At 33.6% G+C, this 144,179-nt stretch overlaps 10 protein-coding genes and 4 pseudogenes across 13 annotated transcripts in view; 4 read left to right on the top strand and 10 right to left on the bottom strand.

Moving 5' to 3' along the window:
* Window positions 1–4,409: 4,409 nt before the first annotated feature.
* On the top strand, window positions 4,410–7,328 carry LOC117910060 (7-deoxyloganetin glucosyltransferase-like). The gene is made up of 2 exons (XM_034824120.1): window positions 4,410–5,018; window positions 6,214–7,328. Exons 1-2 carry the CDS (start codon window positions 4,445–4,447, stop codon window positions 7,146–7,148), a joined length of 1,509 nt encoding a protein of 502 aa, XP_034680011.1. The 5' UTR covers window positions 4,410–4,444; the 3' UTR covers window positions 7,149–7,328.
* Window positions 7,329–9,062: 1,734 nt separating this feature from the next.
* Window positions 9,063–10,100, bottom strand: LOC117911015 (serine/threonine-protein kinase BLUS1-like). Its single transcript, XM_034825183.1, has one exon. The coding sequence runs from the start codon at window positions 10,098–10,100 to the stop codon at window positions 9,063–9,065; it is 1,038 nt and encodes a 345-aa protein (XP_034681074.1).
* A 6,114-nt stretch (window positions 10,101–16,214) lies between these two features.
* Window positions 16,215–23,880, top strand: LOC117909838 (disease resistance protein RGA5-like). 4 transcript variants are annotated; one of them, XM_034823888.1, is made up of 16 exons: window positions 16,215–16,572; window positions 18,279–19,969; window positions 20,100–20,169; window positions 20,284–20,376; window positions 20,470–20,538; window positions 20,628–20,719; window positions 20,818–20,881; window positions 20,970–21,022; window positions 21,161–21,224; window positions 21,313–21,365; window positions 21,508–21,571; window positions 21,661–21,752; window positions 21,852–21,915; window positions 22,004–22,089; window positions 22,501–22,567; window positions 23,643–23,880. In XM_034823888.1, exons 1-15 carry the CDS (start codon window positions 16,329–16,331, stop codon window positions 22,507–22,509), a joined length of 2,808 nt encoding a protein of 935 aa, XP_034679779.1. In that variant the 5' UTR covers window positions 16,215–16,328; the 3' UTR covers window positions 22,510–22,567; window positions 23,643–23,880. The 4 variants fall into 4 exon arrangements, with proteins under 4 accessions (XP_034679779.1, XP_034679786.1, XP_034679792.1 ...); XM_034823895.1 differs by having other exon boundaries at window positions 20,640–20,719; XM_034823901.1 differs by having other exon boundaries at window positions 20,320–20,376.
* Window positions 23,881–26,894: 3,014 nt separating this feature from the next.
* Window positions 26,895–27,647, bottom strand: LOC117911826 (cysteine-rich and transmembrane domain-containing protein WIH2-like). The gene is made up of 3 exons (XM_034826246.1): window positions 27,547–27,647; window positions 27,265–27,415; window positions 26,895–27,043 (listed from the first exon to the last, which is right to left on the bottom strand). Exons 1-3 carry the CDS (start codon window positions 27,575–27,577, stop codon window positions 26,998–27,000), a joined length of 228 nt encoding a protein of 75 aa, XP_034682137.1. The 5' UTR covers window positions 27,578–27,647; the 3' UTR covers window positions 26,895–26,997.
* Window positions 27,648–52,787: 25,140 nt separating this feature from the next.
* On the bottom strand, window positions 52,788–53,603 carry LOC117909582 (cysteine-rich and transmembrane domain-containing protein WIH2-like). The gene is made up of 3 exons (XM_034823642.1): window positions 53,474–53,603; window positions 53,150–53,309; window positions 52,788–53,038 (listed from the first exon to the last, which is right to left on the bottom strand). The coding sequence occupies exons 1-3, from the start codon at window positions 53,502–53,504 to the stop codon at window positions 52,993–52,995; spliced, it is 237 nt and encodes a 78-aa protein (XP_034679533.1). The 5' UTR covers window positions 53,505–53,603; the 3' UTR covers window positions 52,788–52,992.
* A 3,747-nt stretch (window positions 53,604–57,350) lies between these two features.
* LOC117909589 (cysteine-rich and transmembrane domain-containing protein WIH2-like) lies at window positions 57,351–58,293 on the top strand. The gene is made up of 3 exons (XM_034823652.1): window positions 57,351–57,461; window positions 57,570–57,721; window positions 58,059–58,293. Exons 1-3 carry the CDS (start codon window positions 57,435–57,437, stop codon window positions 58,102–58,104), a joined length of 225 nt encoding a protein of 74 aa, XP_034679543.1. The 5' UTR covers window positions 57,351–57,434; the 3' UTR covers window positions 58,105–58,293.
* A 3,313-nt stretch (window positions 58,294–61,606) lies between these two features.
* Window positions 61,607–63,291, bottom strand: LOC117909432 (berberine bridge enzyme-like 21). The gene has a single exon (XM_034823478.1). It carries the CDS (start codon window positions 63,289–63,291, stop codon window positions 61,687–61,689), a length of 1,605 nt encoding a protein of 534 aa, XP_034679369.1. The 3' UTR covers window positions 61,607–61,686.
* Window positions 63,292–71,675: 8,384 nt separating this feature from the next.
* Window positions 71,676–73,466, bottom strand: LOC117911016 (berberine bridge enzyme-like 21). The gene has a single exon (XM_034825184.1). The coding sequence runs from the start codon at window positions 73,464–73,466 to the stop codon at window positions 71,847–71,849; it is 1,620 nt and encodes a 539-aa protein (XP_034681075.1). The 3' UTR covers window positions 71,676–71,846.
* A 1,896-nt stretch (window positions 73,467–75,362) lies between these two features.
* Window positions 75,363–78,176, bottom strand: LOC117910891 (annotated as a pseudogene).
* Window positions 75,979–80,195, bottom strand: LOC117910892 (annotated as a pseudogene).
* Window positions 80,196–83,444: 3,249 nt separating this feature from the next.
* LOC117908788 lies at window positions 83,445–84,360 on the top strand (annotated as a pseudogene).
* Window positions 84,361–87,881: 3,521 nt separating this feature from the next.
* Window positions 87,882–90,083, bottom strand: LOC117911017 (annotated as a pseudogene).
* Window positions 90,084–104,959: 14,876 nt separating this feature from the next.
* On the bottom strand, window positions 104,960–109,238 carry LOC117911018. The gene is made up of 10 exons (XM_034825186.1): window positions 108,673–109,238; window positions 108,476–108,560; window positions 108,317–108,397; window positions 108,122–108,214; window positions 107,769–107,854; window positions 107,599–107,674; window positions 106,585–106,647; window positions 106,449–106,496; window positions 106,228–106,355; window positions 104,960–105,311 (listed from the first exon to the last, which is right to left on the bottom strand). The coding sequence occupies exons 1-9, from the start codon at window positions 109,236–109,238 to the stop codon at window positions 106,320–106,322; spliced, it is 1,134 nt and encodes a 377-aa protein (XP_034681077.1). The 3' UTR covers window positions 104,960–105,311; window positions 106,228–106,319.
* Window positions 109,239–144,153: 34,915 nt separating this feature from the next.
* The window catches only part of LOC117911019, a 396-nt gene continuing 370 nt past the window's right edge, over window positions 144,154–144,179 (bottom strand). The window contains exon 1 of the mRNA XM_034825187.1: window positions 144,154–144,179. This exon is cut by the window's right edge and continues 370 nt beyond it. Coding sequence (XP_034681078.1) covers window positions 144,154–144,179 — 26 coding nt within the window.

The following is a 144,179-nucleotide window of genomic DNA, read 5'->3' on the forward strand; positions in this document are numbered from 1 at the left end:
ACTGAATAAGCTAAAACTCTCAATACATGTTTGGTGTACAAAAATGAGTAGTGAGAATGAAACTCCTTCATTTTTGTGTTTGAATAGCTTAGATGAAGGTGAGAATGAAATCAAAAGTTATTGTAATGAAAATAAAATCCCACTTATAAGTGAGATTTAGCCAATCTCAATTACTGAGGTATTTTGATTTTCTAGTGCAAGCTATTCTTAAAAATGCTTTTAAAAAAATGAAAAAATTAAAGACTTTTCTAATTAAGTTGTTTTTAAAAATAACTTTTTATTTTGATTTTTTTTAAAACACAAATTGTAAATTCAATTTATATAATGTAAACTAAATTTAATTCACGGCTCATTAAAAATAAAAGTATTTTTAATTACAAATAAATTAAAAATAAATAGTTTTTAATAAAATGTGAATATTAATAATATAATAAAATCATAAATCATACTTCTTTTATAAATATTATAAAAAATATAGATATTAACATTAATTGATTTTTTTAATATAAATAATAATAATTCAAATTAATAATTTCTAATACCATTTATATGATTTTATAAATATTGTAAAAATATGGATATTAAAATCTTATAAAATCATAATTAATTTATTTTGTTAAAAATAAAAATAATTATTCAAAATTAGTAAATGCTAATACTATTCTGATTTAAATGAATATAAAAAAATTATTTTTTAAGGCATAAAGATAATTAATTATTTAGTTTTTTGAATTTCAAATTATTCTTCAAAATTACAAGATTTATTAAAGAATTTAAAGTATTAATTATGTCTATTATTTTTTATAGTCATTACATATATTTTTTGAGTTTTAAATTATTAAATTTATTGATAAATTCAATAGAAAGTCTTACTTGATTTGAAATTCATTTTTTCTAATGAAAAAAATTGGAAGAACAATTCTCTATTTTGTTTTGTTTTTAAAAATTGTTTTTAAAGAATAACAACCAAATTGTGGTATAATTTTTTTAAAAACAATCTTGTTTTTAAATCACACTCTCAAATAGGTGTTTATTATTTAGCAAAAAAAAAAAAAAAAAACTCTCAAGGATATTTTCTAAATGAAAATAAAAAATTATTTCAAACTATGTACAATGTAAGATTTTTTTTTAAATAAAAAATAATTTTAAACCATAAATACGAATATTATTGATAATTTATTTATTTTTTTCATTTTTATTTCAAGTTTTACTAAAATTGAACTAGAAACAAATTACCATTCCACTATTACATTCCTATATACATCAAAACATAAGAATTGGAATTAACAAATTCATTCCTATTTAAGAGGGAATAAAAATAAAATCAAAATATTCATTATCATTCCTCATTCCTAGTGCCAAACACGTCTTAATTGCTTTTTAGTGTTGTACTACATGCTTGGTACACTAGATTCCTCCTTCACCATCCTCGCCTTACTCCTCTTTGAGATATTGCTTTGTCTTTCTCCATCATGAACTTGTAAAAACTTCTTTACTTCAATCAAATCGATATTTTTCAGCTCTCGAAGGCTCCTTGGACTCAAATCTATCATAGCTTGTAGATTGAAATATCTTCAAGTCTAGAAAAAATGTGTTTTTATACATCCATATGAAAAAACCACAAAATAGTAATCCAAATTTATAAAATATAAATTTTAAATAGTAATTTAAAAATAATTAATATTTTATACACTTTTTAATCAAATGTATTATCTTTGATCCTTCAGATATTATTTTTTCATGATATAATTACTACATTTGATCATCTTAGATACTATCTTTAAAGTATATAAAATTTAAATTATTTTTAAAGAGGATTCTTATTTTGTAATTATTTTTACATGAGCATGGATACACTTTTTCCTTTATAAAATCAAGCTCTCCTTCGGCGTTGTTTTTCAAGAGCAAAAAACATGGACTCTAATTTGTTTATTCAAAATTCAATAGTGGAATCTTCTACAATCTTTTGAAACATAGAGTAGTTGTGTGAGGGCAGGAAATTACTTTAAGTTAGTTATATAGGTAACATACTATTGAACAAAGGCACCCACCTAGTTGGCTAAAGCGTTTGGGAACAACTTATAAGTTGAGACATTATGATGGACTCAACTTAATTTCATTTAATGGGTTAGTTTACAAAGGTGCACTTTAGGCATATAATATCAACTGTCTACATTTCAAGTAGGCAAATAAGTTGTCTAAGCTTTATGAAACTCTTTTGGTTGTTAGACTTGAACTGCATGGCTACATAGAAAGTCTTATTAAATATGCGGTGCACCCAAAGGATATCAGGGGCACGTACCAATGTCAATTGCAACTACTCTTATTTCATGCTAGCTATAAGAGGAAAAAGCAAAAGAAAGGGGGTACTCTTTTTTTGGTCCCTTCTACAGTTTCCTTAATATTTTTCAAGAAGAATCCAATGTTACTTAAGGAAAGATCCAAAAAAAGGTGTCAAAGAAATGGCCTTGCAAAGAATAAATACTGATAAGGATAAAGTTTTTTGTAAGGCATGACATAAGAGAAAAGTTAGGAGTTGCCCCAAGAATAAATATTTACATTTGAAAATCAAGCTAGCTATAGATAGAAGTGGCCCCGTCATGAACATATTTTTGTGATGCTTTGACTCATTAAATGAAAGGGAAATTTATGTGGTGACCAAAAGTCTAATACCAAAAAGACAAGAACTTGACTAAAATAGAAAAAGATTATAACTACCCCAATAAACATCCAAAAGTAATTGAAACCCACGTGAACCTCACTAATTATTTTATATTTTATTAGAAATTAGCTTATGTGATTAAAAAGTTATAAAGAAATTTTGTAGTATATTTTAAAAGTAGAAAACAGATAAAATAAAATAAAAATATTAGAAATGACTTACTTTTTAATAAGCTAATTATGAGTATAATGGGCTTTCATAGCTCATCATTTTTCCTTTTTATCATAAAATAGTAAAATAATAGATGTGGCTACATATAATACTATGTGATTGGATATAATTAATAGCTATTAATTATAATATTTTTTTTAACACCTTATTATTAAATGGAGGAATAAAAGAGCACATGAAATGACAAGACACATAATGACAAGACATGAAAAGACGATAATAAAGACAATGCACAAAATAATAATAAGAATCTATGGTAACCTCACCGCATCAAAAGCTAATTTTAGAGAAAGACAAAATTTGTCTATTTGCACATGACTTATAATAAAGGTATGAATTTTTATTTTTTTTCTTCGTCATTATGCTTTCTAAACCACCTTATCATTCTTTTAGCTAAATCATAGTATGTTTTCAAAAACATAACCAATCACTCATTATAGAAAAGGAGGAGATAAAATTTTTTAGAATATGCATCGATTTGTATTTGGATAACATTGTTATAGTTGAAATACTTGAGGAGACATGACATTTAATTTGAGGGGAAGAGGTTTCACCTTTTCTACACATTAAAATTCTCAAAAAAAAAAAAAAAAAAAATTGACTAATTTGATATTTTTATCAAATATTTGTCAAATGAGGTAATCGTCGTATTTTAAAACAAGTAAGATGTCCATATTCATTCATACTCCACTTTGGGGGCATATTAAGAAAAATAATAAATGATAATACAAAATGGCATGACATGAAATGAGAGGATACATAGTTAAAAAAAACATGAAAGACAATAAATGCAATACACAAAATAATTATAAGAATCCACTTCAATCAATATTTCTATAAATCAAGGACAATCAAATATTAATAATATTTTGGTTAATTTTGGAATATTTATTATTTCTTTTTTATATAATTCACAATGTATTTCTATATAAATTTCTAAACAAAATGATAAAATTCATCACTTTTTTTTTTTTTTTGTCAAACTATCAAAAACTCTTTACTTGTAACCACTTATCACCTAAAAAGTCAAAATATTTGTAGAAGTATAGCACTAGATGTTTTACAGTAATTAATCCATATAAGAAACCAGAGAATTTTTGCCTTTTTATTTGGTACCATTTATTTGTATCAGTCCTTTTTTTGTTTTTCATTTTTTTTTTCACTTTCATTTAATAATTTTTTTTAACTAGACACATCAAAAAGTAAGATCTAATGTGGATACATAAACCTAAAATTTTATTTTTGGAATGGCGACTATAACCCGACACCATGGGCCATGGCTAGTTCTTACTTATTCTCGAACTCTCCTTTGTGAAAAGGGTAAACAATAGCTTAAATAGTTGAAGGTTGGAAAAAGGAACATGTGAGGGAAGTTAAAACCAATTTTGAAGTCCTCAAATATGATAAATCTTGGTGGATTTTTTTATTCCTTCTTTTTTTAGAGTACAAATGAAATAAGTACACCATCTCAAAGTCATGTGATTAAACCCACATGACAGAGAGAGATTCCTTTTTTTTTTTCTATTTTGAGAGAGAGAGAGAGAGAGAGAGATGGCTTCAATCACAGCTTCTGATAAACCTCATGCTGTGTGTGAGAGAGAGAGAGAGATGGCTTCAATCACAGCTTCTGATAAACCTCATGCTGTGTGCATCCCATACCCATCTCAAGGCCATGTAAACCCACTGCTGCAGATGGCAAAACTGCTTCACAACAGAGGTTTTTTCATCACTTTTGTCAACACTGAGCACAACCACAAGCGTTTGCTCAGGTCTAAAGGCCCCAACTATCTTGATGGCTTCCCTGATTTTCGCTTTGAGACTATCCCAGATGGCCTCCCACCAAGCGATGCTGATGTCACCCAACCCACCGCTTCTGTCTGTGAATCCACCTCCAAGAACAGCTTGGCGCCCTTTTGCAACCTCATCTCTAAACTCAATGATCCTTCCTCCTCTGCTGGCCCGCCTGTGACCTGTATTGTGTCTGATGGTGTCATGTCCTTCACTCTTGATGCTGCTGAGAAGTTTGGAGTGCCTGAAGTGCTGTTTTGGACGACAAGCGCATGTGGGTTTCTGGGGTATAGGCACTACAGAGACCTCCTTCAAAGAGGTCTTATACCACTCAAAGGTATCGTTTATCTCTATCTGAGGCTGAGGTTGCATTTCGGTTCGGTCTTATCCAATAATCCAATAGCTCAGGTTTCAAAAATGGAACGGCCGGTCCAATCTATCGGGGTCTGTCCGGTCCAGTTGGATCAATTAGACCGTTCATGGGTTGGACTGTTTCTGAACACTAGCCGGTTCCCAAAAGTTGTACAGTGGAGTTACAGCCTTTGGGTCAACCCTGCCAGCCATCAGTCCATTTTCTTTCCATTTGATGCAAACTAGGTGGGAGGAGTCGACCTTGGATCTCAAGGATATCAAAATGATGGTCGATCCATTGGGCCATAAGAGTGATACATTATTAGCTACACTTGTAGAATAAAATATACAAAAATATTACTTTTTTTTTTTCCAATTTTTTATTATGTAAAACCATTAAATAAACACAAATATTTACTAATATGTAATGTTATGCATGAAAAAAATATAATAACATTTACAAATTTAAATAATGTGTCACGCTATAATTAAGAGTACATTATGGTAGGATCGGTTTTTATAATGATAGAAAAATGAAAGACTCTATCAAAGTTCTTTATAATTTTAAAATGTTATACTCATTTTATTTAATAAAATTAAAAATATTAATATATTTATATTTATTCTTATCATTTAATTTGGTAATATCAAATATAAAAAATGAAATATTATTAATTTTTTTAATTGTATATATTTTAGATTTTTATAATATATAAAATACATATTTATTATATAGTTTGTGGATCAATAACTTTTTTAATTTAATGAATGATGAAAATATTGATTGCAATTAACATTAAAATAATAGGTTTTTTTTTTTCCTTTTTTCTTATTTCTTCGTATATATATATATATATATATATATATCTAATTTCTTATTTTTGGGACCATTTTGTTGTACTTATCTTCACGGGTCCTGATTTAGGTATAAACAAGACATTGAGATTGGAAGTTCAGTGTCATCTTATCATAAAGTTTTCCTAAAAAAAGAAAGATATCTGAAATTACCATGTATCCTGGTCAATGATTTCAAATATAGTGATTGAAAACTCTTCAACCTTCCATGGATTTCACCAAAATAGAAAAGTTTATGCTTATTCAAGTTTCTACGCCTGTAGCATGAATTTGGGATCCAAATATCTTCCTCCAAACAATGCTTATATTCTTTGTGTGATTCACAGATGAAAGCTGTCTGACCAATGGGTACTTAGATACCATTGTTGATTCCATTCCTGGAATGATGAAAACCATCCGTCTGAGGGATTTTCCAGCTTTCTTCAAAACTACAGACCCCAACGATATCATGCTCAACTTCTTGATCGCGGAGGCAGAGAGAGCTAATAAAGCTTCTGCTATCATTTTGAACACTTTCGATGCATTGGAAAAAGATGTTTTGGATGCTCTCAGAGCCACCCTTCCGCCAGTTTACACCATCGGCCCTCTTCAGCATTTGGTTCATCAGATTTCCGACGATAAGTTGAAATTTTTTGGCTCAAGTTTGTGGAAAGAACAACCGGAATGTCTCCAATGGCTCGATTCCAAAGAACCCAACTCAGTAGTGTACGTGAATTTTGGGAGCGTGATTGTGATGACACCCCAACAGCTCAGAGAGTTAGCTTGGGGACTAGCTAATAGCAACAAGCCTTTTCTATGGATCATAAGGCCTGATCTGGTGCCAGAGGACTCAGCGCCTTTGCCACCAGAGTTTGTAACTGAAACAAGAGATAGAGGCCTGTTAGCAAGCTGGTGTCCGCAAGAACAAGTCCTGAAGCACCCGGCGGTAGGAGGGTTTGTAACACATAGCGGTTGGAACTCCACAAGCGAAGGCATATGTGGAGGAGTGCCGCTGATTTGCATGCCATTCAGGGCCGAGCAACCGACCAATTGTCGGTATAGTTGCAGTGAATGGGGCATAGGGATGGAGGTTGATGGTGATGTGAAGAGAGAGGACGTGGAAAAGCTTGTGAGAGAGCTGATGGATGAAGAGAAGGGTAAGAAGATGAAGAAGGCGGCAATGGAATGGAAGAAGTTAGCAGAAGAGGCAATTATACCTGGTGGGTCTTCTTACAACAACTTCAACAAACTGTTGAGTGATGTGCTGTTGTCAAAGAAGTAGACTGATTAATACACTAGAGCTTGTTTTTTTAATGCATGTATTCAACTCTTTTAAGTACCAAACCATGCATATGAGATTTAATGTGTGCATTCAGCTTTTGTTGGAAAGCATTCATGTAGATTGTATCAATTTTATGAATGATTTGTGGGATGTTAATTGCATGATATATCTTAAAGTCTACTCGTTATAGCTTCAATTGGTTGGCATTTTTCGGGGTTCAAAATTTGTTTGATGGTATTAAAAACATAAATTTATAAAAATATATAACTTTATATTACAAATTGGTAATTGTATTAGCAAACATTTTTCCACTTGTAGAATAAAAAAATAGTCTCTATTAGATAGACTTTAACTTTATATAAAAGGGAAACTATTATTGTAGGGAAATTTTTTCAACTATAGGCCTACATATTAACATTAATTGTATGTGTGTGGTGTGCGCGCATACCCACAAATAAAATAGAGTACATGTATAAGTGCAGTTATGGTTCCAATCTAAATGGAGCATATTACTATTTTACTCACATCTTATTATTGAGTGAAGTTCAAATTCTTTACAATACGCTGTTTCAGACGTGGAAAATTGAAAACCCCACTATTACACTCATGGATACATGTATGTCTTCCTATTAATTTTCTTGAGGATTTAGTAGGGGATTCTAACATAGTGAATAAAGGTTTTATCATTTATTAATTTTCTAACAATTGGCATCAGAGCCACTCATGTTGAATCATTCAAGTTTTTATTTATTTATTTATTTTTTAAAGGTGATTCTTGGTGGGTGGAGGCCATGAGTATGATTTCTAGTCTTCCACCCTTCTAGTGATGTTTTTTTTATGTTGCAAGTTTTTTTTTTCTATAATTTTTTCCTAAAAATCAAAGTGTTTTGTGCAACAAGGAATTTTTTCTATAAATTTTTCCCATAAAATTTAAATGTGTTCTACTGTAAGGAGTTTTTTTCATAAAATTTTCTCGAAAAATCTAAGTGTTTCTAGTAATAAAGATTTTTTTTTAGAATTGTTGGGGTACGGAAGAGGTGGTTGCATGATAATGGTGTATAATCTAGCCATTATCTATTCTACATTAGCATTTGATAAGTTATGGATACTAAATTTGTTATCGGGTCAAGTGATGGGTTTGGGTTTTTGGGTAATTGGGTAGGGGTGAGGTTTGAGCAACATAGTTTGAATTTGACCGACCCGATTTGATTTTGACCAAGTCCATTTGACTTTGACCGGCCCAATTTGACCAACCCGCTTTGACTTTGGCTGACACGGTTTGATAAAAGAAAAAAAATTATTTCCTTACATAATTAAAATCCAATATTTCAATATAAATTAAATTGAAGTTATAAGTCGCCAAAGTCACCTCTATTATATGGATTTATTTATCTTGAAATATGTGGATTTTGTTAAGGAATTGCATGCTTGAAGACATATTTTTCTTTGCATGTTTGAAGGCTCTAATACCATGTAAACCTTTTGGATTTTGATGAAATGGGTTGTACATCTTTATTAAAAATAATACAAACTGAGCGGAGATGGGAATCCATGACAAGTTCAAAAAATAGTAATCTATGAACTACTCTCTATTAATTAACTAATCAAAGATATAACACCACGCCAAAGGATTGTGAAAAACGACAAGTATAGCTAAGGCACATGTTAAGAGAATTTTCAAATTTCTCTCTAATAAACTTAATAGTCTTCCACACCAATTTTAGGCTCAAAAGAAAATTAAATAAATGACGAAGAACTGAATGCATGGAACTCCATTCTGCTTCAATGTCATCAAACAAGACAATTCGACTCGACTCAGAGATACTAACCCAAGAGAAGTTCAAATGAAGATGCTGATCTAAACTTCAAATGAATGATAATATTTTTGCTCTGATCAAAACACATTAGTGTCATTCATGCTCTTCGTACCTCCAAATTTCTTCCATTCTGTTGTTCTGGTGGCTTTACCATATTTGAAAAGTAACAAACATCCTGACAGTTACCGAAGAATCTATGCCTTAGCAGCTGGTCTGGCTGTGGCCGTCTTGATGGGTTTGGATCTAGGCATAGGGCCACCAAATGCTTAAAAGATTTGGAGAACTTTTGGTCTTCCATTGGGTAATTTCCTCTCAAATTCTTGACCATGGCAACCATACTGTTATGATTGGCTACTCTTAGTCCATATCCCAGCTGCAATGCAGTGATGCCAACAAGCCATACGTCAGCCTTGCTAGTGTAATTCAGACTAGCCTCAGGTGCTGGCCACATACAGTGAGGCATGGCATAAGAGGGTCCATGACCAAGGAAGTTGGTATTTTGTTCGTAGAGGGATGCTGCAAAGGCGAGCTTTATAGCTGGCGTATATGGGCAAAGAAAGATGTACCTGGCGTCCACATTTTTATGAAGCTGGCCCATCCGATGGATATATGATAAGCCCTTTAGGGTTTCTCTGAGAGCTATGCGGACGCATTCTTCGGGAAAACCCTCTGGGAAGCGAGAAGATATAATGGATTGAAGGGAACCCCCAGCCATGAAAGGCATCACGACATAAAGATTATCATCGACAGTGAATTCGGTTTTGATTCGGATTATGTTGGGGTGAGGATGACCAGCAAGAAAGGCACTGTCTTGGAGTTCTTGCTTCAGCTTCTGTATCTCAGTTGTTTGTTTGGCCTTGAAGACTTTGATGGCTACAAAGGTTTCGTAATCAGGCAAAGCTTCCAAAGTCTCGAAGTCCGGATAGAAGGCAGCTTTATAGACGGTAGCTCCAGATGCAGCTCCAATGATATGGGTGGTCCAGTACTTGTTGGTCCAGTCCTGGTTTCCGGAGTTGGGTTCCATGATCACCATGCATGCTGGATCGCTTACAACATTTTTTGTCCTGCATAGTGTTCCAGTCTTGTCGATGCACAGCCACCACTTTTCTTCATCATTGCCACCTTCTTGGGCCATGTCTGTTAGGGTACAGAGATTCGAGTGATTGATTTTCCAGAGAAAATCCAGTCTTTCGTTTTGATGGATTCAATCGATTTCTTTTTCTCAATGCGGTTGGATTTCTTTCTTTCAATGTGGATGCATGAGAAGGATTGTGATCTTTGAGTGGTTGATGGAGTTGGAGTCGGAGTCGAAGAAGTCATAAGGAAAGGGGTTTGTCTGTATCTCTTTGGAGGGGAAAAGCAGTTAAATCAATCTTCTTTTAGGATAACACTGAAAATAATTTTTGTAGATAGGCTAAGATTTTATTTTGAAAAATTCTTTTACTCGTCAAATCAGCAGATTTTTTATATCAATTAATATTTATATTAAAAAAAATATCTACATTATCCAACAAATTTTGAATGTTGATAGGAGCCAAGTTGTTAAGATTGTTGCAACAAGATCATTTGAATTCAATGAAATAAAAGTGGTTGTCAAGGTTGAGTTTGTTGGAGAATCATTTGAATCTTCCATGGTTTGTGGAGTTACTTATGATGTGGACGTTCTCTAACATGCCTACCTAATCTATGTATGTGAAGGCACTCACACAAAGCTATTGGTGACAATTAAGAAAGAGATGGATTGTGTATTTTAAGTAGCACAAGATCAACTTGGTTGTAAGAAATATATTTATAAAGATATTATTTTTTTCTCTCTTAAATCAAGTTTCATCTCACTGATTTTTATTAATTAAAATTTTAATGAAGTAATCTTAACAAATTATACCATTCTTCTTTCACTAAAGTTTTAACCCGGCATGTTCTAAGAACGAGTGACATCTAATATTACAAATATATTTAAAAATTTTGTGGATATTTTTTTTTATGTTACAACTTTCTCATGTAACAATAAATATTGGAATTATACATATTATTCAAATATTTATTATTTTAATGATCTCAATTTAAAATATAGTTTTTGGAATAACATAGTTGCAAAAAGTTCATCATTCTTTTTCTCTAAATTTCTATTTGAATTATTATTATTATTATTATTTGGTGTTCTCTTCCTTTACAACAATATGTGGATCTTTAATTTTTTTTTTTCCAAAATTTTAAATAAATATTTAAATAAAAATGAATAATCATGATTGATGGACATGATGTCCTTTTACTGAACCAACACCGGTCAATAATGCTTCACATATCAACATAAAAAATAGTTGTAACTTCTTCTTGTCATATATATATATATATATAATTACAAAATATGTTTTTAATTTTAGAAATAATAAAACCTATTAAACATATAATATTTATAAAGATGAAAAAAATTAAAATATATTTTTGTTTTTTATTTTAAAAATAATAAAACTAAGTTATGCAAACTAAATTTTAGTTAGTTTACAATTTTTATTTTATTTTTTCTAACTATATTTTTTGTCTTATCTTTTTCCTTCCTGTTCTTTCCCTCACGGCTTCAAGATCCAAAGAGTATCAATCTGTTGAGATGTTAGGAATACTTTCCTTATATCATTCAATGTTGAGATATTAGGAATGTTTAGATATTAAGAAAGTTGAGACATTAGGAGTGTTGAGATATTAGGATATTAGTTGTTCTTTCCTTGTATCATTCTTTCCCATTCTTAGAATGGTGATTACCCTCTATATATACTCTGTACATGAACGAATGAAAAAATGAATAAAAAAAACTACCATTTATCAATTTGAAAATGGTATCAGAGCCATGAAACTGAAATCCTGGATATTTTGTCGCTATGGTAGTCCGACAGCGATCAACCATCCTAAGACAAACCCTAATATTGATAAGTCAACCTTCAAATGCACTCATTGCAATAAGATTGATCCCACCAGTCTGGATATCCCACAATTTCAAAGCAACGACTCTTTGTATGACTAGGAAAACAATGAGGAACCGATGGTTTGAACCATGGACCTTTAGATCATGTTTAGGCCATCACCACTTTGTTATTAATAATAATAATCATGATCAACGGAAGAAGGATTCCAAGAAAACCTCGACTGTAACTGTTGCCGAAATAAAAACAGAGGCTAATGTTGCTGAAAAAGCCTCTACATTGGTAGCCGCTACAGATTATGGCGGCAAATTTTTAAATACTTCTACACCTGTTATTAATAGTGCATGGATAATTGATTCTGGTGCTACAGATCATATGACTTTTTATTCTAGACAGGTTTCACCCCTTAAACCTTCCTCACAAAAAATTGTTTCCACAGCCAATGGTAACACAACCCCAGTCATTAGGGAAGAATCCTTAACTCTTAATGATACTTTGAATTTGGATTCTGTTTTAGTTGTTCCATCTCTAGATTACAATTTTTTGTCAGTTTCTCAAATCACTACAGCCTTATCTTGTATTGTCATTTTTTGACTTGAATTTTGTGTTATTAAGGACATCCAAACAAGATAGATGATTGGTTGTGGTATTAAGCGAGGAAAACTCTATTGCTTGGATTTCCAATCAAAGGATTCAAATAAGTTGCAACAAGCCTTAATGGCAGATGGATCTGAGCGGGAGAAGAAAAAGTCTGAAATTTGGTTGTGGCATCGACATCTAGGACATGCTTCCTTTGGTTATTTAAAAAAATTGTTTCCTAGTTTGCTTGCAAAGAGTGATTTTTCTAGTTTCCGTTGTGATATTTGTGAATTGGCTAAAAGCCATCGTGCTTCGTTTCCGTTAATTTTGAATAAAAGTCCGCTTCCTTTTATGGTTATACATTTTGATGTTTGGGGTCCATCCAAAGTCCCAACTTTGAGTGGCTCACGTTGGTTTGTTACTTTTATTGATGATTTTACTAGAATGACCTGGTTATGCTTGATGAAGACCAAAGATGAAGTGAACTTGTTGTTTCAAAATTTTCATAAAATGATTGAAACTCAGTACAATGCAAAGGTTCGGGTTCTACGTAGCGATAATGGTGGAGAATATCAGAGTTCTGATCTTCAAAAGTATTTGGAAGGACATGGCATCATTCATCAGACTACTTGTTCCAATACACCCCAACAAAATGGAGTCGCTGAACGGAAAAATCAACACTTGTTAGAGGTTGTTCGTGCTTCCTTGATAGCAGCAAAAATACCAATATCTTATTGGGGAGAAGCAATCACATCTGCCGCATACTTGATCAATCAGGTACCTTCCGGCTCAATTGACTTCCAAACACTTCTCCAAGCTCTTACTAATGTCGTAGTTGCCCAAACCGTTACAAATCTACCTCCTCGTGTTTTTGGTTGCGTGACATTTGTGCACATACACAAACACCAACACACTAAGTTAACTTCCCATGCATTGCAATGTGTGTTTGTTGGAAATGCATTGCACAAAAAGGGATATCGATGTTACCATCCTCCAACTCGACGAATGTTTGTTACAATGGATGTGGTGTTTCATGAAGATTCGATGTATTTTTCATCTGAGTCTGAACTTCAGGGGGAGTACCATAAGGAAATTCAGACTCTCGATTATGATTATCATATCTCTAAGGAGGATGAATTTGAACCATCTGAACAATTTGGGTCCGAAGATGCCTTATTAAATTTCCAAACCAATCGTCGTCTACTGAGGGTGTTCTTAATTTGGAACCTGATCTATTCATGAAACGGTTACCACACCGTTATAATAGAGGTATTCCTAAACCCACATATGAACCTGAATTGTCTACCAAAGTCAAATATCTCATGAGCAACTATGTGTCTAACCATCGTTTGTCTGAATCAAATAAGTCATTTGTAAATCAATTATCTATTGTAGCTATTCCTAACAACGTGCAGGAAGCCTTAGTTGATCCAAGGTGGAAAGCAGTCATGAATGAAGAGATGAAATCATTGCAGAAGAATGAAACATGGGAACTCGTAGAATGTCCACTAGGAAAGAAGCCAGTTGGGTGTCGTTGGATCTATACTGTGAAGTATAAGGCAGATGGTAATATTGAACGACTTAAAGCAAGACTAGTAGCAAAAGGGTACACTCAAACTTATGGAATTGACTACACAAAGATATTTGCACATGTAGCTAAGATCAACACAGTTCAAGTATTACTGTCTTTAGCTGCAAACCTGGATTGGTCATTACAACAGTTCGATGTGAAAAATGTCTTTCTGCATGGCGAGTTATCTAAAGAAGTATATATGGATCTTCCACCAAGATGCATGGTGTCAGAAAAGCAATGTCAGAAGGTGTGCAAATTGAAGAAGTCATTGTATGGGTTGAAGCAATCCCCGAGAGCATGGTTTGGAAGGTTCACAAAGTCAATGAGAGCTTTTGGCTATCGTCAAAGTAACTCAGATCACACTTTGTTCCTAAAAAAACAACATGGTAAGATTACGACACTCATCGTATATGTGGATGACATGGTAGTTACAGGAAATGATCCTGAAGAAAGAAAAACTCTGTAGAATTATTTATCTAGAGAATTCGAAATGAAAGATCTAGGTCCTCTGAAATACTTTCTTGGGATTGAAGTTTCTTGATCAAGTGAAGGAATTTTTTTGTCTCAAAGAAAGTATGCCTTAGATCTTTTATAGGAGACTGGAATGTCGGGATGACAACCTGTTAATACACCAATAGAAGAAGGTATGAAATTGTGTGTTGAGCCTAATCAAGTATCAACCGATAAGGAAGATACCACAAACTTGTGGGGAGATTAATGTACTTAGCTCATACAAGACCAGATCTTGCTTATGCATTGAGTGTAGTGAGTCAATACATGTATAATCCTGGAGAGCAACATATGAATGCAGTCATGCGTATTTTGAGGTATTTGAAGAATGCTCCTAGGAAAGGAATTTTGTTCGCTAAAAATGTTGATTATCAGAGTATAGAAGTATATACTGATGCTAATTGGGCCGGTGCAGTGGATGATAGGCGATCTACATTTGCTATTTTACCTTTATAGGTGGTAATCTTGTGACATGGAAAAGTAAGAAGCAGAATGTCGTCGCTCGTTCAAGTGCAGAAACGGAATTTAAAGGTATGGCTCTAGGACTTTGTGAGGCATTATAGCTAAGACTCCTCTTACAGGATTTAGGTTACCTATCTAGGCAACCAATTCGATTGTTTTGTGACAATAAAGACGCATGTGACATTGCTCATAATCCAGTACAACATGATCGTACAAAGCATGTCGAGGTGGATAGATTCTTCATTAAGGAAAAGTTGGATGATAAGATTGTGGAATTGCCTAAGATTCGATCAGAAGATCAATTGGCCGATATCCTCACCTAAGCTATCTCAAGTCAAGTCTTCTAAAATTTTTTAGACAAGTTGGGCATGTGTGACATCTATGCACCAACTTGAGGGGAAGTGTTGAGATATTAGGAATGTTTTCTTTATATCATTCAGTGTTGAGATATTAGGAATGTTTAGATATTAGGAAAGTTGGGATATTAGGAATGTTGAGATATTAGGAAAGTTGAAATATTATGATATTAGTTGTTCTTTCCTTATATCATTCTTTCCTTGTATCATTCTTTTCCATTCTTAGAATGATGATTACCTTCTATATACACTCTGTACATGAACGAATGAAAAAATGAATAAAAAAAACTTTCATTTATCAATTTGAAGACAATCAACCATCTAAAGTTGGGTTTATACCATAAAGATTTTAAGCATTACCCATCAATCAAGTAAGCTTTCAAATAATTAAAATCTTACTTTTCAATTTTCTAATTGAGAAATTAAACTTTATGAAAAGAAAAAAAAAAAAGTATGTTCTAGTGTAGAATCTTGGAAAAAATAAAAAGAACAAAATCATTTAAAAATAATTAATTTTATTGTAATGGGGGTTTCAAATTTTCAATTTCAGAGAATGATATTATTCTAAAGCACTTTTGCCCCACACATCAAGCACAGCATGGAAAGAGGAAAAGAATACTTGCATCTGGCTTAGAAGCTATGCCTTCCTCACATTCTCCATTTCTCTTTTTCTTTTCTTCCAAACGGTGACTTTGCCTTTATTATCTTTATAAATCTCCCCTGCCTGAGAATCTATGCCTTCCCCACATTCTCCATTTCTCTTTTTCATTTCTTGCAAGCGGTGACTTTGGCTTTACTATCTTTATAAATCTCATCACATTACCCTCTTCAAAAAAAAAAAAAAACCTGCCTCTGGCTTTCTCCTTAATCGTTTCTGTTCTTCTTCGTCCAATCTATTTTGGTCTTCTACTCTCAATCTATTTTCGTCAGCCTTGCTTCCTTTGGTTTGTCTTTCAGTTTCCACAATGCCTACACGAAGAACACTTGAAAAAACCGTGTCGCATGTGCTTGAACTTGTTGATAAAGTCAGCAAGAAACCTGTGGACCCTATCTATGACGAAATAAAAAAGTGGTTCGAAGAAAACAGAGACTTGTTTCCTAAACTGAAGCACTTTGAGGACGAGCTGAAGAGCAAGATTGCCGAACTTGAACAAGCTATCGACAATGCTGCATATGATGATGGCAAGCGAGATGCTGAAATTGTTCAAGGTATTTTCAGTGCTACATATCACTATAACAAATATCACTCTTTGCCACGAAAGTCTTTGTCATAGATAAATAATAATTTGTCACTATTAATGCATTGTATTAGAAAGTCATGATCTTTGAATCTTCTTGGTGATGCAAAAAAAAAAAAAAAAAAAAAAGGAACTTGAAATGTCATTGAATAATTATATTTATGAAAAAATCATCACCAAGATAATTATTTATGATGAAAATAATACAATAGTATTTATTGTTCATCACCAAGATAGAAAATAACAAAATTTTGTCACTAAGTCCTACTATTTTGTCATGAATTTTTTTTTTTATGAAAAAATAATACAATTTGATCACCAAATATATATTTTTTATGATGAAAGTTTTCATCACAAAATAAGTTTCTTTAATAATGAATCTAATTTTGTGGCAAAAAGATTTTTATTTTATTTTATAATAATGTATTGTTCATCATTTTCAAATGTTTTATAAAATTTGGGTTCATTTCTAAATTCTAGATGACACCTCTCATACATATCTCAAAGTCCATAGGGAAGATATTTTAGCCTTTAATAATTATAGTATTAACTTGCAATTTTTGTGATTCAAAATTATAACCTTTTACTATGAAAACATTTCTTTTTGTCATCTCATCTACAAATGAATTAATTTTTAAAAATGTATACTATACTTTTAATTGATTTGACCGTTATAATTACTGATCTTGAATTAGGGTTATTTTTCACAATTATATCAATGAAATAATAAAAGATTAAGAAAAAAAATTAAAGATTTCAAGTCATACTTCATAAAATTATAAATTCTTATTTACATACAAATATTATTATCTTTAAAAAATACTAAAGAAAAAAAAATATTTTAAAATAAAATTGTTTATATAAAGAATGAGAAATCAACTTTAAATCTTTCTAAGTTTTATATTTTATGTGTGCAAAATAACAAATATTATTGTGATTATATTTATTCATTATCAAATATATATATATATATATATATATATATATATATATATATATATATATATATATATATATATATATATTGATTTTTTTTATTTTTTATGATTAACTATCATATGATATAATAGGAAATAGATATTTATGTGTTCCTCGCCATATATATATATATATAAGCACAGACAAAAATAATTTGTCATATTAAAATATTTTTTATAAAACATGAGTATTACTATTTTTGTCACTAGCCACCGGCGTTAAAATTAAATAAATGCTTTGATGATAAAGCAATTGTTACAAAAGAGTAAGTGATTTTCTAATTTAAAATTTCTTTTTTTCGTAATACATTAGTCTTATAATAGATTAACAATTATAAATTGTAAATATATTTTTGAGAAAATCATTTAGAAATTGAAAATTAGTAACAAATAATTTCATTACAAATATGTGTATTTCATGAAAATTATTTATCATTGAAAATTTAAAATTAATAACAAATAATTTCATTATAAATATATGTATTTTTTTTCATTAAAAAAAAAATCCCCCATATAGCAGGATTGGCAATTTTTTATGTCAATTTTTTAGTGGCAAATTTTAGTGACAAAAAGTAATTTTGTAAGAGCAAAATTCATAATTAATGACAAAATTTTAGTCTTAACCAGAAAAATTTGTTTCTAAATCTCACATTTGTTGTATTGCATGGTGGTGGCTACCGGGATGTTGAACCTAAACAAGGCATCGATAAATGCTTGCGGAGCATAAAAGATTTGATTTCCGAAATCAACCTTGATAAGTACGAAGTGTCGCAACCGCGGAAAGAAGAAGCTCAATCTGATGGGAGGAAAATGTCTGATGAATGGTTAGCTTTAGGCATCGAGGAGAGTATTCTTGAATCCCCAGCAATGGCTACTCTCGAGCTTAGCTACACTATTCTTGATCTTCCGCTGAAGATGTGTTTGCTATGCTTTGCAATTTTTCCAGAAAAAGCCATCATCATGAAGAGGCAACTGATTTACTGGTGGATCGGGGAGGGCTTTGTCAGGAAGACCAGGGAGAAAACCGCAGAGGAAGTGGGAGAAGAATACTTCCAAAAGCTGATAGACATGGGCTTGATATATCCAAAATACAAGAAAGCTAAGCAGGATAAAAAAGAAAGTCCAGAAAGTCCAGTCGTGGACAGCTGCACAATGCACCCTTGGATTCGGCGTATGGTGATCACAGTCGCTAAAAAGGCCGAGTTCTTTGATCTGGATAGGAGAGGGGCACCAACTGATGTTTCTTCTCAATCACGCCGCATATGCTTTGCAAAGGATTTGAAGATCAATCAAACGGTAACTCCTCCAAATACAGATGAATCGGAAGATCAGCTGCCCTCTTTACCTTGGTTCAATAGAGATCAGAAATATCAGCTGCCCTTTGTAACTTTGTTCAATATAGATCAGAAATATGTTGATATTAAAGAGGAGTGGTTTTCCAAGTTGAATAGGGTTTCAGTTCTTCAACTGGGGAGGTGGCAGCATGCTGCAGATCACCATGTCGAAGTGGAAAACCAAGATTTCTTGAAACACTTGGGGGCTTTGACGCACCTCAAGTATCTCAGCCTCCGAGGAATGTCAAGAATAACTGAGTTACCTTCTTCAGTTGTTGATCTTGTTCTCCTCCAAATCCTTGATCTCAGGGCATGTCACAATTTGGAGAGGTTGCCTCCGGATATCTCATCATTGAGGAAGCTCACACACTTGGATCTCTCAGAGTGTTACTTGCTCGAAAGCATGCCCAAGGGTCTTGACAAGTTATTTTCTCTGCAAGTGCTGAAAGGATTTGTGATAGAAACCTCAAGAAGAAGATCTGGCAAGCTGATGGATCTTTCTCAGTTGAAGAAACTAAGGAAGCTAAGCATATATATAGGAAGCCAAGATCTTGCTCAACAAGAAGAGCTTCATAGCTTGAAAGATATTCAAAATCTTCGGGTCCTAACAATAACATGGAAAGAAGTGGCAGAAGTAAAGCCAAAAGGTTCTGCACAGTCCGAGGAAGAACATGAACGAGACGCACGGAAGTCCTTCTTATTCCCTTCAAAATTAGAGAAACTCGACCTTCGGTGCATCCCTTTTAAAAATCAACCAGAATGGTTGAAGCCTAGCCTCTTATTCAATTTAAAAAGTTTATATATCAGAGGAGGGAAACTCGATGGTTTGGCTACAGAAACAAATCAGAAGTGGAAGGTCAAGATTCTACGTCTGAAATATCTGGACGACTTCCAGACGGACGATAAAATATTGTTGAAAGATTTTCCTGATCTGAAATATTTTGAGAAAATAAAGACCTTGAAAGGGGACGAAGTTTGGGGAAAAGAATCTTATGAAGAAGATGAAAAGAGTGGAGAAAACAAAGCTACTGAGACAAAGCAAGATACTCCAATTCAGGTTTTTTTTCCTTTTTTGTTTTTGTTTTTTCGCTTTTTTCAACTGTTCTATTAAGAAAAGAATTAGAAACAGCGGGAACAAAAACCTTAAGCTTACAAATTCTAGTTTCTCATTTGGTTTTTTCTTTCAGGGTGAGGAGAAGATGATCGGGGAGATGAAAGCGAGCCATATCCAAGAATCTAGCCAAATTCCTAAACAAGGTTGCAAGGCTTTTTATATATATTTTTCCTTCTGTTGTGTTGATTTAGGAGTTTTGCATTCTTCTGAACAAATTATTATTTTTTATTTTATTTTATTTTTTTATTGGCACTAAGATGATGACAAAGTGTTGAGCAATGCTGTAACTCCAGAAAGCGAAACCAAGCAAGGTTGTATCAGATGGATCAGATCATGTAGCACATGCTTCGGTATGATCATCTCTACCAGTGTGGAACATGAAAGAAACCATGAAATAAGACCTTAGCATTCATATTAATTTTGTTTTTGTATATTTCTTTTAGAACAAAACAGTGGAAAGGAGGAGGAAGAAGAAATGACAACAGAAAAATCTAGGGAACCTGTGAAAGGAGGTAGGCGGTTCTTATTCTTTTTTCTAAGGAGCTTTGTTTTACCAACAAATTTGATTATTGAACCTGGTTCTTTGATTTCTGAAACCTAAATAATAATCAAGTGCCAAACAAAATTGAGGGTGAAAAAGCAAGCTCCAGCAAGGTATTAACAAATGAACCAAAGCCTACATCTACTAGTGTGGTAAGATTCTGTTCTCTATTTATGTTTTTTATAGGATTCAAAGAAAAGGAAAAGAGAGAACATTACTTAAGTTTTGGCTCTTGGATTATTCTTTCTAGGGTAAGGAAGAGACCAAAGCAGATACCAAAGTTCAAGAAACCAAGACACTTGTGAAACAAGGAGGTAGATTTTCCATATTTTAGTTCCACTACTTTTATTGTCTATTGAAAAACACCTAACTAGTGTGCTTTCTTCGTTGTTTGGAGTAAAGATAATGATCAAGTTCCCAACAAAGTTGAGGGTGAAAAAGCAAACTCCAGCAAGGTATTAACAAATGAACCAAATCCTACATCTACTAGTGTGATAAGATTCTGCTCTCTATTAATGTTTTTTGAAGGGTTCAAAAAAAGGGAAAAGAGAGAACATTACTTAAGTTTTGGCTCTTGGATTATTCTTTCTTAGGGTAAGGAAGAGACCAAAGCAGATACCAAAGTTCAAGAAACCAAGGCACTTGTCAAACAAGGAGGTAGATTTTCCATATTTTAGTTCCACTACTTTTATTGTCTATTGAAAAACACCTAACTAGTGTGCTTTCTTCGTTGTTTGGAGTAAAGATAATGATCAAGTTCCCAACAAAGTTAAGGGTGAAAAAGCAAACTCCAGCAAGGTATTAACAAATGAACCAAATCCTACATCTACTAGTGTGATAAGATTCTGCTCTCTATTAATGTTTTTTATAGGGTTCAAAAAAAAAGGAAAAGAGAGAACATTAATTACTTAAGTTTTGGCTCTTGGATTATTCTTTCTAGGGTAAGGAAGAGACCAAAGCAGATACAAAAGTTCAAGAATCCAAGGGACCTATGAAACAAGGAGGTAGATTTTCCATATTTTAGTTCTACTAGTATTATTTTCTACTGAAAAAAAAGCTAACTAGTGTTCTTTCTTGGTTGTTTGGAGTAAAGATAACGATCAAGTGCCAAACAAAGTTGAGGGTGAAAACCGAAGCACCAGCAAGGAATTGACGAATGAACCAAATCTTACATCTACTATTGTGGTAGGATTCTACTCTCTATTAATGTTTTTTTATAGGGTTCAAAGAAAAAGAAAAGAGAGAACATTTCTTAAGTTTTGGCTCTTGGATTATTCTTTCTAGCGCAAGGAAGAGACCAAAGCAGATACCAAAGTTGAAGAATCCAAGGGACTTGTGAAACAAGGAGGTAGATTTTCCATATTTTAGTTCTACTAGTATTATTTTCTACTGAAAAAAGCCTAACTATGTCCTTTCTTGGTTGTTTTGGAGTAAAGATAATGATCAAGTGGTGAACAAAGTTGTGGAGGGAAGCACAAATAAGCTCATATCAGATGAATCTCGTCTTGTTTCTCCTATTGTGGTAAAAGTTTATTTTATAGTATAAAAATTTATTGAAAATAAGAAAGTAAAAATCAATCTTTATAAGGGTTTGTTTGATAATTGTTTTCAATTTTTTTTTTTGTTAAGAGTGTTTTATGTAACAAATGAAAAATTGGAGAAGTTTAAGAAACTTTTGCATTATGTATAAGTGTATAATTAATAACTTGATAGGTAATAGGTGAAGCTAGTTTCATATTGAGTTCTTAATAAGATTTTTATTTTGGAAACAATTGACAACTATTTTCAAAAAATGTTGTCAAATATTATATTTTTAGAGCTGATTTTAGAAAAACTAAAACAACGTGGCCAAAAAGGCCACGGTATCCTAATTTCTTCTAGTAGAAGTACATCTTTTTTGTTTTTGGAATTCACTCTTGACATCTTCTTGTAGAATGAATAGAGGAACGAGGGAGATTGTAAAGCTGAACTGACATAGGAGAGATTTGTGAAATAAGGAGGTATGTTTTTTTCTTTCATATTTTTTGTTTTACATCCATAAAATTTAGTTATTATTCTATGTTTTTTTTTTCTTTCTTAAATTACTTCAATAAGGTGAACCTATATATAATTTGATATGTATGGTTTTTATTTTAAAAAAAAATGATTTCATTTTTGTGTTTGCATGCATGATTTTATGAGTTTGGGTAAAATTGTAACCTAGGCTAAATCCCTAAGGAATACAACTTAGGGGTTTAGTGATTTTAAGGATCCTAAAATAGGGATGGCAATGGGGCGGGTTTTTTTCGAATACTCACCCTGCCCCTAATGGAAAGGGTTTGGGATAAATATAAACGAGTTTAGGACGGGTTTGAGAAGTTCTTAGAAACCTGAGACAAGTTTGGGTATGACTTTGTCGTGACCGACCCCACCCCGCCTTAATTATATATAACTTTAATAAAAAAAATTATTTTAGTTTTTTTTTCATTTTTTAATATAAATAAAGTATTACTTTTCAAAAAATTAAATTATAAATATCAATAATATTTTTTATTTATAAATTATATTTATTTTTACTAAAATTTAAAACATAAAAAAAAATAAATAAAATAAAAATTAAAAATTAAAAAAAAGTTAAAAGAAAAATTATTTTTTGGGGTGGGGATGGGCATGGATATAAATAAATGAGACAAGGTTGGAATGAGGGTGACTTGCCTCAAACCTGCCCTATTGCCATCGGTATCCCTCTCTTATGCATTGTTTTGAGTTTCCCTAAAATTGCTAGAAAATTTTACCATTGAGTGAGGAATATATACACTAAGCAATCTAGATTTATTGAATACATGGTTTTTTTATGTAATCTCTTTTATACAATCTCTTAGAGTTCAATAACAAATATTATTAAATACTGTAACATAAAAAATAAAATTTTCATTCTCACCTATTTAATAATTTTTAAAAATATGAATGAGTTTATATTCATAAGCAATTGTAGGGCATGGGAATTTTTTCTTTATAATTTCTGTTGGGAATGAGAATAGTCTATTTAGGATACTTGAAGTCTATTCAAAACTAACCCCAAGCTTTATTTTCCAGATTCATATCCACAAGACGTAATAAAGAACACTTGAAGTTTGGGAATTTTAAAGTCTACTTACTTTCTATTTGATGCAATAAGTTGGAGATGGAATACTTGTCAGGAATTTTTTTTAACATATATTATATTCTAACATGGTATCAAATTTGATATATTAATTAATTGATTGTACCGGTATGGGATTCTTTTATAAACAATGTCGTGTTATGGATGTATTTAGAATTTATTTGGATCATATTTGCCATATAAAGAGGTCCAACATATATATATGAGCTTGAATATCAAACCTGGCTGAGGGATTATGCTCTAGAAAATGGTATCCGAACAATCTGACAAGACAGAGTAGTAAGATGAGGATGTTATATCAAATAGTTGGATTCAAATTGAAGAGTCTATCTTCATGTTCCCCATTTACAAATTCTTTTCCATTTTTCATCATATGATTCCAAAGTATTTATAAATTTATGTGTTTAGGCTAAAATTAGTATTGGATAATGTCTTTTGATTACTTAGGGTATTATCTTTGACTTAATTATATACTACTAAGAATGCCTAACATTTGAATAATTTTTGGAGGGTTTATTTTACTTTTTTCCTTTTTTTTTTTTTTTTTTTGGAGGGTTTTAAAATAAGGGTCTGATTGCCAGTAATTTTAGAAAACACTTTTAATATGAAAAATATTTTTAAAAAAAAGTTATGTTACAGATATTAAATATTTGTTTAACACGTTTAACCTTTTCTAAGTATATTTAAATGGTTCATTGATTAATAACCAAATTATAATTTAAAATTTCCAAGAAAAAAAAAAGTTTTATACATATAATTCTTAGTCTAAATTTTTTATTTGTTTGATTTATAGTCATTAAATTTGCCCCTCCTTGATGCACTTCCTCAATCCGCAGCTGCTGTGGCAATTAACCACTCAGTACTTCCAACAAATAATTTTTACGAAATTAATGGAACTTGAGCCATTCCTCTTCTATTTCAAAATAGCATGATGGTAAGCAACAGACAACAAAATTGAGTTGTCTTAACTTGAATTCATAGATAATACCAAAGCAATTTCAAACTGTGAAGTCATTTGAAATTGGAGAATTTCCTCCTAAGAATCCATTTCTGAGCAACTTAAGTCATGTTTAATATATCATGTTTGAACAAAGCTTAATCCTCTTAAACTTTAAGAAAGAAGCCAACGAGATAGAAGTTAATAGCGAAAATCAAATTCAGGTTAAAGTATAATTTAATTTAAAGTCAACTTAAGTTATTAAGGAATAAGTATTAAGTTTTACCAAACACTCCTTAATTATTTTCAAATATCTTGCCTATAATGTCCTATGTAATAATTGAAAATATAGAGAATATTATATAAATTGTTGCATTACTAATTTTTTAGGATTATTTTAAAAAGTGTTGCTAAACCTAACTCATCATTAGGGTTTTAAGTTGAAAGGGGCTTTGGATCGGCATTGAACCAAAGGAACCGAAGATTGAACCGTTGAATTGGACAGAAATGGGGCGATTCGGTTCATCTAGCTCTTTGGGTTTTTAAATTTTTTTCCAAAAACAGGCCTCATTTACCAATGGGCCTAGCACCCTTCACGACCCAACCCTCCATGGCCCAATGGCCAGTTGTGATGCGGCTGAATGAGGGTTTTAAAGGCATTTTTTATGCTCTTGCCTTTCCAATGGGGGACAAGACGTACAAAACTAACTAATTTAAAAAACAATCAGCATTTATATATGCTATTCATTTGTTTGTGCGAGAGTTGTAAAAAACATAATAAAATCATCTCAAATACCAAATATTTTTTTAAACTTATAAGATAATAGGATATATATATATAATTAATTAATTAATGACATAATACACTTCAATTTTCAATATGTAATATTATATATGTTTTATTTAATAAACTTTAAAATATTAATATATTTATATAAAAGATAAAAATAAATAAATATTATTGATTTTTTATTTTATTTATATTTATAATTTTTTAAAATTATTTTTTATTTTAACAAAATATAAATTATATATTTATAACGTCATTGATTTGATCGCGGTTCAACCACTGATTCCATCACTGAATTATGAACTAATAACTTTTATGGTTCGTTAAGTGGTTCAGTTTTAAAAACATTGGTTTTTATCATACATATAAATATGTTTATAATTGTGTTGAAAGTTTTTTATATGTCCCAATATGAGATTGTCATTATCCTACCAATGATTCTTAAAAACTAAATTCATATTCCATGTAGAGTTCTTGATAGTTGATCAATTAATCTCAAAAGAATTTAAGTATTTGTTAAAGAACATTAAATGCTATATAGCGTGTGAAAACAAAGTATAGGTGTTGGTCAATATAAGCCTCTTGAAAAAAGGTAGCATCGAAGCTTAAATAAACCTATGCACTTACTTTCCATATTTAATGGATTTGTTTTATAGTTCCATTGGACCATGATTTTAACATTTACGATATTTCTATGAGACTTTATAGGCGATTTTACACATATATTATGGGTCTTGTGATATAATTGGATTTTTCTACCACTCAAATTCCTAAATACTCTTTAATTAATTAATGAAATTAGAAATTGCTTAAAAAAAATTAAAATTTTGGATTAATAAGCAAGACTACGTACATATTCATCATTCTCAATCTTGATAGTTTAGGTCCTAAATTAAGATTATCATACTTCTATTTAAATTTGTTTAGAAAATTTCATTAAGTGTGTAATTGGCTTTTTGGACCTTCTATAGTAAAAGTTACCTTTTTTTTTTTTTTTTTAATAGATTGGTATTAAATCATTTTTAAAAATTTATTTTTAAAGTTATTTATCATTAAATGCATTTTAGTTTTAAGTGTTCAAAAGAGCGTCATTACAAAAGACCTTTAAGACTTAAAAATAACAATAACTTTCTGGTATGATATGTGGTTAGGCAGATATCAAAATGGAAATCATTGTCTCTTCCATCACACAATTATTAAAGTGTATTTAGTATTAATTTTAGAAAATGTTTTTAAACTTTTTAACACTTGAATAATAAAAATTTCTAACGTTAAAAATATTTGAAGTACTTCCTAAAATTACTATAAAATAAGTTATTAGTTTAACATTTGTTTGGATGCCAACAAAGTTCTGCATTTTCAGGCATAATTGACTCATGTCAAAAATGGTTGAAAACAAAAAAAGAAAAAAATAGAAATCGATAGATGATGTTCATAATACAAAAGAATCAAACCAAGTAACTAATAATAATAATATCAGATATAAAAGCATACGAGTATACAATCAAATCACATATTTTATTTTTCCATACAACAAATTAAACACTCTTTCTCCGAATCCTCAGAAGCAAGCATCCAAAAGGCAGCAGCAACACATGCCAGCACAACTACAAATCGAAAATCAAATGCATCAGTCCTCTCCATTTCTACATACTCACATATGATCATAAAATCTAAAACGACACCAAGGAATTTTTGGAAGAAACCCAATAACGTAGTTGTAACCTTTAAAAATAATAATAATAATAATAATAATTTTGTGTCTGTAGATAAGCAATTGGAAATAATATATACACAAAACGAAGAGAACATAAAGCTTTTCACGTACCATCCTCTCCAGAATCCATCACCCTTGGCCTTTGATTCTACTGAAGCAGGATTTTGAGGGTAGCCATGACCATCTTTCATGGGATAATCGGCTGAAGGTGGAGCCACATGAGGTCCTCCCGGGTATGCTGCGGCAGGTGGTGGTGGATACACTGCGGTAGATAGAAAAGCAAACAAAGTACTGTGAGTTCATGAGAAATTGGAGACTCTAGGTCTAAGTTACCATTTCCAAGCAATCAAATGCAGCTTGGAAAAATAGGTGGAAGACTGAAAGTAAAGTTACCAGGAGGTTGGTGTTGATAGGAGTTACTCATGTTTGGAGAAAGCTTAATCCTCTGAAACTTCAGAAAGAAAAGAAAGAGAGAGAAGCAGCTATAGAGAAGAAGATGGAATTTAGATTGTGTGGAAGAATGATTGAAAACAATAGCCTATATAGAAGGAAAAAGCCAGAGAAAGAAGGTGGAGTTGGTAATAGATAGACCAGGCTTACGTGAGCTGCGACAACGCGTGAGAAGTGGCTTTTCACCTTCCTGGTCCTTTCCCAGGCACAACTACTCTCTTTTTCCTTTTTTTATTGGGCATAGCCCTTTCCCACATATTCTCCTGCTCCTCTTCCTTCTTTTCCTTTCTTTTTTTGTTTTTTCCCTTCTCTCCTCTCTCATTAGGCTAGTTTCTGTCTTTAACCCAGCCCTACTCTATGGTTTCTGAAAAGAAGTTCTCATCTCAAGACCTAGAGGGGGGACAAGAGGTGTGAATCAAAAACAGAATAGAATAATCCTAGAAAAAGTTGAATACATGTAGAAATCTCAACACCAAAAATATATTACAAGCACGATAAGCAACACTCCCAATAGGAATTCTATGCACTGCATATGTAGAATGATCCACACAATGTTCTCCGGCATCATTTTGCATCATATTCTTAACAAGCAAGGCAAAGGGAGATTTCAATTCAATCACATCCAATATGATATAATACAGCCAACTGCCCCCAACATGTAATATCTAGTCATCCTTGACAAACAAAGTAATTACATATAAAAAAGAAAACTTATATCTCCAATACTTTCCCAATTGAAACAGCGAGAAGTTTGTTACGGATAAACCAATTCAATCCATAATCCCTGTCAAGAGATTCAAGGATGTATGCGATTGACATAACTGGAAAAAAGAGATTGAGCCAGTTGAGAGAATGGAGATTTTTTTACATGGAAAAACTCCAAAGAGATTGAGATAATTACAAGATATCCACACTCATTAAGATTAATTGAATACAGTGATCAATTTAACTAGTCTGAATACTTTAATCCACCCAAAGACAACTTGTCTAGTGCACTTTGTTCCTCAGCTTCACACCATCTTCTTATGGCCAACACTTGTATGAGTGTTTAGTTAGGTTGTCAATTTTGGACAAAATTCTTAAGTGTCCCTAACTTAGTTTCTTCAAATCCTCGTTGAACTACTTGCCTAAACATGATCAAGCTGTTGAATTTGCTAATGAATCAAGGTAAGCAACTGAGGTTGGAATTTGATGAAATTGAATCAACATTGTTTTCAAATTGTCGTTTTCTTGAAATATTGTTTTGGGAATTGGAGAAGCATTTTTTTTTTTACTAAGTATTCAACATGCCTTATTCCAAGATCGATCCAACTCTAGGTTGGATCAATTTAGGTTGTAATTTCTAAATTTAATGTCATATGTTGGATCAAGGGTTTCCTTTCACTTAAATAGAAAAAAAAATTGCTTCCTGAAGAGTGGAGACACTATAGTCGTTTCCCCTTTGGTTATCTCATTCCTTTCCTAATTTGGGGTGTTTGGTTGTCAAGAAAATCTAACTTTCCTACTATGTTCCAAATTGTTTTTTACGGATTTTCTTGAGAAAAAAAAAATATGGGTTGATTCCCTCATTCATCTTTTAATTTTAAAACTATTGATTTGGGTAAAAACCTGTTTTTCTTCTTGAGTGAGCTTCAAGAGGAGGTCAAGATCAAGCTTGGTCACGATGTCGAGTACATTCTGGAAGATGAAGGTATGTAGTTAAAGTGTGAAGGTGTTGGTCAAGTAGTCCATGAAGGATTGGAGAACTTAGGTAAAACCTTGTATACATTGTCTATTCTTCATATTGGAATCTTTGATCGATTATAGATCTATGGTTTTTTTTATCTCTTCGAAGGTTTTCCACGTAAATTTTGGTGTCACTATCTCTCTTTCTCTTATTCTCCTTTTTGATGAATGTTCAAATTTAATTTTTCATTTTATACTTGTGGATATAGTTGAAGGGAATAACAATTAGCTAATATAGATGTGATTTGATTTGAATATCATGGATAGTTTCTTTCTTTATTTTAGGCAATGCTATTTAGTAGAATTGGAAACTTGAGTCAATGAGAAATTATTCTTATGAACTATGTTGGGGAGTGTTAATGCATTTGCATGTGGCTTGCATTTGACAATTATTGGGGGTTTGTTGTTGCACTCATACTTGAATGTGATCTTTACCCTGTGTTAGAAAGTGTTAGAAGAGAAAATGAAAAATTATAAAAAAAATCTAAGGTTGGATAATTTGTGTTAGGAGACCTTTTTTAAAATTATTCAACAACATCTATTCACACCCTCCCCCTCTCTAGGTGTAGTCCATCTTTGAGATTCATTTTAAACTTGCATTCAGTACCTGAGCAAAATATGGGGCACCCTTTAATACCTAGTCAAGGAGAATTTTTGGTTTTTCCGCCAACAATTAATGAAACTCCTTTTAGTGAGAAAATCACTTAAATAAACCTAATTTTCCAATAAAAAAGCCATGAATTTTCTCACTAAGCTTTAGAACAACTCACTTCCTCTCATATAGAATTGTCCACTCTAAATTCAGTAGGTCTTCACATCCTTAAAACGTATCTATATAGTCAAGAGTAGCCTATATATCTAGTGTTAGGAAAATTTTCTTTCATCTGATGTGAGATATCACAATCACCCTCCATGTAGATACATCCTACTAGTTGTGTCCCATAGGATTGAGGGACCAAACAAACAAAAATATCTTATGGATTCAAATAAGCAAACTCCCACACTGAGTTCGGAGATCAACTCTAATACCATTTATGAAGACTAACTCCCTCCCATGTAAAAATAGTCCACTCTAAATCCAATAGGTCAAGGCTTTAAAATATGTCTAGATGGTTAAGAATTCATAAATTTATAATATCTTTAACTCTTTCCCTTATTTGATGTAAGATATCAAAATCAACCTCATACAGATACAACATCCTCATTATTTTCCATGGGATTGAAAAGTCAAATAGACGAAATGCTCACACTAGGTTGGGGATCGACTCTAATACCATTTGTAATTATCTACTCTCAATCATATAGATATTATCCACTTTAGGTCCAATGGGCTCTCACGGCTTTAAAACATATTTATTTGGTTAAAAGTAGCTCATATATGTATAATGTTAGAAACTTTTTCCTTTATGCGATATAAAATATTGCAATCACCCCTGATACATATGCAATGTTCTCATTATGTCCCATTGGATTGAGAGACTAAATAAACAAACACCCCTTACAAGGCTAAACAAAAACTACTTCTATACTAGGATCAATGATCAACTTTGATACAATATATAATGACATCCTCACAATCATGTGTGTGTATATATATCTATAACTAAATGGTTCCTCCCGATTACTACTAGAGATTGATTGCCTAAAGATTGGATCAATTATAAACCTCAATTAATTTGAGTTTATTTCATCATTACCAAATTTGAGTTTCCAAACAAGTTTGAATCAAAAGCAATTACAAATGAAAATTTGGTTTATTTTTTTTCCCAAATTTTTAACCATTCATACTCCCAAAACTACTTACCACTACTTCTAGCATATATCAAGACGACTAAAGAACCCTTCTTATTATTATTAAAGATAAGCATGTTAGAAGAAGATTTAAAGACATTGAGCTAGAAGATTTGTCCTAAGATTGCCAACTACCTAACCCATGATAATAAGGTAGAAAAACCAATCTCCTGAAAGGAAAATAAAATAAAAATACAATTTAATTCAAAGTATGAATATTACCTCTTAAAGAAGAAATTAATTAAATGAAAGACTTCTAAGAATCTTAACTAGATAATGAAAAAGGCACATTAAACCATATAACACCCAAACCTTATAAGAGTTTGGATCATTTCATAATTTTGGAATTTAATGAATTTCCACTAATTACTTTTGGCAATAGGTTTTTTCCAGCTAAATGTTTTAGTCTTTTGGATTTATGTAAAAAAAACATAGGATTTCATCCAAAAATAAAGGACAAACTATTTGGTTAAGGGCTCCAAATACTTCAAATTCTGCTAGAAATGTTGTATAGTAATTTTACCCTCAAAAGGAAATCTATAACTTGAAACTTCTCTATTGCCTTTTGTATAGAATATTTTTTTTTAACCATTTTACGAAATGAGAGAAGAAGTACTTTTCATGATTTTTCAATTCAAAGAATTAGAAGAGAGATCTTATAATTATTGTTTTGTTCTTTCAGAAAAATCAAAGGTATGTCTCAACTCTATCCTTGATACTCTTAGCAACTCTCAACAAAATGGCTAAGTGGAAAGGAAACATTGACACATCTTAACTTTGTTTGAGATATAGTTGTTAAGATAGAGCCCATAAAGACATGACATGATGTAAAAATGTTGGATTTATTATTTATTAATAAGATTCTTGATTCCTAATTTATTTCTTGCATTATACCTTATAAGCATTCTGACCTGACATCTTTTTCATTATACATGACTTGAATGGTTTAGGAATTACATGAAAGATTTAAGTCATAGGCTCCTTTCAAGTAAATGATTAGTTCATAGCTAATTCACGGAATTAAGCAATCCATTTGAAGTTATAGTGCACTAGCTTCAATTTGAGGGACAAGTAGTTGATTGGAGCCAAAATATGTGCTCTAATGGCACATATTCTATATGACTTGTGCACCAAAAGACATTCAAATCACCCAACTTGACCTAAATCAATTTTAAGGCCCTAGCCATGAGTTTAATTTGTACTTTGGAGACTTATCTCAGGTTCAAGGGAAGAAAATGGTGCAAGTTGAATCACTTTAGATTTTGAAAGATCAAGAAAGGGCTAAATGAGGAAATAAGTGAGTCAAGACTCATGGACCATAAGGAAAGGCAAGACGAGGATATAATGCATTTGGAAGATAATAAATGACCATTGTGGAGTAATAAAGAAGGCAAGAAAACATGGGAAATGAGGCATGAAGCAAGATTCAGCTGCATGGAAATTTAAAACTCAAAAATCTGATGGAATTATATACTCTGAATTAAGGACAATTTAGAGCATTTCCTAGAGTCCATTGTATACATACTATATATCGTTTCGAAGCTCGGGAATTCAGGAGTCCAATTCTTCAAACGGTTTGCAAATTGGAGCTAAATGAAGAAGTTATGGCCATTTGAAGTCAACTGCACCAAGCTAAAGGGTCATTTCAAAATGATTTCGAAATTCAACTTATGATTTCGAAATTCAACTTATGAATTTGAAATCCACTTCGAAATGACACCAATTTCGAATTCACTCACTGCCACTTTGATGTTCCGCCTCCTCTACCTCGGGAATTGCATCTATTCAACTTATGAATTCGAAATCCACTTCGAAATGACACCAATTTCGATTTCACCCACTACTACTTTGATGTTTCGCCTCCTCTACTTCGGGAATTGCATTTAGGGCACTTCATCCACCCTTAGTGGACCCCACACGACTAGAAATCACCATTTTATTATTTTTTTAATCATTTTTAGGAAATTATTTTGTAATAAGTAGCCAATGAGAGTGTGCCACATGTTAGGTAATTGATGATATTATATAAACTCTCTCAATTCTAGGTTTTAGGGATCTTGGATTTTTTTTGGGAGAGTTTGACATTGAAGGTGGAAGAAGACGAGAACTTTGGTTTGTTTTCTTTTTCTTCTTCATTAAATATATTGTTTTTAGTTTCTTTTTATTCAAATTATGGATGTTTACCCTATTATGGATTGTGAATGTGACATCACCCCCATGAGAGGCTAAAAGCCAACTTAGGGCTTGAAGCATGAAAACCTAAGAGCTAGGAAACCTATAGGGACAATGGGTAAATTATTATAACAATGAGATTAATTATTGGTTGGGTGACAATTTATCATTTTTTTATCCTATCCTTGTGAGTTCGTTTAGGGAATGATACGATAGGTTATTACTTGATACTAGTGATTCTTAGTAATTCTTGATCATTAGTTATCCTCGTCTTCCCTACCGTTATTTGCCCCTAAACAAAGGTATAAGGAGTAGGAAGGGTTAAAAAGTCAAATCTTAAATTGGTAATCAATCTCATTCATTTGATGGTTTTAGGAATCTATTTTAAAAAGGAAAAATTAGGTTTCGGGTGCAATTTTGAGTTATAGAACTCAACTTGATCGTGAGCGGCTAAGGATCCCAAAACCCTAAGATCATATTACTTAAAATACCCTTGTTTTCTCTAATTTCTATACCCTAGGTTGGATTGTGGAAAACCCTAATTGAATTTAAAATCAATATTCATTTTTTTTATTAATTTAATTTCTTTTACTTAGTTTCACATTATTCACATATTGTTTTTCACTTTAGAATTTAAACAAAATCAATTCATTTATTCTAGTATTGACAATTTCCATAAGCCAGTCCTTGAGGACAATACCTGAAATACTACAAAAGTCATAGTGACTCTTTCTCTAGTTTTTTTCTTGACCAGAGTTGTTATGTAAAAAGGCTAAGTATTTTGGTACAATAGAGAAGTTCGGTCAAGTAGCATTTGGATAGGGTTAATTCTCATTGTAAGTGAAATAGTGTGTATGGTTACATGTTAGACAAGACCTATAGTGAGTCATGACATTAGCTATTGGGTAGTTATGATCTCACCATGCTACTATATTGTATGGTCTCTCAACCTTGAAAGGATACTAAGCATGTACTAAAGTTTGTAATGACTTTGGCATACGGGTGAGACCTAAGGTGGTCATACATTCCCTATGGATTGGATCATTGTTGATGAAGGTCGGTAGAAATAAGTGTTCTCAATAAAGGCGTCATAACATCTCATAGGATTAAGATAGTGTGTCCCCTTGGGTGATCCTAAGGACGTGTGTTTAGGAAATCTATGGTTATAGCAGTTCCTTAACTGAAATTTGATATATGCTCTTTATGAAATGGAGTATGTAAGTTGATCACACAATACAATTGCAAAGATCTGAGACTCAAGGATTATAAAAGTAAGTTTTAAAAGTTGTGTAGACCCTCAATTTTGTCCCTCGACACTGGCATTTATCCTTTGGGTGTCACATCCACCCATTGTTCGCATATGGCACCACTAGGGCCCCTTTTGGGCTTAGTCGGTGTCCGAGCCTCGTGTGGGTTTGTCTGTGGTCCATTGTGGTGCATATGTGGTTCATTTTGGAGGGTCACCATGGCCATTTTCCTAGTCATTCACATCACGCTATAGGAAGGAAGTGGGGTCATCCCGATGTTTTAGCTTAGTTGGAGTTTATAGGGGCATGTTGAGGTTTGGAGCACTCGGGCTTGTTTTGATCGTATCTCCCTCATCCAAACTCGGAATCAAGAACCATTTCTTTTTATGGATTCCTTATTCTTCCAGGAACATTCTGTAAAATTTTCAAAATTTTTTGCAATCGGTTAGTTGGTTGGCAGCCGGTTCAGCCGGTTCATCGAGTCAGCCGGTGTAGAACACTGATTTTTGGTAATTGTTTTGATCATATCTCCCTCTTCCGAACTCGGAATCATGCACCGGTTTTTTTTCATGGATTCCTTACTCTTCTAGGAACATTCTGTCAAATTTTCAAAATTTTTTGCCATCGGTTCGACCGGTGGGCATCCGGTTCGTCCGGTTCAACCGGTTCATTGAGTCAGCTGAGGTAAAACACTAATTCTAGTAATTTTGGGCCCCAAATCCTACATGGCTCAGGCCCGTAAGCTCCAGATTGGTTTTGGGCAATGTTGTGGGTCCATTTTGGGCCTTGGTTTGGGTTCCTTGCAGCCCACCACGAATCCATATGGATTCTTGGTGGTGAAGCAAGCTGAAAGCTGAAGGGAGTGAGCTGGCCTTGTAAGTTTAAGAGAAGTAATGAGGGGTGTGGTTCCCATGCTGATGAAGGGGATTTCGGTGCTAAAGGGGAAGGAACCCAGGAGGCTCAAATGCTGAGAGGGGTATGAGTATAAAAGGTGGGAAGAGAGGAGAGCAAAGGACTTTTTGGCATTTTTTGAGAGAGGGGAAATTTTGCTGGTGAGAGAAACAAAAAGGTCAGGAGCATCTTCTGAGTTGAGGGTGTGAGGAAAGCTTCAGCACTGTGGTTTCTTTGAAGAGGAGAATGACAGCATCTTAGTTTTGGGAGTCATCATTGGCATACACGGATCATATTTGGTGGAGATTCTGAGGTAAGCATGCTGAATTTTCTTTGCTGACAGTTTATCTTCCTCGTCTTCGTATGTTTTTCTCCTTCCTCATCATCTTTTCTTCCCTTTGATATGAATATTGTATTGCTTGGGTGTGGATAACAAAGGCCACACATGATTTTTGTTGATTGGTTATGAATGGTTTAGGAACTTTCTAACTGAATTTGTGATTTTTTTTATCAACCGGATGAACCGGTTGGGAACCGGTTCAGCCCCATAACTGACTACCTCTGTCAGCCATGGGGAACACCTGCCTTTCTTGGTCTGGTTCTCACTCATCCGGGCTCGGAATTAAGAACCGTTTCTTTTTTTTGCTTCCTTAATCACTTAGGAACTTTCTGACCAAATTTGGTATTTTTTATCAACCGGATGAACCAGTTGGGAACCGGTTCAACCGGTTCAGCCCCATAACTGGCTGCCTCTGTCAGCCATGGGGAACACCTATCTTTCTTGGTCTGGTTCTCACTCATCCGGGCTCGGAATTGAGAACCGTTTCTTTTGTTTGCTTCCTTAATCCCTTAGAAAATTTCTGACCAAATTTGGGATTTTTTATCAACCGGATGGACCAGTTAGGAACCGGTTCAACCGGTTCAGCCCCATAACTGGCTGCCTCTGTCAGCCATGGGGAACACCTGCCTTTCTTGGTCTGGTTCTCACTCATCCGGGATCGGAATTGAGAACCGTTTCTTTTTTTTGCTTCCTTAATCACTTAGGAACTTTCTGACCAAATTTGGGATTTTTTATCAACCGGATGGACCAGTTAGGAACCGGTTCAACCGGTTCAGCCCCATAACTGGCTGCCTCTGTCAGCCATGGGGAACACCTGCCTTTCTTGGTCTGGTTCTCACTCATCCGGGCTCGGAATTGAGAACCGTTTCTTTTTTTTGCTTCCTTAATCACTTAGGAACTTTCTGACCAAATTTGGGATTTTTTATCAACCGGATGAACCAGTTGGGAACCGGTTCAACCGGTTCAGCCCCATAACTGGCTGCCTCTGTCAGCCATGGGGAACACCTGCCTTTCTTGGTCTGGTTCTCACTCATCCGGGCTCGGAATTGAGAACCGTTTCTTTTGTTTGCTTCCTTAATCCCTTAGGAACTTTATGACGAAATTTGGGATTTTTTATCAACCGGATGGACCAGTTGGGAACCGGTTCAACCAGTTCAGCCCCATAAGTGGCTTCCTCTGTCAGCCATGGGGAACGCTTGCCTTTCTTGGTCTGGTTCTCACTCATCCGGGCTCGGAATTGAGAACCGTTTCTTTTTTTTTCTTCCTTAATAACTTAGGAACTTTATGACTGAATTTGGGATTTTTTATCAACCAGCTGAACCAGTTGGGAACAGGTTCAACCGGTTCAGCCCCATAAGTGGCTGCCTCTGTCAGCCATGAGGAACACTTGCCTTTCTTGGTCTGGTTCTCACTCATCCGGGCTCGGAATTGAGAACCGTTTCTTTTGTTTGCTTCCTTAATCACTTAGAAACTTTCTGACTGAATTTGGGATTTTTTATCAACCAGCTGAATCAGTTGGGAACAGGTTCAACCGGTTCAGCCCCATAAGTGGCTGCCTCTGTCAGCCATGAGGAACACCTGCCTTTATTGGTCTGGTTCTCACTCATCCGGGCTCGGAATTGAGAACCGTTTCTTTCTTTTGCTTCCTTAATCACTTAGGAACTTTCTGACCAAATTTGAGATTTTTTATCAACAGGATGAACCAGTTGGGAACCGGTTCAACCGGTTCAGCACCATAACTGGCTGCCTCTGTCAGCCATGAGGAACACCTACCTTTCTTGGTCCGGTTCTCACTCATCCGGGCTCGGAATTGAGAACCGTTTCTTTTGTTTGAATCCTCACTCATTTAGGAGTTTTCTAGAAAAATTTGGGAATTCTTCTCAATAGGTTGTACCAGTTGAGAACTAGTTCAACCTGTTCTGCTGAAGGACTTTAGGTAGCCCTCGATTTTGGCATTTTTCGAGCCCTTATCCATTGGGGCTCAAACCCATTTGCTATAGGGCGCTTGTGAGCCATCTTGAAGGTTTAAGTCAGTGTTTGATTTCAGTTAGTATGGGCAATTTTGAAGTTATGGGTGGTGTGGTCTAGGTAACTCTAGTTTGATTTGTATGACATTTGGGGAGTCCATTACCTGATCTCAACTAGCCTTCTTCCTGTTTGGCATAAAATTTGATGCTTGATTCTGAATACATGTTGCGTGGCTGACTCACCCTCTGCTGTAGCACATGGCTAGGGACCACAGGTACGCATCGTTGGTTTTGATTGTTGAATCATATGCATGCATGGTGCCTAATCCTGAATTTTTGTTACATGTTTATCTGTGTTTGGCTGACCTTTTATGCAGCGCATGGCTGGGGACCATAGGTACGCACCCATTGTTTTGGGTTGGTTGAATTCATATGCATGCCAAATACCAATTAGGATTGTGTGATTCATGACATCTATTTAGCCTAGGGTTTCATCTTTGACCCATATGCTCCCACATACCCCAATTCATTAGTAGAAACCGAGTTCCGGGCCTAGAGGGGTGCTACCTCGCATGAGGTACCTTCCCAATGGGTAACCTGATCCCCGGACCCAAAATCTAGTTTTCCCAGACCGCTTTTTTTCCATACTGGGGTTATTAGGGGTTTTGGTTCTTACTTAATTTTCCCCATTTTAAAAATAAAAATAAAAAGTAAGTGGCGACTCCATACAACACCGTTCCTCACCGGGGGCGGGTTTTTCAAAACTGGAGAACTCAACTTTTTCATTCCTTCTTTTCTTTCAATAGCGAGTCGCGCCGATCCGATGGATCAGGTGAGGGTCCACAGGTTGATAACATTCACCTTGTTAGATTGTGGATATCATTTCATGGGAAGCTTGGATACAATGGATAATAGGTCACAGACTCGAGTTTCGATATCTCATTGTAATATGCATAGAATACTAGAGTATAGTTTACTCATTATAGTAGGATATTGAGTCAACTTCAAAATTGGATTATGAGAGAGTCATTATATTTTTTAAATGTCCTAGTGGTCCCCACTCAAGCTTTGTTTCCATGGTGACACAATTTATGAGGGTTAGTTGTGTTCTTTGTTCACTTGTGTACATAAGAGTGCTTAATTTTGTAAATGTTGAAATCTCTAAATTAATCCATTCCAAGCCCTAGATCATAGGGGTGTATGCAAAACCATCCTAAGGATACTAAATATAAGCTCAACAAAAGCTCTAAAACATAAAACTTTAGATCTTTGTCCTAACATACTTGTAATCTTGATGCTCCCTAATTCCAATCTAATTACACTACAAGAAAAATGGTCATTGTTGACATATATTATCTTGACTTAAGGTGATATGTGTCAATATTGCCTATTTAAATGAACAACTATGACATATACAACTTGTTTAAACCAATAATGACATAAATAAAATTTGTTGAATTCTTTTATGACTTATATAATAGAATCTTGACAGATAATTTATAAGTCAATGTATTCAAGGTACTTAAATAAAAGCAATAATGATAATAATTTGTTTGATATGTGTATATCTAATTTACTTACTAAGTATTATAAATTGAAGTGACAACAATAAATTTTGATTAAGGAAGTCAATGTTTATTTAATAAATTTTTTTAGTAATGTTAATATCAATTTTCATTTTTTTTTATCAAATTGATTAAATAATTTTTTAGTCTATATCAATAGCACTGAAATAAATTTTTATAAATAATTTTTTATTCACTAATTTTAGTGAAATAAAATTTGCTACATTATGGTTTTTTTATAACTAGATATAAATAAAATCAATACTAATAAACTATTTTTTTATTCATTGATGTTAATGATTTTTTTTTTAGTCTGTATTAATATAATCTTGTTTTCATAAACTATTTTTCATTATTTTTAAATTAGTAATTAACTTGTGTTTGATTTAAAAATAATTACTAAATTTGTGTAAGCTTGAAAATTAAGATATTTGAAATTTTGATTTATCAATTGTTCAGCATAATATCAAGTTTCAAAATTTTATTTTTTAAGTTAACTCATACAAATTTAGACATTAGGAAAGAAGAAAATTAATTATGGTAAATTGACATTATGAAAGTTATAAATATATTCCATATATTGATTCTCATAAAGTTGACTCAGAAAAAGAATTTAAATTTTGGTGTGATAAGATTAATGTTGGTGAAATCTGGACCATTTATTTTCTAATCTCATATCTACCATTCATTTCAAAGAACCCTAAGAGATCATATTTTTCTCTCCCACTTCTCTGTCACCGCCACTCTCCATTTTCTCTCTTTTTTCTTCTTTCTTCCCTCCTTTTTCTTTCCCCGTTCTCTCTCCATACCCATGCGCCTCACCTATCTCAACAATATCGCGACTATCAGTCGTCACCGACGGTGACACTACCGATCGACATTGTTTCTCTCTTTCTCTCACCTTCCCATCTTCACCATGGTGTGTTTCGGTATGCCGTGGTGTGTTCCGATCTGCCATGGTGTGTTCGTCGAACCAGAACCGAAGCATAAAGGCTTACTCCCTCCTCAAGAAGTAAGGATTTGACATGTCATCCTACGGGACGGGGGCGTACGTCAAGCTCTGTGGACTTTCTTTTTCCATCTTTGAGAATTATAGGTAATGAAAGGCTCATGTTCTTGTTGTTATTTCTTTCTTTCTTTCTCTCTCTCGTCTTTTTTTTAGGACACATGCTTCAATTTTAACCCCTTTTTTTCAGGTAGATTTTCTGGGTTTTTGATGTCTGTGATCATTTGGGTGTCTGATAAGTTCAATCCCAATTGGGGTTTTGGTTTCTTGTGCTTTGACTTTGTTGCAGTGACGAATTGGGTTGGGTTTTTGGTTTAATCTCTCTATGGTGTCTCTGCGTTTTTTTTCATTTTTTGGATCGGATTATCAGTTTGTGTTTTGCTTTAATCTAAATGGGTTTTAAGTTTCACGGTTTGTCTCTTCTAATCTATCTTCTTTTTGCAAATATGTTGTTCATTCCTTCTGGTGTTATACTTTATCTGCTACTGAAGCTATTGGGCTTTTCGATTTTGTTTTTGTTTAACATTTTTTAATATAATCACATGAAAGTTTAGATTTTTGGGTGTTATTTCTCTGTTTTAGAATTTGTTAAAGGTATTACAACAAGGAATACAGAATTTTTTGTTGTTACTTTTTCATGGATAGTGGAGAAAACAAAGGAAAAGAAAAGAAAAGAAAATTTTGAATCACAAGTTTTACACTATCTCAATTTTGAAAAAAATGGAAAAAAAAAAAACCCACCTTTGTAGAATCAAATAGTCAATCAAGCGTAGTTGAGTGGAACTAATTGCTTTCTCAAGTCCCAAATGATGAGAAATCTTGGATTCAAAACTTATTCTTATCTTTTCCCGCATTTTCAAGGAACCAAACACGAGCACCAATAGTTGATCTGAATCTGCTGATATGACTATTAAATTACATCTTGGAGAGCATTGGAATCAATATTAAGAGTGCCGCAACATGAATTTTGTGGGGGCTGCATTGATGTTAGATGTAACATTTTACTACTTGATTATGCTTACGCTAACTGCTAAACTCATTCGATTTCATTTGTTGTAGGTATTGAGGCATTTGGTTCCAATTTGATGCTATAGTTTGTTGGTTTCATCTCAATTGTTGGTACATGTTCGATGATCTCTGCCGCAAAGACCCCGACCTGTATCATCTTTATTCCATTTCTAGGTTTTCCTGTTTGTTTCCCAAGAAAAAAACATTAGCGAGGGAAAGAAAAAGAATTATTTATTTATTTATTTATTTAACCAAATGGGTTGTATGGTGGTTCTTTAAAGGCGGTTGAAAGATATTTGGATCATGACTATGATATTTTTTTAAAAAAAAATATTTGCTTACATTTTCTCACTATCCAAATGAGGAATTTTATAGATGTTTGATGCATTGCTCTGTTTGTATTTTTGTTTGGTTAATTTTTGCATTTTTGTGAAAGACTACCTAATGTGGACCATGTTAAAGGTTGTGGACGATGTAAATTTACCTTGTCCTCTGTTTGATAGTCGAGAAGATGGGGGAAAATTTGTTTTGAATGGTTTCTTTTGGTTTTCTTTTTTGGTCTCCACCAAAGGGGGAAATTGAAAACTTGCAATTAGACTAGATAATTGTGTTAAGCTTAATTGAAAGTGATGTGAAATCTAAAACAAATCATTCTGTTAGGCTATGAATCTAAAACTCAAAATTTAGCATGTTTTCTTGTTGATCAAACAAAGCATTTGAGTATTTGTTTTATATTGAAATTTGTGTAAAGTTCCTGAATAGAACCTTAAACCCCTTTGGTTGACAAAATATGGTTGTATTGGGGTTTGTTGTTAATGTTCATATTGGAGACTAGGACAAACCAAAAACTAAAGGAAGCTCTTAATTCTTGTATAGAAATCAATACTATTTTTTATTTTTTTTATTATTTTTTTTTAAATTCTTGCTGATGATTATTTGATTTGCTTGGAACCTTAAAGCAAAATGAAACCTTAATGACAACACATCTACAAGCATAATGGCATCCTGCCAATGCTTAAAAGGAATTCATAAATCAAAACCACACCTCAGCGCTAGCAAGATAATGATGCTGATGGGCCATTCGATGTGGTATTCACATTTGAAGAAAAGGTTTTCGATATGATTGTTGAAGGCTAATGTTTGCATTTTTGTTTTGTTTCTAACACAACATATATTATAGATAGGTTATTGAGCAATCTTAAAAATATTTTTATTGTAGTTAGATATCTAATTTCTCAATTTGAGCTTTTCATTTTCTTAACATCGTTTATTTTTTCTATCATAGGTTTGAGATAGAGGTATTGGCAATTTTAGGGTCTTTCTAGAGGGCAGTGCTTGAAGATTAATGCTAGAGATATGGTATCTACAAATTGTATATATGTTTGATGTATTCTTGTAATTGAAAGTACCTTATAATTTGAAAATTGGTATTTTGATACTTGTTTCTTACTTTTCTATTAATGTGTGTCTATCCTACTAGGTATTCAAGAAATATAGCAAAAAAGAAGAAGATGATGAAGAATTAGTGACCACCTCTTACGAAGATAGTATTGTACTTTTCAATTTAAGTTTGTATATTATCTTAATTGAATATTTGTAATGATTTTTTTTTTTGTATATAGAAAATAGAGAGTAAGTAGAAAAAGATTTATTCCATTGTGTTGTTAGTATTCAAATGTATCTATAATAATTTTTTCCCTTGAGTAATAATTTATTTACATTGTTTTAGGACTTAGTTATTATTATCATAATTAAATATGTATCAAATTTAATTTGGAAGTAAGTTTCATATGGTAACAAGTTTATTTTCTATTAAAACTAAAAATTATAGTAAAATAATATTAAATTTGTCATAGGCAACCTTGACAGATGGCCAATGCCCAACATTGACATTGCAATAGCTAGAAACCTTGACATATTATCCTTGACATTTGTTGTAGCAACCTTAACAGAAGAGCAAGTTAACATTGACATAAGATAAAAAAATCTTGACATATGTTGAATCCAACCTTGACAAAAATGAAAGAAACATTGACATATGTCATACTAACAAAGATTCGATCATTGGTAGAAATAGAAACAACCTTGACATATGTAAATGTCAAGGTGACATATGTAAATGTCAAGATAGCTTTAAACTTTTCTTGACACTGGCATAGATGACATATATAAATAGTAACATACCTTGACATATATACCCTACCTTGATGGTGAAAAACTGTCAACGAAAGGTTTTTTTCTTGTAGTGTTAGTGAAGTGGTGATGCAAATCTTGAAAACCAAGAGATCTTTCACCCAATGCTCTCTTTCCTTTGCTCTTAGCACTAGAGGTTGTAGAAGTCTCACAAAGTGATAGTGGCTAGGGCTAGGGCTCTTATCCCTCTTAAGTGAATAGGGAGACTAAATGGAAGCCCTAACCCTTAAAAGGGGTTTATATAAGATTTAGTGGGCTTAAGTGACTTGAGCTCATCTTAAGCTTAGGTCACTTAATCAAACCTACTTGGGTCCTAATTGATCAATTAATCAATTAGTATAGTCTAGAGAGATAATTCACAAGGTCTTATGTAACCTTGCATATTTATCAAAAAACTCTTATGCACACATGTGAATAAAGATTCTAAATACCCTTTAATAAACATATTATCAAGGAATATTAGCTTAAGCAAGAACCATTAAGACTCATAGGAAAGTACTTGCTCCTTCATAATCCAATTTTGAAGTTAACTTTACATTTCATTATAAAGAGTCAACTATACTTCAATATCCTATGATATCATATTGAGATTATACACTCAAGTCTATGGCTTACTAACGACTACATGCAAGCTCGTCATGAATCAATGTCTGTAATCTAATAAGTAACACTATCAACCTCTCATAATTACCTTTATCATTCTTGAGTTATAGATCCTCCTATAATATAATCAATTGACATACTCTAAATCACAAAGAGCATGCCTCAAATTCCAATTAAGGAATTATTGTAGCCATAGATTTCATAATCACATGTCTTTAGGATTACTAAGAGGAAACATTGTCTCAAACTTGTGAGATATTATGGTGCTAATCTTAAGAATACCTGTTGTCACCTACCTTAATCACTGGTGACTTAATCTATAGGGAATATATGACCACTTTTAAGTCTAACTTTTAGATCAAAGCTATTAAAGACCTTAGTACTAGCTCAATATTCTCTCAAGGTTAAGAGCTCATTCAACATAATAGTTTGGAAAATCATGACTACCCGATAGCTAATGTCATGATTCATTATGTTAGAAAAATTAGGCTAATCCAAACCTATGGTAATCACCTTAGAGGAGGGGTGAATAGGGTGATGGTCTTTTTTTGAAAATTTAAACTATGTGAATGTAAGAGACAAATATATGCAAGTATATAATAAAACAATGTAAAGGCAAATGCATATAAAGTAAAAGAGTAGGGAAGAGAGAATACAAAAACAAGATTTTTATAGTGGTTCAGTGCAACTTGACCTACATCCACTCTCCTCTAGCTTCAATCCCAAGCTTGAGGTTCCACTAATTCAAGGCTTCCAGACCAAGCCTTCAAGCTATATAATTGGATTATGGTTTTAATCCACCATCTTGGACTTTTGGCTCCAAGCACCCTTTACACTTCTCAAGAGATACCCCACTCTTGAACAACCCCTCAAGTGATACTCCACACTTGAGAATCCTTAAGTGATACCTCACACTTAGATTCTTCCTCTCAAAGATATACAAATAATTTCACAAACTCCTAGTACAAAACTTTAAGCTCAAATGATACAAGAAAACTATGATTGAATGGTGCACTAATAATATGCAAGTTTTAGAACAATGGTGCACTCAAAACACTCTTTCAAGGCTCAAATATATTCAAGAAAGGTTTGAGAAGGTTAAGATCATAAACAGTGAAGATTTGGAGCCTTTTTATAGAAGAAAACGACCAAACCGTTGGAGGTTCGACCAATCGAGTTAGGGGTTGACTGATTGATTAATCGTTAATATTTAATGTTTGGCAGGTGACCGTTGGACCTCGACTGGTTGTTATTCACACCTTGACCGGCTGAGGTGGGAGTCGACCGGTTACTGTTCACACCTTAACCGGTTGAACAACTGTTCTAGAAGAGAGAGAAGGTTTTTTGCACCTCTTGACTGATTGAGCATAGGGGTTGACCGGTTCCTCATCCGATTCAACTGATTGAGCCGTTTTTTGCTCAACAACCAACCTTTTCAACTTAAAACCTTTTAAACAAATTTGGAAAACATTTGACACAAGTTTTTAGTTGAAGACATGAAATCATCCAATTTTAAAAATTTAAAACAAAATAACTCTCGGATGATTTTGGTGTATAAGTAAAGAATGTAATGCATGAAAATCCTAGTGCACTAACAACCTTACAAAGAGATCTTATGAAGCTTAGGTCTTGAAAAACACCTCTATTTGAGGTCATCTTCTTCTTCATGATTTATCTTTGGCTTGATTTGTCTTTGTGATTACCACTTTGGAAATTGTCTTGCCTAATCACATTTTAAATATAATCATTAGTTCTAAACCTTGTTTTATTATCATCAAAACCAAGATTAACCAAACTTTAGTTTCACAATCTCCCCCTTTTTATGATGTCAAAACCAAGGTTGCTAAACCCCCCCCCCCCCCCCCCCCCCCCCCTCCCCCCTCAATATATGCTCCTTTGAATTTAGAAAATATTCAAGTTTAGAAACTTTAAGGAGTGTATTAAGGGTGCTCAAAATGATATAATCAAACATAAATAGCACAAAGAGCAATTTAAAAATAGGCAAGATATTATTATTGAACATGATGCATACAAATATGACATATTAGACACATTGCATCACTATGGATAGGATTGCTAAAATCAAATATTAATATTTCTTCCCAAGTTAGCAACCTACCATTACTTCTCCCCCTCTTTGTCATCAACAAAAAGTCTCAATAAAGCATATAAGGAGAATCACATGATATCAAAAGTTAAAAATAAACAATAAGCATAATATAATTTCTCATGAAAATGAATCTCTCCATTTTTTATTTGAAAACTTTTTCCAAATAAAATATTACCCAACCTTAGAGCATTCCTAATTTAAAGCATGATTCGGAAAAGATATATGGGAGAACATATGCATTTAAAAAGATATATAACATGCATTGAATAACACTATTAGAGCACACAAGCATATGATCATTCAATTTTACCTAAATATATATTAAAAAAAAATCTTATTTTTAATCCAAACCTTGGTTTAACAAATATACCAATTTTATCAATATGATACCAAAAGTTCTATTATTAACAAAAATTATACCAAGTGTTAGTAAAATGATAAAATGATATTGCAAATTAAGCTTTAGAAGTGATATCATTATTAATATTACCAATGCATTCTTTCCAAGGTAAGCATGTCCTCCTTCTTGCATGGATCCCTACAAAACAAATTAAGTAACCTTTGGTACCCATATCTTTTTGGGTCCTAGAGGATTAGTCTTTCTTCCCTTTGGAATCCAAAATAATTTAGAGTTTTGAAGAACATGAGGGGATTTTCTTAAGGGACAAACATCACTAATGTGACCTCCTCTTCCACAAAGATTACAAATAGTTGAAGGTGAAAAACTAGAGGCTTCCTTTACAAAATAATTTTTAAAATATTTTTTATTTTTGAAAGGCTTGTAGCCTAGCCCCTTTTTATCAAAAATGCACTTTTGACTTACCAAAATCATATGAAAAGTTTTTTGACCATTTGAGAATTTTTGTAGAGAGGATATTAATCATTCATTTTTCTTTTTCAACTCCTCATTTTCCTTTTCAAAAGAGATTTTTGTCTTCTCAATATTTTCAAATTTCTCTTTAAGCTCATTGAGCTCATTTTGAAGACAAGAAATCTTTTTCTTGAGAGAGACATTTTTGAACCCAAGTTTTTCAAGATCAAAATATAATTCTTGAAGTACATCTTGAAACTCATTATAGTTAGAGTTGGAATTTACCCCATCTTCATGTTCCTCCAAAGCCATGAAGCACATGTTAGCATCCTCATTTGTGCATTCTTCTTCCATGGAGTCTTCATCACTTTCACTCTCTTCATCTTCATCATCATTTGTTAAAGCCATAAATGCTATAATTTTCTTATTTTCTTCAACTTTTTTATGATTGTTTAAATTTATCTCATAAGTCATGAGTGACCCAATGAGTTCTTCGAGTGGGAGCTTGGTGAGATCCTTTGCTTCTCGAATGACCATCACCTTTGCTTCCTATTTCTTTGGTAGAGACCTTAAGATCTTCATAAATTTCTCTACTTTAGTATAGGTTTTTCCCAAGCTTTCAAGTTCATTCACCATCACCATGAACCTAGAAAACATTTCTACAATAGATTCAAAATCCTTCATAGAAAATAATTCATAATCATGCACAAGGATGTTGATTCTAGACTCTTTAACTTGGTTGTTTCCCTCATGAGTGATTTCTAATAGTCTCCAAATTTCTTTAGTCGACTTACATTTCCAAACATGATTAAATACATTTCTATCAATAGCACAATGTAAGATATAAACGGCTTTGGCATTTTATTGAACTTTCTTTTTATCAAGCTCATCCCATTCTTGCTTAGGTTTTGAAACCATCACTCCATTTTCTAATTTTGAAGGAATACGGGGACCATCTTCAATGACATCTCATAGATCAAGATTAATAGATTTTAAAAACCAAGACATTTTTCCTTTCTAATAGGAATAATCGATTCCCATAAAGAATGAAGGTCGGTTGGTTGAAAAATTTTCAATGTGAGATGAGCTTGATGGATTAGTCATTACCTCTTAGACGGTTAAGTCTTAAACAAGAGGTCTAGCTCCGATACCAATTGTTAGAAAAATTAGACTAATCCAAACCTATGGTAATCGCCCTAGAAGGGGGGTGAATAGGGTGATAGTCTCTTCTTGCAAATTTAAACTATGTAAATGTATGAGAAAAATATATGCAAGTATATAATAAAACAATGTAAAGGCAAATGTATATAAAGTAAAGGAGTAGGGAAGAGAAAATGCAAAAACAAGATTTTTATAGTGGTTCGACACAACCCGGCCTACATCCACTCTCCTCTAGCTTCAGTCCCAAGCTTGAGGTTCCACTAATTCAAGGCTTCCAAACCAAGCCTTCAAGCAATACAATTGAATTATGGTTTCAATCCACCATCTTAAACTTTTAGCTCCAAGCACCCTTTACACTTCTCAAGAGATACCCCACTCTTGAACAACCCCTCAAGTGATACTCCACACTCGAGAATCCCTAAGTGATAACTCACACTTAGATTCTTCCTCTCAAAGATATACAAATAATTTCACAAACTCTTAGTACAAAACTTTAGGCTCAAATGATGCAAAAAAACTAGGATTGAATGGTGCACAATAATATGCAAGTTTTAGAACAATAGTGCACTCAAAACACTCTTCCATGGCTCAAATATATTCAAGAAAGGTTTGGGAAGGTTAAGCTCATAAACAATGAAGATTTGGATCCTTTTTATAGAAGAAAACGACCAAACTAGCTATTAAGGGTTTGATCGGTCGACCGGTTGACTAGTCGTTAGCATTTAATGTTTGGTAGGTGACCATTGGACCTCGACCGGTTATTGTTCACTCCTTGACCGATTGAGGTGGGGGTCGACCGATTACTGTTCACACCCTAACCTGTTGAACAACCATTTTGGAAGAGAGATAAGGTTTTTTGCACCCCTCGACCGGTTGAGCATGAGAGCCGACCGGTTCCTCATCTGGTTCAACCAGTTGAGCCGTTTTTGGCTCAATAAGCAACCTTTTCAACTTAAAACTTTTTAAACAAATTTGGAAAACATTTTACGGAAGGTTTTAGTTGAAAACATGAAATCATCCAATTTTAAAAATTTTAAACAAAATAACTCTTGGATGATTTTGGTGCATAAGTAAAGAATGTAATGCATTAAAATCCTAGTGCAACAACAACCTTACAAAGAGATCTTATGAAGCTTGGGTCTTGAAAAACACTTCTCTTTGAGGTCTTCTTCTTCTTCATGATTTCTCTTTGACTTGATTTGTCTTTGTGATTGCTACTTCAGAAATCGTCTTGCCTAATCACACTTGAAATATAATCATTAGTTCTAAACCTTGTTTTGTTATCATCAAAACCGAGATTAACCAAACCTTGGTTTCACACATTGTATGTCATTTCCAATGTATAACGATACACACTAATACACTCATCATAGGAAACTCATCCTAACGACTAAAACAAGTCATTCCTCCAATTAGAAGTTAGTACACCACAACATTAGCTAGATTGCCTAAGTTAATGAACTAAGTACAAATAACTCATTGATCTTGCAAAGAACCTATGACTTGTATCTTTCATTCAACTTCTTATGCACTTAAGTTATGTACAACACAAGTGATGCAGGTATAAATGTCCAACATAAATAATGTAGTGACAGGATAATGTAGGAAAACTAAAATCATAATATAAATATTAATGAATTTCATCTACTATTATATCATGTCATGCTTTTAAGGGTTCTATCCTAATAGTAAATACATAAAGTTGCATAAGAGCTACTAAATGGTCTATATAGACTAGATTAATTGAGTAATTGGAGCCCAACAAAGCTAATTAATCAATTAGGACTCAAATGGCTAGTTTAAGTGACCTAAGCCTAAGATGAAGTCAAGTCATTTAAGCCAATTAAAAGCCTATATAAATCCCCCACCCCTTAGGTTAATACTTCACTACTAACAGTCTTGTCTTCCTATTCACTCTAAAGAGAAAAGAACCCTAGCCATCAAGAGGATTCCATCCTTCTTATGTCAAGATTCGAAAAGAACTATTGGGCAAAAGGTGATTGAATTTTAAAGATCTATAGCGTATTTGGCTCATCTTCACAAATAAGAATTGATGTGGGAATATCCAAATCTAAGGCAAAGCACATATTTCTAGATCTAAAAGTTTTTATTACCTATATGCTTCCTTTGTATATGGATCTATAGGGCCTTAGGATATTTATGCATGCACTTTAACAATCTAAGGATAGGAATAAAGAAATCCAAATATTCCCTACAATAGTAATTGATGCATGTGCTCTTGAACCTATCTAGGGTGAAGCTACTCTCAATTCTATCAATCTACACCATTACTTTTACTCCATCTACATCAATAATTCTCACAACCAAAATCCTTTTGAGTGTCTCTTTGGTGTGCCTCTTAAAGACTACATATATAAGTACCTATTTTGTTTTTCTTTAGCCTCATGAATATTATAATAAATGTGATGTCCTACATCTCTTAGGGAGAAAATTTTGGTGTTAGCCCATAATAAAATTAAACATAAACCACAAAGATGTTTAGTACCTTAATATAGGATGCAACAATTACATGTATGGTAAAAAGGAATGGTTTTCAGAATTAGATGAATTAGTCAAAGAGAAAGTTAATTTTGGAAATAAATCAAAGTTAATTGTTTTCACCATAGCCTCCATCTAGTATGTCACATACACTAGGACACTCACTATGGGAAAACCATTCTAATAACCAAGCAAGTCATCCCTCAAATTAGGAGATAGTGCACTACAATCTCAGATGAATTACCCAAACTCATTAATCAACTATGAACAACTCATCACTCTGCAAGGAATCTTATGACTTGGATCTTCTATGCAACTCCTAATGCACCCAAGTCATTTACAATGCAAGTGATGTAGAGCTTATATGCTCAAATATCCAATTAATGCAAAAGGGATAAAGGGAAACCAATAGACATAAATAAATAAATAAATTTATAAATGAATCTTTATTTGTTACATCATGTCATGCTTTTTAGAGTTCAATTTCAACAACATAGTTTTTCAAAAGTATCATTTTAAGAACATACTTGACATCAGTCAAATTATAGTGATGATGTAATTGTTATATGCCTTTATGTGGATGATTTAATTTTTATAGGAAATTGTGAACAAATGTTTTAAGATTTCAGAGAGGCAATGACACAACAATTTGAGATGTCAGATTTTGGATTAATGTCTTATTCTCTTAAAATCAAGGTCTAATAAATGGATGATGGTATCCTTATCTCACAAAAGATATATGTTGAGGACATTCTAAAATGATTGAAGATGGAATCATCATCAACATTTGTCTCCCATTGTAAAGGGATTAAAGATGAAAAAAAAGACATTGAAGAATTAGTAAATACCATATACTTCAAGGGCAAACTAGAAAGTCTTTGTTATTTGACTTTTATTATTCCAGCTATTGTTTGTGGAGTGGGAATTATCGGTCAATTTATGAAAAAATTGTTTGACTTTGCAAGATGTTTACTCAATTATAACATGACAAAAAAAAGGTCATACAAGGATTTTGTGTATGTATTAATAAGCCTGTTTTACTACATTGACAAAAAAAAATTGATGTTTCATGGTAAAAGCAAATACATAATTACTAAGTTTCATTATATTAGGGAATTGTGAAAAATGGTGAGATTGAGGATGAGTTTTGTATATCAGAAGATCAAACTGCACATAGCCATTAAAGGCAAATGTGTCTAGGAAGTTGAAGATAATGTTTAATGTGATTGACTTTAAAGGTTGGCTTCTTAAAGGAGGTGTTGTTGAAATCACTAATCTGACTTAAAAACAAATTAAAAGAATTTTATGAATTTAAGAAACTTTAGAAATTGTTATGAATTTAGGTTTCTTATGCCAATAAGGACTCCTAATTTGATTGTGAATTAGAGTCATAGTGCAAGTATAATTAGTATAATTAGTTTATTACAAATATATATTTATTATTACAATGAAAAAAAACAGACAAAATAAAATGAAATAAAATAGATTTTTGTAAATAATTATCAATACCCAATCATTGTGGGTTCCAACAAAATTTACCATCTTGGAATCAATATGACAGCTCTCATTTGCTCTTTACAAATATGTCAAAACATAAGAAGGAAAATCATTATACCAAATCCTCTTACACTTAAACAAATTCTTTTTTTAAGCTAAAGCATCAACCAACCTACTACCCCTTATATATGCATATACGCTATTATAATTTAAACTTTCAAAATCATATAAAAAATACAACTTTGGTTCATTCTTTTAACAGTGCAGAAATACAGATTCATATCATGTGATATCTCTTAGGTGACAGCGAAAATTTATTCTGAAAATTAATTTTGTCAAGCTCCAACCGGAGGAATATCTTTGGAAATTTTGCCTAGTATCCATGATGTGGATGTGCAATCTGCTACAACAGCACCATTTTTAACCCTTTTCTTTCTTTCCTTTCTGTTTTTATATGGCTGAGGATCCTAATATTCATAGTACTTTTGAAAAGCTCGAGTTTCAGAATTCCAAATGGAAGGTCCCAGAACCTTCTAGAACATCTCGTGGCATCATTGAATGGTATAATGAATCAAATGAATTTCGTAAACCAAATCAATTAACACTAAAATAATAATAATAGTAATAAAATCAAATATAAGAATACACGAGTGAACAATCAATCGAGTAATCCCCTTGCTCACACAATAATAATCCAGTCTCTACACTCTAAAGAGGAAAATGAAAACTACACAAAAGAATGTGTTAAATATATGAACTCTCTCTCTCTCTCTCTCTCTCTCTCTCTCTCTCTGGCTGAATCCTCAGAAACAAGCGTCCAAGAGACAGCAGCAACACAAGGCAGCACAACTGCACATCATTTCCCCAAGAAATCAAGTTCATTAGTCTCCATCTATATATGTGTACACATATATATAGAACAAAGAAAAAAAATTAAGAAATATAGAGATTTATACATACCATCCTTTCAAGAAGCCATCACCCTTGGCCTTGGTCTCCACTGCAGCTGGGTTCTGAGGGTAGTCATGACCATGTTTCATGGGATAACCGACTGGCGGAGGAGCCACATAAGGCCCTGCAGGGTATGCAGTGGCTGCAGGTTGTGGAGGATACCCTGCTACTGCAAATTCATATCCAATCCAACATTCACATTAACTTCATAATTAACTACATAAATGCAAGAAACTTGAACCATGATAAATTGGAGACTCCACTTCTAAGAAACCATTTCCAAGTAACCAAATGCAGTTAAAAGAAATAGGTGAAAGATGGAAGAGAAGTTACCTGAAGGCTGTTTTTGATGAGGGTAACTCATTTTAATTTGAACGAAGCTTAATCCTCACAAACTTATGAAAAAGGAAAAAGGAGAGACCAGAAGCTATAGAGAAGAAGATGAAAAAGTTGTGTTGAAGAATGATTGAAAACAATAGTATATATAGAAGGAAAAAAAAAGTGGATTTGGAGAAGGTTCGTCGTATTTTGAAGACACCGCGTCAGGGAGAACAAAAAGAGGACTAGACGAAGGAATTAGTTGTTCACATACAAAATATACAACACGGTGGCCTTAGTCTTGGCCATGTACGTGGTCTCCGCGTGAGTCCCTTGGCTTCGGAGAAGTTTCCCTGGGCCATGAGCACTTTATTGCTTCCTTCAGCCAAGCTTTAAGACCATTTGGAGTCGGTCCGTTCGATTCTATTTTTTAAGCTTAATGAAATTTCATATCTGTGCTTGGATGATTGAATTTAACTTCACTTTCAATGTTATTTTAGTTAAAGCCCTTCTGAGATATCTTCTGGCTTAAGCTTTTAAAATAGAATAAAAAGTTCAAGTAATTACAATAGTATTAGGGTGAATGTAATATTAAAAAAAATACTTTTATTATAAAGAAATAAAATTTAATATTTTTAGAAAAATTTTAAAAATTTTAGTAAAAATATGGGTCACATTTTAAAATTTTGCCCTAACACATTTAAATGTTATTTTTACCTTTCAAATTTTGGGTTATGGCATATAATAAAGCTCTTTCAATTGGAGATTTGAATTAATTAAAGTTGAAAAATAAAGAAAAACCCTAGCAAGTAGTAAGAATTTCAACATAAAATTATTATTATTATTATTATTATTATTATTATTATTATTATTATTATTATTATTATTATTATTATTATTATTATTATTATTATTACTACTACTACTACTTTACAAATTTCAAGATTTAAAAAAATTATTTTCTAATTATCTAATTGTTTTAAACATACAATTTAATTTGAATTTGATGGATATTTATGGGTCTAATGATCAACCCACCCATTTAGGAATGAGAAATTTTATTTACCAAACTAATATGGAGTCAAATGAATTATTAATATTTGATTTAATAAATATTAACGCGATGAATTATTTCAAGATCAACTCCTATTGCTTTTAGATTTATCCATCCGACAAAAATTATCTACTAATTGGACATATATATGATTTGTTCATTGAATGATGTGATGAAAAGATTCCACTTGTCCGCCACTTTGTACCAAACTTTTAGACATTTTTCAATAATTTATTGATTCCATCATATGTTAAAAATTAATTACTTTATCTATAATCTTAGATATTTATATTCATCATATGTCATGCACTAGGACAAAAAGAAATGCATCTTTGCAAGCATAAGTTGTCAAGCTGTTCAAAATTTTGGCCAAAGCATCCATGATGTCGATGGGCAATCCACTCCAAAATTAGAAGACCACACCTGACCCTTTGTTTGAGGATGAGGGTTTGGCCTAGCAAGCCCTGAGAACCTCATATTTGAAAAGCCCAGATTTCAAAATTACGTGTTGAATGTCCTACCTTCTAGAACCTTCTAGACCCTTTGTTTGAATGTCCTTTCTTATGGGAAAAAGGATTCGTTGCTTCCTAAGGTGGGTTAGGAAAGTTGGGTGGCTGCTACAATCAATTGGTAATATAAGAAAATTTTAAAATATTTATGTCATAGAAGAAAGTCATATTATCTACAAATAATATCTTTTAAAATTGATTTTTTTTTTCTATTTGCAGTTTTAGAAAATAAGAATAATTATCATTTTAATTGTCAAACAAATTTATAAGTTGGTTGATGATGGAGTGAGTGATCTTCAATTCCATATTTATTATTAGTAGTATACTTCGGAGGGGGATTAATCTTAAAGAATATTTTTTAAAAATAAAATTCTAATGTAGTTGTTTACCAAATTGAGTTGTTGATTTAGTAGAATAATCAAACTTTGAACACGAGGCACTTATTATTTGTTAATAATCCATAGAACTTAAGTTGTTTTATTTCACTTGATGTGACCAATGAGTATTTTCAAAACTTGGGTCCATTTTTTCTAAACAAATTTCATCAATCTCCCAACTTCTCTTTCAGGTTAGAAAATAAAATTTGAGAAATTTTTGTGATTTGTTGATCGAGATGTTAGAAAGGTTGATTTGTATGATTTAATTGTTGTTGAATTTGTCTACTATCTTTATAAATTATATGACTTTGCTCATTCTTAATTCTCGGTATTTTGAAGGATAAAGTATTAATGAGATTATTATTAAATGTAAATTGATGCATTGTTGCATATATTTTTATATTATTTAAAAAATAAATATAAAAATAAAAACTTTCATTTGAATTTGTTGCATATATTTTTATATTATTTTTTAATGCATTTCTAGCTTGAGGTGGAAGAGATTTGAAATGATTTCTCTTCCATCATTATATGAAGCAAAAATGACATTTTGAATAAAGACATTGGGAAAAAAAAGAGTTTCTTTCTAATAATAAAATGTTTTTGTTTTTAATAACATTCACTTGACAAACATTAATGTCAAGTTTATAAACGAAACATAGTGAAAGAATCTGATAATTTGGTAATGAAAAGGCACCATTGAAATTTATATAAGAATGTTTTATAAATTATAGAGAGAGAAAAAAATAATATATATCATAAAATTAAAAAAATAAATATTATTAATATGTGTTTATTTTTAATTCATTTAAAATAAATATTATTTTTAAAATTAAAAAATAAAAATATTATTAATATTTGATTGCTCTATATTTATGAAAATATCAATTAAAATGGATTCTTAATATTACGTGTACCACTTCTATCCTCTTTTAATTTTTTTTCCGTAGAGTCATCTTCGATTCCATATTATTATTAGTATACTTTGGAGGAGGATTGTTTTAAAAAAAAAAAAAAAAAAATCAAATAATTCAATTCTTTATATGTAATCGTTTACAAATTTGAGTTGTCGATCCATAGAATAATCAAACTTTTATCACAACATTTAATATTTGTCAATAATCCATAATATCCATCTTGAGTAGTTTATTCCACTTGACGTGACAAATGCCTATTTTCAAAACTTGGATCTATTTTTTCTTTGGCAATCTTCATCAATATCCATCTATCAAATTCATTCACCTAATTTTTTGAATTATTATATATATAGATATATATGGATTTTGCAATAAATAAATAAATTATATAACACATAATAATGTAACATAAGCATGTAAAGAAAAATATTTATCTTACTATAAAAGTTTAAAAATACCAATTTTTATTTAAAATTAGAATTAAATTAATAATTTAGCATAAATTCTATTATGATGAAATAAAAAATTATTATTTAAAATTTATATAAAAATAAGTAAAAATGTAGGTGAATTTTAATTTTATTTTTATTTTTATAATATAAATAAGATTTTTGACCCTCCACGTGGTAAGATGATGAAGTTCTGACCTTATTTGATCTTATCGGCAACCTCAGGCCTGCCGCCTTCAAATGTCGTGTTCAACGGAGTGGGTGATTCATGAATTATGACCCACAACGTTGAATTTGAAAGCCTTTGAAATATTTTATTACTGTAAAGTAAAGCAGCAGAAATAAAATAAAATAAAATAAAATTTAGCCACGTGTCGTAGGGAGAGAGCTTGCAGCCTAGAAGCGGCTACCTACCACGCGTATGCGCCACGTGCCGAGCACCAAAAAAAGGAACGGTGTCGTTTCGTGTTGCGTGTAAACAACTACTTGTTTCCCACGCGGTGTCGCCGCCCTTGCCCGCTGCTGCTGCACCGTCTTTCTTTGGTTGTATATACTATATATAGAGAGAGTTGTAAACCCATAACCCAGTAGACAGTCTCTTCATTATCACCTTTCCAAGCTTAATTCTTCATATTCGCTGATCTCGTCGTGTCTTCTTCCATTGAAAAACATGAGTCACTCACACCAGGCTCCAGAAGTGTATTTTTTTCTTCTTTTTTTTCCCAGTTTTAGATTGAAGGGAAATGGAGGGGAAAGGCTAGGAAGTGATGATGATAATAACATATATATGAATGTTGTTGCAGAAGTGTATCCTCCACCACCATCCACAGCATACCCATCATCAGGACCATATGTAGCTCCACCCCCAGCTGGCTACCCCATGAAAGATGCTCCCAACCCCCAAAATCCTCCTCCAGTTGAAACCAAGTCCAGGGGTGAGGGCTTCTGGAAAGGATGGTATGTGGAAACTGGAAACCTCTATATATTTCTCTCTGATATTCAGCTTGTTGCTTTGAAAGGGCAGAACCATACTTGTCTAAACTTTTCAAACTAAACATAAAAAAAACCCAACTATAATTCTTATCTTTCTAAACATATGGTTATATACGAACTTGGGTCCTTTTATAAAATTGCTTAATGCTTGATATTAGAAAAAGAAAAAAAAAATCTATATATTTATTTTTGGGATGTATTACTTTGAATTGGTTAAGCAGATATAAAAATCTATATCTTCGATATTTTTGAAATATGAGTGGATTCATGGAGAGTAATGAATTTGATTTCTGATGTGCAGTTGTGCTGCCTTGTGTTGCTGCTGTGTCTTGGATGCTTGCTTCTGAGGATATTGAGAGAGAGTGCTTCTATACATAGGCGTATACATATATTTGTGTTCATCATTCTTCCCTTTTGATCATTGTAGATTTTGGATTATTATCATAGGGTGACGGGATTAGTTGATTGATTCCTCACTCTTGTATTTTCTGTATTTGATGTTAGTGTTATTATTGTTATTTGTTTAGCATTTGATTGATTTGTCTTACAAAATTTATTTGATTCATTTTTAGAGTACTTGATTAGTAGTTTTCATTGGTTCACGAGGGAAGTAAGAGAGAGAGAGAGAGAGAAAAAAAAAAAAGGGCCTTGAGATTAGGATGCCAATGGGGCTGGTTTGGGATGGGTTGTCTCCATCCCAATCCCGTCTCATTTATTTAAAATGATTCTCATCTCCATCTTATTTAAAAAACTAAATAGGACAAGCGGGTATAATAAATTCTCATATCCGTCCCTTTTCGTCCCGCCCTATTTAAATTTTTTTAATTATTTTTAAATTTTGCAATTACATTAAAATAAATATATTTTATAAATAATTAAACTATTATATTTTTTATAACTTATTTTATTAAAAATATTTTTTTATTATCTATATATTAAAAATAGTAAAATAAAAATTAAATTAAATTAATTTTATATATAATCTGAGTGGGATGAGGTAATATTCCAATCTACTTCGAGTTTTAAAAAAATTTTCAAACCCGTTTATTAAAATTGAACCCCATCCCATTAGGGGTGGGGTGGGGGGCGAGTACTCGAAAAAACTCGTCTCATTATCATTCCTATATGAAATTGCGCGCAAACCATTAAGTGGAAGCTTGAAACTGGTTCTCCTTTTGTAATGCCCCCACATATTTGCCTTATTTCCTTTCTTACAACGATATTGGTTATTTATAGTTAAATGGTTTTCAAGAATTTTCTGATTTGAGTCATTGGTTTGATTTCTATTTCCAAAATAAAAGAATGTGACATTTTCATCTTTTATGTTAAGCATATGAAAAAACTAATAAGTTTATAAAATATAAATTTTAAGTATTATAAAAATAATAATTAGTATTTCATACATTTTTTTGTTAAATGTACTACCTTTGACCATTAATGTATCATTTTTTTATGATATAAGTACTATTATTGACCATCTCTAGTATTCCTTTTAATCAGTAAATGTATTTAAAAGTAAATTTAAAAAAAATCAAATATGAATTAAATAATTTATAATTATAGTTAAGTTAATTACAATGATTGTAAAATGGGTTAATTCAAATCAAATTCGTGGTATATAAATTGTAAATAAGTTATATAAATTGACATGAATTTGATTCGAATACGATAACACTCAATTTGATGAATTTGATTCAAATATGATTATATTCAACTTAAATTTGCAAAAAAAAAAAAAGTTTTGGGTTTGAATTGTGTCGTGTGTCAAACTTTACCATCTCTTTACATTGGAGAAAAAAAAAAAGCACAAAATGCCAATAAGAAAATGAGAAGAGTTATTTGACTAAAAGGGTTTTGAGAACCCAATTTTTGAAATTTAACTTTTCACCTTTTTGTTTAGGGAGAATTATGTTTTGGGGGTAGATGGGCCCCCAAATTATCAAAAGGTTCATATAACTCTTCAAATTGAGTTGAAGGATATAAAATAGTAACAGACAAATATACCCTTTAAGAACACATATAAAACATTTTATAAAATTAAGTTAAATAATTTTTTTCAATAATTTTTTTTTTAAAAAAATACTAAATTAAATAAAAGTAGTTTTCAAAAATATTAAATTAAATAATTTTTTTTTCAAAAATATTAAATTAAATTAAAGTATTTAAAAAAATATTAAATTATATAAAAGTATTTTTTTTAAATATTAAATTAAATAAAAAATATTAAATTAAATAAAAGTATTTTTCAAAAATATTAATTTTTTTTCTCAAAATCAAAAAGGGCATTTTTGGAAATACTGAAGGATGATATCCTTCAACTCAATTTCCATACTTTCATTGGGTCTTGGGCTCAATTTGAAGAGTTACATGGACCTTTTGTTAATTTGGGGGCCCATCTACCCCCAAAACATAATTCTCCCTTGTTTTTACCTCATTTAGACAAAAATGTCCTCATTATTTCCTTATAAAAATAACCTCTTTATTAAGATTTACATGCAAATAATGATAAAGTGCATTTGTATCTAAATGGGTTATTTTTCAAGAGAAAAATATGAAAATTGTTAGATTCATAATTTGATAATTATATAATCCATTTTAACCAAATATTTCTTATTTTATTAATAATGAAATTGAACCACAAAGACTTATAATGAAGCTGTGCACCTAACTTGTTGGTTGAGGCTATCCTTATACCCCCACTCATTAGTTTCAACATTAGGTATTACTGAACTATCGTCCAATGGAACCCACATTTTAAAAATGGCAAAATTTTTTTTTTCTTCCAAGTTTAAAATTTCTAAATAAGAAGTTAACAGGGGAGAAACTAACCTCTATATTATGCTTCCAACACTGTCAACAAGAAGTTAACACTGCATCTGAGAAGAATATTCTTATAAATTGGAAATTAAAATTATGATAAGTTACAATAAATAGACAAATGGCTTTACATCAAACTAATTACATTCTAATTAATAATGAAGCCTTCGAAAATTTAAAAATGATCAATAAGAAAGAGATAATTTGCAAGGTCTTTAGATCCAAAGTAATTGTTATAGTATGTGATTCATATTGAGGGGCTCTTCGGATTCAAAGTAATTGTTGTAGTATATGACTTATATCGAGGGAAAGATACATTTGAAAAAAGAGAGGTAAATGACAGAGTGGAGCGAGGGTAACCCCCTCCTGTGGTACGGTTCAAAGGTATTTTTGAAATTTTATTATCTAAGTATAAATACTTTTTTATATAACCCTAATTTAACATATAGTAAAAGTTTTATTTCCTGTTCCCGTAAACAATCTACGGAATCACGTTAAATCTATTTGTTTTTTTTTTTGCTTTTCTTTAATTTTTCACCAAGAATACAATAATTTTCAGTGACTCCTTAATCCAAACATGCATTGAATAGCTTCTGTCGAATGCCAACGGTGCAATAGAAAAATATTGCAGAAGTTACAGTTTGTACGATTGTACATGAAAAAAAAAATGATTTTCCTTAGGATTAAAGCATTCCTTCTTATAAAAAATAATTCTTAATTTTACCAAAGTTACATTTATGGAATCGTTCCAGAGAAAAAAAAATTCTCAGGATTTAGCATTCCTTGTACAAAGTGACTCTCCTTGTTTTGCAAAGAGAAAACAAAGATAAACCAGGTTTGGGATAATCCATATTAAAATTAAATTTTTCATAAGATCAATAATTTTTTTTTTTTATATAAAATTTTGATTAAATATAAAATAATTTCTTATATAAACTAAAATTGAGTTTCTAGTCTATATATAGAAACACGTACAGGCTCTAAAGAAACAATGATAAAGAGTTATTCTCAAACAAGGGCAAGAACCCTGTGGATAATAAGGAACCAAGTATTATTTCTATGGTCAAGAGCAATGACCTAGCATACAAAGCTTTCTCGGAATCAATTTCCCTTTAATATGGAAGAGGTGGGATGCTTTGCTCATACCTGAAAAAATTCTGAGGGTCCACAGCAGTCTTCACTTTCACCAACCTGTCAAAATTGTTCATAAAGTACTGGACCCCATATACCCTACCTTCTTGGTAGCTATCTTTACCATTGTGGCTAATACCAATGTCAACATCTCTATAATTGAGATATGCACCTCTAGGGGTCTTGGACACAAGTGGGGTCATGTAGCTATAAAGCTCTCTTATCAAGTTCATGTGCTCCTTGTCTGCCTCAGCCCCTTCGTCCTGCCAACTCACTGAATACTGGATCTTGAATATGTTCCCAGCACGATGAGGGAAGGGGGTTTCAGATGCGGGGATTTCACTCATTCGCCCTCCGTATGAATTGAACACCATCCCTGGTTTGCCTAATTCAATAATCTTCTTCCACAGCCCTTCTAGATCATCTCTGGATATGGGTTTCTGTACGTAGTCTGACTTCCTCTTCAAGAATTTCACTGAGTCTGAAGTCCGGTTAAGCAGCACATCCACCGATGTTCCATTATCGAAATTAGCCCAGTAGAGGACTGATTCAATCCAGTTCATTTCCATGCAGTCCTCTTTCTTTAACCCTAATTCTGGGAAATCCTTGTTCATCACTGAAATGAGACGGGTCGCGTCTCCAAGAAACAGTGATATGAAGGTTACCCTAACAGTCTTGGCGGATCCATTGTCGCTCTTCACCGTGCTAGGTTGGACGAGAAGCCTCATGAAAAGATCATTATCGATCTTGTCAGTGATGTGCTGCCATTGATAGACTATGTCAGTGGCGTTTTGGGCCAAGGTCTTCTCGACCCGAAAAACTGTAACAATTTCAGGAACTCGGACAAGCTTGACCTTATATGACAATATGACTCCAAAGCTAGCTCCACCACCTCCTCTAATGGCCCAAAAGAGGTCTTCTCCCATGGATTTTCGATCGAGAATGTAGCCATTAACATTGACTATCTGGGCATCCACAATATGATCAATAGAGAGTCCATATCTTCGCATCATATTTCCATAGCCTCCACCACTCAAGTGCCCACCGACACCAACAGTAGGGCAAACCCCGGCTGGAAATCCATGTACTCTGCTTTTCTCCCAAATTTTATAGTAGAGTTCTCCTAGGGTTGCACCCGCTTGAACCCAAGCAGTTTCATCAGTGACATTCACGTTGATGGACCGAAGATTGAACATATCAAGGATGAAAAATGGGACATCAGAGACATAAGATAGGCCATCGTAGTCGTGGCCACCGCTTCGGATTCTCAGCTGTATTCCAATGTGTCTAGAGCAAATTACGGCAGCCTGGACTTGGGATTCATCCGAGGGGGTGACAATGATCAAGGGTTTTGGCGTGGAAAATGCGTTGAATCGCTGGTTTCGGATATAAGATTGAAGAACATTTGTGAATGAAGAATTTGTTTGGGCATAGACTATTGATGAAGCTTGGTCAAATGGGGATGAATATTTTGATAGGCACTGAACAAAGTTTTCATATATTGAATCTGAAGTTGCAGATGATGAAATAATGAGAAAACCAAGAAGGAGAAGCAGCAGCCCAAAGGAAGCCCTTGACATCTCCATTTTTTCAGTTTTCCTGTGGTCCTCAAGGGACGTTTTATTTTTTATGTATTTAATTTAATTTATTATTATTATTTGCCTTATATAAATATAATTTATAAATGGACTCCATGTAATTTCATAACTCCCGCGTCATGTTATGACAAAAGAAAAAATAATTTATGAAATAAGTTTTCTAATTGGAAATATACTTTTTTTTCCCTTTTTATTTGTCTTTTTATAAAATAATTTGACTATATAAATATTTTAAATTTTTTTTATCATTTAAGTGTAATAAATACTATAAATGATTTCTAAAATCACTCTCAAATACACTCTAATTTACTAATTTTTCGTTTTCAAATCTATCCTTTTTAATAAATAACCTTTTTTAATAAATAATTTTTATACATTCTTTATTTATGTTTCTATCCTTATCCCTTTATTCCTTTCTTCCTTTTTGCACATATTCCAAAATTCAAAAAGAAGTGGTAAAAGTTCTCCATCCACCCGTCTTGAATAGTACACATGTGCTATGATAGACTTGATAGACCAACCACCTTGCGTTAGTATTGGTTTAGTGATAAAGTTGTGGATAAAGTTGTGGACCTCAACAGATGACAACCTCATATTCACTTGCTTTAACATGGAATGAAAATCCATGAATTTTGATTTTTATTAAGGCTAATGAGGTTTTTGGATCCAAGTTTTGGTTGAAAGAAAATAGAGAAGGATTAGTCTATTCTCCATTTTCTTCATTTTCTTTAATAAAAATTGGAGGAGAAATATTTTAATATTTTTTCTTATATTTTTCATAGTATTATTTGTCCATATTATTTAATGATATATAAAAATAAAAAGAACAAAATTTTAAACATTTTTTTCCTTAAAAGGAAAACTTTTTAAGAACAAAAAAGTAACCTAATTAACTTTATCGTATTTATAATGTGTAGAGTAAGTTCCCATATAAGATAGCCCAAATTAATTTTAAATTAATTATTGCAATCTATAAATAAGTTTTTCTAATTTAGACATATTCTCCGTTAATTGAAAATACAGATTTTGGGCATATTTCCAAATTAGGGATTTTCTTCTTGTTTTAAGAGAAATTTGTTATTATTGATATTAAGACATATCCAAATGGGTTTAGTATTTAATATGTTACAATTTTATTATTATTTTTTAATTTGATAGGAAAATGTGAAAAACCGAAAGGTTAATACTTTTAAGAGAAACTATATTACTATTGTAAAATCAATAAATATAATAACGAACCAACAATTATAGAATGATCTTTATGAATTCTAAAAGATTTCTATACCAAAATTGAGAAAGAATATATTTTTTTATTCCTTTTTTATGATTTTTAGAGAAAATGGTTTTGGGTATTTGAAATTTAGGAATTTCTTTTCAATTTGAGCAGTCAATATTAAAAAAAAATGTGCAAAATGCTTGGGATAACCAAAGATGGATGTGGTAGCTAGTGTCAAAAATCCATTCTTTAAGCCTCCTTTGTGTATTATTGAATACATATAACCCTACTTTAAGCTGCCCTTGCAAGAGGACCACTCTGGTGGCAAGATCCTTGACAAAACAAGAGATGGGGTGAAATTCAAAAGACACATGATTGTCATTAGCGAATTTTGAAACACTAAGAAGGTTTTTGATGATTTCTAATAGGAGTTGTTTTTTAGGCAAGTGACTTGGAAGGAACAAATGGAGATCAAAATGATGCATGTCCAATGTGGTGAATAGAAAGGCCCTTACCATTTCCTAAGACTTGATCTAATGTAAAGAATCGTGTTTTGGTCATGAGATTGTTGAGGTTAGACATAAGGTGATTTGTTGCTCTGGAGTTTGGGTACCAATTGGTGTCTTGTGAGATTTCTAGTGTTGCAAGCTATGTGGATGGAGAAGAGATTCCAAGGGAAAAATGTGGAAGGTGAGCTATGTTCCCTTAAGGACGATACCCTTGAAATTGTGAGAGTCTAATGAAGGATTAATCAAATTGATTGTACCACTGCATGACTACATGACCCTTTCTCCCACATAGTTGACATTGAGATCTGTTGTTTCCTTCACAAGAACTTCTGTCATGTTGTCCTCTTCCCGATTGAGAGAAGTTTCCATGGAAGTTTTGTCTTCTATATCCAAAAAATTCGTGAGATCTTGTTGAGTATTGAAATGCGTTTTGATTTCCTTCATAACGACAAGGCTAATTCATAATTGAGTTACTATATCGAGATCTTTGGTTAAAGTGTGAAGAACCATTGGTTGTGACTAAGTTGACTAAGAAAAGGTTGAAAATTTTTGAACTCTTGATGTAAAAGTTCTCCATCCACCCATCATGAATAGTACTCATGTGCTATACATTAAAAGTAGGAAAAGTGAAGCTTTAATCAGCCTTGCTTTTGAGAAGAAAACTCCAAAAAGAAAGTTGATAGACTTGATAGACCAAGTATCTTGCGTTAGTATTGATTCAGTGATAAAGCCGTGGACCTTAACGGATGGCAACCTCATATTCACTTGCTTTTACATGGAATAAAAATCCATGAATTTTGATTTTTATTAAGGCTAATTAGGTTTTTAAAAAGTATCATTATTTAGATTATAATGCGAGATTCCATGACGCTTATTTAGAAGCGTCATCATTTCACAAGGCTTGTTTAGGTATTATTTGGTATGTAATGGCACTTATTCGAAGCGTCATAGCAGTAATCCCATACCTTGGCGCTTTACAGAAGCGTCATTGAATTTTGGGTATAAATATTCCTCTCTAAAATATTGCTCCCCCTTCACGATCTCTCACCCGCCGAACATTCCCTCCACCGTTTCAAACCCTCAAAATGCTGATGCCAAAATCAACCAGTGTCCAGGACCGAATGGGGAGCTATTGGAGACTTAATCTTTCTGACATCCTTCTTTATTCCCAAACCCTAACTTTCCCAAAATCTCTACTGTCACTGTTCCGCTGTAACACCATGGGCATCGACGCCAACTCCAACGACGAGTCGTCGCTTCTTGGAGAGCTTGGTATCAATAACCAGCAAATCTGGAGCAAGATGGTACTGAATCTTAACCCTTTTCGTGTGAACCCGAATCTTCATAAGGACACTGACTTATCGGATCCATTTTTGTTGTTGATGAGTTTCGGATTGTTTCAATTGCTCACTGAGAAGATACATTTGGGAATAATCTTGGGTTGGGTTATCGTAGCTGCTTTTGTTCTTATATGTGGTGTTCAACATGTTGGTTGGGAGGAATGAGAATTTGGATCTTTACAGGTGTGATTAGGTATTGTATGCTGCCACTAGTGATTTTATCAACGCTTTTCTTGTTTGTTCCCTAAAATGGAGTGGTGATTTTTGGGATGACAGTGTAGGGCACAACTTTTTGACCTAGCAGTGTCACTTTTACTTGGTTTGAATGCCAAAGAGATTGATCTGTTGTTTGTTGCAATAAAGCGAGTTTGACTTGGCAGTTTTAATTCATACAATTATTCTCCGGGTAATTTTTTATTGAAAAATCTTATGAGTTGATGCATATTTTCATTATGACACTGCTTTTTTAATGTTAATCCTATATGCCTATTTGCATCCCACTTTTTTTTTTCTTTCTTTTGTTCAGATAACTTAACTCTGCTAACCTCCTATTGGATGCAATCCTTTTAGTTTTCCTTTTAGGTGTAGGCCTCTTCCTTGGTGCTTTTTTCTTCTTTTTGAAGATGAAGCCTCCCTGTCTTTGAATTTAATTTATTCCCTTTAGCTTTTTCATATCATTCTTTCAATCTTCATGGAGGCTACTCAAGAACTGCAACTACAAACCAGATGTTAGTTACTCGGTATTTAGATAGAAGACTCCCACAGCACTATTAAGGAAGCAGCTCAAGTTCCCATGCAATTGGTTTTTAATTCAGCACATTTTTTTTTTTTTTTCATAATGCTGTTGATGAATCTAAATTTGGACACAACCATATCAATTTGGTAGGTTAGTTTCTATTGCTCCTACTAATCTATTGAATTGATTAAATATATTAAATTATTTTTGTGTTTCAAACCAGTTGAAAACAGAGAAAGAAGCTCACAAAGTGATGCAAAAGTCAGTGGTAATCAACCACATCTTCCTAAACTCATACACTACAAGTGGTGGCTTCGAGCGGCCAACTACACCCTCTTTCTTCTTACTGGCTAATCTACAATCACTCTCTTGGGAAGATTTTACTATGACAAAGGCGAAAATAGCAAATGGATGGACACATTTGTTCAATCAGCAAGGGAACTTCCCAATCCTCATTCCCCTCTTCCTTTTCTTCTCACCACCAGCCAAATCCACGCCTTGTTGGCCTCTCAAAGGCTTCTTTTCATATATAGTTTCAACAAGGTGCTTTTTCAAAATGCATTAAAGCCCCTCTTCTTTTTTTTTTGGTCCAAAATTATCTTTCCTTTAATTTAGTAATGATCTATATCTGTTCATTACAAGTGGAAACAATGTTAGACTTTCTGATTATAATATATGTTGTCTTAGAATTTTGATTTAGTCATAGTTGTTGTATATTCTACAAAATGTTATCATTTAGAGTATCATGTAATCAATTTTTTTTTTTAATTATTCTAATTGGAAAAGGAATCATCAAGAATTAGAGATATTTCATCATGTTGTAGATCCTATAAGCCCAAGTGGTTAATAATAAGAATTTGAGAAATGGAAAATGTTCTCTATGGTAAATGATATAGGTTTGTCTATAGACATTAAAACCTGCTAGTTCATATTGGTTCTTGTTTTCGTTCTTTCTTTCTTTTCTCTCTCATAACTTACCCAATACTGATTACTGCCTAGCTTGACTGAAAGCTAATAACAGTTTATTTTAGTAGATTTTAGTCCACACAACTCCTTTTGTAATCCATGTTCCTTTAGTTCCTTTCTTAATTTTTTCAATATACATGGATGTGGAAACTTTTATATATCAATCATTTACTATAATAATAATCATGTAAATTTGGTCCATTTTTCCCATTCACTATAATTGATTAACTTAGGAGCTGTATGAAGAGGAAAATGACATGGATCAGTGTCTGACAATAATAGGTAACATCTGATACAGGCTCTTGGTATTAAATGACAATACATTGAATAATAGAGTTGTAGAAAAAGGTTCACTGGCTTGCCTCATTTAAATTAGTTGAATGCCTGAAGAATGCATCAATTGAATGCATTACTTTAATATTTCTGGATCTTAACTCCATTTTTAGGTTTTTTTTTTCTCTAGTCATTCAAGTTTTGTACCTTCATGAGTCTCTTATGAGATATTTATTTTAAATGGTATATTCTGACTGTTGAAAACAATATCTCCAGTGAAACAAAGATCTGATGTTGTTAGAATGAAGCCTATCCTCTTAGATGTTAGGTCATTCATTTTGGAGATTAGAAGTGTATACTAGTGAACCAGATATTTAGCTTCAAGGTAAGTTTTATATGCATCATTTTGAACTATTAATAAATTCCAATTTATAAGTTTTATATATTGTTGGTTTGTTTCTAAATTGTCCTGCAATTAGTAACAGAGTGTGATTTCTAATTTTTCTCCACTTACGAAATTAGAAAACCTACCTATATCTTCAACATGTATAGAGGCCCCTTCAACAACTACCACCAACATTAGAGACTGTAATCTCTAGTCTCTCATATTTGACACATGTAACACATGCCACCCTCTGGTTGGAAATTGTGAGGGGATCAAAAGTCTTTCCTGCATATTCACTTGCTGAAAGTAAGTAAAAGACGACAGATAGTGGTAATTTTTCATTTTTGTTTACAAGCTGTGTCAGATTAAAATTATTAGTTTGGTGTTTTTCTACCACCATATCAAAATAGGCTTACCTTAGACCTATACGCAGAAGGAACCTCTATGTTCCATTTGTTTCTGCTTCGGATAGTAGTAGACAGAAATTGAGTAGTAAGAGTTTGAGTTCGCAGCGGTGCAGTAGGTTTGATGCACAATTGTGTGCAATTCAATGTGATGAGAATATAGCTCCTTGTCTATTGATCTCTTACATCCTATTTCATATATCATTATCCAAGTTTTGAATTTGTGTTGTAGGAAATTCACCATCTAAGTTTCAAATTCATTCGGGAGATTATGTTGCTTTTCTATAATTTGTTAGATGACATAACTCCTTATTGGAACCCATTACTAATTTTTGTGTTTAAAAAATATTAATACTTGGGAGTTTCCCTTTGTCTCTTGCTTACCTTCAAAGGCATGGACAGAATGTCTGCTAGGTTTTCTATTTATTTGTAGCCACCAACCATTCACCTCAACCCAGATAGACAATCTTTAGAGGACAATTATCTTAAGGCTATGTTTGGTTCTTGGAAAGTACTAAGGAAAGCAAAAAAAAAAATACCAAGGAAAATTATTTTCTCATGTTTGATTTCTCATGTAAGAAATAATTGGCAATCAACTTTACTTGTATATTACAACTGGGTTCTTATTTGGTTGATTTTTATATGTTGAATTTATATAAATAAAGAAGAAGAATGGATATGTTGGTATATCCTCTGTTTTCGGCCATTGGTGTTTGAGAATGGTTTGATGTTTTTTGGGAAAAGTGAAAACAATTTTGGAAAATTTGATATCCCAATGAAATATAGTAGAGAATATTGAATTAAAGACCAGACATCGATGAATTGAGGACTCTAGGCATCAATGAAATCTTAATTTCTGTGTGTTTTCTTCTTACCTCATCAATGAATTCCTCACGTAATTTTCTTGCAGTCCATAAAGGTTCAAGTCTGCAATTGTTTTGATGATTTCTGGAACATATAGGAGCTGCTTTTGAGGCAAGTGACTTGGAAGGAACAAATGGAGATGAAAAGGATGTATGTCCACTGTGGTGAATAGAAAGGCCCTTACCATTTCCCACGAAGACTTGATCTAATGCAAAGAATCGTGTTTTGGTCATGAGATTGTTGAGGTCAGACATAAGGTGATTCGTTGCTCCGGAGTTTGGGTACCAATTGGTGTCTTGTGAGATTTCTGGTGTTGCAAGCTATGTGGATGTAGAAGAGATGCCAGGGGAGAATTGTGGAAGGTGAGCTATGTTCCCTTAAGGACGATACCCTTGAAATTGTGAGGGTCTAATGAAGGATTAATCAAATCGATAGTACCACTGCATGACTACATGACCCTTTCTCCCACAGAGTTGACATTGAGGTTTGTTGTTTCCTTCACAAGAACTTCTGCCATGTTGTCCTCTTCCCAATTGAAGAAGTTTCCATGGAAGTTGTCTTCCATATCCAGAGAATTCGTGAGATCTTGTTTTGTACTGAGATCTTTGGTTAAAGTGTGAAGAACCATTGGTTGTGACTAAGTTGACTAAGATAGGGTAGGAAAATTCTGAACTCTTGATGCTTTTCTCAATGCGACTTTCTTAAGCAAGGAGTGCTTCAATTTCTTCAACAGTCAATCCTTGAGCTTACAGAGATAATAAAAGTTTCATATTCTGGAGGAAGGCCTTCAAAGATTGCATCTATATGATCTTTGGCAAAAAGGTTATGGCCAACTAGGGCAAGAATATTTCTGATCTTGACAAGGTAGTCATTTACAAGTAGGTCTCCTTTCTTAGTGTTCTGCAGTTAAGTCTTTCATTGGGTTACTTTGGCTCGTACTTGGGTGGCTAAATACAGATCAAAAGTTTTCCATATCTGGGCTGAAGTACCACAATTCACCATGCGTGTGAGAATAGCATCAGATATGGACATAAGAATCCAAGGCATGATGAGTTGATCTTGTTGTTCGTAGTCTATAAACTCAGGGTTTATGCGATGTTGGGTTTCATCATCTTGAGATAGAAATTTTAAGGGCAACACTGAGTAATTGGAGAGAAAATGCTGCAGCTTGTGTCCTCTTAATTTTGTCAATACTTGTTTCCTCCAAACCAGAAAATTGTTGTTGTCCAATTTGGATGAAATTGGGTGGGGAAAGGAGACAGGTAAAAAACTGGTGGTTCTTGAGATGTCTCCCATGGTGAACATGGAAGAGATTTCCATGACTAAGACAGAACCTGCTTTGATACCATGTGGAAAGAAGAGAAAGAATAGAAAGGAGAGGATAGATATATATGAAAGAAGAAAGATTGCAGGGAGCTTTTGTATGTCATCAGTATGTTTTTCATATATGGTATATCTCAAGAGTAAGTTCTTCTATCACTTGTAACTACTTAAGGAATTGGTTTCATCATAAAAGGAACTAACCATGCATTAGAGGTAAGATGTAGTTGTAAGTAATTCTCTCTAACAATATTAAAATGCTTTTAAATGCACTTTTAATAGAGATGCTACTAGCAAAAGTAATACAGATGCTACTAACAAGGGTATGTAGATAAAAAGTTCAACACGGGTAGGTATACATTAAGAGCTCTTTTGATAAAATTTCTCAAATGGATATAGAAACAGATATAGGCTCTTGAGAAACAATGACATAGAGGTATTGTCTAATAAGGGCAAGAACCATATATATCGATAATAAGGAGCCAAATTTATTTCTCTAGTCAAGCAATGACACAACTCAAAGCTTTCTTTCAATCAATGTCCCTTTGATATGGAAGAGGTGGGATGCTTTGTTCATACCTGAAAAAATTCTGAGGGTCCACAGCAGTCTTCGCTTTCACCAACCTGTCAAAATTGTTCATAAAGTACTTAACCCCATATACCTTACCTTCTTGGTAGCTATCTTTACCATTGTGGCTAATACCAATATCAATATCTCTATAGTTGAGATATGAACCTCTAGGGGACTTGGACACAAGTGGGGTCATGTAGCTTAAAAGCTCTCTTATCAAGTTCACATACTTCTTGTCTGCTTCAGTCCCTTCTTCATGCCAATTCACTGAGTACTGGATCTTGAATATGTACCCAGCGCGATGTGGGAAGGGGGTTTCAGATGCGGGGATTTCACTCATTCGCCCTCCGTATGAATTGAACACCATCCCTGGTTTGCCTAATTCAATAATCTTCTTCCACAGCCCTTCTAGACCATCCTTGGATATGGGTTTCTCCACGTAGTCTGACTTCGCCTTAAAGAATTTCACTGACTCTAGGGTCCGGTTTAGCAGAACATTCACTGATGTTCCGTTATCGAAATTAGCCCAGTAGAGGACTGATTCAATCCAGCTCATTTCCTTGCAGTCCTCTTTCTTTAGCCCTAATTCTGGGAAATCCTTGTTCATCACTGAAATGAGACGGGTTGCGTCTCCAAGAAACAGTGATATGAAGGTTACCCTAACAGTCTTGGAGGACCCATTGTCGCTCTTCACCGTGATAGGTTGGAGGAGAAGCCTCATGAAAAGATCATTATCGGTCTTGTCAGTGATGTGCTGCCACTGATAGACCAAGTCAGTGGCGTTTTGGGCCAGGGTCTTCTCGACCCGAAAAACTGTAACAATTTCGGGCACTCGGACAAGCTTGACCTTATATGACAATATGACTCCAAAGCAAGCTCCGCCACCTCCTCTAATGGCCCAAAAGAGGTCTTCTCCCATGGACTTTCGATCGAGAATGCTGCCATTAACATTGATTATCTGGGCATCCACAATATGATCAATAGAGAGTCCATATTTTCGCAACATATTACCATAGCCCCCACCACTCAAGTGCCCGCCTACACCCAGAGTGGGGCAAACCCCAGCTGGAAATCCATGGACTCTGCTTTTCTCCCAAATTCTATAGTAGAGTTCTCCTAGGGTTGCACCAGCTTGAACCCAAGCAGTTTCATCAGTGATATTCACGTTGATGGACCGAAGATTGAACATATCAAGGATGAAAAATGGGACATCAGAGACATAAGATAGGCCATCGTAGTCATGGCCACCACTTCGGATTTTTAGCAGCATGCCAATGTCTCTAGAGCAAATTATGGCAGCCTGGACTTGGGATTCATCCGAGGGGGTGACAATGATCAAGGGTTTTGGCGTGGAAGATGTGTTGAACCGTTCGTTTCGGATATAAGATCGAAGAACATTTGTGAATGAAGAATTTGTTTGGGCGTAGACTATTGATGAAGCTTGGTGAGATGGGGCTGAATGGTTTGATAGGCATTGAACAAAGGTATCATATACTGAATCTGAAGCTGCATATGATGAAACAAGAAGAAAACCAAGAAGGAGAAGTAGCAGACGAAAGGAAGACCTTGACATCTCCATTTCTTCAATTTTCTAGTGGCCCTCAAGAGAGTTTATTTTTTATTTCTTTAATTTAATTTAATATATTTTTTGTCTGTTGATAGACCCACTTACTTGTATGATTAGTATTGATAGTCTGTTTGTAGACCTCAACAGATGGCAAGCTCATATTCACTTACTTCTATATGGAATGAAAAGGTGTGAATTTTGCTTTTTGTCAAGTTTTGGTAATGGAGAAAGATAAGAAAAATTCATTAAAAGTAAATAACAGTTATTGTTATTTGATTCTCCATTTTCATAATCTTTTTAAGAAAAATAAGAGAATTATTTTCATATTTTTTCTTACATTTTTTGCAATATTATTTTGTTTATCTTTTCCATGGTATCTAAATATAAAAAGTAAAATTTTAAATATTTTTCCTTTTTTTAAAAAAAATTACTTTTTATGGAAAAAAAAAAAACATAACTAAATTCATCCTATTTATAATTTATAGATAATCCTTATGATATTTCAAAGATTTTTATAGATAATCCTTAAATTTAAAAAAAAGATTTTTAAAATGGAATTTCAATGAAAATTTTGAAGGGCCATGGGAAAACTCCTTTTTCATTACCTAGGCAAAAGGTACCTCATTATTATCGGTGTCTACAAAAGTGTAACATATATTGAAAATATTTATTAAAATATCATTCTCTCCAAACTATTTCTAAAATTACGAGAGTTTGTTATGAGTGAGATTCCATGTGGACCTTGTCCGTTGAAAAGGTAAGTTCAGTATCCAATTATTGAAAAGACCAGTTCAATGTAAAATTAGAATTGGTCTAAATTAGAATTGGTCTTTTTAACATAGAGTTTAGTGTAAAATTAGAACTTGTATATTAAAAAAACACGAGTTCAATGTAAAATTATTCAATATAAAGTTTTTGTCTTCTAAATTATCTTTTAATAATTTTAAATTATCTAATCCTATAAATAGCGACTTTTTTTCTAAACCTATAAAATAGGTCAAGTTTTTTGTCTTCTAACCTTGGCATGGTTTTTTTTTATAATTTAATTTTCCAAGAAACCAGACCATAGAAATTAATAAATAATGACATGGTGTTTCTGATTGATTTATTTATTTTTAAAGACTTAACAAATCTAGTTGGAAAAAATATATTTAAGAAGCACCCAATAATAATAATAATAAACATCAAGAAACAATTTTAATCTTTTAATAATATTATAATCCGTTTGACAGGGATTTAAGAAAGTTTTTATAATATTTTTAATATTTAAAATTTTTTATCATTCAAGTGTTAGAATGGTTAAAAATGTTTTTTAAAATCACTATCAAATACTCTTAACATGATTACAAGAATTTCATAGAATGTATCATCAACACTTTAAACAAGATAAATCAAATTCAATTTAGGTGATTAACAAAACAACTATACTTTAGGTGTAGTTTTACTATTTTCACTCAAGCAACAGGACAAAGTTTATGAATTAAGAACGTATCAAAAAAAACATATGGGGAAACACTCACGTGCTCAATCACATTAAAAGTCCGTTTGACAGTGATTTTAAGAAGTGTTTCTAATTTTTTTAACACTTTAAAATTTGTATCATTTAAATGTTAGAAATACTAGAAATATTTTTTAAAATCATTACCAAACGAACTCTAACTCTAAGTAGCAAGATGTTTCCTATGAGAGTACAAGAAAATGCTAAGACAGCTCGTGGTTGTTATAGAACAAAAAATTCAAGTATAGACGTATACGGAGAAAGATTAATTTGGCCCAGCCAACAATGATACAAATGAATGAAACTAAGATAAATAAGTACAAACAACCGAAATTATAACATCATATGATTGGTAATGCATTTTCGACAAATACCATAAAAAAAATATAATTTTTTTGTAGTGTAGCCAAACAAAGAACAACATATGAAGTACTTTGACATATATAGCATTACAGCCAACAGCTCCATCACATGGAATGGAACATTATAATATGTATGAGTAACACCTGCGTTCTAACTTGTTGCTCAGACGGTAAGCGATTTTTCAGAATACACGTTATGAGGGTAGGATGATAATATCAAAAGTCATTGGAGTTATCTGTCTCAAACACCACTTCAAGAAAAATATTTTAGTAGTCTTTTGGCTCACTTCTGAAAACAGAGAAGGAGATGACTCCGTTGTCTACCACCAAAATTCTACCGAATCAACCCTTAAGGTTGCGCCTATTAAACCCCCCAAAGGTTCAATGTCAATGCCTTAGAAAAGGTCTACATCCTTCCCGAAGCGCAATCACTTGATTCTAAGGAATTTTCCCCGAAGTCCCCAACTAGTGAAGAGATCCTTAACACGGGAATTGAGACATTGAATGGATCAATTCCCAAATGAACTCCTGGTGCAACATGATTCCCAAACTTATAATTGGTTCTAGAAACAGCCAGGGTTCCGATCACCATAATGGATATTAACAGACCAGAAAATCTTTGTATATCAATCAGACCAAACTCAGTCCTGGAAGTTTAGAGGCATTCCTCTCATCCATCAATCTTCTCACCCTCTCAACATCCCAAAACCTTCCAACACCAGCAAAGATGTTGGACAAAAGGACATAATCCCCCCCATATTTTCTCTCCATCTCTAATATCTTCCTTGTCACTCTTGCACCCATCTCAACATTACCATGAAAGCTGCAAGCACCCAAAAGCGTCCTCCAAATTGCAACATTAACCACATCATCAGGAATCTCCAAAGCCATCTTTTCTGCTTCATCTAGCCTCCCAGCCCTGCCCAACATGTCAATTAAGCCTCCATAATGCTTAACATCTGGCAACATTTGATATTCATTAACCATCTTTGTGAAAAACTTGAGCCCCTCCTCAACCAATCCTCCATGACTACAAGCATTTAAAACACTCAAGAATGTTATTCGGTTTGGTTTCAAACATTCTTTCTGCATTCTTTCAAAATTTCTAGGGCTTCTTTCGCCATTCCATGCATTGCAAATGCGGAGATTACTGATGTCCATGAGACCCCAAGTTTCTGCTCTTGGCAGCTATTTCTCCAAAGACCCTTGATGCACTCTCTATGCACCCACACTTTTCATAAGTATCTATAGAAGGGAAGTTCTAATTCTGATATCAGATGCATTTAACCCGCTTTTCTCTCCATACGTGTGGACCAATTGGCAAAGCTCAAGAGCCCCAAGATTTGAAATGGCTGGGAAAATGGCTAAAAGTGTTATTTCAGTAGGTTTGATACCCTCATCTATAAACATAGTGCGGAACAAAGCTAGAGCTTGCTTTGGTTGGTTCATCCGAGTGTATCTGTCAATAATAGTAGTCCATGAAACAACTGTTGGCATTGGCATCTCATCAAAAAGAGAACGAGCAAGATGAAGCTCACCCCATTTGGCTAGACCAGTAATCAATACATTCCAAGTGACAGAGTTTCTTACAGGCATTTCATCGAGCACTTGCTTAGCTTCAAGTAAAGCCCCACAGACTGCATACACGTTTAGCAAAACAGTATGTAAATAGACATGAAATTCAAATCCAGCCTTAAGAGTAAGAGCATGGAGTTGAAGTCCTCCCTTGCGGTGCTGTAGATAAGCGCATGCCTTGAGAAAGAAAGAAAAGGAGAAACTGTTGAAGGAGAGTAGAGGAGAGACATGATGGAGGCGGAGGTGCCTGAAGAGCAAGAAAGCTTCTTGGGGGAATATGCCAAGAGAATAGTGTCGAAGCAAAGTGTTCCAAGATGTAACATCCATACAGTGGTAATGTGCACCAGTGGTGATCAAGTGAGAGTGGAGTTGTTGCATTGCACTGCGTCTGGTTTGGTGTTTAAGAAGAAGAGAGAGCAAGTTCCTTTGTTGGAGATGGGCAGCCAGCTTGATTGTGAGACTGAGTGTCATTGTTAACAGTGGGCAATCCGGTTCCTATTATTCAACTGTGTATTTCCCTATAATAATAAAACTCCTCCTAATGCTTCAACCAATGGCACCAATAATCTAGCTTTGCTATCAATTCAAACACCCGTCAGCAGACTTTCCAGTCACCAGAGAACACTCGAAGAAATGGATCGCCCTGTCTTAATTAATCTACAAACCAAAGGTAGGAGTACAATATGGACACCAATAAGTTCCCATATATAGAGGGTTTTTTTAGCCCCCTTCATCTGCAGTTCAAGTTCTTTGCTGAGCTCTTCCTCCATTTTCCTGTTAAAAAACATGGATCGCCCTGTCTTAACTACAGGTTAAGAACCATCAATGAATTGCCCAAATGTAAGGATAAACAAGAAACCACAAGAAAAAGGGCCCATCAAGAAATTCAAGAGGGTCAAATGTTCATAGAGCTTGGTAAACATATGAACAACAATAGTGATAATAATAATAACAAAATGGCATCATATCCATATAATCTCATTGTTATCATGTTATCATACACAATAAAAATAGGGTCATACTTGTTCATCTGCTTGTGAATCTTCTTTTTATTTGTGGCACCTCCAGTGTGCTCAAGTTCTAATGACCACAGCCTATTTTTGTAAGCTGGCATCTTCTTGACCATGTTTACAGCCTGCAACGAGCAAAATTTATCAAAAAAAAAAAAAGGAATATCTAGAACTTCCTACAGCCTTTCTATATGAAAAATTACCAGTATGAAATAAAATTATTAACAGCAACCCTACTGATTATATGCATATTCCATCCTGCAGCTTAGTTCCAGCAGGACAGTACACTTCCAGTACACAGTTGTTCGGATCTCAAGATATGGGAGTAAAATTCATGTGGCTTCAATTTTTCAAGAGTCATTTAGCATGTTAATATTGAGCCTTTTCAATAATAATGTTTTCTGAAGAAGCACTTAATACATATATAATTATTCTAAAAACACTTCTATTAAAAGCGCTTTAAATAAAAATACTATCCAACATACTCTAAGAGCTTGTTCGACAGTAATTCTAGAAAGTGTTTATAACATTTCAAATACTTAAAAGTAATATTTTTTATAAAAATTTTCAATTATTAAAAATGTTAGAAATGCTTCCTAAAACCAGTATTAGACGTTTTCTAACTCTAAGTGACAAGATTTTTCATAAAGGAACATAATAATATCTATGAGTGAGACCTGTATTCTAACTTCTAATTAAACAATAAGTGATTTATGAGCATATACCTTAAGATGGTTGGATGATAACATCCAAAGTCATTGGTCTTTATCTGTCTCCAAACACCGTATGAATATATTCCAAGAAAAATATTTAACATTCTTTTGGCTTGCTTTTGAAAACAGAAAAGGAAATGAAGTCACTATTAGGTTGACACCTTCGTCTACCACCAAAATTCTTCCAAATCAATCCTTAAGGTCTTGCCTATTAAACCCCCAAAAAGGTCAATGTCATTGCCTTCAAAAAGGTCTAAATCCTTCTAGAAGCCCAACCACTTGATTGTAAGGAATTTCCCCTTGAGTCCCCAAATAGTGAAGAGACCCTTAACACGGGAGTTAAGACATTAAATGGATCAATTCCCGTATGAACTCCTGGTGCAACATGACTCACAAACTTATAATTGGTTCTAGAAACAACCAGGTCCTTAATCCTGATCACCACAATGGATATTAACTGACCAGAAAACCTTTCCAAACTTCCCTAAAAATGGCTTCTTTCTCTGTCAATCAGAAAAGGCTCAGTCCTGGAACTTTGGAGGCATTCCTTTCATCCATCAATCTTCTCACCCTCTCAACATCCCAAAACCTTCCAACACCAGCAAATATGTTGGACAAAAGGACATAATCCATTTAATCCACTTTCTGCATTCTTTCAAAATTTTCTAGGGCTTCTTTTGCCATTCCGTGCATTGCAAATGCGGAGATTACTGATGTCCATGAGACCCCAAGTTTCTGCTCTTGGCAGCTATTTCTCCAAAGACTATGCACCCACACTTTTAATAAGTATCTATAGAAGGGAAGTTCTAATTCTGATTTCAGATGCATTTAATCCACTTTTCTCTCCATACGTGTGGACCAATTGGCAAATCTCAAGAGCCCCAAGATTTGAAATGGCTGGGAAAATGGCTAAAAGTGTTATTTCAGTAGGTTTGATACCCTCATCTAAAAACATAGTGAGAAACAAAGCTAGAGCTTGCTTGGGTTGCTTCATCCAAGTGTTTCCGTCAATAATAGTAGTCCATGAAACAACTATTGGCATTGCCATCTCATCAAGGAGAGAACAAGCAAGATGAAGCTCACCCCATTTGGCTAGACCAGTAATCAAGACATTCCAAGTAACAGAGTTTCTTACAGGCATTTCATCGAACACTTGCTTGGCTTCACGCTGCATACACGTTTAGCAAAACAGTGTGTACATAGACATGAAATTCAAATCCAAGCTTAAAAGTAAGAGCATGGAGTTGAAGTCCTCCCTCGCGGTGCTGTAGATTAGCGCATGCCTTGAGAAGGAAAGAAAAGGTGAAACTGTCGAAGGAGAGTGGAGGAGAGACATGATGGAGGCGGAGGTGCCTGAAGAGCAAGAAAGCTTCTTGGGGGAAGATGGCAAGAGAATAGTGTCGAAGCAAAACGTTCCAAGATGTAACATCCATACAGTGGGAATGTGCACCAGTGGTGATCAAGTGAGAGTGGAGTTGTTGCATTGCACCGCGTCTGATTTGGTGTTGAAGAAGAAGAGAGAGCAGGTTCCTTTGTTGGAGATGGGCAGCCTGCTTCATTGTGAGATTGAGTGTCATTGTGGACAGCGGGCAATCCGTTTCCTATAAGGTTGCTACTCACTCACGCATGTGGATGATATTGTTATCATACATAAAAATGGCTCACCTCCAAGTCATAAATTTATTATATAAAAATTAAAATTAATATATGCATTCATTTATCATATTTATGTAAATTTTTATTTAATTATTGTTTCAATAAAATTATTTAAATCAAAATTTGTTATGATGACTTAAATATCAATTCATTTAATGTTTAAAAATAATTTTAAATTACTCATTTTTAATAATTAGTAATGAATGGTATTATATTTTTAAAATTAGTATCATTGAATAAATTTTTTTAATACAAATATTAAAATTTCATTTTATTCACTAAAAAGTAATTATTTTTGCATAATAACATGTGATACCGGTAAAATTGACCAGAAGAAATAATGCTTTAAAAGATAATTGGTAATAACGATAAGGTTTTTTAGATATAAAAATTTTACAATATATGTAGTAGAAAATTTATAAATTATTCTAAAGTTTGTATTATAGTTCATAACGCTATAAAATAATTGAAAATATCTAAAATTTATATTAGAAGACGGTGTTTTGAGAACAAATAATGTGTGTACGGAATTTAAAAAAAAAATTGTTTTTTGTATTGAGCAGTTTCGAATAGGCCCTGATCTCTCTACTCAAAACATCAACTCTTAAGCAAGGAAAACAGGGTAATTCCCCTCAACTACTCAAGGCTGTGTTTGGTTGGAAAAGTGTGAAGATAAATCGGAGAAAAAAAAAAAAAGCTTGGGGAAGGTGGGTTGGGCGTATCAGTCACTGCTACTCCCTCTACTGGTTTGATTGAGTTATTTATATTTTGGTATGTATGTTGGAAACCGTTTTGTATTTTTAATAAAATAAAATAAAATAAAAAATATATATTTTTAATTATGACCCATTTAAATATTATTATTTTTTAAATAAATGAAACATAGGATCACATCTCTTATGAAATAACCACCCATATCTACAAATGTGAGATATATGATTCGATTGAAAACTACCTAATCGGGAAGAAGAGAAAAAGAAAATATAGATATACAATATTAATTCCAAAAGTGAGAAAAAAAGTCACTGGTTTACAAAAATAAGTTTGTGAGTTTCATCGGTGCATGGACATAAAGTTTTGTAAATACTAGCTAACTAATCATTATTTTGTGTGAATCTGATTGTCATGACTACAGATACGATATTAGATTTTCATCTTATTATTTGTAACTGTTAGAGATTTTTCATCGTACAATGTAATCCCCAAAAATAGATTCACGTCCACTCTAAAAGGGGCATTTTGGTTAATCGTCTTGATGTGGAATGGTACACAAACTGAAAATTGCTTCCCAGATGGGAAGGAAATTGGACTAGAGGAGTTGAAGAATGAAGTTAATCAACATAGTAACCTCGTGACACCCTTGGGTTGCTGCAGCCATCTTAGAGGGAAATTAATTACTTAATGCTCATTTATGAGTTTAAAATTTAGATGCCATTAAATTAAGAGGGATAAAATCATAATAAGTCTTTGTCCTTGCCTGGAGGATAGGTGCGAGAGTTTTTGTACCTAGTTGTGACATAAGGTATGAGGAGTACCCTATTGTAAACTTTACTGAAGCACCAATTCCCTCACTCGATCCCAATGGTGAGCATATATTTATGGCTACTTTGTTTAGCAATTGCTTATAGGGAATAATGTTTTGTAGGTAGTCTATAAAGAAAAGTTAGGATCAAAATAGTTTTGATATATAGATAATTAACAGATGCAAATTTGATCTCTATAAAATTTGCTTTTTCTTGTTGCTTAACCTTATGCTTCTTTTGGAGCATAGAGAGTAGGAAAAAGAGAAACTAAAGAGGAAGAAAAGGTCATGGAAGATCAACAACACTAGTCATCGTGAATCAAATAAGAAATTTTGGATTCCTTGCAGTTTTTCATTTAAAAGAAAATGATCATGATTAATTCTTTTGCTTTGACAAAGGTGGGAAAGGAAGGAAAACAAAATGGGTGGGGATAGGCACAAGCATATCAGCAATTCTACTAGTGGTGGTGGTGTTCAGCTCTTGTGTTTACTATGTGCGGAGAAGCAAGGAAGGAGATAAAGGTAGTTCTATCTCCCTTTCTCCTTCCATTCTCATTTTTAAAAATGAGTTGTTGTTCTATGTCTTGTAGAGGAGAAAGAAAGCAAGGGAGAGGTTGTTTTACTCGACTTTGATGGAGGAAGATTCAATTATGATTACCCAAGTGAAAATTTACAAGGAGATACCCTAGCAAAATCCAATGACCTCCCTTTGATTGGGTTAGAGCTCATACATAAAGCTACACAACATTTTTCGGAAGAAAATAAGCTTGGACAAGGTGGGTTTGGCCCAGTATACAAGGTAATTAAGCTTGTTGTTGGACATTTAATCTTTAAAGCAGCCAATAGCCATTGCCTCTCATCATACATAGGTATGAAGTTTGAAAAAGAAATAGTATTATGAGAGGATTAGTAATTGATGAACTATTAATTTCAAATAGGCATTTTGCTTTTCTTATTATGAAATGTTGATTCCAGGGGACATTAGCAGATGGAAGGGAAATTGCTGTTAAAAGGCTCTCCAGAACTTCTGGTTAAGGACTTGAGGAATTCAAGAATGAAGTTACCTTAATTGCCAGGTTACAATATAGAAATCTTGTGAGACTCTTGGGCTGCTGCTTAGAGGGAAATGAATCCCTGCTCATTTATGAATACATGCCTAACAAAAGCCTAGATGTCTTCCTCTTTGGTATGGCCCAATTAATTTTTCAAGTGCATTGTTGGTTTATATATATATATACATGTCATGAAGAGAGTTTAATTATGAAAATATGATGGTTATCTTGAATTTAGTTTGTTTACTTCATTGTCAGATTCAACTACAAGTGCTCATTTGGATTGGAAAACCCGTCTTAACATCATCAATGGAATTGCTCGGGGCATTTCATATTTGCATGAGGATTCTCGCCTTAGGATCATCCATAAGGACCTAAAGCCTAGCAATGTGTTATTGGACTCTGACATGAACCCGAAAATCTCCGATTTTGGAATGGCGAGGATCTTTGCAGGAAGTGAGAATGGAACTAACACTGCTAGAATAGTGGGATCATAGTAAGTACACTCTTTTAATTTTCAAAATTGTGTTCTATATATATTGCATGTTGTATTCCAACTTTTATTGAACTTGTATTTCCTCTTTATCCTTGAGAGTGGATACATGGCTCCAGAGTATGCCATGGAAGGGTTATACTCCATTTAGTCTGATGTTTACAGTTTTGGAGTTGTCTTGCTTGAGATCATAACTGGGAGAAAGGATGCTGGTTTCCATCTCTCTGGAATGGGTCCAAGCCTCCTATCGCATGTAAGTTTATTTAGAGTAGTTGCAATGTAATCGCCAAATGAAAAAATGTGATAACATGTTAGTATCATGTGATCTAGAGTTTCTTAAAAATTCACCTCCTGAACTCATTTGATTGCACTGGAATTGACTACAAACCGAGTTGAATAATTAGACAAAATATATAAATAAAAAGAAAAACGAAATTTCATGCCTATCTACCCTTCTTTCTTCTATCATCACTTTATTATTTTCCTCCCAATTTTCAATACGTCATCCATTTTATTTTTCCATGATTTGTTTCTTTGACCTTTTCCTACCATACAAACACTCGTGATGAGCGAGACCTCCATTGTAAGTATTGCTTAGCCTAACCCCGCTAAATGATGATGCAGGCATGGCAGTCGTGGAATGAAGGGAAAGGGTTGGAGTTGATGGATCCATTATTGGGTGATTCATGTTGCCCAGATGAGTTTCTGAGATGCTACCATATTGGGTTATTGTGTGTTCAAGAAGATGCATCTGACAGGCCAACCATGTCATCTGTCATTGTAATGTTAAAAAGTGAAAGTGTAAGCCTTCGACAGCCTGAAAGACCTGCCTTCTCTGTGGGGAGATCCACCAATCAACATGAAACAGCAAGTGGTAGCAGTTCTTCTGTCAATGGTTTAACAGCTTCTATTGCTTTGCCTCGATGATTTATAGACTTTTCCACTGGTTAGATGCTCTTACCAGCTCATGCGTCAAGCTTTTGAAATAGATAGAGAGTATTTATATCTTGGATTTGATTATTGTATTATTTAACAAAGCATGTAATAATATCCAAATTTCAGCAATATCCCTGATTTGATTTCCTGTTTCTATTTTGAAATTTTATGTTGCATTCTTATCGGTCGGTCCATGGTGGTACTAGATTAATTCTTCAGAGGGTTCCTAGGATTGATCTAATCTGTTGATCAAGTCTTTCATCAAACTCTGTCAAGTTGATCATGGTTAAGCTACCTAGTTTTGGATTCAAAACATTTGGAGGATTTGGTCATGTATTCAAAGAATTTTTGAGTATTTACTCAAACAAATTTGGGTAGTGGGTTATAATTACATCATGTTAACATTAAGTAAATGGATCAAACAAATTTAAATAAGCAAAAGTTCCTTTAACCAGAAATACATCTAATAAATAGGTAAACAGTCAAGTCCTATCAACTCCACTAATTTCATGCAAGTTGCATCACTAATTATCAAAAGCTGAAATTTGAGAAATTAGGTGGGCCAACTACAAGGAACAGTACTCTTATTATTTTTCAAACATAAACAGGCCTAGAGCTAGCTATTTTCTTCCCTTATGAGATGATGGTACACTAGAATAGTCTTCTCTTCCAGGATTCCATGTAAAAATGCCCTTAATTATGGTCCCTACCTCTTGAAAATCTTCGTCTTATAGAGTATTTGTCAACATAGGTGGGCTAACTAGAAAGAACAATCATCTTATTACTTTTCAAACATAAATAGCCCAAGAGCATTTTCTTCCCCCATATGAGATGATGGTACACTAGGAATGGTCTTCTCCTATAGGATTATTCCATGTAAAATGCCCTTAATTATGGTCCCTACCTCTTGAAAATCTTCGTCTTATAGAGTATTTGTCAACATAGGTGGGCTAACTAGAAAGAACAGTAATCTTATTACCTTTCAAACATAAATAGCCCAAGAGCATTTTCTTCCCCCATATGAGATGATGGTACACTAGGAATGGTCTTCTCCTATAGGATTATTCCATGTAAAATGCCCTTAATTATGGTCCCTACCTCTTGAAAATCTTCGTCTTATAAAGTATTTGTCAACATAGGTGGGCTAACTAGAAAGAACAGTAATCTTATTACTTTTCAAACATAAATAGCCCAAGAGCATTTTCTTCCCCCATATGAGATGATGGTACACTAGGAATGGTCTTCTCCTATAGGATTATTCCATGTAAAATGCCCTTTATGGTATAGAGACTAGTTGAAAATCTTCGTCTTATAAAGTATTTTTCAAATTAGGTGGGCTAACTACAAGGAACAGTAGTACTCTTATCATTCTTCTCTTGTGAAATGATCGTACACTAGGAATGGTCTTCTCCTATTTGATTCTATGTAAAATGCCCTTAATTATGGTACAAATTAAGACTTTTTGAAAATCTAATATATGCACAATGCACTTACAATATTGTTCACAACTTTGACAATTCTACAATTCCAATTTCCATTTCACACATCAACAATGATCAAACTTAACTATGTTTCCATTATTTTGAAAACTTAACTATATATATATATATATATATATATATATATATATATATATATATATATATATATATATATATCTCATGAACAACACTAATTTCAGTTCCAGTAAGAGTCTTGAAATTTAAGAGGGGATATGCTTTGCATTAATGTGAATTTCATCACTTTTAAATCACTGCAAGTTGCCCCTAAAATGTTGGTCACACTTCATGCTGACATGAAGTGGTGCTTGATCTCATTTAATGAAGAAAATTAATTAATTATTCAAGTTGATCAACATGGTTTAGTAGCTGGTCATATTGTAACATGTTAGCCAGTCATGCATGACAGATGGATGTTGTAAAATGCTGTTAAATTTCTGTCATAGTTTCTATATGCAGTATGAGTTTTACCATTTTTCTGTAGATACTGCAGCTGAATCCTAACTTCATATTAATTCCTCCACAAGATAAGAAAAGATAGCACATGTGATCAGAATTTGGTTTGACTTCATGATTATCAGATTCAACAGAGGTGTGCAACTAGATTGGAAGGGCATTTCATATTTGCATGAGGATTCTTGGCTTAGGATCATCCACAGGGACTTAAAGCCTAGCAATGTTTTATTGGATGGTGACATGCAAGGATCTTTGCATGAAGTGAGAATGGAACTAACACTGGTAAAATAGTGGGATCATAGCAAGTACATTCTTTTAATTTTCAAAAATGTGTTCGGTATAGATTGTTGTATTTCAACTTTTATTGAACTTGTAATTCCCCTTTATCCTTGACAGTGGGTTCATGGCTCCAGAGTATGCTATGGAAGGGCTATACTCCAGTAAGTCCGATGTTTTCAGTTTTGGAGTTCTTTTGCTTGAGATCTTAACTGGGAGAGAGAATTCTGGTTTCCATCTCTCTGGAATGGGTCTAAGCCTCCTATCATATGTAAGTTTATTTAGGGTAGTTGCATTATAATCTCCAAATGAAATAATGTGATAACATGTTAGTATCATGTGATCTGGAGTTCCTTAACAATTCACCTTCTCTCATTTGATTGAACTGGAAATGACTACAAACTGAGTTGAATAATTATATAAAATAAATAAATAAATAAAAAGAAAAATATTTCCTGCGTATCTACCATTCTTTTTCTATCCTCACTTTATTTTGCTCCCAATTTTCAAAACTTCATCCATTTTATCTTTCCATGATTTGTTTCTTCAACTTTTTCTTGCCACACAAAATTGGGTTTCAACTAAAAAAAATTGGATTCTTTTTTCACTTGAAATGAGCTAGATCTCTATTTGTAAATTTCTTACCCTAACCCCACTAAAATATGATGTGTTATTGTTGGATTAAGGGTATAAGGAAGACAACGTAATTTACCTAGCCTAAAAAAAGCAATCAAAGAACAGAAAGAGGAAATAAAAACTTATCGTTGGCTGAGGCATGACAATGGACTATCCTTAAAGTAAATTTACGTTCCTCAAAGACTAACTCAGTGTATTAGAGAATTAGTGATCTACTTTCAGGATTCAACAACCAATGGAATCTCGCCTTAGATGCACCGTAGCCAAGATTTGTATAGCCTGGTTTTGAAATAATCCTCAAGATAGGTGCACGCATGCAGCAACCATAGTGAAAAACGTGGCCACTGCAGTGTAGATGGATGTAGGCTTGGGAGTGCAACAGGTGTGACAGGCTTGGGTATGCAGCAGGTGCCGCTGTTGCAGTGGTGAATGGGTGCTAGATCAGGTGTGGCTACTGTAGTGGTGATGATTTTATTTTGAATTAAAAAAATAAAATTGAAAATAATTTTATTTTGAATTTTGTAAAAAGTACCCCACACCAACGTGTAAGATGCATGCGCGGATGCGACGCGCATTATGGGATTCTAGCCCGAATGCCCCTACACCTATCCAGGATCCCATTAAGCTAAGGAAGGTGGGTTAGTTAATATACCCACTAGAGATGTTCTCCTTATGTGGGACAATAAAAAATACTAAAACACATCTCTTTTCTATTCACTCTTCCCACAATGAAGGCATGGCAACTATAGAATGAAGGAAAAGGGTTTCATAGAGAATATTCTCTCCATTGCATACTCTGGAGCCATGTAACCACTGTTCTGAGCAGTGAGCATTACCGTGTTTTCGGCTAACTTTCATTCTTTTAAATTTTTAGCTGAAAATATAGCAATATATTAACTGACTTACTATGTTCCCACAATTCTTCTGGTGTTGGCTGCATTTTGTTTTCACAAAAAATCCTCGCCATGCCAAAATCTGAGATCTTTGCAACCATGTCATGGTCTTGTAAGACATTGTTGGGCTTTAGATCCCTGTGAATGATTTTAAGCTGGGAGTCCTCACGAAGATAAAGAAGTCCTCCGGCGATTCCATTGATGATGTTATGGCGTGTCTCCTAATTGAGTTGTGATCCTTTCTCTTCATCTGAAATTAAAAGGCCAAGATATCTGCAAAGTAAAAGGAATATGGTGCAAGGAACAAACCAAATATGAAGATGTCAAGGCTTTTTTTGGGCATGAACTCGTATATGAGCAGCTTTTCGTCTCCCCCTATGCCACAGCCCAAGAGTCTCACAAGTTTTCTGTGCTGAGGTTTTGCAACTAGTATGATCTCATTCTTGAACTCCTCCGCCCCTTGCCATGATTTTCTTGACAGTCTTTTAACTACTATCTATTTTCCATTTGGTATCACACCCTGAAAGGCTCTATTTGAATTTTCACACATCAGAAAAAGGCATCTAGGCCCATGAAGCTCAACCAGCTGGGCCACTTAACTAGAAGAGGAGTTACCTTGAAAACAGTGCCAAATCCACCCTCTCCGAGCTTGTTTGAGTCTAAAAAGTTCTGTAGCTGCCTTGACAGTTGCTAAGTCCATGAAGGGCAATTCCCGAGGACCGAGTAAACTGCCTTCTTGTATCATTGCAACTGTAGTGGGGGTCGCCAACTCATGTAATAATGTATGTTGGCTTTTCTCATCATCTACAAAGAAATTTAATAGATTGTATTTCCAATATTAGCCAAGAGGGGCTTTCCATTTTGATAAGCATACCATTTTGTGTTGCCTTCCTCCCCCGACGATAGAGAATGCAGGAGCCGATAAGAACTGCTAGTGCAAATATTGGTAAACAAATGACCAACACAAGCATCCACAGCTTCCATTCCCCTGCTGGACAAAGCTTGAATCTTATGTAGGTTCCATATATCATATGAAGGACTATAAAACCAAGCAGGGAATCAAGGTCTGATGATAAAACCTTTTTCAGACAACTCTGTAAATCTAGAAAAGGTAGATGTGGAGCATTATTTTACATAATAACCCAGTTGAAGCTTGACATTTGCCATCCTAAATTTGATACAATATAAATAATCCTTGGCGAATACAGAAAAATTAACTACATGAACACAATGAATCATCTATACATGCAAATCAATACCATCTAGGGAAATCAATTCATCTATGAGGTGGTTAATTAAAGATTCAGGGAACTTACCGTGGACAGTTGGGACTTTGTAAAAGTGGTACGCCTCAAACCTCATGTTACAACTCCTACTAAGAATTGTCCCAACTTCATGAGTTTTGAAGCAACCTGAAAGATCTCCAAATGCAGACACCAAAGAGTTACTACAGAAACCCCCAGGTTGGTCCCTGGTACACTATACAAGTCCATATATAGTAAGATTCCTCAACAATTTGGTTTCTCCAACTGCAAACATGAGCTTAGCATGATCAAATGCAGCATCATTTGTAAGGTTCCTCATTAAATCCTTCAAAACACTAGAAAAATGGCCTGGATCAGAAACATTTTTCTTCTGAGAATTTGAATCTGGATATTTTCCAGTATAAACCTTTACGCTGAACATCTGGTAGGAATATTGGACTTGGCAAAATTCATACTATATAATTGCCTCTTCACTCTTGCAAACCTTCATGATTTCTTGGCTTGCATTCTCCACACAGTTCTTACAATCCTTAGCAGCAACATCCCCTCTACATAATGCTCTTCCATGAACCTGATTAATATTACTTCCAACAGAGGTACTGTTAAAACCTGTGAGATTTGTATTGGAACTTTGGAAGATAGAGACCGGAGAAGGCCCTTCATTGGGTGTGTTGGTCTTATTTGAACAAACTTTATCGAGAGGATCTCCAGTAACAGGGGTAAGGAGTAAAACCAGGGAGTGAAGCAACAATAGCATAGCTGAAAGCGAATCTTTATTGGTCTTCATATTTTTGGAGCACATTGGATCACACCTTTCCCCAAAAAGTAGGGAAATGAAGATTATAAAAGTGTTAGCACGTCTCAACAAATTGAGCTCTAATCATGCTAAATAACCTTAATCATGCTAAATAACCTGTCATCTTTTGAACAAAAGGGTGTGGCTAATGTTGGCGTATAGTTGAACAACATTTTGAAGAAACAACCATACTTGAAGCAGGAAGCTGCCAGGAAAAAAAGTTGAGGGTAGGACCAAGTATGCTATATGATGATGGCAATTAGGCAGAGATCATCAATAAATTTCAAAATCTTGACCAACCATTGTTGTATAAAGAACTCATTATCACATTATTTTCCAAAGTTTATCATAAATAAATCTCAGTAAGCCGGTTCTTCTCCCCTTGGTATGTGAAAAAAATAATCGTTTACTATCAGGAGATTTCAAGAAGGGGCTTATTGATTAATGGGAAATTCATGGTCCATAACCTGCAGGAACTGAGTAATTTACTAGAAATAATAGTAGTTGGGTGGCTATATTGGGTGAGATTAATCTAATACACAGAAGACAAGTTTTCTGGTATGACCAACTTGGATTGAGAAGTCAAGGTCTTCCTGCAGCTTTATGGTACTAAACCTTCAACACCATAGGATGAGACACTGGGCTAGCTAGCACATGATACTAATGCATAGCAGAGTATCTAGAGAGATGTTATACCAAGTCCAAAAGGGACCTGACATTTGGTTTCAGATACAATTTGAACACGTATTTTTGAGGTCGTCCTAAGAGTTATTATGTCTCCACTTGCAAGCTCAATTGGATCACCCCAATGCCTCTTTCCAGAATCAGGATGGTTGATAGATTGGGAATTCAAGAGTGTTCCATTTGAGGCTACCCATGTCCACCGGTTCCCACTTCAATTTATTTAAATTCCAGTTTATCAGAGCATACTTCCCTTTCCGTCATAAACAACAACTCCATCTTTATTTCCAATGCCAAGGGCAGAAACGGCAGCGGCAAAAGCTTTCTCTGATGGCAACATGTGTGGCAGATTTGTGGTTTGATCTGATATGTCATTAACATCAAAGAAAAAGGGCACCTGGAATGTGGGCAACCTGAAACTCCTGAAGTGGATTTCTCTGCTCATCTGGCATGTACCAGAACGCATCCAGCACCTTCAATACCACCAGTGGGACATCTCAATATTACACAGTCATATCTGGTGTTTCATAACGGTGCATGGATGAGCATAACTCCGGTCAAGACTCGTCAGTCTGATAGTCAAAGAACCTTTTGCCCAACAAGATTCTTTTCAAATGAGGAGACAACTTTTCTTGTGTCACATGGCAATAGTATCAGGCAACGCATCAACTCAGCAACTGCACACTCAAGACCTTCTTACCCTGATGAACACGTCATCTTTGTGCCTAGGTGTTCACCAAGCACTCTCCTACTGAAAATGATCCTCTGTAACTCCTTGCTTCCAAAGATGGAAATGAGAAAAATAACGCACTCCAGGTATGGGTACCAGAAACAGGGTAGACAGCAAAAACAGAGTGCAAGCAATAGGAACAACATGAATTCATACAAGCCTCATTTCATATATTAATCAATGAGCTCATATGAGGGTGGGTGAAATCAAATGAGTACCAAATAAAAATCAAAACAAGGTTACAGATATCTCATGGGGAAACTGAAACAGAGCCAAACGGGTCCTCAACAAAAATCATTAAAAAGAGAGATATGAGCATGTTTACTCCCAACCAACAAACATCATCCAATAATCAGCAGCAAAAAGAAAGGGAAGGAAAGCTTACCAGTTGAAGCAAACGGAAAATCACAATAAACATACCTGAAAGTGATCCTCTCCGACTTGGTCGGCAAGAAATCAGCAAGCCATCATTCTTCTTCCTCTCCTGGTTCTTTTCTTTCTTCTCCTTCCCAGTTTGTCTCCCCCTCTTGAGCTACTCTCTGTTCTCTCCGCCCCTCTCCTCCTTCAAAGTCACAGCCTACGCCCTCCTCTCTCCTCTAGACTTGCCTCCCCAGGAAAAGCTCTTGCTGAAAATATCTCCTGCCCAGTAACTGTCTCCCAACGCACCTCCTCCTCTCTGCCAGAATCTCTTCTCTCCCCTACGCTCCTCCTTGCAGCAACAAAAACATCACCCACCCAAATAACGGCCTGCAGCTTTTTCCATAACCCAGCTCCTCCTCCTGAATATTCTCTTTACAGGTGTCGCCTCTTGATAGCTCCCATCAAAGCACTAGTGTGATTCTTTAGTAGCTAATCAGGAGGCAACACATGGCTCAGGAATAGTCCTCCTGGCAAGAAGTATGACCTGCAAAAAAAAAAAAAGGGAATTTATGTAACCATACACCAAGGGGCAAAATTTTGCCTTTTGGAAACTTTACTTTTTACTTTTCAAATTTAGTGAATTTTGTGAAAAATAAACAACCTTTCATACACTGTAATAGTGATGTTGAGACCCTTCCAAAAATACCCTCCTATAGTTTGACATCTCTCCTAGTTGGATAAGTTGCTTGTTGTCCACTTAAGCCAATGACATGGCTCAGTTACATGTCATCGGCCAGCTAGATATTCCACATGGATTGATGTTTTAAACAATATTTACCCCCAAATATCTTCTTATGTCTTCAACCAAACCCTAACACCAAAAACCCATGTTCTTTCTTATTCGTACACAGACACAACCCATCACAAGGCGAAAGGATCCATAAAAAATCTGGTAGGTTCTCAAATCGCGATAACCCATCAACCCCAAACGAACCTCCAAACTTGATCTCTTATTTTGTTTCTCCTCCATCACCATAAGGAAGACGACATCTTCATTTTCCCACCAAACATCAATCTGAAAACAAAAGTCCAAGTGCGAATCCCTTAACAAAGGCCAGGTAGACAAAAAAACCCATTTTCTTCTTCTTATTTCAGGAGTGACAGTCATTTTTCTCCTGGTTGTACTTCTTATTTTGCTTTTACATCCAAAAAAGAGAAAGAAAGCAATTGAGAGAACGAGATAACGAAGAATAAAAATATTGTAGTTGCATTTAACTTTTAAAGCAAGGGTTTTTCCAGGTGAGATATATATATATATATATATATATGTTATTAAATTTTGTAATAACTTTATATTTTGATTTGTCATTTTGATTCTTTGAGATTTGAATAATGTCATAGTTATGTGATTTGTGCAATTTTGTGATTTAAACTTGATTACATTGCATATTTCTACATGTTCAATGTCCATTAATATTGTATCTAAATTTATATTTTAATTTATTTAGGGTTTATTTGAAATGAAATATGGCATAAAATTTGATAAATGATGGGAAAATGAGATGGTGGTAAGCTATATTGATTTTGTTTTATTTTCTGAATTGTTGTGTTTGTGTTGTATGTGGTTGTTGGGAAGAATACGGAAAAGAGAAGAAAAATATGACTATTGCATGTGAAGGGAATACAATTTTTAGGAATGTTCAAACAATTTGTTGTTTAATGTTGTTTATATAAGATTCGAGATGTTTTGTTGTTTAATGTTGTTTATCTGGGATTCCAAAATGAGTAATTTGAGTGATCTTTTATAGTTGTTAATTGGTGAATCTAATGCATGGGAAAAGAATTCATGTTTAGTCATGAGTAGATGAATATAAACTTTAAAAATGATTGGGATTAAAGTTTGAATAAATTTCTTAATAAAAGTTTTGAATTTGTAATGAATAAGGGTTGAATTGAAGAAGAAAATAAAACAAATTTAGTAAAGCGGGCATGAATTTATGTGGGAATTAGGGAAAATAGTATTGGAGCCTTAGGTTCAAAATTGATGGTCACAACCACAAATATGAAATTTGTTCTATTTATGTGTGTAGTGGTCATAGTAAGGGTCTACCCTTGGATGAAGGGGTTGGCCGTAATTTAGTTAATGACATTTGGATGAAATTATTGTTTTCGTAAGAGGTTGTAGTAAGTGAATTAAAGGTTGACCCATTTGTTTGGAGGTAGGCCCTTAGTTGTAAATATTGTTGTGGTTTAATCTAGATAGTAGGCAAAATAAAGGCTGACCCATTTGTTTGGAGGTCGGCCCTTGGTTGTAAACATTGTTGTGGTTTAATCTGGGCAGTGGGCAAAATAAAGGTTGACCCATTTTTTTGGAGGTCGGCCCTTGGTTGTAAACATTATTGTGGTTTAAGTTGGGCAGTGAGCAAAATAAGGGCTGGCCCAATTGTGTGGAGTTCGGCCCTTGGTTGTAACATTGTTGTGGTTAAATTTGGGCAGTGGGCAAAATAAAGGTCAACCCATTGTTTGAGGGGGTGGCTCGAAGAGAGTGACATTAGCACAATTTGGCTTGAAGAGTTACCAAAACAATGGTTAGCCCATGAATTGAGAGGTTCACTCCCTAACTTATATAACATAGCAAATTACTACGAAGTAAAATAGAATAATTGCATTGCTTAATGTTAAGTATACACTATGCATGTTTATATTTACACCATTAATTGTAGACTATGAAATGTAAATGAAGCTCGTTTGTAAAGTTTCAAAGATAAACGATGTATTAATATATGATGGTCATATGCATGATAATCAGTTTTGTTATAAGTAAGTTGGTTTATGCAGTGTTATTAAGAAATTAGTTAATTGTTTCAGCTTGACTAAAGGTTCATGCTTCTAAATAGGGGCTGCACATGATCGAGTAGCATTTAAATGGATCCAAGCAATACAATTTATTATTATCTGCACATTGGAGGAGAGCTAGTAAGGGATGAACATGGCAATGTGGAATATATGGGTGGGAGACGAGAGGGTCTAAGTTTAGAACGATCAATGACATATAATGATTTTGTTTCAAGGATTTGTGGGAAAATGAACATCAATATAGTGGGACCAACATTTTCATATACTCTCCCGTTTGATTTATATGCACTTCAACCATTGAAAAATGATGAAGACTTGACAAACATGTTTCAATTTAGTGACCGATGTGCACGTGTATATATATGTTTAGCATCAACAGTTGAAGACGATGAAACGATTGAGAATGGAGGACAAGGGTAAGTTATATCAAAAAAATATATAATCTTAAATGATTCCATGTATTTATTTATTTTGTAATATTTATGTTTATTCATTAGATGTTATAATGCAGCTTGAACGAAACAATCGTAGGGTCTAACTCACTGGTCCCATATTCAACAAGAGATGTTGATATTAGAATGCAATCACGAGGATTTCATCAAAAATGTGCTGAATCACATGTTGGTCCACTAGAGTCAAGCCGTTTTGATAGTGCAATATTGGGTAGTGGGCATACCTTTTCAACTGCAAATGAATTTCGGGATGCAATATATCTCATGTCAGTAGGAGGCTGTTTTAGATATAAGTTTAAGAGGAATTTTCTTAAGCATATGACTGTAATATGTGTTGTTGAAGGATGCCCTTGGAAAGTAACTGCTCGTGCTGTTGGGAGAACAAAAATAGTTCAAGTGCATACATTTAGAAATGAACATAACCACTCTTTAGAAGATGTGTCAATTTCCGAACCAGTAGTTCGTTGTAATCGAGCCACAACTATGATTGATGATGTTATTCGTTCAAATCTAGATTACTTACCCCGTCAAATATGTAAAGACTTTCGTCGACAATACGGAATGCAATTGAATTATTGTCAAGCATGGAACTTGAAAGAGAAGGCTAAAGAACGAATTCATGGTGTGCCGCAATGTTCATATAAGTTGTTACCTTGGTTATGTACAAGGCTTATTGAAACAAATCCAGGGACGATTGCTGAATATAGATGTTCGGATGATGGTCATTTTATGCAATTGTTTGTTGCCCTTTCAGTGTCAATACATAGGTTTCAACTGGGATGTCGGCCTATTATATCAATAGATTCATCCCACATGAGTGGGCCATACAAGGGTGCTTTATTTTTCAGTTTCTTCCTATGATGCTGACGATGACATGTTTCCACTTGCTTATGGCTTATTTAGCTCTGAGAATTACGAGGATTGGCTTTGGTTTTTAGAGAAATTGAAGATGGTCATAGGTGAAAGAGATGTTATAATAATATCTGATAGGCACCAAGGGATTATCCGTAGTGTTTCAGAGGTATTTGGTAGTGAAAACCATGCACATTGCTATCGTCACATTAAAGAAAACTTTAGTAGCTTTCTAACAAAACTGAACACTAAAGGGAGGAAAGGAAAGGAAAATGCTTTGCAAATGCTTGATTCTATCGCCTATGCTAGGTTAGATTGTGATTATGAGGTTGCAATGGATACTTTAAGGACATTTAATCATGATTTGGCGAAGTGGGTTGAAGAAAATAACCCTCAACATTGGGCAATCTCTAAATTTAAGAAGATGCGTTGGGATAAGATGACAAGTAATTTGACCGAGTCTTTCAATTCTTGGTTAAGACATGAACGACACCATAACATTTGTGTTTTCTTCATCGAGCATATGGATAAGTTAGGATCTCTTTTAGTCGAGCATAAAAATGGACTTGTAAAATGGAATGGGTGTATTGGTCCTAAAACAGAAGAAAAGATTGCATTGAACATTGGAAAAAGTGAAAATTATATCACTTATTTACACTTGGGTAGTTCGATGAAAGTATCCAATGGAAAAGCATTCCTGGAAATGGACTTAATGGAGCGAACTTGCACATGTAAAGCATGGCAAATGTCTGGAATCCCATGTGATCATGCTTGTGTAGCTATACGGTGAATGGGGTTTGATGTATCTGATTATGTTGATGACTGGTATAAGTACAATTTGCAAGAGAAGATATACTCTGGAAGCATGTGTACTTTGGTAACGCATGACATGCCAATGATTGATGAAGATGGAACCGTTCGTGATGCCTTGTGTCATACTTATCCCTTTCTTAATCCTCCAACCACAAAGCGACCTCCTGGAAGACCTAGGAAACGTCGAATCGAGTCTCAATTCATGTAAAAAAAAATGGTTCATTGTTCTCGTTGTAATCAGCCTAGGCATAATCGTGCGACATGTAACAACCCATTGCTGTAAGTTTTTTTTTATTAAACTTCATAATGTAAGATTGACTTTATATTAGTATGAAATAGTTTGGTAATCTTCGTTGTTGTTTCCTTGATTATAAGGATTGAGTAATTTATTGGATTTGAAGTGTTTGGTGTACATATATTGTGATTGTATGTTGTTCTTCAATATTATGGAATATGTTACATGATAATGTAATTGTAATAGCAAAATATGTACCTTGGTCATTATTGTTCAAAGATGGCATTGAAGTGACATAGATTCATATGGCGTCCTTGGAAAAAAAACGAGATTGTTAACTAGTGGGCATAATCGTGGCCAACCTTTAAATGTAGGGGCCGCTGCTTTTTGGCTGATGACCCTTAAGCATATTGTTTAGTTTTGTGTGAAATGGGCAGTAGCCAAAATAAGGTTGTGCCTGTTAGATCATAGGTAACTCTATCGTTTTTCATCTTTAAAATTGGTTTCGTGTTATGTGAGGTGTCTGTAAAAGGGAGGTTGAACCGTTAACACCATGGGAAAACATTCGAACATTAGTTTAGTATGTTATGTGCAGAAGGCAATCTAGGGGCGCACATTCCATTTGAAAGGCATGCCTATGTGTTAATGATATTATATAACTATGCTACATGCAGAAGGCAAAGCAGGGGTGCACCCTTGGTTGCATAGGTATGCCCATGGGTATGATAACTTTATTGGGAAATTCTATATGCAGTATGCAAAGTAGGGGCACACCCTTGATTTTAGGGGCATGCCTATTGCTAAAACCATTATATTGGTAGGCTATGTGCAGTAGTCAACCTAAGAGCAAAACCTTGATGGAAGACACATGTGGGTGAAAAACTTCTTTTTGTTAAGCTACTTGCAGTAGGAAAAAGAAAGACATGACTCTCTGTCAGAGGCATGCCTTTAGGATGACTAGAGTTGAGGAGTGGGTTGGGCAGTAAGGCAAATGAAGACATACTGATAGTTTAAAAGGTTGACCATTGATGTTCATATGAAATAAACGTTGGAAATGATTCCTTGTTGATTCAAAATCATAGATTTTTTCTAAATATTTATCATTTTTAAAAAAAAATTAATTACTCAATTTTCAATTTATTTTTTATTATCTTAATTTTTTTAACTACTTTTTTTATTTAGCTCATTAATAATTTTTTTTTATTTATCCGTTTACTTTTATTAATTTCAAAATTTTGTATTTTTAAATATTACAAAAATAGTTGTACTTAGAATATGCTACAATATAACAAAAAATATAATGAACTCCTAATATTTTATAACTTAAAATTAATTTGATTAGATAAATGATTAATAATTTTAATTATTTAAATAAATTAATTTTAATAGAAAAATTGCCACCACATATTTGTAATAAATTTTTAGAAATCATATCTCAAATCAAATATTTGATATAAATGAATTTAGTTTTTATTTAAAATGTAATAAAATATGTTTTAATAAAAGTATTTTTTTTCATTTTAAAATAAATAACTTAAATATATTAATGAAATTATGACTCATCCATGCTCAGATGGGGGTCCTGGAATAACTAAACTCAGATGTACCAAATTTAATGAAGGATGTACCAAATTTTGTGAAGGATGTACCAAGGGTGCGAAAATGCGTTCCGAAGTGGGGATCGACCCCTAATCACTTTGTTATGGGTTTCTTAAAGAAATTATGGACCATCCATGTTGAAATGGGGGTCTCGGAATCTGTCGGATCGGATGTACCAAATTTAATGAAGGATGTACCAAATTTTGTGAAGGATGTACCAAATTTTGTTAAGGATGTACCAAGGGTCCAAAAATGTGTTATGATGTGGGGATCGGCCCCAAATCACTTTGTTATGAGTTTTTAAATGAAATAGTGGCTCATTCATGGTCAGAAGGGGGTCCCGGAATCACTAGGCTCGGATGTACCAAATTTAATGAAGGATGTACCAAGGGTCCGAAAATGCGTTCCGAAGTGGGGATCGACCCCCAATCACTTTGTTATGGGTTTCTAAATGATATTATGGACCATCCATGTTGAAATGGGGGTCTCAGAATCTGTCAAATCGGATGTACCAAATTTAATGAAGGATGTACCAAATTTTGTAAAGGATGTACCAAGGGTTCCAAAGTGTGATCCAAAGTGGGGATCAGCCCCAAATCACTTTGTTATGGGTTTATAAATTAAATAGTGGCTCATCCATGGTCAGAAGAGGGTCTCAGAATCACTAGGCTCGGATGTACCAAATTTAATGAAGAATGTACCAAGGGTCCGAAAATGAGTCACGAAGTGGGGATCGACCCCCAATCACTTTGTTATGGGTTTCTAAAAGCAATTATGGACCATCCATGTTGAAATGGGGGTCTCGAAATCCATCGGATCGGATGTACCAAATTTAATGAAGGATGTACCAAATTTAATTAAGGATGTACCAAATTTTGTTAAGGATGTACCAAGGGTCCAAAAATACATTCCGGAGTGGGGATCGGCCCCAAATCACTTTGTAATGGGTTTTTAAATGAAATAGTGGCTCATCCATTGTCAGATGGGGGTCCCCGAATCACTAGGCTCAGACGTACCAAATTTAGTGAAGGATGTACCAAGGGTCCGAAAATGAGTCACGAAGTGGGGATCGACCCCCTATCACTTTGTTATGGGTTTCTAAATGAAATTATGGATCATCCATGTTGAAATGGGGGTCTCGGAATCTGTCAGATCAAATGTACCAAATTTAATGAAGGATGTACCAAATTTTGTGAATGATGTACCAAGGGTCCAAAAATGCTTTCCGAAGTAGGGATGGGCCCTAAATCACTTTGTTATGGGTTTTTAAATGAAATAGTGGCTCATTCATGGTCAGAAGGGGGTCCCGGAATCACTAGGCTCGGATGTACCAAATTTAATGAAGGATGTACCAAATTTTGTGAAGGATGTGGGGTCGATCCCCACTTCGTGACTCATTTTCGGACCCTTGGTACATCCTTCATTAAATTTGGTACGTCCGAGCCTAGTGATTCGGGGACCCCCATCTGACAATGGATGAGCCACTATTTCATTTAGAAACCCATAAAAAAAGTGATTTGGGGCCCATCCCCACTTCGGAAAGCATTTTTGGACCCTTGGTACATCATTCACAAAATTTGGTACATCCTTCACAAAATTTGGTACATCCTTCATTAAATTTGGTACATCCGATCTGACAGATTCCGATACCCCCATTTCAACATTGATGGTCCATAATTTCATTTAGAAATACATAACAAAGTGATTGGGGGTCGATCCCCACTTCAGAACGCATTTTTGGACCCTTGGTACATCCTTCACAAAATTTGGTACATCCTTCATTAAATTTGGTACATCCGAGCCTAGTGATTCCGGGACCCCTTTCTGACCATGAATGAGCCACTATTTCATTTAAAAACCCATAACAAAGTGATTTGGGGCCCATCCCCACTTCGGAAAGCATTTTTGGACCCTTGGTACATCATTCACAAAATTTGGTACATCCTTCATTAAATTTGGTACATCCGAGCCTAGTGATTCCGGGACCTCCTTCTGACCATGGATGAGCCACTATTTAATTTATAAACCCATAACAAAGTGATTGGGGCCGATTGCCACTTCGGATCACACTTTGGAACCCTTGGTACATCCTTTACAAAATTTGGTACATCCTTCACAAAATTTGGTACATCCTTCATTAAATTTGGTACATCCGATCTGACAGATTCTGAGACCCCCATTTCAACATGGATGGTCCATAATATCATTTAGAAACCCATAACAAAGTGATTGGGGGTCGATCCCCACTTTGGAATGCATTTTCGGACCCTTGGTACATCCTTCACAAAATTTGATACATCCTTCATTAAATTTGGTACATCCGAGCCTAGTGATTCCGGGACCCCCTTCTGACCATGAATGAGCCACTATTTCATTTAAAAACCCATAACAAAGTGATTTGGGGCCGATCCCCACATCAGAACACATTTTTGGACCCTTGGTACATCCTTAACAAAATTTGGTACATCCTTCACAAAATTTGGTACATCCTTCATTAAATTTGGTACATCCGATCTGACAGATTCTGAGACCCCCATTTCAACATGGATGGTCCATAATTTCTTTAAGAAACCCATAACAAAGTGATTGGGGGTCGATCCCCACTTTGGAACGCATTTTCGGACCCTTAGTACATCCTTCACAAAATTTGGTACATCCTTCATTAAATTTGGTACATCTGAGCCTAGTGATTCCGGGACCCCCTTATTGCGATGGATGGACCATAATTTAATTTGGAAACCCATAAGTGATTTATTTCAAAATTAAAAAATAATTTTATGAAAACATATTTTATTACATTTTAAATAAAAACTAAATTGATTTATATCAAATATTTGATTTGAGATATGATTTCTAAAAATTTATTACGAATATGTGCTGAAAATTTTTCGATTAACATTAATTTATTTAAATAATTAAAAATATTAATCATTTATCTAATCAAATTAATTTTAAGTTATAAAATATTAAGACTTCATCATTTTTTTTTGTAGCAAATTCTGAGTACAACTATTTTGTAATATTTAAAAATACAAAATTTTGAAATTAAATAAAAGTAAACGGGTAAATAAAAAAAAGTAATAATGAGGTAAATAAAAAAAGTAGTTAAAAAAATAAAGATAATATAAAATAAAATGATAATATAAATTTGAAATAAAGTATTAGGTAATGACAACGTTTTTTTGTAGGAATGAGCATGAAGGAAAACTATGGTCACCGCCTTCATGTCATACACATCCCCAATGGTATGATAAACTTTGGAATCTTATCTTATATGGAATACACAAAATAAGGGCCCACCCTTTATTTCACAGGCATGCCTATGTGTCGAAGATGCCATGTGCATTAGCCAAATTAGGGGCACACCTTTCATATGACATGCATGCAAGTGGGTGAAAACCTAATCGTAGTTATTATTTGTGCAGTATCAAAAAGATAAGCATGCCCCTTGTGCAGGTGGCATGCCTTCATAGTGACTTTATCTTACTTGTTGATTGGACAGTATGGTCATGGGAGGCAGACCCAACACATGAAGGGCTGGCCCTACACACTCACATTGAAATAAAATGTATGGAGAATTGCTTCATATGTGTTGAAGCCTAAAATATAGAGTCAATACATACTAAGATTGGAAAATAGGCAAAATGTCATTCAGACATTCAAAATAACTTAAACCAACCTCATAACTAGCATCACATTTACACATAAATATTGCATAGAGTGTTGACATTTGGTGCAAGAGAGTATAAAGTTTACTGATGATTAATGAAAGCATGCATATCGATAAGCATTGGAAAGCGTTAAAGTAAAAGGAGTTAAGAAGTTGTTTGAGAACGAGATTTTATAAACTTATTACAAAATCCATGAAAATGTTGTGCGCACACATACGCATTCAGTTGTAAGACGGCTAGAAACTAAGGTTACTCCTCTCCATCAGTCGGTGCATCTTCATCTTCTTCATCTCCACCATCATCATCACCATCTTCCTCTTCATCTGTCTGTGATGGCGTAGGAGGTAGAGCATCAGGGTGCAATGCTTTCCATGCTGCAATGGAACAATCGCATTGTTGATGCACAATCTTCAATTGATTGTTCTTTGATTTGCACATTGCGTAAATATCCCCAAGCTGAGAACTTTTAGTTGACCTACGCGAAGAAGAGGATGATGTTTGTTTGTCTATTGACATTTTCATGCGCATAGGTTGCATGCGTGGGATTGACTCATAAGGCAGTGTCTTGAAATCCAACCCTGCATTTTGTAAAAGCAAGCAAACAGTTGAACCATATGGTAATGCACGTGTGCTCACATTACTACGCCATGCCTCTATCATGTTATGGCAAATAAGTGCGGGCAAATTAATTTTACTGCGACGTGCCATGTGGAACAGAATATGCAGAACATATAGTGTAAGCTCATTAAGATGACCCTTCTTATTCAAGACAGTATGAAACAATATCAGACTTAGAATCCTGTATTTTGGAAGTAGAGATCTACGTTCAACGCTTGTACCCAACTGAAAAGAATGGCCGCATAATTCCTTTGTTATTGTGTCTGACATTGCCTTTATATCAATCTCTGGAATACAAAAGTTAATAGCTTTCTTGGGTGTTTCCAGAGAGAAGGTGCATCCAATAAGAGATGGGGAAACTCGCACAGCAACTCCCTTGAATGAAGTGTGAAATGAATATTTCTCCTCGTTAACATTTCTGATATTGATGTAGAATGCTCGCACAGAAGTTGGATAACATTCTTACGTTAGCTGTATAAATGGTCTCAATTTGTAAAAATCTAGTAACTCAGCAACGCCATGTTCTTCAAACCCAGCAATGAGTATGACACGCTCAATGACAATTGGTCGTTTTGCTATGAGCTTATCACATTCGTGCTCATCAGGTGGGTGGCGAGGCATGACAGGGTCATGTTGGACTTCCTCACGTACAGTTGACGTTGAGCCATGTCTAACCTTCTTTTTAGGTGGCATGATGTTTGGTCCTTGTAATGACACTACATATTGTTAAAAATTCAGTGATGGAAGTTAGAGATGAAAAGTTTCAATTCATTACATCCAAGCCAACCACAAATATCTTAAAAAGGAATTCAAGCAACTCCCAAAAGAGTGGTTGCCACAACCAAGAGAAAATATGTGCAGAAAACAATGAAAAACAAAACTTATTGTTGTTGTTATTGTAGCAAATTGTTGACGATTATGCCAGTGAAAATCTTATAGTGAAATGGTAGATTAACTACAATGGAGGAATGGGTGGGTAGAAGAGGGAGGTTGTGATGTGCAACGTGTATAGGTAGTAGAATATGAGGTGTAAATGGGAATGAATATGAGTTGTTGAGGATGTGATGTCAACCAAACTGAGTAAATGGTTGAAGTTGGAATGGAGGTCCGCTTGTGCAAGAGATGTAGCTAGTACATACATGCATTTAATGTTCCATAATGAGTGCATAGTTACAAGTCACTAAAATTGGATGGGATGAAACAACGTGAATGAAGTCTTTTACAAGCCTACAATTGGAGACTATCATTATGTGGAGTGAATGTGAAGTTATTATGTGGTAGGTGCATCATAAATATTGGTAATATGAACTCTTCTACAAGCCTACAATTGGAGACTATCATTATGTGGAGTGAATGTGAAGTTATTATGTGGTAGGTGCATCATAAATATTGGTAATATGTTGACCTCTAGTTATTAATTGTCCACTGTGGTACAATCAAATCAAATGCAACAACAGTTTTTCATGTTTTTGTTCTCTTTGACATAAAATGGCCAAATATTTATCAAATAAGTGTAATGTAGTTGATATAAGTATGAATAAATATAATATTTATTAAATTTTTATAAGAAAAGTAGCATTAATTGATTTAATATATTTAAGAGATTTATTTTAAAATTAAAAAATACGTATATTAAAACATATTTTATGACATTTTAAATACTTTAAAAAATGTATCATTAAATTATTAAAAATGCTAAAAAAAACTGTCAGAATTGACAAAAAATGCGCATGGACTCCAATTTTTTTTTTCCACAAAAACAGTAGTAGAAGTTTATTTAATTCAATTTGGAAAAAAATGACCCATATCATTAAAAATAATTATTTTTAAAAATCATCCATAAATATAAAATTCTATGGCTTTATTACTCTGATAGCTACACATAGAAGCTAATCACCTTGCTAAACAAAGATTTATTACCAGTATGATATTTTCCATCATGTCAAACGCTGCACGAGTATGCAATTTCATTTTGTAAATGCTTATTTCATCCACAATCATTTAAACCTCCATAAATGATCAATAACTATTTGTATTTCATGGCATTGGCAGAATTGAACCTTTTGGGAATACAAGAAATAATGTTGATGGGACAAAATTAGAACTTCTAACAAAGTACATAAATTGGAAAGGTAAGACAAACTTGAGAAACCAAGAAAGAACCACCAGATTTAGCACACATTTAGGGTTCCATTATGAACTTTCATCATGAAACATATCCTAGAATCAATAGCTAGCTATAGTCCCCAATGCAAACCAATTGGCATCTTTTGCAGTAGAAATACTGGTGGTTGATGAGCCCAATCACAGAACTTCATGAGCTTTCCCATAATACCTGTTTATAAACGGTGCCTGAAAGGCATTCCAAACAACAATAATTACTATTTAAAGATTAATGAGTCATACTTATTTCCTGAAAAATATGTAGAGAGGGCACAAATAAGATAATGCAATTAGCATTCATTAACAAGTGTCTGCTCTAATAGAAGAGGCCAAATTCATTGATATGCTACAACCAATCAACTATTTTTTATACTTATTCACAGAATGGATGGCAAAACATACCCTCAATAAACCATGGCCAAGTGAAAACAAGGTGACTCAACAGAAAAAACTCAACTTAATTAGCTAAGTAAAAGTCAAACCATTTAGAAATAATGTCATATTGATCCATTTGGATACCGAGGAAAAAAAATGGTCACATAATGACAAAGCTTTTAGGCGATCAGTTAGTTGATATTAAAAATAGCAGACATGTTATGTTAGCATGGAACAGATAAATAAATTAAACATATATTCCATCAAGAGATTATTTTTTGACTATTTATGTAGGGAACGACTTATAGCAATACACCTTGATCTTGAATATCGCATCAAGGCCAGCTTCAAAATGCACAAGATTCATAGGCTATCAATAGTCTCATATGGAGAAACAAAAATAGTAGTGTCGAAGATATTCTGTTCTTTCAATAGAAGAGATGTTCAAAATTGTACCTTAACATTTTAGAGTTTTTGTCAATGAAGAATAATCAGAACAAACTCTAACAAATTCTTTCTTATGCTCTCTTTGGCTTTTAACATGACTGTCCATATTAGATTGTGTTGATTGGTTGGGCTCTTGATGATTATAGAGAGGTGCTTTTGTTAATCTCTCAATCTAATTGCCTTTATGTCTAATTTCTAAACTTCTTGTGTATATTTGTGCACCTTCTTTTAATTAGGCGTTGTTAATAATATTAGCTTTTGCAAAAGAAAAAATAAATTGTACCTTAACATTTGATATGTCAGGAGTATCATCGGTCTAGACTGAGTAGAACTTGTTAAACTTCATGTTTTCAAATGCTACTTTAGTCTACTAACTCATTTCTGCAAGGCCTTTTTCCGGGCTTCTCTAGCCTACAAGAAAAGGAATTGACAAGTACTCAACATATTTGAAATTTATGTGCAAGACCAAAACTATTGCAACGATTGGTATCTGCTATAAAATACCTGTCTATTGGCTTTTTTTGTCTCTCGGACATTGTCTTTGACAAAATTCTGAGCAACCAAAACAATTTAAGTTCATGGTATGGTTAATTACATGCAAGAGCAATCAGTTACATGCATATCATCAATTACAGATCACCTTAAATGCATCCTTTTGATCTGCATCAAATTCATCCTCCTCAATCAGCTTATCAGTCACCTCCTAAAGATAAGAGAAGTACAGTTAACCACAAGATGTAAATAAAACATAATAAAAACCTATAAAGCTTATGAGTAATGAAGGAACTTATTCTTTTAGAGGGTTCCTTCCACAACACTCCCCTAGGAAATATTAATGCAGGAACAAGTCATCCTTGGTCTTATTAAATGTCTAACCATCAAAAATCACTCTAAACTAAGTTTAGTATCAATTGCTTTATAGATGCGAGACAGCCAAACTCATAATAAGATGGTAACAAGGATTCTTTCAGCTAAACAAAAAATACAGCCATTTGACCAAATTGGTTTACAGGGTTGTTGAATTATCTAATAATTAGCTCATGATTATACATAAACATAGAAAATTGGGGATAAGTTTAAGCAACCAGACCATGTCATTACAATATTATCAACTGATTTAAACAGGTTATATGGAATAGCACAAACGATTTATGGAAGCATAAAGAAATTGTCAATAATATAACCTTAAAAATTAAAAATGTCATTTACTATAGTTTTATATATATAGGGAGGAGATAACACCTAACCTGGTAGTCAAATGAACCATGCATGCATTGGAAGCAGTCTTGATAACTTATCCCTTCTATTGTACCATAAAAAAGAAATGACATAGCCTCAAAATCTATTATTCACTATCGATGACCAAGTTGAAGTTTAAATTTGGATGTATAGTTAAAAAATCGAATGAAATAAAACAAAAGAATTTAAATGTGAAGGTTACCCAATACTATTCTGCATCGTTAGTTGACCAAATATTAGCTGTAACCATTTCACCAATTTCGTTTTCGCTATCAAGAACCATATGAGTTGCAAATTTCAATCTTTCAAGGCTCATGCGTTCTTACACATTAAACTTATGTTAGACCCTACATCCCAGTAACATTTAACATGTACATTTGAAAATAAAAACATAACATCATATTTAACAACTTACAGAATTAATGGTTCTATTAAGACCACTTCCATCCCAATGTTGCATATAGAGAATAGCATACATCCCAGTATGACATCTGCAATAACAAGTATGATTTGTGACATGTTATTAACATAGGACCCAATTAGGATTGAAAATGAATACATGAAAAAAAAAAAAAAGTAATCAACAATTTTGGATCGCCAACGATATCTGCATACTGTGGATGTAAATTATTTATATTCACATCATTCCGTTTGAAGGAATTTCTTAATAACTACGACATAAATCTAACTACTTTGAAAGCTTCATTAACAAAGTGAACACGTTGAATGCTATTATATGATGAAAGTAGATCCACCCTTTTAGCCTCCAAATTGATTACCATGATGACCCATTCATTAAATTAGAATAAGGGGATATAAAACTACAAAACAGACAATCATCATAACAACAATGAAGGCTTAAATATTTGAAATATAAATTCGAAATTATAAAAAAATTGTCATCAATCTATGTTATCAATACAATAGTCAAGCATTACCTGGTTGCAACATTCAAGATTAACACAGTAGCTACCTAATCTTTTCTTGAGTGTTGATTTTGAGGTAGACTTGCTCATTGAACCACATATTTCCTGTAAAAAGTTGTTGAGATCATAGTAACAATGTATGACTAAAACTATACATGCATCTTATATTAGGGACAAGATTTGGTGTACTCGAGGAAAAAACCTCACCCCAAAGTATGGATTAAAAAAGTGTCTGCGAGAAGGATTCTCTTCTTTTGCATTTATGTATCGGCAAAACATGGAAATCACCTACATAATGCTTCTTCATTAGTTAAAATGATCAATGGAAAGATGAAGGTATTTTTTCTTATTTATCATAAACCTTACCGGAATATCAATGAAGCTCTCCCCTACTAAGCATTGAAATTGTTCCCGTGTCACGCCATAGCCACCATATGCACAAAGCATCTCACTATTAATCACATGAAACACAAGACGTGAGTAATTTTTTTTGTTTTCTAGACAAATCCATAATCATATTCTTTTAAAAACAATACTTGCTAAACGTGTGATTTGGGACTAACCTAGGATCTTTTGACTCGTCAAACACATAGTCGGCAACATGTGTCTCTTCCTCCGTCAACCTTTTATATTTTGATACACATAATTGTACAAAAGGTGACTTGCACGCAGCTGCTCGTTGCCTATGACAACGTACTTTCATTTTTACTCTTCGTGGTCGTATTTCTTCTGAGGCTTGTGGTGCTACATCCACATTGTTGTTCATGCACGATTGCACTAACACCAACATATTGTGTGGCCCAGGGTGAAGGGGATCCTCGTTTGAAAAGAACACATCGTCTTCTACGTTGGGTCTTTCTGACACCCCTTCATTTGTACATCCAAGGTCATCTTCAGAAGATCTTCTTTGACCACCAGAATGAACAGGTGAATGCTGTGGATTATTTGTATAAAATGGTGCACCACTTTCATTAACATGTTCATGAAAATTTGACGGTTGGCCTTCATTTGTGCGATAGTGTGAAGAGGTGAAACGAGTCCTCAACACTTTCATGTCACGGTTGTATGATGCAATAAGACTATTAAGATGACTTTGTGCATCGGTGATTTGACGTTGTGTTGTCTCCATGAGAGCACAAATAACCTAAGTCAAACACAATGAAGGAACATTAAATGACATATATTTAAACTAAGCCTTAATATAAGTTACTATTCATAGTCATTAGGTATGAAAGATTACATCAAAGTCTTCATTCTCATCTGGGTCAACTGGGTCATCAACTGCAGGAGCCTTATTTTTTTCTGTTTCATCTTGCTCCGCCGATGTGCTAACCAACTATCATTGCAAAACATGTAAATTGTCATCCCAATAATCTAATTACAATGGTAATCAACTATGTTAATATAACTAAAAGCTAATTATACCTCAACTTTGCCAAATCCTCCAAGCATTTCTAACTCCAACTTGATGCGTTGCTTGACCAAAAAATTGTTCCATGCAGCAATGCGAGGAGTGGTAAGTTCCACATACATGGCTGGACAATTAGATATTGAAAAGTAGAATATCTGTTGCATTATATAAGACATAATTAGTGGTAACATCATGGCCAACATAATGTATAACCATTATTGAATATCTAATACATGGACATATACTTATAAATAAGACAAAAAGTTACTTGTAGAAACATCAAACACCCTTTAATCCAAACACTTTCCTTCCTCCTATGTTCATGTATAGCTTGAATAAAAAATTCTAAGACATATTCTCCCCAATTTATGTTCCCAAGTAACTGCTCTCGGGGTGTATACCATAACGAGTGACTACCTTCCAAACGAGATGTGGGTGCCAATAAGGTTGCACAAGCGAAAATCAAGAAGACCCGCTTAAATTCCTCCATTTCATCAATGCCAACCATCATTGACTCTATATCTTGCAAACTTGGCATTTGACTAGCTTTAACACTTCCCTTCTCAACAATTAACTTTCTTCCACTATGTGGAATGCCCATCGTCATCCCAACATCATGACATGTCAAAGAAACCTTCTTACCCCCAAATAACTCGAGTTGGGAATACGTAATGTTTGTGTTTTTTATCAACCAAAAACATAAATCTAAATTAACCTCCTTACAACCTAATTGCAATAGCCCACCAAAACCAAGTTCTCTTATTACATTCTTCTTCACTTCTGAGAGCAAATGGATTCCAGAGAGGAATCTACGGCCAGAACAATGACACCGTATGTTCATATTATCACTGCATTAAACAACCATAATTCATTAATAAATTAATCAAATGTTAAAGACATGTGAACGTGAATATAGTGTTCCTATACACATTCATCATAATTATTACACAAATATAACATATATTAACAAAGAAATGGGAAACATTTTGTTACATCAGGTAAATGAAAATCATTGAGATCAATTTCCTCTAGCCTGTCAATAACATGGTATCAATAAGGGTGAAATTGTTATATATAGGGTCACCCACTATGATACCCACTGCAAAAAAAAAAAAAAAAAAAAAAAAAAAACAGACAATGTGCATTTTAGTGGGTCAGCCAATTAAACAAATGGTATGACTCAAAGTTACATACTCATCTGACCAAATCAATATAGTTTAGGGAAAAGTGGGATTTGATTTACTAATAAGAAAATATATGGTAAAAAGAATCCCAAATATTTTAAATTAGTATTATCTTCATCTATTTAAAAATAATTTGAAATACATGCACTGAGTTATCCAATTATTCCAAAAAATGTCATTTTATTTTTTATGTTATTCAAATCAATTGACAACTACACTCCTCCATATAAATGTTTCCTTATTATTTTAGATTTTTTTATTTTTATTATTTTATTATTTAAGATTTTTTTTTTCTCTAGAAACAAACACCTTATAGGATTCTTATTTTAGTTTTCTAAAAGTTTAGGAAATATTGTCAAACAAATCATATTTAATCATAATTACCAATTCAAAAAGTAATAAGATTGTTTATTAAATAACAAAGAATAAACTTCGTAATATATAATTATTTTAATATTATAACAAATTTATTATTGAAAAACTCTAATAACAAATTTTATTCATTATTATATTAAACAATTATTAATATTATATAATAAATAGAAATTTATTATTGGTTTATTTATTATCAAGAATATGAATCTATTTTTAATTACATTATAATGTTTTTAGAGAAAAAAAAATTCCCAAATAATAAAATAATAAATAATAATAATAATAATAATAATAATTTAAGATTATTGACAACTACACTCCTCCATATAAATGTTTCCTTATTGTTTTAGATTTTTTTTGTTATTTTATTATTTTATTATTTAAGATTTTTTTCCTCTAGAAACAAACACCTTATAGGATTCTTATTTTAGTTTCTAAAAGTTTAGGAAATATTATCAACCAAATCTTATTTAATCATAATTACCAATTCAAAAAGTAATAAGATTGTTTATTAAATAATAAAGAATAAACTCGAAATATATAATTGTTTTAATATTATAACAAATTTATTATTGAAAAACTCTAATAACAAATTTTATTCATTATTATATTAAAAAATTATTAATATTATATAATAAATAGAAATTTTTTATTGGTTTATCTATTATCAAGAATATGAATCTATTTTTAACTTATTAATACTATAATAAATTTTGTTTTTTTTTTTCAAATTCTTACTTTATAATGTTTCTAGAGAAAAAAAAATTCTCAAATAATAAAATAATAAAATAATAAAATAATAAAGTAATAATAATAATAATAATAATAATAATAATAATAATAATAATAATAATAATAATATTTTAAGATTATTGACAACTATACTCCTCCATATAAATGTTTCCTTATTATTTTAGTTTATTTTTATTTTATTTTTTATTTAAGATTTTTTTCCTCTAGAAACAAACACCTTATAGGATTCTTATTTTAGTTTTCTAAAAGTTTAGGAAATATTGTCAAACAAATCATATTTAATCATAATTACCAATTCAAAAAGTAATAAGATTGTTTATTAAATAATAAAGAATAAACTTCGTAATATATAATTATTTTAATATTATAACAAATTTATTATTGAAAAACTCTAATAACAAATTTTATTCATTATTATATTAAACAATTATTAATATTATATAATAAATAGAAATTTATTATTGGTTTATTTATTATCAAGAATATGAATCTATTTTTAACTTATTAATACTATAATAAATTCTGTTTTTTTTTTCAAATTCTTACTTTATAATGTTTCTAGAGAAAAAAAATTCCCAAATAATAAAATAATAAAATAATAAAGTAATAATAATAATAATAATAATAATAATAATAATAAAATATCTAAAAAGAATGGAAATATTAATACAAAGGTTTCTAATTGTCAATGGATTAGGATGACATGATAAGTAAAGGGCTATTTTTGGGAATAATTAAATCATAAATTAAAAAGTGCATGCATTTTAAATTATTTTTAAATAAATGAAGATAATATTGGAATTTTCTTTGTCAACCAATCAGTTTTGAGAAAAAAAGTTCTTGTAACGGATAAGCTCCAGAATTAAGGAGGTTAGTTTTTGTATATATATATATATATATAATGTATATATATGTTCATGTAAATTTTGATTTTTTTGTAAATTAAAATATAATATTTTTTTATATTGATAAATAAAAGTCATATTGTTTTAAACTACTTTATTCAACAAACAACAAGATCGGTGGCCCCAACATTGATATGGTTACAAAAATAGCTATTAAAGAAAATATGACATATCAAAATCCAATTCAATAAAAATCATAGTCCTCAAACCTCTGTTTCACTAAAAAGTACGTAATCCTACAATTCACTTCATATGACCCATGAAGTTAGCGCCATCAAGATGAATTGTCATAACTGAAACAAATCTACATAAACAAATAGAGACCATTTCACATTTTAAACTACAATATCCATCAAACAACAAAAAGACCAATGTTTACAAAATTAATGAAGTTACAAAACTACTAAAAGAAAAGAGTAACCTACCATTTAAAAATTTTCTACATTTGTATTAAAAATATGTGGTAACAAAATTTTCTATTAACATTAATTTATTTAAATAATTAATATTATTAATAATTTATCTTATCAAATTAATTTTAATTTATAAAATATTACTGATAAAAACTGAAATTTTGATTTAACCAAAATAAAGATGGATAATTAATAATTATTTATAATTAATAATTAATAATTTTGATTTATAATATTGTTCTTATGATTTGTTTCCTTTTTATTTCTATACTATGTCTAAAAAACAAACAAAAGACGGCCACCACGAGTGAGGCATCAAGAAGCCCCTTTGCTGAATTCTTCTCCAGGCAAGCATCATTCCCTATTTTCCTCTGCCACTCTCAATCCTAGCAGGTACTAATCTAATCATGTTATTAATATTTCTTTTCAACCCTAGTTTGCTTCCCAAGAAAATCCATCCCCCATTTAATTTCTGGGAAAATTCATCTTCGTTTGATTTCCGAGAAATATCCATCAAAACTCCCAAGGAAAACCAAAAAAAAAAATGCTTTTATTTTGTTGCTCCCTGTGTTTTCTGGATCTGTTCTAGGGTTCTATTTGCTTTTGTGCCATTGGATTTAAATTCTACAAACCCTAAATCCACGATTTTTGAGCCACGCTGAAAACCACAACCTTTGCCCTCAAATTGTGGATCTGTGTGCGTGTGCGGGCTGGACTGGTAAGTGGAGTTCAAATACACTATTTCTTTAATTAATCAATTTTTCCTTTTATTTCCATCAAAGCCTCTTTTTAAGACCTACAGCTTAAACCCTAGAATTTTATTTTTATTTTTTGACAGTTACAAACTTACAACCTCACTAGTTTTAGTGACATTTCCCGTATTTTTTTTTTCTGAAAAATGGGTAAAAAATACCCATTAATACCGAAATCTCGGTGATATTTTTAAAAAATTACCCAATTTTCTGTCAAAGATCTCAACAAGCAACAATACCAACCCAAATTAACTCATAAATCCATTACATTCGTACCTGGGAAAGCTCCTCCCAGCTCGGACCACCTCTCTTTGTTTTCATTGCAAGTTCCCCTTGCGAATTGTAGCTGTGAAAGAAAGTGAAAAAAATATGGGTTTTTGGAGTTAGGGTTTGGTTCAAGAGAGAAGAAGGGATTTGGGGGGTTTGGTTCAAAGAGAGAAGAAGGGATTTAGGGTTTTGATTCAACACAGAAGAAATGATTTCGGGTAAATCTCACTATTATATTTTAGTAAATATTTTTTTTAAAATATTGCCACGTGGAGTGTCTACATGTCATTGGCTTAAGTGGAACATGATTTCTGAGTAATTGATTATGTCAAAGTGTATGAGGGTATTTTTGGAAGGGCCCTCAATATTACTATTACAGTGTATGAAAGATGATTTATTTTTCACAAAATCCATTGAATTTGAAAAGTAAAAAGTTAAGTTTCCAAAGGGCAAAATTTTGCCCCTTGGTGTATGGTTACATAAATTCCCCCCCAAAAAAAAAAGCCCATATGGGGGTCTACAGATATACTTTAATAATAATAAAATTTATATATTTAAAGTTAACGATATAGTATTATTTCAATAAAGGTAAATTGATAAATATAATAATAAATAAATATTTTATTTATCAATAAATTAACAATCTTAAAATAATAAAATTATATGATATATAAATAAAATATAAAATTATATAATTTATTAATTTAAGATATTTAATTTAGTGTATTTTAAGATATTAATTTATTTATATTTTGAAAAATTTATCTTTATTGAAATAATAGTATTATCTTAAATTTTCATATATAGATTTTTCATTATTTTAAAACATGTTTATAATTTTATGTAAATATATATATATATATATATATATATATATATATATATATATATATATATATATATATATATATATATATATTTCTCAATGATATCCCATGATCAAGACAATTGGCTGAATCTCGTGAAACCATTTCATAGAAGTTCATTGATATCTTCTTTTTATAAAGCAAATCGATTTCTTTATTCCTTTTCTACATGCGGAAGAAGAAACTTTACATTTAGAGTACAATCAACACAAGAGCACTTTACCCCCTCTTACTTTTCATGATAGATTGGCTAAACTAAGGAAAAACAAAAAAGAAATAGAATTGAAATATATTTTTATTGACCAATTAGAATTGCCTCCCAGGATCTATAATTGCCTCAAAAGGTCCAATATACATACATTATTAGACCTTTTATATATATATATATATATATATATATTTATTTATTTATTTATTTCAAAATTAGTTAATAAAATTCATTAGAAAAAGTCTACTATAGCGTATAATTTTTAATAGTTTCATCAAAGTCACAAAAAATATCTATGAAACATTTATATAGTGGAAAAAAACGTCTCTCCAATTATAACAGGTACTACATATGATATAACTTAAATTAATAAATTATATAATTTTATATCTTAAAAATACAATAAATTATCTTTATTGAAGTAATATTAGATCTTTTAAGTTTAAATAAATAATCTTTTTATTGTTAAAGTATATATTTTTAATTTCAACAATAATTTACAAATTTATATTTTTTTATTGAATTTTTAAGTAAAAAATAAAAAATAAAATTTATGTCACGATGGAAATTAAAGTGCTACTTTACTTTGAACATAAGTTTTGCAATGAGACCAAAACTTATATTCCTTTAAGAAAATCGATATTTTGCCCCAAAACTTATTTTTTTTAAAAAAAAAAAAATCCTAAATGACTTGACACCTTAGGCACATGTGCCATAATTACTTCCTACACAATCCTCAAAACAACAATTCCTTGATTTACTTTTTCCTCAAAACTACTTTCATTATCAACACCTACTCATTTATAGTAGAGTGGAGTCAATAGACCACATCCATAATAATTTGCATTAATGGTAGAATGGATAGAATAAATAGTAATTTTGATGGAGTACTTATAGTAAAACTGCAACAATCACTCTATATCATCATCATACTTTCATATGAGAAGAGAAAACAAAATATTGTAGATGGAGGAAACATGTATAGATGTTTTGAAAAAATTTACACGATTTCACCGATGAAGCTTCTTTCCTAACACCCAAAACTTCACATTGCTCTGCTTCATACCTCATTTCATAGGGAACTTTTAATTCGCTTACTTCAGCCACCTCATATCAGCAATCAAACATATCATAAACATGAGATCAATCAAGAAAAACAAAAAAATCATTAAAATAAGTTGTACACACAAATTTCGTAAATGGTTCTATGATGTAAGCAAAACAATAGAAAAAATAATGCGAACAAAATATTTATCGAAATTAAAAATATTGGGGTTCAATCTAAAAAAAAAAAAATATTATTTACAAAATAATATTTTCCCTCTGATTCTTTTGCTTTGACCACAACTTGAAGAATGACAATGACGTTTTCTTGATTTCGAAGATCAATTGAGGGTCATAAGTGGCTTATTCCTGAATAAACTCGTTGAAGGGCGAAGAATGCGTGTAGCAGTTCTTTTACCATTTACTGAACTTGCAAGGAGATTTGATGAAGTTTTTTCTTTTGTTTTCCTGTACGAAGTCGTCTTTGGATTTTCTCCTCAGGATTTTTTTTTTCCAATTTCTCAATTTTTGAGTTTTGAATTTCTCCTCCATTCTGATCCTCTGTTCTTGAAAGAAGACACCTCTATTTATAGGTGAAGATAGAAACTTTGAATTTTGAATTCCTAAAATTTAGTTACTTAATTTAAGGGATTTGGTTCCTTGATTTTAACAAATTTTCTTCTCCCAGGAGGTTTTACCAACAAGACAATAATAATAATAATAATAATAGTTTTCTTATTATTATTATTATCCTTTTTATAGTTGGAGATTAGTGTTTTTTTTTTGGAAACTTATCCATATATTTTTTTTATTCATTTTGAAGATCAAATTAGTGGTAATTTAATCCACTAAAAATTTTATGTCTACAAATGCCCTTACTTCAAGAAGCATCACGTACATGCATTGTCATGTGGATGGGGTGAGTCTTGAAGTTTTTTTTTTTTTTTTTTTGAAGAAATATTTTAATAGGAAGTTTCCTATTTTTTAAATATCTCTTGCCCACTTTTTTCCAAACTCCACTTCATTTTCCTTTTTTACTTTACACTTTGAATCCTCTTTCAGTTCATTTTCCTTCTTGCTTTACACTTTGAATCCTCTTCCAATTTCTCATCCCCTGTATATATATATATATATATAAATGGGACAATAGTTGAGAAACCCAACTTGAACTTTTTCAGAGAATTCTTTCAATCTTTGGACTTTCTTCGACCAACGTGAGGAACCCAACTTGAATTCTTTAAGAAAATTCTTCAAAATTTGGGTGATCTCCAACCCAATTTTAAGAAACTCAACTTGAATTCACCGCGAGAAGTCTTCACCTTTTCAAACTTGTAAGTGTGTGTGTGTTTTATTTTTATTTTTTTATGTGCATATATATATATATATAGCTCACCATAGGGATGTAGAGATCACGTCGTGGAGTGACCATGTCGTGAAGATCATGCTGTGGAGAGGCGTCAATAGTGGACAAATATAGGAGTCTATTTGTGGCATGCGTGGGGTTGTGAAGCAACAACAACCAACATACATATATGTAAATATATATGAATGGCTACTAGTGGATGATGCCTTATATATATATATATATATGTATGTATGTATGTATGTATATATGGGAAGTTTCTTGGAAAATGGTTGATGGGAAGTTTATATATATATGTATTTTGACACATGACCTCCCTATTTAATTTTTTTTTTTGGCTAACTTATTTATTTATTTATTTATTTTTCTTTTTCTAAGAAAGGAAAAGACTTGCATTTCTCAAACGCGTGTCGACCTTCATTATTCGAGGAGACAAATTTGATTTCAAGTAATTTTTTTAAATTACCTTAATACTTGAGGAAGAATTTTTAATAAATTTAAATATCCATAAAAAATGAATATTTAAAGTTTAACCCTCATGTAATCAAGTTGTAGCCTTGACATGAAGCGGTGTCGTATTTTTGGCACTTATGTGCTAAAGTCTTCACTCATGCAAATTGGCTTGACTTGAATGCATAGTGGTGTTCAAGTTTAAACATTTAAATAAAACCAGAATAATACTTGCTATCTATGCAAACAAGTTATAATACCTGACTTAAATGCATTGTGGTGTCTAAAAACTTAGACCCATATTTTATCCATCTCTCTTTTTACCTTTTTTTTTTTTGTAGGATGATGTGTTCAAATGTTTCAAGGAGAAGACTGTAACCATTCTTGAGGATGATAGTGAAGATTTTAAGGAGGAGACTACCTTTCAGTGCATAAGTCACTTACTGACCTTCAATCTTTGTCAGTGCCAGTGATAAAGGATCCATTACACATTTCTTCTTAGTCTCGAGTTGCATCTTACAAGATTACAAATATCAACAATTCAAAACTCAATAAGGTGAAACTTGTTTATGATGTTCTACTATTGAATTCCTCCCATCTAACTACTACTGAAGTTCATGATGAATTTGGATTGTTGAACTCTCGTGTTTGTGACGGATAGACCAAATGGGGAAGCTCCTTAAGTCAAGTTAGCCTCTTGGGTGTTGTTTTGGTACAAAGACTCTATGAAGTATGCAAAACCCCCCAAAAAAGAGTACAAGGAATAAGGCGTAGAGGCCTAAAGAGACTCATAATCCCCCTAGGGATATTGATCCTGTTAAATCTCGTACTTAGTCGGAGATGAAAGTTTTTTATGACCTTAGTGCAGTTAAGGCAGATGTTAAGGTAACTTACTTGGCTGCTTTCCTGGCATGTTGGTTATGCAAGTTCATTATTCCTTAGGGAAATGTTAGTTTGATTCATCTTGAAGTCTTCAAGGTAGCTAGAAAAATGGATCAAGGTGAGACATTTAGCCTTGCTGTTTTGGTGTTAGCAAGCATTTACAATGGCTTAAATGAAATTGCTTGTTCTTTGAAGCCTGAGGCTAATGCATATATTTTCCCTATTCATTATTTATATGAATGGTTAGGTGAATATTTTGATACCCATTTCATTTCTCATTCTTGGAACCATCCCCTATGAATGACTTATTATGCCGATGAGTTTTCTACTAAGTGTTTCAAAGATTCACAAGTTCAGGCTTTGATGATGTCTTGTAAAGGTGTAAAACTGGACCACTTAGCATTGCGACACAAAGACCATGTGTACTGGACTGATAATGAATCCATTAGTGCTACCAAAGCTTCTTATCTCATAAGTCTTCGCTCTGGCAATTTATCTTTGCGACAAGTTAACCATCAGGTGATCCAACCGTATTATCCTCATCGGTTCTCTAAGCAGTTTGGGTATCCTCAAGACCTTCTAGGGGGTTTGCTAGAGATTTTTCGCAATGGAACTTTAGAGACGGTGTACCAACATTGGGAGTCATGTACTAAGCTTGGTAACTACTCCGAAGTTACTATACTATATTATCATAGTCTTGAATAGTTTTTAGTCACTAAGGCTTATGCAGATTTGTGGATTAGAGTGCACAATCCTGATAAGGAAATTCTTACTATTACTTGTATGGAGTCCCCTCATGATTCTTCTCGGAAAATACCCTCAAAGTCTTTAGAGAGTAGAACGCACAAGGTCGACTCAAGTTTTTCTACTAATGGGAGCGTTAGGGACAATGTTGAAAAGAATTTTGATGATTTACTTGATGATTCAAGAGCTTCTTCTAAGCGCTCAATGGGTGGTCATCAAACTAATACATCCACACACTTGGAGCATAAGGAAACTATTTTCGATAGTGGTAGTTGTCACTATCACAAGACTTTTAAGCAACATAATAATGCACAAGGTTTTCGTGTATCAAACGACGACTTTGAAGATATAAGTGAATGTCACTTCAAACGTTGAAAGATTAGACCCAACCCTATGTACTTGATGAGGCTAACTCTCATCCTCTTGATTTAAATGTCTTCTTTGTTGACATTCCAACTTCTATTCAACCGATGGAACTTGATGGTGAAATGTATTATTATTATTATTATTATTATTTTGCATTGATACTAACAAAAATAAATATTTGCATTAGGTGGAGGATGATGACCAATTTGTTGATGAAGGGGACGAGTCCTCTCCTAAGGATCGGTTCGAAAGTGTTGTTGCTACTAGGGAGTCAATGCCCTTTTGCTCGACTATACAATGAAAGGATCACCCTATCATCCCATTACCTTTGCCTCATTCTCATTTGGGTGATGAAAGTATTGCTAGCATCTTAAGTGATGGTCTGATTGAATCTCAAGGTTAAGAGACCACAATTGGAAATACAACATATGATAAATTGACACTTTTAGCAGTTGTAAGTTTAATTGTTGAACAACAATCTCCATGCTTTAATGTTGAGGCTCCTTCTACTTTCATTCATACATTCAACATCGAACAAATCAGCTTTAATGCCCAACGCCAAGCAACACTTATGATAAGAGAAGACATTAAGGAGATGATTATCAAAACTTCCAATGAGTGTCTCCCATTATTGAGAGGAAAAATTGATGAGCTTTTCAATGCTATCGTAAAGACTGAAGTAGACCCTTTACCATTAAAGTCTTAGATTGAGAAGTACATGGTAAGTGTAGATTACCTCGATGCAGTACAACGCACCCATTCTATGAAGATATCTTTAGAAGTACAAAGCAAACATTTAACTATTGTTGCATCTCAAATTGTGGATGCTCTAAACTCTGAGGGTGCACAGGTGAACTGTCGTGAATCATTAAAGGTTGACTTAGCAACTCTCAATGCTAAACAGGAAGCACTTAAGAAGGAATTGGAGCAACAAGGTATATAAAAAGAGCACCTTCATAACTCAATCTTAGAGATCAAGGAGAATATAGTCAATAAAAAAAATGATATTTCTCGTTTGAGGAGAGAACACGTCACTATCACCCAAACCCTTATGCTTACTGATGTTGATGTCAAGACCTTATAGACACTTCAAGAAGCCTTAAGGACTCAACGTGACGAGTTTGCATGCTTGGTGTGGATGTGACTGTTGTACTTCCTTGCTTAGTTTAACTTTCATTCTTTTCTTTTATTTTTTTTATTAAGATGTAATAAAGTCTAGTATTTGTTAGCCAGATTTATTAATAAAAATAAGATTTTTTTTTTTGGTGGTAGTGATTGAACTCGAGTAGTTTCCCCAAGTTTCAAAGAGAGAGGATCAACTCAAACGTGGTTCCTTTTTTATTTTTATTTTTATTTTTTTAAGATCTAACTTTTGGCAAGACTAAAACAAAGATTTATTTTTACGAGCATATGTTCTAACTTTTGTCTAACTCGTCTTTTTAAGTTTTCAACTTAGCGAACTTTTTTTTTTTTTTTTTTTTGTGCGCCATACACAATTTAAGCTCTTGTAAGCCAATAATGTCACTTGTCTTGAGTTTGATCGAAGGATGATAAATTTATGTCTTTGAAACAAAGTTTAATCGAGAGTCAAAGATGACTTATTCTCAACCAAACTTGTGAAGGCTGCCTTTCTTAAGCATTTTGGAGAACAAAAGAAGTCATTTGAATTCGTCTTCATTTTCTTCAGCCTTAAAAGTGGATGAATGACACTTTTGTATTGTGTTTGATATTCTTCCACGAGTTTGTTGAAGAATGTGTGTCAAGCTTGGACTTGATTTTAATCTAAGGGTGGTAAACACATGTTCTTGGAGCAAAATTTAATTGACGATCAATGATGACTTGATCTCAAGTAAACTTATCAATAATTTCCTCAAGTGTTTTGCAAAACCCAATCTTGTCTTCTTTAGCTTTGAAGGTGGATGAATGACACTTTTGTTTGTGTTTGATATTCTTCCACGAGCTTGTTAAAGAATGTTTGGAGTTTGATCTTGACTTTTGATACTTCATTTTTGGATTTAGTTTCTGGGTTGCATCTTCCTTTTAAGAATGCCTCATGCTAAAAGAAAAGAACACTTGTATTTAGAGAAGTTTGAGATTTTAGTTTAAAATCTCTGAATTTGACTTCTTTAATACAAAGAGTTTGTTCTTCGGTTTAAGAAGTTTGCCAAGAAATATCATTTTTTTTTTAGCATAAGTTTGGCCTTTGTTTTTTTTTTTTTTTCATACTTCAGTTTAAGCTCTTGTAGGATAGGAGCAATATGCAGTTTAGGCTCATACTTTAAGGAGCATCACTAGAATGCCGAGGTTTGAAAACAATTATGGTAAAATTTGATGCCATGCTTTCTTCATCGTCATTGGTGAAGGTGATGGTTACACAACATGTCGCACAATTGTGGCATTTGTCCTCAAATTGTTTTGCCCCATTTATTTTTGTGGCATAGAGTGATGGATTCTTAAGAGTTTAGATCAATGCAATTCGTGTTTCCTTAGGAAGCTTTAGCTTTTCATGGATACTAAAGAGCAACGGTAAACATTGTAGGTTTGCTACTACCTCATCCTCTTCCTTGGTTTTGCTCGACTTCTCACTAAGAGCACTTTCTTCATCTTCACTTGGCCTATCTTCTTCCAAAGTCTCATGACAAGAGACCATATGAGTTGATGTCATCATCCCTCTATCAAAGAACTCTGAAGGGAAGTATTCTCTTAAAGTGACAAGGGTGATGAGTTTTTGTACCAATAGGTCATCAACCTATACAATCTTTTGTTTTCTTTTAGGTTTTTTTTTTTTTTTTTTTTTTTTTTTTTTTCCGGATATCGACGAATATTTCGCTTATGTTGTTCATTCCTAGGAAGATTTGGGTATGTATGAGATTCTTGCTTCTTGTGAGGTCTTCTTTATGTCACCAATGTCCAACCTTCTTCGCTATACGACATTGATTCATTATCAAAGCAGAAGTGAAGAATGGTGTCCTGGCATGACACTTGTGTTTGCTTTGGTTTCGGTGACTCACATTGGACAGTATTGACCCATGCCCCCAATGTCTTAGGTGGAACATGTAACGGAACAGGATCGAAGGACCCAAATGTGACTGTAGCATGATTTGACTCGACTGTTTCATCTAGATCCCGATGAATTCCTCCTTGCTTTACAAGTTTCATTATGAGATTTTTTAAGATGAAACATTTCTCCACCGAGTGACTGTTGATTTGATGGTAATGACAATAGTTCAAATCATTAACACAACCCATTTCTTCTGGACGCTTGCACTCAGGTAGCTCAATAACCTTTTTTTAGAGCAGATCTTCCAACATGTTAGGCACATCAGAGTCAGGAAAATGATACTTCTTTTCCTCCAATTCCTTCAAGGTGAATCGACGCCTATCATTTTCCTTGGTTAGTCCGACTTCTTTTTCTTTCTTCTTTTTATTTCTTGCTTGATATTTTGATAGGAGCCGTATTTACCATCATTGACTCCTAGATGGGTTTTATTGAGGTCTCATCACTTGTTTTTCCATCACGTCTCTCTCTTTGCCGGTCAACGATAAGGTCCTTCTTTGTAACATAGTTGGCTATGATGAGCTCCATGTCATGTGCTATAGTAGCTAACTCTTCAAAGGTGCGAGGTCGTATCCCTTAAAGGATGTACAGGAGACCCCAATGCATTCCTTGTATGCATATCTCCACGGTTGATATCTCAGACAATCTATCTTTGCATTCAAGGCTTAAAGCAAGCCAATGATTAATGTAGTATACAACCGGATCTTCTTTCCACTGCTTCGTATTAGTAAGCTTCATCATGCTTGCAGTTTGTCGAGTGCTATAGAAACGGTTGAGGAATTCACATTCCATTTGGTCCCAACTATCGATACACTCAAGTGCAAGGTCTACGTACCAATCAAAGGCATTCCCTCTGAGAGAATGAATGGATTGTTTGACTAACAAGTCACCATCTATACCTACATTATTACAAGTTTCAACAAAATGGGCAACATGTTGTTTTGGATTTCCCTTCCCGTCAAATGATTGAAACTTAAGAGGTTGATAACCCATAGGCATACGTAGGTTATCGATCCTCTTAGTGTAAGGTTTAGAGTACATGAGCGTACTCTGTGAGGATCTACCATACTACGCACTAATGGTGTTAGTTAGCATGTCTTGAAGTTGGTGGACAAATAATGATGCCATTGAGGTAGATTCCACCGTTTGTCTCTCGACTTGCATTGTCCTAGATGCATGTGGTGCATCATTGAGAGGAGATGCAACATTCGAAAGGTGGTTGAGTCCTTGACTTGACTCACTCGTATTTTGTACTTGTGCCTCGACCTTGTTTATAATGGAGGCTCTCTACATATCCTTCTCCTCGACCATCTTAGTGAGTTTGGCGATGGCAAGAGCCATCTCTGCCAATTGTTCCTCTATGGATGTAGTGTTAGTTGCCATTACCGGCATAGTCATCGAGAAGGGAGAAGTAAAAAAGTCGGAATGATTAGAGTAGTTTTCCTCATTTGACATTCCAGTTGGCGATCCGGAGTGTGAGCCAGTGCTGGAGTTGGCATCGGTAATAGATCAAGGAGATTTATCCCCGAAGTCCTATACTGTTGAAGGGAGTCTTCTCCTGCTACAAGGACTATGACATTTTTCCCCTAGAGAGGCCAAAGTGACTAATGGTTGGTGCGCATCATGCGTTCTTATCGGTTTTAGCAAAGAAGAAGACTCACTTGTTTGTTTTGTTGAGACTGAAGATGTTGATTTTGTTTTGCTACGAGTCATGGGGCCCATAGAAGTGTCATGTGTCGATTGTGCAATGACGATGTTGTCATTGCCATTGTTGACATGCACAACTTGAGTTCTTTTGGGTGCCATCAACATTGTAGTGATCAATCTTCTAACGAAAGATATGAAAGGTAGAGATGTCCCACTAGGCATGCTAGAAATTTGTACGCCCAAATTTCGTAAAAGTCCTACGAAATTAGCAAAACAATAAGAAAATAATGCGAACAAAATATTTATTGAAATTAAAAATATTGGGGTTCATTATAAAAAACAATGTTCTTTACAAAAGAATATTTTCCTTCTGATTATGTCGTTTTGACCACAACTTGAAGAACGACGATGACGTTTTCTTGATTTCGAAGATCAATCGAGGCAATAAGTGGCTTATTCCCGAATGAACTCGTTGAATGACAAAGAATGCGTGTAGCAGTTCTTTTGCCAGTTACCGAACTTGTAGGGAGATTTGATGAAAGCTTTCTTTTGTTGTAAAACTTCTTTTCCCATACGAAGTCGTCTCTGAATTTTCTCTTTAGAATTTTATTTTATTTTATTTTTTTTCGAGTTCTCAATTTCTGATTTCTGAATTTCTCCTCCCTTCTAATCCTTTGTTCTTGAAAGAAGACACTTCTATTTATAGGTGCAGATAGAGAATTTGAATTTTGAATTCCCAGAGTTTAATTACTTAATTCAATGGATTTAGTTTCTTGATTTTAACAAATTTTCTTCTCTTGGGAGGTTTTATCAACAAGACTAGACTAAAATAATAATAATAATAATAATAATTTTATTATTATTATTATTATTATTTTATAGTTGGAGATTAGTTTCCTTTTTATTTATTTTTTTATTTTAAGGAAACTTATCCATATATATTTTTTTAATTCATTTTGAAGATGGTAATTTAATCCACTAAAATTTTTTTGTCTACAGAAGCAAAAAAATCAAAGAAAACAAAACCTAATCAACTTCATCCCACCATCCGAACTCCACCTAAATCTTGTTCCGAAACACATTATATAGAAGAGTTCGGTAGAAGAGGAGCTGAGCCTCGGCCCCGACCAAAGCCCTCTTGGCATCAACCCTAACAATCTGTCTTCCATAACACTGCCTTCCTATCAGATTCAACATCATCCAACTCCTCGATCTTCATTTCAAAAGATTCAAAACCTTAAGACCAATCCTGATAAGTCTAAACAGTAGAAACCTAATATAACCACAAATTGAAGTCCAGAAAAGAAAAACTAAAGAAATCGATCCGAATAACACAATTGGAACAAAATAGAGAAACCGCAGCATAAAATCGGTAGTGCGGATTCCAAACCTTTACCAAATTGGACGAAAATTACACCAAATGAAAGTAGATAAAAAGGATTCTCTACAGAAAAACAGGAAATTGAGAGGCTTTTAGTGATTCTTATTCGAGAACCAGAATTTCTAAATAAAAAATAAAAAATAAAAATTAAGATGAAATTTGAGATTTTCCTCTACAGAATCTGTTTGATTGCTAAAAAATCAAAACGGAAAATCGATGGAACAGTTACGAAGGTAGCTGAGCCCTAGAATCGGCTAAAAGAACTGAAACACTTTGTTTTTCTCCCTTTTTTTTTTTTTCAATGAGAATATATGTATGTATGTATATATATAATTTATTTGTCATAAGTACAAAATTTATGTAAAAAACTTATTAAAAATTAATTATCATGAATATATAATATGGTTAGCTATAATATTTTACCCCAATACAAATTTCATCTTGAATTTTTTTTTAATCATAAAAATTAAATTTGTTGTAAAAATCTCAATTTTTTTTTCATAAAATATATTTGTGCCTAAAATCATGGTAACAAAATGTGAAACTTATTGTAGTGTCTAAGAATATTTCCAAGTCCCTAGTCTTAACCAGAGTGTGTAAGAAATTATGACTCAAATTGGACTAATTGGTTTTATATGTTTTTTTAATCATTTTATATCACTTGTTTTCCCTTTTTCCTTTCATAATTTTGGTTTTATAAGTATAAAACGGAATGACACGAATTCAGCCCATGATTTTCCATCCCAAAATTTGAAAATTGTAAGCACTCTGAGAATGCCAAAAAGCAATTAGTTGGTCTATTTCCGATTTAAAAGGGATTCACCCCATTATATGCACACATAGGATTGACTTGCAGGGCAATGCTAAGGCCACGCGATTAATCACAAAAGAGGCTTAATCCATTGATGCAAAATGTGGTTGGAGTTGAAGTACTTACGCATGTTTGTATTATTTATCCTACATTCAATTGTATTTTGGTTAGTCCAACTCAAGTGATCCTCTAAAAAGTGGGATGACTACATTCAAGAACGAGCAGGGGGCTAAAACCATATATTAACCGCAGGATGATGAGTATACATAAATTACAAAAAACTTAATGTACCATTTCTCATTCCCTTTTTTGGTTCAAGTGCTAAAAGGAGTGGCCAGTTAAAAACATTACTGTTTTCCCTTATGGTTACTTAGACTCCATTTTATAGTAATTTTAAGAAGCGTTTTTAACATTTTTAACGCTTTAAAATTTTTATTAATTTAAGTTTTAAAAAAATTAGAAACATTCCCTAAAATTACTGTCAAACACATTCTTAGGTGGTGTTTGTTTTTTGACTGAATAGAAAAAGTAAAAATATTTAACTTTTTTTATTCAATTAAAAGTAACTTATTGACATTAATCAATATAATTAAAGTAAACTTATTAATAACAAGTACACTTTAGTTATATTGGTTAATATCAATAAAGTACTTTTAGTTTAATAAAAAAAATTAAATATTTTTATTTTTTCTATTCAACCAAAAAACAAACACCACCTTTGACTACTTACATATTGCTATTCCCTCGGAGAAACAAGATATAAAAGTAATGTTTTAGATTTAGGAAAGACATAGTAAGGTGTATATATTCTAGGTCTGAATATAATATCGAAGTGAAATCTAGCTTGATGGTGAAGCAGCGCGCGCCCACTGGAATAAATGTTTAGTAGGAGCTATCGGAGGTCTTTCAATTTGCTGCAAGGGAAAACAAACACCTCTCTCGGCTGCCCTAGCTGGACTCGTCCACTGTCGCCGACGGCACGGAGCTGCCGCTGGCCGGACGTCGTCGCTCCCCAACCCCCCTCCGCGGCAGGGCGCCCCTCTCCCACTGGTTTGGCAGGTGCTGTAAACCCACCCCCCAACAAAACACTGTGCTGTAATATTTAATTTTATAATTTTTATAATTTTTTGTTTATTTATTGCAATTTAAACATTTTAATTTATTCAAATTATTAAAAAGTTAAAACATAAGGAATTACTTTTAAAATTATTTAATTTATTATTTTTAAAATTTTTAATAATGTATAAAATTTATATTTATAACATATGATCGATTCAACTGTCGTTTTTATTAATGAATCATAAATCGATAATTTTTTTTTATCCAATAATTAATTAGATTCTGAAAACATTAGGTGTACTCGTTTTCTTCCTATATGTATGAAATGGAACCATTTTATTTTTATTTTATTCATAGTTTTATTTCATATTTTATATTATACATAAAATACCTTTTCTAACATCACCATTAAAATATCGTCTTTTCTTTATACAGTGGGCAATAACCCACCATTCATCTATTTTTCTCTGGAACCCACTAAAAATATGCCCATCAAAATAAAACCTTTTCTTTTACACCACTCTTAGGATTATAAAATAATAAGTTGTTAACTGTTAGTTTGCTAAGCTGTTAGTTCGTTAGCTGTTAAGAGGATGTTAGATTGCTATAATAGATTGTTAGTGTTGTACACGTGTAAGCAAGTTAGTTAGTGAGAAGAAACTATTGTAATATAAATATTGAGGTTTGCTCTATAAACAAAACACAGAGGATTTCTTCCGGATTGAATTTTAGCCCTTTCTTTCCCTCTTTCTCACTTCTTTCTCTCTTTATTATCTTAGTTCTAACATGGTATCAGAGCTCTCAACAAACCCTAGCTTCTTCTTCCTCTAGTCATTTTGTCTCTATTTCATTCAATCATTCTACTTGAGTTAAGCTGGAAAATCATAATTTTCTAATATGGAGAAAACAGATTTTCTCAGCAATTCGTGGTCACAATCTTTAGCACTTTGTCACTGGAGTTCATGATCCACCGTTAAAATTTCGAAGTTCAGAAAATCGATCTCAAGGAATATTGAATCAAGATTTTCTTGATTGGGAACAACAAGATCAACTCTTAGTTTCTTGGCTTCTTTCATCAATGTCTGAAAAAGTTCTTTCAAGGTATGTAAATTGTGAATCTGCTTTTCAAATTTGGAAGACATTGGAGGTATATTTTGCTTCTCAAACACGTGCTAAAATCTCACAATATAAAACCTTGCTTCAGAACACCAAAAAGGAATCTCTGAGTATGAATGAATATTTGCTTAAAATTCGTGGTTTTGTTGATCTACTTGCTCTTGTTAGTGTGAATCTCTTTGTGAAAGATCACATTGATGCTATCACAGATGGACTGCCTAGTGAATATGACACATTCTTTCTCATAATTAATTCTAGAACTGAGGATTATTCAGTAGAGGACATTGAGTCTCTTTTATTAGCACAAGAAGCTAGGATTGAGAAACACAACAAGAGGCTAGACTCTGAAACTGCTTCTGTTAATATTACACAAGGTTCGGGTAACTTTGGAAGAGGCAATTTTTCTCAAGGTAGAGGTTTCACTAGTAACAATCAGTTTAGCCCTAATTTTGGCAGAGGTAATTTTTCTCCCAGAGGAAGGGGTGGTTTTCAAGGTAGAGGTGGTTTTAACAATGGTGGTTAGAGATCTTGGAACACTTGGAATAATAATGCTACTACTAATGCTGAAAAATTGGTATGCCAAGTGTGCATGAAGATTGGTCATTCTACAGATAGGTGTTACTACAGATACGATCCTAGTTTTCAGAGTCCTCGTACTCTTGGTTTCACTCCTAGTTTTCAAAAGTCACCTCAAACACAGATTCAGGGTGGCAACAAGCCTAACATGCAAGTCCTGATGGCTACACCAGAAAACATTTGTGATACTAATTGGTATCCAAACTCAAGTGCCTCGAACCATGTGACTGCAAATGCCAATAATCTGGTTGAACACACACCATACTATGGCAATGAGCAAGTTCGTGTTGGCAATGGTATGGGAATCTCTATTAAATATATTGGCCTTTCACAGTTTTCCTCTCCTTTCACTTCTCAGCTTTTGTCTTTAAATTATCTTCTTCATGTTCCTGAAATCACAAAGAACTTGTTGAGTGTATCTAAATTTGCTAGAGACAACAATGTATTCTTTGAATTCCATCCTAATTTTTGTCTTGTCAAAGATTAGGTTTCCAAAATTGTGGTTATGGAGGGCAAACTTAAAGGTGACCTATATGCATTTGATTCATCACAAATTCAACTTCAAAAATCTGCTCCATCTCAAGTTTCTCTTTCACAAAGTGTCACTTCCCATCAATCTGGTCCTAGTGCAAACTGTCAAGTGTCTGTACATGTTTCAGATCTCCAATCTCATAATGGTAGCTCTACAGTTGGTCTTTGGCATGATAGACTTGGTCATCCATCTTTCAAGATTGTACAAAATGTTATGAGTCTTTGTAAACTTTCCAAATTCAATAAAATTCTACATGATTTTGTGTGTAAAGCTTGATGTCTTGGCAAAATACATATGCTCCCCTTTCCTACTTTTATATCTGAATATCAAGAACCTCTACAACTAGTGTACTCAGACTTATGGGGACCATCACCTGTTCAATCATCCAATGGCTATAAGTACTATATCTGTTTTGTGGATGCCTTTTCTAGGTCTACTTGGATCTACCTTTTAAGAAACAAATCTGATTCGTTTCAAACCTTTCAGAATTTCAAGGCTCAAGCTGAATTACAATTAGGGTTCAAAATTAAATGCCTACAATCTGATTGGGGGGGTGAATTTTGTGCTTTTACTGATTACCTTACTATAAATGGCATTATTCATAGGATTTCTTGTCCTCACACTCACCAACAAAACGGTGTAGCTGAAAGGAAGCGCAGACATATTGTTGAGAATGGTCTTACCTTACTTGCTAGAGCCTTAATGTCTTTCAAATATTAGGATGAATCATTTAGAACATTTGTATTCTTGCATAATAGGTTGCCCTCTCCAGTTTCACATGGTAAGTCTCCCTTACAGCTTCTTTTTAATCATGTTCCTTATTACAAGGCTCTTAGAATCTTTCGTTGTGCTTGCTATCCCAACACTAGACCATATAACAACCATAAACTTGTCTTTCGGTCTATACAATGTACATTTCTATGTTATAGCCTCACTCATAAAGGCTACAAGTGTTTAAACCCCTCCGGTAAAATTTTCATATCCAGAGATGTTATTTTTTATGAACATCTATTTCCATTTTCAGAATCTCTTTCCTCTCAACCTCAACATTCTTCCATTTCTCAACCTCTCTCCTTTAGTTAATCACCACCAATTCCTCCTGTCAACACAACCACTCACTTGGAAAACTGTCAAGACTCTAATGCTCCCATTGTATCATCATCTATCCCAAGTACTATTGGAGATACACATTATATGATTACCAGATCCAAAAAGGGCATATTTAAACCAAAAGTATACAGTGTTACCAAAGAACCTCAATCTGCTGATGAAGTCTTGCAAAATGAGAACTGGAAAATAGCCATGATAGATGAATATTCTGCTCTCTTGAGAAACAATACGTGGTCTTTGGTTGACCTTCCAGCTGGTAGAAAAGTAATAGGATGTAAGTGGATTTTCAGAGTTAAAGAAAATCCAGATGGTTCTATTAACAAATATAAAGCTAGACTCGTTGTAAAGGGGTTTCACCAAACAGCTGGATTTGATTATACAGAAACATTTAGCCCTGTTGTGAAGCCTACTACTATTAGGGTGGTTCTCACCATAGCATTATCAAGGAATTGGAAAATTCAACAACTTGATATCAACAATGCTTTTTTGAATGGAGATCTACAAGAAGAAGTTTATATGGAACAACCTAAAGGCTTTATTGAAAAGTCCACTTCTCATTTAGTATGCAAGCTCCACAAATCTCTATATGGACTCAAACAGGCACCACGTTCCTGGTTTGAGAAACTCTATGAAGCACTTATAGATCTTGGTTTTACATCTGCTAAATCTGATCAGTCTTTATTCACAAGGTTCACTATGGATCACACTACCTTTCTCCTAGTATATGTTGATGATATACTGGTTATTGGCAGCAATCCTTGTGTAATTCAATAATTAATCTCACAATTAAACAAGAGTTTTTCTCTTAAAGATCTTGGTGAGATAGACTATTTCTTGGGCATACAAGTGAAACACACCACTGAAGGTTTACACTTGTCTCAGACTAAGTATGTGCATGATCTCTTATGTAAAACCAAAATGAACAATGCAAAAGGCATGAATACTCCCATGATCAGTGGTCAACAACTTACAGTGTCTGGAAGTGGTACTGTGCAAGACATTCAATTCTATAAGAGTGTTGTAGGTGCACTTCAATATGTCACTATCACCAGGCCAAAAATTTCCTTTTGTGTCAATCGAGTTTGTCAATATTTGAAGGATCCACAAGAAGAACACTGGAAAACAGTAAAAAGGATACTTAGATACTTGAAAAACACTATTCAATATGGACTTCATTTGACCTATTCAAGTACTTTAAATTTGGTGGGATTTTGTGATGCTGATTGGGCATCAAGTCCATATGATAGAAGATCTACATCCGGTTATTGTGTCTATCTTGGAAATAATCTAGTTTCTTGGTGCTCAAAGAAACAACATATTGTCTCTAGATCATCTATAGAGGCAAAATACAGAAGCTTAGCTGGAATAACTGCTGAGATCACATGGTTAACTGCCCTACTAAGTGAATTGAGGATCACATTACCCAGAACTCCAGCAGTATGGTGTGATAATATGAGCACGGTATTGTTATCTGCAAATCCAATTTTACATGCTAGAACCAAACATATTGAGCTTGATTTGTATTTTGTGCGTGAGAAAGTTATTCAAAAGCTTATTGATGTGAGACATGTTCCTTCAAGTGACCAAATAGCAAATCTTTTTACCAAAGCTATACCCAGCTCCAGATTTTCTCTACTTAGAAGCAAACTCAGAGTTCTTGATTTAAGTACTTTGAGTTTGAGGGGGGATGTTAGGATTATAAAATAATAATTTGTTAACTATTAGTTTGCTAAGCTGTTAGTTTGTTAGCTGTTAAGAGGATGTTAGATTGCTATAACAGATTATTAGTGTTGCACACGTGTAAGCAAGTTAGTTAGTGAGAAGAAACTATTGTAATATAAATACTGAGGTTTGCTCTGTAAACAAAACACAGAGGATTTCTTCCAGATTGAATCTGAGCCCTTTCTTTCCCTATTTCTCACTTTTTTCTCTCTTTATTATCTTAGTTCTAACAACCACAGACTTTTCCATCATAACATGGACCCCACCTGTCTTCTTCATTCACTCTATGACACTCACTCTTCCCTTTTACAGGGAAGTGACTTTTCAAACTAAGGCTCTATGGTATGGGGTTGATTTTGGAAAGAGACCAGTGAGGTGAGGTTTTCAAGACTTTGGGGATCTCTCTAGGTTGCTAGGGTTTTTGGAGTAATTTTATTTTCTTTATTTTTAGCAACTATGGATGAAGGGTTTAGAGGTTTGTTTGGAACTCTTTCTTGGGTTCTTAGACTAAATGGGCTTTGGAACTGTGTCTGTGGAGATATCTCTCGGACTGGTGAGGTTTCTTGGGCTTCATTTGGTGGGTTTTCTGTCTTGGTTCTCTCTGGTTTAGGGGTTTTTGCCTTTATAGAAAAGAAAGTGGAAGATCAGAGGAGGGTTACAATGGAGAAAAGGAGAAAGGCAGTTGAAGAGAATAGGGAAAAGAAAGAGTTAGAAGAGAGAAGCTAATGGTCGTCTTATGGGCTGGAGATTTGTTTTGATAACCGTTTTTCAAAAAGTTAGTATATATATATATATATATATATATATATATATATATATATATATATATATATATATATCATGTTTTACAATATGAAATTAGTTTACATTGGAAATTTTTTCATAAAGAATTGACATGGGCTTCCTTTTTACATGATGGCCCCCAAAATTAAGAATCAAGGAATGGTACATGCTTCCTTAAGATAAATGGAAAGAGAAATTTAAAAATAAATAAAAAATAGAAAAACTACTTCCAAAACTTGTCGCTCTGCTTCTACGTGCACGTAACTTTTAAACAATGTTCAACAAAGAAAACTTTTAAATTTTCTTTTTAGAAAGAAAACTATAAAGGTTTTTTTATTAAATTTTATTAAATTATTAATTGTTTAGTAAAAAGGTTTAAACATTTTGGTAAAACAAATTGATGAGATTATTAAATTTTATAAATATAAACTACTTCCAAAACTTTTTTCCAAAACAAATTTCTTATTTAATTTTTAAACATTAGTCAAATCAAGACTTGTATTTATAATCCTTATTATTAACATTATTGATTTTTAATAAATTGTTATTTTTAAAATATCTATTAAAATAATTTTTTTTTCTATTGAATTCATTTAAAAAAATTTATCAAAATCAATAAGACTTATATATATATATAATATTTCGATCATTTCACAAATTGAGTACTTTTATTATTTGAAAAAACATGGTTGATTTATTGGTCAAATATTTGCATTCATTTTTTTTATTTCTCTCTCTTTTTTAATCGACATTGTAATTTTCAATTATAAGAGTGTGGACCCCGCATTTTGCTAGATGCGTTCCCACTCAATGGTGAAAATTTGATTTTTAGAAAAAGACTTGAAGTCGCCATTTATTTTTGTTTTATTTTTTGAGGGAAAAACAAAATAAGAAATAAAAACCCTAAGTGTGAATCCTGAAGGAAAAAAACAGGTCCGTGAAAAATCGAGTTTGGGTCCAGGAGTCAGGTTATTCATTAGGAAGGTAAGGTAAAAACCGTAGCACCCCTCTAAGCCCCTAAAAATGGGTCTCTGCTAAATAAGGTGAAACAAGCATGACAATTAACTAGGAGATCAGTGGATACCAAAGAGATCATAGATTAAAAGCAAGTCATGATAATGAATAAATTAACAAAGTGAGAGTGAGAGCGTACTTTGGCAGCAGGTAATAAAGCACTATCATGAAATAAAGTTAGTGCGCAATAACGAATACAAAATATATCACATGCATATCAAAGTGCAAGACAAAGATTAGACAATACTCATTAAGCATAACAATTGACAATCAGAAGAAAAAACTCATATATAGGGTCCCCATCAAAGCCCAATTCATCTTGCATGAATTAATCTCACAAATTCTATTATTTTGGAATTATGAAAATTGCCTTGATGCTTATTAAAAATAGTGAAAAACGAGAAAATTATTAAAAATCAAAGAAAATCACAAGATGCATGCCTGAATAAAAAATGGCAGCAAGTTTATTAAAAATTAGGTTTTGGTGAATCAGGATTTTACTGAAGAAAAGAAAAAGAAAAAAGAAGAAGAAAATAACAATAATAATAATAATAATAATAATAATAATAATAATGACAAATAAATAAATAAAGTAAAATAATAAAATAAATAAATAAATAAATAATTATATGAAATATGAATAAATAAAATAATTAAATTAGGTGAATAAACAAATTAAATAAATAAATTTAAAAGATTTAAAACCATTTGAAAGACAAATTTTTGAAAATCAAGTTTTGAAACTTATTTGAAAATTGAAGTTTTAAGAACTAAATTAGAAAATTGGAATTTTAGAAAAATAATTTGAAACTAGAAGTCATGAAAATTGGAACTTGGAAAAATTATTTGGGAATGAGATTTCTTAAAAATTAAATCTGAAAATTGAAATTTTGGAAAATTATTTAAGAATGGAAATTTCTAAAAGAATAAATTTGAAAATTGGAATTTTGAAAAATTATTTGAAAATTAAAGTTTGAAAAATTAAATTTGAAAATTGGAGTTTTGAAAATTATTTGAAAGAAATTGGAGTTCTGAAAATTAAATTTAAGAATTGGAATTTTAAAAATTAAATTTGAAATTTTGGAATTTTTGAAAATTTAAATTTAAAAATTTGAATCTTGGAAAATTAAATTCAAAATTAGAGTCTTAGAAAATTATTTTGAGAATTGAATTTTGAAGAATTAAATTTTAAAAAATGGAGTTTTGGAAAATTGAATTTCGAGAATTAAAGTTTTGAAAATTATTTGAAAATCGGAATTTTGGGCGATCATTTGAAAATAGAAGTTTTGGAAATTAAATTTTAAAAATTAAAGATTTGAAAAATTATTTTAAAATGGAATATTTAAGAATTAAATTTGAAAATTGGAATAGAAATGAGATTATTTGAGAAACCGGGATTTTAAGAATCATTTAAAAAGAATTTACGAAAATCAAACTTTGACATGTGAGGAAAAAAAAAATAATTTTCACCATGAGGCCACAACTGGACCCACACACTGAAGGGTGTTATTTAATTAGAAAACTTGAAGTGCCCTACCACTTATGAAAATTCTCATGCCACTATTGACTTGTCATTCATCATTTGTTTAAACCTTTTCATGTCATTAGTGAACTACTGACTTTTGGGAGAGGAGTAATGAAGCCCCACTTCTCTATGAAAAGCACCAACTCACAACCCATTTACACATGGTAGCACATGAATCACCATGCAGGGCCTCGTTCCACCTCCAGAAGGCGACAACCCTGAAATATACTTAGTTGATGACAGAAGGAAGAGTTAGCGTAATGGGAGGCGGAACGTTGTTGGTGGGTGGAAGAGTGGCGTTGTTTGGTGACGAAATATCGGCTTCTTCTTCATAGTCGGGCATCTATGGCAAGTGGTTTACATCCATTCCATGGAGGAATGATTTGGGTGGAGCAGTGATGAGTTATGGCAACCACGCATCGATGCAACAGAGACGGAAGCAGTGGCAGTAATCCGGCAGCACCTAGAAAATGCTGCCGTCGTTACTGGTGACCGGTGCAACTGCCCACTTCACCAAGCAGATTGAGCAAGACCGTGTGTCACCGCCGGAGCAGTTTCCTTCAAGCACCATTTTTTTTTCACTTTCTCTTTCCCGAATCACCTCTCCACATCTCTTCCTAAGCCTTCAATGTGACCCATATGGCTCTCAAACACCTAGAAATTTCTAACAGTATGAAAAATAGCTCATGGTGCCCTCTCGGAAACACCCCCAAACAAGATGGCCAACCTCAAACATGATACTTGACACCCTAAAATATACCAAGAACAGAGGAGAAGGTAAAGAAAAATAGAGCATGCACAAACGAAAATAACACAGTCAAATCTAGCTCCATTCCATAAATGCTGATGAGTTTTAAAAGTTAGTGGGAAAGTTTGAGTGATCTTAACACATGAACAATGGCATATCTACCATACAGCGCATTCAGGTGAAACAGAGATCAAGTAAATAGAAATAGGAAATAGGCTTAACACATTCAAACGTAAAATAATAATAATAATAATAAAATAATAAAAATAAATAAATAAATAAATAAATAAAAAATCCAAATATCAGTAAGGAACATGGTATGTCTGTTAAAAAAAAATGGAGAGCCTAAGGTGTGAAATAGTTAAACCTAAGTGATTCCCTTCAAGTAAAATATTGCTTGGCTTCCAACAAGCTGCAATCTTCTCTTTCTACTTCCTCTTTTCTCCTAATTATTTTTTTTCTTTTTACAAATGCCCCAAAAAACCCAAAACGACTCTCACTTTTGCTTCCTCTTCCTACTTGCCCGTTTCTTCTCCCAAAACCTCACCTACTAAAAAAAAACTCTCTCACACCTCTCTTTTCTGTCTTCTCTTACTTTTTCTTTTCATGCCAGCTTCTACCGACTCCCTGCTCTTACTTAGATCGTCATTTCCTCTATCTCGTTCCAACCATCCCCTTTCCAACTACTCCTCTGCTCCACTACTTCAACCACTGTCATTGCCTAGTCACATCTTTAACACACATCCCATGCAGGTTGGCTCCTCCAGAAAATAAAAAAGGCAGCTATTCCCGGGCGTGAGAAAAATCCCCTAGTCCAAGAGGGGTCTACAAATATGCCCCTCTTTGGTAGAATTCATGAGTGTAAGGAATATGAACACTAGAGTGAAAAGAAAGTGTGAATAGTGAGTGGAATGAAGTGAACTCTACCGAAGAAAAAGAAAGACACCTAAAGGTACACAAGTAGAATGCAAACTTGCTCGAACCCACAAATGAACAAAAATGACTCTAAAAATCCTAAGAGAAGGGTAGTCCTTAGAGTGCCTCTAAAGCTGCACTATGGATCCAGACTCCCTTTAAGATGTTTCCAAAAGTGACTCAAAGATCAATGTCAAAGATGAGTAATGGTCGAACCACCTTGGAGTACAGGAAAGAAGGCGTCCAAATGGGAACTAGCCTATGTAAACTACATAAGAACGCTAAGTGTGGGGTGTCCAACAACAAGACCGAAAATGCATCGTGAACTCAAAGGACTATGTCATGTGCAGTGGAAGGGAAAGTCTAGAAGAGCATGATGAACAAATGATAAGCACAAGGTAACAGGGTGAGGAAAATGAGGACGAATGTAAAATCGTGAAGGCAAGATATGTAATGCCAATGAATATGAATGTCAGGAGCTATGACTCTGAATGATATGGCTGAGGAAAAATGACTTTGAATGCCAAAAAGGAGGAAAAATGGTGACTCTAAATGCCTGAATGAGTATGCACAACAACTCTTAACGCCAAAACTAAAGGAAGATGGTGGCACCGAATGCCAAGTTGGAAAATGGCTACAAATGCCAAAATGAAGACACGTCTCTGAACGCTAAACTGAAGAAGATGATGGCTCTAAATGCCTAACTAAAGACATGGCTCTGAACGCTTAAAATTGATGAAAGTGGCTTCGAATAGTAAGAATGACTCTGAATGCTAAACTAAAAGAAAATGGAAACCTTAAATGCTAGCAATGTGGCTCTAAACACCGAATTAAAAGAGAAAGACAACTCTAAATGTTAGGAATGTAGCTCTGAACGCCGAACTAGAGGAAAATGATGGCTTTGAATGCTAGACTAACTAATGGCTCTGAATGCCAAACTCAATATATGATGGCTCTAAATGTCAAGTTGACTAATGGCTCTAAACGCCAAACCTAAGATATGATGGCTCTAAACTCCAGGAGTGAACAACGACTCTGAACTCCAAACTATGAATGACGGCTCTAAACACCGGGAATGTAGCTCTAAACACTGAAAATGTGGTAGCGAATGCCCGATCATGATAAGATGATGTCTCTGAACACCAAACTGTGAAGGGACAGTGACTCTGAACGCCAAACTAAAAAGAGATGGTGGCTTTGAATGCCCAAACTGAGAAGGGATGGTGGCTCTAAACGCCAAATTGAAAACATGTCTCTAAAGGCCAAATTGAGAAGATATGGCGGCTCTGAACGCCAAACTGAAGAAGATGAAGGCTCTGAACGTCAAACTGTGAAGGGATAGTGACTCTGAACACCAAGCTGGAGATGTGGCTCTAAATGCCAAATTGAAGAAGATGGAGGCTTTGAACATCAAACTGTAAAGGGATAGTGACTCTGAATGCCAAGTTAGAGATGCGGCTCTGAACACCAAACTGAAGAAGATGAAGGCTCTGAATGCCATAACTGAGAACTAACATCTTTGAATGTCAAACTGAGAAACACGACTCTGAATGTCGTAACTGAGAAGCAATAATGGCTCTGAACGTCAAGCTGTAAGGAGATGGTGGCTCTGAACGCCATAACTGAGAACTGACATCTCTGAATATCAAACTGAGCAGGACGACTTTGAATTTCGTAACTGAGAAGATATGGCGGCTTTGAATGCCAAACTGAAGAAGATGAGGGCTTTGAACATCAAATTGTGAAGGGATAGTGACTCTAACGCTAAGCTGGAGATGTGGCTCTGAACGCCAAATTGAATAAGATGAAGGCTCTAAACGTCAAACTGTGAAGGGATAGTGACTCTGAATACCAAGCTGGAGATGCGGCTCTGAATGCCAAACTGAAGAAGATGAAGACTCTGAACGCCATAACTGAGAACTAACATCGCTGAATGTCAAACTGAGAAAGACGACTCTAAACGTCGTAACTGAGAAGCGATGATGGCTTTGAACGCCATAACTGAGAACTGACATCTCTTAATGTCAAACTGAGCAGGACGACTCCGAATGTCGTAACTGAGTAGATATGACGACTCTGAACACCAAGCTATAAAAAGATGGCGACTCTAAACGTTATAACTAAGAAGGGATGGTGGCTCTAAACGCCAAACTGAAAAGAGATGGTGGCTCTAAACGCCAAACTAAAAAGAAATGGTGGCTTTGAACGCCAAAATTGAGAAGGATGACTCTGAACGTTAAACTGAGAATGATGACTTTGAACGTCAAACTGAGAATGATGACTCTGAATGTCAAACTGAGAATAGATGGCAGCTCTGAACGCTGAGCTGCAAGGAAATGATGAAGAGGGAAATATGCTTCAATGTAGCGTGCCACCACAACTCCCAATCTACTGAAAGGGTCTGAAAGAGACTCTATGAGTCTCAAAAGATGATTTGCTAGTGAGTCGGAATGGTAAAATCGACTATAAGTATGGCCTCACAATTCATCCGACTAAATCACAAGGCCTAATGATGTGTCACAATAAGTCAGGCACTTCTAACTCAAAATGCTCTATAAGAGAAGTCCATCGTCATCTCAAATGACTGATCCACTAGGGGACCTCAAGAGAATATTCCGTTGGGGTAACTAGCGCGACCTCAACATAACAATCTACGGAAGAGTCATGGATAGTGGGACAGCCAAAACCCGAAGGTTGTGCTCCTCTGGAGGCTCATCTCGGCAAAAATCATTGAAACAATGACCAGTAATGCAAATAAATATCCATCGGCTAAGTGATGAAGATTGTAACAAGTTTGTGAGAAAAAAATCATCTTCACAGCTAAAAAAAGGGAAATATGCCCCAGTATAGCAACTAAGGCATCCGGTCTATCCTGATAACTCGAGAATAACTCAATGGGAAATGTATAAGAAATTTGACATGTACTCCACTGAAATGATGATGTGGGAGTCTATGCACCTGAGATAACTCCATCTAAGAATCATGATAATATAAGAAAATATGAGCCTAACTTAATGGCTTGAGAAAGACTCCAATGAAGAATCAGGACAAAATGAAAGCAAACCATTGGCCCAACGTGTATCTCACGACTGAGAACAATCATGCAAATTAATGAGGATCTACAAATCTGAACCAAAACGGGAGTATGCCCCAGTATGACATCGAATGTGTGATGATACGGAAAACCAGATGATATCAAATCATCCATCATTGAATGTGCAATCCTAGTCATCCACGTCCATAACTGAATCGGACCTACAAATCAAAAGGGTGTGCCCCAAAAGGAGAAACATGATGACAACCAAATGTCGAAAAATGTGGGCTTGACTGGATGGCTCCAAAGAGGCTCCACTGGGGGATCATGATAAGATAACAAACAGATCGTCATCTCGGCGTGTATCTCATAGGTGGGGATGATCATGCGACTCCATGAAGATCTATAAATCTCAATCGAAACAGAAATATGCCCCAATATGGAATCAGATGTATGGTAGATCGATAAAGCAGACGACATCGAATCATCCATCATCAAATGTGCAATCCTGGTCATCCATATCCATAACTGAATCGAGTTCAAATGTCAAAGAGGCGTCTCTCAGAAGAAGAAGCATGATGATATCTAAATATCAACCAAATCTCAAACACCTGTCCAAGTAGGGGTAGTCGAAGACGACATTTGATCCCATGGCCTTAGGGTGGTCTTAAGACATGGGACATAACGTAGGCTAGGGTGATAAGGTAATAGAAATGAAGGGAAACTAGGCCCAAATACCCAATGATCAAAAACCCATGCCCTCATGTATAAAATGCAACATGCATAGAAAAGCTTGTGAGCCATAGACCTGAGGGTGCCCAATGTGAATATAATATCAATAATGAAACAATGAGGCAAATCAAACCGATAATGAGATACGCAAGAATGATGCAAGGGAAAAATTGAACCTGGAATAGGTCAATGTAAGAAAAGAACAAGGGGGTGAAGCGAATAGGATGAATCACAAGCAATGACGAGGATGATAGCGAAACAATAAATATACGAAGAAAAGTGATGATCATCTGAAGTCAAACGTGGAGTGAAGCCACATCAATAATGAATATAATGATGGAAAGGACAATGACCTAAAGTCTCTAGGAGAAGGTCACTCATCTCACTCTCAAAGATATATGACAAAATGAAAACAAAGAAAAGATGATCTCAGAAAGCTCACATACGAACTCTCAATAACAAACATACTAAATAAAATGACCCTCAGATATCAATATATACGCTCAATGATGGAGAATACTATGCACATACACACATGTGCTTATTTTTCTTTTCATTTCATTTTTTTCTTTTCTTTTTCCTAGATTTTTTTTTTTTACATATATACAAATGCACATACCCTGAACATAAACAAATGAACCCCAAAGATGATATCAATAATGGATAGACACACTCTCAAGTGTTAAGGTGACAAAAACTCTCTCTGACGAGATAACCTTCTCAAACTAAGGATCTCTAAATCAGTGTTCGTATGATAGATAGTGGAAATGATGTGACTATCTTCCACGTAATGAATTGAGGAGGATCATCACTCAGGGTGGAGAGAATATGAAGAAAAATAAGTAGTAGATAGAATAAAGAAGAAGAGATGAAGAACACAACCAATGAGATATAAAGGAATGCAGTAGTGCGATGGTAGGAAAAATAATGAGAGAATAATGTGCTCGTAGGCCGAAGGCTCATGAAACTCCTAAATGAAGCATGCATACACTAAAGGGCCCTATCCCAGTATAGAAATGTAAACAAGGCAATAAGAAAGAAAGACTCTGAGGCATATGCGAGGCTCAATGGGCTAGCAACAATCTGTATGTCAAAAGGGAATAACAAGGTATATGGTTAATCGAAATGATGGCCACCCATCCTATGACCATGGTCTCAAACATAATACTTCTTCAGTTGATCTACATTGTTCAGCTCTAAGAATCGGTTTCCATCTAGATCCATCAACCATGCAACACCCTATAGGGTCAGCTCCCTAATGAAATAAGGTCTGCTCTAATTGGGTCTGAACTTCCCTCTATGGTCTCTGATCAATCCCCTCATGACCTTCATAACCATGTCATCTCTCTATAGCGGTCTAAGTTTGAACCGCTTTTTGAATACAAGGGCCATCTTCCTTTGATAGGCACGAACATGGTCTACTGCTCTCAAGCTCCTCTCATCTAGGAGATTGAGCTGGTATAATCTAGCCTAGGCTCAATCTGTCTCCGAAATCTGCTGCTCCAATGCTATCCTCAATGAACCCATCTCTATCTCAACTGGTAGCACTGCCTCTATACCATACACCAAGGAGTAAGGTGTGGCTCCTATAGAGGTGCAAAAAGAAGTCCGATAAGCCCACAATGCAAACGGAAGCTTCTTTGACCAATCCTGAGAAGTCTCAATCATCCTCCGCAAGATCCTCTTAATATTCTTATTCGCAGCCTCTACTGCCCCATTAGTCTGCGACCTGTATGCAAACAATCTATTATGTTGGATACCATATTTCTGTAATAAAGTGTCAACATCTGCTCTGAAATGTACTCTTCTGTTCGAGATCAGCTCGTGAGGGACTCCATAGGAATAGATAATGTGTGATCTGATGAGACTAGCAATCCCAAATGATGTCAATCTCGCATATGAAGTAGCCTTTACCCACTTGGTGAAGTAATCAATGGCGACCAGGATGAACTCATGACCACTAGAAGACTTTGGTGAAATCTTCCCAATAATGTCTATACCCCATACTGAAAATGGTCATGGCGAAGTCAATGCATGTAACTCTGAAGGGGGCACGTGAATGAGATGTATCTGGCATTCTGGACATCTCTGAACAAACTGACAGCAATCTGTCTCCATGGTCAACCAAAAATAGCCAATCCCCATGATCTTACGGGCTAACATATGCCCTCCCATATGTGATCCACAGACTCCCACATGAACCTCTCTCATCACCCGATATGTAGAGGCATGATCTAGATACAGTAGTAACATCCCATCAATTGATCGTCTATATAATGTCTACCCACAGATCATAAATTAGGTGGCTAACTGTCTCAATGCTC

This window comes from Vitis riparia, chromosome 3 (genome assembly GCF_004353265.1).
Source record: "Vitis riparia cultivar Riparia Gloire de Montpellier isolate 1030 chromosome 3, EGFV_Vit.rip_1.0, whole genome shotgun sequence".
Classification (NCBI taxonomy): domain Eukaryota; kingdom Viridiplantae; phylum Streptophyta; class Magnoliopsida; order Vitales; family Vitaceae; genus Vitis; species Vitis riparia.

Bases quoted from the DNA above. Each gene is read 5' to 3' on its own strand.
- LOC117909838 (XM_034823888.1), top strand. From the start codon at position 16,329: ATGCCTACACGAAGAACACTTGAAAAAACCGTGTCGCATGTGCTTGAA. The intron at 20,720-20,817 runs GTAAGATTCTGT...TATTCTTTCTAG, and splicing joins AGCCTACATCTACTAGTGTG to GGTAAGGAAGAGACCAAAGC. The intron at 20,882-20,969 runs GTAGATTTTCCA...TTTGGAGTAAAG, and splicing joins GACACTTGTGAAACAAGGAG to ATAATGATCAAGTTCCCAAC.
- LOC117909582 (XM_034823642.1), bottom strand. From the start codon at position 53,504: ATGAGTTACCCTCATCAAAAACAGCCTTCAG. The intron at 53,310-53,473 runs GTAACTTCTCTT...ATGAATTTGCAG, and splicing joins TCATCAAAAACAGCCTTCAG to TAGCAGGGTATCCTCCACAA. The intron at 53,039-53,149 runs GTATGTATAAAT...AATGATGTGCAG, and splicing joins GATGGCTTCTTGAAAGGATG to TTGTGCTGCCTTGTGTTGCT.
- LOC117911826 (XM_034826246.1), bottom strand. From the start codon at position 27,577: ATGAGTAACTCCTATCAACACCAACCTCCTG. The intron at 27,416-27,546 runs GTAACTTTACTT...TATCTACCGCAG, and splicing joins CTATCAACACCAACCTCCTG to TGTATCCACCACCACCTGCC. The intron at 27,044-27,264 runs GTACGTGAAAAG...TTCGATTTGTAG, and splicing joins GATGGATTCTGGAGAGGATG to TTGTGCTGGCATGTGTTGCT.
- LOC117909432 (XM_034823478.1), bottom strand. From the start codon at position 63,291: ATGGAGATGTCAAGGGCTTCCTTTGGGCTGCTGCTTCTCCTTCTTGGT.
- LOC117911018 (XM_034825186.1), bottom strand. From the start codon at position 109,238: ATGGAGACAACACAACGTCAAATCACCGATGCACAAAGTCATCTTAAT. The intron at 108,561-108,672 runs GTTAGTCCCAAA...TGTGATTAATAG, and splicing joins GACGAGTCAAAAGATCCTAG to TGAGATGCTTTGTGCATATG. The intron at 106,648-107,598 runs GTAAGTTGTTAA...TCTTATCTTTAG, and splicing joins TTAATAGAACCATTAATTCT to GAGGTGACTGATAAGCTGAT.
- LOC117911015 (XM_034825183.1), bottom strand. From the start codon at position 10,100: ATGGCCCAAGAAGGTGGCAATGATGAAGAAAAGTGGTGGCTGTGCATC.
- LOC117909589 (XM_034823652.1), top strand. From the start codon at position 57,435: ATGAGTCACTCACACCAGGCTCCAGAA. The intron at 57,462-57,569 runs GTGTATTTTTTT...GTTGTTGCAGAA, and splicing joins ACTCACACCAGGCTCCAGAA to GTGTATCCTCCACCACCATC. The intron at 57,722-58,058 runs GTATGTGGAAAC...TCTGATGTGCAG, and splicing joins GAGGGCTTCTGGAAAGGATG to TTGTGCTGCCTTGTGTTGCT.
- LOC117911016 (XM_034825184.1), bottom strand. From the start codon at position 73,466: ATGGAGATGTCAAGGTCTTCCTTTCGTCTGCTACTTCTCCTTCTTGGT.
- LOC117910060 (XM_034824120.1), top strand. From the start codon at position 4,445: ATGGCTTCAATCACAGCTTCTGATAAACCTCATGCTGTGTGTGAGAGA. The intron at 5,019-6,213 runs GTATCGTTTATC...TGTGATTCACAG, and splicing joins AGGTCTTATACCACTCAAAG to ATGAAAGCTGTCTGACCAAT.